The sequence below is a fragment of the Ahaetulla prasina genome, chromosome 6, assembly GCF_028640845.1.
Source record: "Ahaetulla prasina isolate Xishuangbanna chromosome 6, ASM2864084v1, whole genome shotgun sequence".
NCBI lineage: Eukaryota > Metazoa > Chordata > Lepidosauria > Squamata > Colubridae > Ahaetulla > Ahaetulla prasina.
Genome location: NC_080544.1, coordinates 59,300,540 through 59,408,722, shown reverse-complemented (window position 1 = coordinate 59,408,722; position 108,183 = coordinate 59,300,540). Strand labels below are relative to the sequence as shown.

The 108,183-nt window shown below is 39.2% G+C and overlaps 1 protein-coding gene across 2 annotated transcripts; it reads left to right on the top strand.

Annotated features, from left to right (window-relative positions):
* The first annotated feature begins 5,544 nt into the window (after nucleotides 1-5,544).
* On the top strand, nucleotides 5,545-76,700 carry SUFU (SUFU negative regulator of hedgehog signaling). Of its 2 annotated transcripts, none has more exons than XM_058188030.1 (12): nucleotides 5,545-5,945; nucleotides 11,725-11,859; nucleotides 24,398-24,534; nucleotides 33,193-33,335; nucleotides 34,260-34,345; nucleotides 35,549-35,621; nucleotides 37,264-37,417; nucleotides 40,320-40,431; nucleotides 47,103-47,237; nucleotides 48,725-48,863; nucleotides 67,583-67,651; nucleotides 69,368-76,700. In XM_058188030.1, the coding sequence occupies exons 1-12, from the start codon at nucleotides 5,794-5,796 to the stop codon at nucleotides 69,455-69,457; spliced, it is 1,425 nt and encodes a 474-aa protein (XP_058044013.1). In that variant the 5' UTR covers nucleotides 5,545-5,793; the 3' UTR covers nucleotides 69,458-76,700. The 2 variants fall into 2 exon arrangements, with proteins under 2 accessions (XP_058044013.1, XP_058044012.1); XM_058188029.1 differs by having other exon boundaries at nucleotides 5,546-5,945; nucleotides 37,261-37,417.
* Nucleotides 76,701-108,183: the final 31,483 nt, after the last annotated feature.

Genomic DNA, 108,183 nt, shown 5'->3' with positions numbered 1-108,183 from the left:
AACTATTATCCCTTTATTGGGATTCCTGTTGCTTTCCCCCTTTTATTATGCAAGTAAAGGAGCCATTGAGGGGCAGAGGTCTTATCCAGAGGTGGGTTTCAGCAGGTTCTGACCAGTTCTGGAGAACCGGTAGTGGAAATTTTGAGTAGTTCAGAGAACCGGTAGTAAAAATTCTGATTGGCCCCGCCCGCATCTATTCTCTGCCTCCTAAATCCCAGCTGATCAGGATGAAATGGGGATTTTACAGTATCCTTCCCCTGCCACTCCCACCAAGCCACACCCACCAAGCCATGCCCACCAAGCCATGCCCACAGAACCGGTAGTAAAAAAAATTGAAACCCACCACTGGTCTTATCAGGACAGAAATTCAGAGGATGTACCTACTAATATCTTTTGGATATACTGCATTCTATTTTTTTTTCAGTCCACAGAATGAATTATACTTCCATTGTATGGAAACGCTTATATGGTCCAGTGCAGTAATGTGAACAAATGTAACATCTAAAGCCCCACTTAGTTGCCACATTTATTCATAACACTAACTGAAATGCATACCCTTGAACTCAGTAGTGGGTTCCACTTACCTTCTCTACCAGTTCAGAATCAGGAGCATGTGCATGCGCAGAACCTTCTTCGCATGCACAGAGCGTCCGTGATGACGTCCAGGAGGGTGGGCGGAGCCTCCTGCCGCTGCCACTACAGGTTCACCCCAAGCGGGGTGAACCGGTAGAAACCCACCACTGCTTGAACTGTTTATCAATGTACAGACTAGATTTTTTTATTTGTATCCCACCTTTATTATTTTTACGAATAACTCAAGATGGTGAACATATCCAACATACCTTCCTTCTCCTTTCCCCCCCACAACAACAAACCTGTAAAGTGAGTTGGGCTGAGAGAGAATGACTGGCCCAAGATCACCCAGCTAGTTTTCATGATATAGGTGGAATTAGAACTTATGGTCTCCCACTTTTTAGCTTGGTGCCTTAACCACTAAACCAAACTGGCTTACTTGATTTGGTACACACAATAAGATGTTGTTTGCTGAAATTTGAATTGGTGAATAATTTAGTCAGGAAACCTTGCTGAGGTTGGATATCATAACTCAGCCCCCAATTTCAGGAGGTCTTAGTTATAACTTACCAAGGAAGGCAGAGCTAAAACCCTTGTTAGGTAGGTATGAAAGTACTAGAGGATTTTGCCTTCCATATGGCTTGTACTTCCATACCCACTATATTTTCATACAAGCATTGGGCTCTAGAATGTTGGGTGGTTATGTCTATGAAATTCAGAGCAAAATCTTAGAATACTTTATTTATTATTTATTTATTTATTTAATCAAATTTATATACCGCCCTATCTCCCGAAGGACTCAGGGCGGTGTACAGGCATTTAAAAACACATAAATACAATATAAAAAACAATTAAAAAACTTATTCTAAAAAGCCCGTTAATTTAGAATTAAAAATATAGAATAAAACCCAATTTAAAACCGATAATTTAAAATCTAGCTCAGTCCTGCACAGTTAAATAAATATGTTTTAAGCCCGCGGCGGAAGGTCCGGAGGTCCAGCTGGCGAAGTCCGGGGTAGTTCATTCCAGAGGGTGGGGCCCCCACAGAAGGCCCTTCCTGGGTGTCGCCAGGCGACATTGCCGCTGGCGGCACCCTGAGAGACCCTCTCTGTGAGGCGCGGGTCAGTGAGAGATATTCGGTAGCAGTAGGCGGTCCCGTAAGTAACCCGGCCCAATGCCATGGAGCGCTTTAAAGGTGGTCACCAGAACCTTGAAGCGCACCCGGAAAGCCACAGGTAGCCAGTGCAGCCTGCGCAGGATGGGTGTTATACGGGAGCCACAGGGCTCCATCTATCACCAGCGCAGCCGCATTCTGGACTAACTGCAGCCTCGGATGCCCTTCAAGGGAGCCCCATGTGAGAGCATTGCAGTAATCCAGGCGAGGCGTCACGAGTGCGTGGTGACCGTGCATAGGGCATCCCGGTCCAGAAAGGCGCAACTGGCGTACCAGGCGAACCTGGTAGAACGCTCTCCTGGAGCGGCCGTCAAATGATCTTCTAGAGACAGCCGTTCATCCAGGAGGCGCCTAAGTTGCGGACCCTTTCCATCGGGGCCAATGACTCGCCACCGATGGTCAGCCGCGGTTAGCTGACTGTACCGGGATGCCGGCATCCACAGCCACTCTGTCTTGGAGGATTGAGCTTGAGCCTATTTCTCCCCATCCAGACCCGTCGGCCTCCAGGCACGGGACAGCACTTGATAACCGTTGGGGTGGTCCGGTGTAGAAAAGTACAGCTGGGTGTCATCCGCATACAGCTGGTACTTCACACGAAACCACTGATGATCTCACCCAGCGGCTTCATGTAGATGTTAAACAGAAGGGGCGAGAGGAACGACCCCTGCGGCACCCCACAAGTCAGGCGCCTCCGGGGCGTCCTCTGCCCCGTCAACACCGACTGCGACGGTCGGAGAGATAGGAGGAGAACCACCGATAAACGGTGCCTCCCACTCCCAATCCCTCCAACCGGCGCAGCAGGATACCATGGTCGATGGTATCGAAGGCCGCTGAGAGGTCTAATAGGACCAGGGTAGAGGAGCAACCCCTATCCCTGGCCCTCCAGAGATCATCCACCAACGCGACCAAAGCCGTCTCCGTACTGTAACCGGGCCGAAAACCGGACTGGAACGGGTCTAGATAGACAGTTTCATCCAGGTGCAAGGGAAATTGATATGCCACCATACTCTCTACAACCTTCGCCGCGAAGCGAAGGTTGGAGACCGGACGATAATTACCTAAAACAGCCGGGTCCAGGGATTGTATGGATTGTAAATGGAATCTGAGAAAGTACATGTTGTTATATCTTATGTATTGCTCATCGCTTGTTTTATCTGATTTTCTACTCCCCTCTCTTTTAATTAGCACAATAGGAACTATACAGTTAGCCAGTATGGACTAGTGGTTAAAGCACAAAGCTAGAAAACAGAAAACTGAATTCTACTCCCACCTATACATGAAAGCCAGCTAGGTGACCATGAATCAGTCACACTTCTCAGCCCAACTCACTTCACAGGGTTGTGGTGGCAAAAATAGGAGGAGGAAGGAGTGCTAGATACGTTTGCTGCCTTAAGTTATTTGTAAAAATAATAACCAGAACAACTAGACACAAGAACAATTTTTCCCCGAACGCCATCACTCTGTTAAACAAATAATTCCCTCAACACTGTCAAACTATTTACTAAGTCTACACTACTATTAATCTTCTCATCGTTCCCATCACCCATCTCCTTCCACTTATAACTGTATGACTGTATGACTGTAACTTTGTTGCTTGTATCCTTATGGTTTATATCAGGGGTCTCCAAACTTAGTAACTTTAAGGTTTGTGGACTTCAACTCCCAGAGTTAAAATCCACAAGCCTTAAAGTTACTAAGGTTGGAGACCCCTGATTTATATTGATATTGTTTCCTGATTGCTTATTTGTACCCTATGACTATCATTAAGTGTTGTACCTTATGATTCTTGATGAACGTATCTTTTCTTTTATGTACACTGAGAGCATATGCACCAAGACAAATTCCTTGTGTGTCCAATCACACTTGGCCAATAATAAAATCTATTCTATTCTATTCTATTCTATTCTATTCTATTCTATTCTATTCTATTCTATTCTATTCTATTCTATTCTATTCTATTAAGATGTGATACAAATAAAATTAAAAAAGAGAACTCCCCAAGTATTTGTATTAATACCAGTGCTCTTTAACTTGTTCACAAATGACTTAGCAGATCAGGTGACAAATAGTGAGATAGATTGTGAAAAGTTTATACTTAGATATGCTAAAAAGTTTTAACATTTTTCATACAGTTTATTTGTTTAAAAGATTATGTGTATTTTTATGAAGAAAAATATTTTCAAAAAACTCAACATTAATATAGTATTAAGCTTATGTGACTTCAAATCTTTACCCCATATCTTCAAAATTCTCTGAGTAGAGAGAAGAACATAAGATGAACCATCCTTTTAAAAATCTCACATATATACAACATCTATTAAATAGTACAGACAGAAAATTGCACAATACATGTTGATTGGTAACACTAGGACTGTCCAACTGCAAGCAATTTTTAAGATAAACCCAGCCTTAGGTACTGGTAGTATTCAGATGTATTTCCCAACTAATTACCTTCTAGGTATGTTAGGATTGTAATCCTCATAATTCCGTATCAGGACAATAGTGGGAATTAAAGTCCAATATTGTATGTATCACATCAATCCATTAATACTTCAGTAAATAAACCATACTCGTTAGATTTTTACCACATTTTAAACCAGAGTCTAATGGTTACCTAGGCACGATGATTTTATTTTCTGTAGCACACTAAGCCACAAACAGGCATAAATATTTCTTTCTATAAAGATTACACATATAATTCACATTTATTATATTATGTATGAATCACACCACTTGCATAGATGAAGATGATTGACAGGGAAAAAAGGCCTAATCCCAATGCTATCCATCTTGTTTCTGTTTTTTGCATAGTTTTACATTTTTAATGTGCACAGATTAAAAATTTTAATTGCTCTTCTATTCATCCTTTTACCCTCTATAAGTTTGCCCTATTGGGGAGATGTACATACTCGAATAATAACTTTATCACTTTGAATGTATGCTAATCAGCATACATTAAAATGAAATTTCATTGCATACAGTTCTCAAAGGGTCACCACCTCCAATATACCCTTTCTGTACTGTACTGTTTCTATACTGCAATTGACGACGATTCGCTAGGAGAAAAAACTCTTCATTTGCCTTAGGCTGGATTCATACCCTACTATCTTTTTAAACTAGGATTTGATAAAGGAAGCAGAGTTCTCCCGGATACACACATGGCAAGCTATGTCCCAAAGGTGCTTTTTTTCTAAAGGCTCTCCCCCCCCCGCCCCGAAATATATAAGTTTATATACTATATAATCTTTTTGTATGATGTTGTGACTAAATAAATAAATAAATAAATAAATAAATAAATAAATATAAAGTCCAGTTGCCTCTAGAAAAAAAGCACCTTTGGGGCAACCATGACCTGGATGACAGAGAATGCCCATAGACACGGGGCAAGCTAGCAATTCAATGACGGCTTGCCGCGCGACATCGTTCCCTCTGCCCACTCTGGGCAAGAAAGCGTCAGCAGGACCGGGATAGCTCAGGCAATAGAGAAGCCTGTTATTAGAACACAAAGCCTGCAATTATTGCAGGTTCGAGCCCGGCCCAACGTTGACTCAGCCTTCCACCCTTTATAAGGTAGGTAAAATGAGGACCCAGATTGTTGGGGGGGGCAATAAGTTGACTTTGTAAAAAATATACAAATAGAATGAGACTATTGCCTTATACATTGTAAGCCGCCCTGAGTCTTCGGAGAAGGGCGGGGTATAAATGTAAACAAAAAAAAAAAAAGCAATTGCAAGCTAAGCGACGCCAGAGGTCAGAAACGCGCCGGCGGAGAAGGGGGTGGGACACCGGGTGGAGGCGAAGGTGGGATTATGTCAGCCTCTTCTTTCACTACAGCGTGATTGGCGAAGACTGTGGCCTATCAGGACTGGAGTCGGGGTGAGTGGGGGGACGCTTTTCTCCTGCTGCTGCTCCTGCTACTGCTGGGCCCTGCCGGGGTCGCGAAAGGAGTTTGGAGCGACCTTTGATTTTCCTGCGGGGGTCGGGATCGTCCCCCGCGCCCCCTCTCCGAGCTAAGTTTCTTCCCTCCGTCCTTTACGGGTTTCCTCATGGAGACCGTCGCCTCCGTTGCTCCTGGCCCCGGAGCGGGACCGTTTCCCTCGCTTTTCCCCCCGGGGCTACACGGGATCTACGGCGAGTGCCGGCGACTGTACCCGGAGCAGCCCAACCCCCTGCAGGTCACGGCGATTCTCAAATACTGGTGAGTGAGACGGGGAGGAGAAGGAGCGGGTTCCGATCCGAAGGCTTGTTTCGTGGGGTGGCTTCGGGGAGCGATCGCGGCATTTTGGGAAAGAGGCCGCGGGGGCTCCTGAACGAGTTTGGGCCTGGGCGAGGGGACCGGTGGGCGACAAAGGGCGAGGGCTCTGGCTCCTTGAGCGCGGTTCCGCCGAGTTTGGAAAGGTGATAAATGTGTGTGTGTGTGTGCGCGTGTGTTGTGAAGGAGGATCTGTCGGAAAATTGGGAGTGGCTACGAGTGGTAGAAGGGACTTAAATTTTGGGACGACTTGTGGTACTTGGGTCGGAGAGGGTTGTTTTGGGGGAGAGAGGAGGAAAAGTTGTTGGAGCGGAGGATACCTTATTAGAGCATCATGCCCAAAACGTTGTGCCAGCGGTTTGGGAGTTGTAGTCCAAAAAGCTGAAATGACAGGGGATTCTGGCCTGTACTCAAATCTAAATCCTGGGTGGTTGAAACCCAGATTTTAAAAATGACTCCGAATTTGAAACAGTGATTTTACCACTTTATAAATTGTAATTATTTATGGGTTGATGTCCTGATGCATGTCTGTGTGTGGATAGGATAGGATAGAAAGTTTATTACTGTCATAGACCAGCAAAAGACAACAATCTATTTACAATAATATTTAAAGATAATAACAATAACAATAGTAAATAATAACATCCATAACAATAACATACATTGTATTGTACAGTTGTTTGATGGATAAGTGGGTAAGTATGTGTATAAATATCAATTCTCTAAAAATCGTTGGCGATATCTATGAAAAATTGGTCCAAGAAAACAATTAGTCCTGTAACTGAATTTTTCCTTTTAGTCATTGCAGCAGCACAGAATTTTGCTACTGCAAGGGTAGTATCTGGGTTTGTGTCCAGGAGGAGATAGACTACATAAAAATTGTCTGCCCTCCCTGGTAATCTCTCTAGCAAGGGGAAAATATACGGTGATCTAAAAGCACTGTATAACTCACAGTGATTTTACCGGTTTATAAATTGTAATTATTTATGGGTTGATGTCCTGATTCATGTCTGTGTGAAGAATAGGGGACTGTTCAGAGAAACAGTTTGAGCTTATTAAGGGTTTAAATTTTTTTGCTGAATCTTGCATGCAAGATAGATTGAAAGAGGAATTGTTCTTAAATTTTCCGGTACTTTGAATAAATATCAGAAACCATTGGAAGCCCGAAGACCTTTATTTTTAGTAAGGGGAATATTGATAAGATTCTGCAATTTTCGTAAATGAATGGATGCCTTTTGAGACTGTCCTTTATATTCATTATATCTTTATAAGAGTTGGCTTTTGCAATTATTGCTAGCAGTAAGTGAATGGATGGATCATTTTCCTTGTCTTTAACTATCTTCCACACTACTTCCATTTCTTTTCCTATCTTATCATATGCAGAGAGAAGCACACATATTTTTTCCTTTGGCTTAAATCATGTCTGAGTCTTAGTGTGTCCATCTAATGTTACATTTTAGCTCCAAAATGTATAGCTTTAAGAAAAAAACAAATATGTCATGTGATCCCAATCTTTGTGTTATTTTGCTGTCTTTCACCATTGAGTACACTTTCCCAAATGGATAATTTCTGATTTTGTGAAACTATGTTTTCAGGTTGGATTATTTGTTTTGCTGATGTAGTTAGGCAGCAGTTGTGTCTATACATGAAGCATCTCCTCCTTTCATTAGCAGTGGTTTCATTCTCAGTCATACCATTTTACCTTTTAAAATATATAATCAAAATGTTACTGCCTCTCCCAATAAAGTGCTCGAAGTGGCAGACTGCCTACCATTGCAAAACTATAGGAATGCTGTCTGGCTTGTCAATTCCCAATATAACCACAACTGCCATGGAAGAAATGGATGGAGAAAGAGAATTGAACTATTGTAATCATATTTTTGGATTGAAATAGTGCTATCAATAAATAGTGGGGAAAAGACTGAGGTTGAGAAAATTAGATGAGTTTGCTTGAACTTGTAAATGTTTTGAATTCAAATATTGTTGCTATTTAATACCAAGGTCATGAAGGGTTTAAAGGGACCTAGTCCAACCCCCTGCTTAGGCAGGAAATCCTACACCACTTCAAACAAATGATTATCCAATATCTTCTTAAAAACTTCCAGTGTTGGAGCATTTGCTGGTTATTTCCATAATAATATTCCAATAATATTATTTCTGCACAGATAGCTCTTCACTTATGACTGGTTGCTTAGTGATTGTTCAAAATCATGGTGGACCCTGAAAAAGGGACTTAAGACCCGGATTCAAAGTTCTGATGTCCCTTTCCCCCTGTAGGGGAAATTTTGAATTTTGGGTGTTCTACAACCAGCCCACATTTACAGCCATGGTTTGTTGCAATGTATGTTGTTTTCTCCAGAAACGTATTTCCCTCAGTTGCTGATTTAAAAAAATGCCCCATTGAGAACAATATGCCCACAATGTTTTCTTTATGACCACCACATTTGCTTAATGACTGTCACAAAAAAGGTTACAAAATTGGGCACAGTCACATGATGAACCAGCCTAAAAACTGTCAGAATTTAAGACCAAAATTGTGGGTTCAATTACCGTCATAAATTGAAGACAGTCTGTACCTGATCATATCGGAGAAAGGACCTGGTAATCTGCTTTACTTGTCTCGATCACTGAAGAAGTTTTAAGATTTTTATATTACTTAGTAGTATCAACTTAATCCTCTGTGTGTTGATTTACAGAGCCAAAGTGCTGTGATTGACCCAGATGGAGCTGCCTGTTGCTCCTTTCTCTGATTAGTCTTCCCAGTGATTGACAACTCTGTGAATTAGATACTTATTTAATTTGAATCTGGAATCAACCACAGTCTGTAATTTTAGACTTTGTTTCACTCAAAGGATGCCTCTGGGAAAGTATTGAGTAGATAGGTTTATTATATTTGAAAAACTGTTAGTTTGCAAATAGGCATCGACAAGATCTTAAGGACAGCATGTCTGGTTGGGTTGTATCAACTTTTTCAATTTTCCAAACAATAGGGGTGCTCAAAAGTTGTGACATACCTTGGGGATTGTAAAGATATTTTGGTTACTTTAATATAATTTAGATGTGCTTGGTAAATAACTGCATACATATCATAACTTTTTAACATTTTGTTTGTTTCATTTAGTAACTAGGATGAGCTAATTGAACACTGCATAATTGCAGCACTTTATTATTATTTTTTATAAATTTATGGGAACCAAAACCAGAATTAGGTAATTTTGATCATTTTCTTTATTTCCTATTTCCTCCAAGGGCTTTGGTTTGAAATTAGTTTACATTATATAAAAGATTCTATAAAACATTTTAAGCAAATGTTTAGTTTCTTGTAGTGTACTCTTAATTACTAGCAACAGAAAATGAAAGTTTCATTTATGCAAAATTCTTTATGCAAAATTTCATATCGTACACAACCAATCAACATATTGTACCAGTCAGTCAACAATAAAAAAATAACCAATCTATAAATGAAAAACGCTTTGAACCTGCATCATTTCACTTAAAAATATTTACCTTGTCCATGTCAGTTCAAATTAAAAGCCTGTTTAAAAAGCAATGTTTTCAGGGCTTACCAGAATGCTAAGATTAACAGCATACGGTTAAGATCTTATTTGTCCACTCTGAAAAATATTCTTAGAATACAAGTATGCATGACTTCATTTCATTCTGGAAGATTTCATTGCCTGAGATAATAAATATGAGCAATAGTAAGGTTTGTTGGTTCTGCAGTTTACAGTAGGCATTGATCTCTGGATATAGCTGTTCTGAGAAGGAAAGGAAGAGAGGAAAGGAAAGGAAAGGAAAGGAAAGGAAAGGAAAGGAAAGGAAAGGAAAGGAAAGGAAAGGAAAGGAAAGGAAGAAACCAAATTGGAATAAAGAAAATATGACTTAAACTTACATTTCTTTGAAAATAAGAATACTCATATTGATTATAAAATTGAATGCAGTGGTATGATTAGTTTGTGCAAATTGGCACAAAGTGATGTATTTTGATTCCTACAAATGATATGGAAACTAAATAATGCAAGCAACTTTTTTATGGTAAGAGTTGGGAAATATCTGTTTCTCAGGCATAAGCCTATTTAAAACCACTCTGTTCTTCTCTTGAGAATGATATTTTGCTTTCCTTTGACTTAATGTAAAATTACCTAAATTAGCTTCTCTGTTGGTAGTGGTATCTGTAGCTTGGGAAGAGCGCTTTTCTAAACCTGCAGAAATAGTAAGACTGATATCTGGTGGTCCAACTGTTGAAAACTTTATTTAGATATGACTGAAAAATGTTTCACTTCTACAAAAGTTTCACTTCACTGCTAGCTTCAGCTGGGAGAAGCTAGCATTCAGAAGCTAAGCACACTGGAGTCTGATTATGAATTACTTTTGACTTTATAAAAAAAAAGAAAAAGAAAATTGCAGGACCATATCTATGAAATCTAGCCTGTCCCAAGAGAGACATTCTCTTTTATTTTTTTTAAAAACACTGCCTTCCAATTGTGATTTTTAAGATGTCTAAATGGAGATTTTATTCAATCTTAGCCTCTGATCTTACCTTTTCTATCTGAAAAAATGCTAGGGCTTTCTGTAAAGTGTTTGTTTCAACTTTGCTCTTAGGTTTTTTCCCATTCAAAAATGGAAACTAAGACTCTGAGCTTCTCCTGTGATTATCTCATTGTTTATTGTATTTCTCTTCTGACATCATCTTGTTAAAAACTAGGCTATGTTAACTCTAGTATGGAAATTGTTCTTGCAGTTTTTTTGTATAAAATATCCATCTTTTGGGACTTCATGCCATACATCTATGAAATGAACTGAGATCCACATTATTTCTAATTTTGAAAAAGAAAAGTTATTTACCAGTTTGGGGTAACAAATGGATGTATCACTAATTTTGATAAAGGTGGTGATTACTATTATATATTTCACAAAAACAAAATATGCTACTTGAGTTTTTTTCTTATTGGTTTACAATGATTAAAATGTTGGCTCTTTATCTTATTGGTTTGCAATGATTAAAACTAGTTGCTTGGCTAGTTTTATTAATATGATCTTAATAAATCACAAGTTTCCCTTAATAGCAGAAAGATAAGAATGGCATGTATTTCTGAATCTAAAAAGGTCTTACTGAATTTAATCATTAACTAGGTCCACACTTACATTGTGTTCTAAATTGTGCTCTAATTTGATTAGTTTTTCTTAGGCTTAGCATGGTGCATGCAACCAAGTAATTCTGATTTATCAGCAAACTATAAATAAATCATGGCTGATATAATATGTGAATCTAGCCAGTGCCTGAATCAACTTTAGATAAATATTCCAAAAGTCACATTATATTTTTGAATAAATGGTATAGTATTATGGGGAAAAATTAGACATATTTTTATTAACAATTTTAATGAAAAATTATGATTCTCTCCGATGAAAATATTCATTTTAATTATGTTCATTTGTTGTTTGCAATACACAAACATCTTTGCAGTCCTGTAATTTGTTCAATATTGAAACAGAAAAAAAATATGAAAGCCGAGCGATATAGAACTTTTAAGATCTATGACAACAGCTATGTAGTTATGATGACATCAGGCAAAGTTCTGACTTAGTTTCAAAAAGAAGCATTAGCTGTTTTCAGAAGGAAGTGGTGTAATAATGTGGAGTAGAGGTAAATCCATTTACTTAAAACTATTTCCCGAAACTGGAATAAAGCAATCTAATTTCTCTTTTTCTCTTTTTAAAATAGGTTAGGTGGACCGGATCCTCTGGACTATGTCAGTATGTACAGGAATTTGGGAAGTCCAAATCAAAATGTTCCTGAGCACTGGCATTATGTAAGCTTTGGACTAAGTGACTTGTATGGTGATAACAGAGTGCATGAGTAAGTCTAATTTCTGTGTATTATGATTTGTTGTTTTCTGAAGTCGTTGGAAATGCAGTAGAAGAAACATATATGCAAATAAATAGTATTTATTTTACATTCAGTTAAGAAATGGTTAGTTTTAAATTTCCGGAATCTCAGAAGATCATCAGTTTTCATATTTTTTCCTGTTTCTACTTGAAAAAAATGGGAAGTTTTGAACAAGAACAGCAAAGTTTTGTGAGTGTATGAGTGAGAAAGAAAATTATTGTGGCATTTGGCAATTTCATAGATAAAAGTATTTACTATAAAGAGGATAACTGCTGGTACAGCTTAATTTTTCATCAATTGTAGTATTGCTGAACCACTGAGACCAGTGGGAAGATTGAAAGTTGGAGGTATCAAGTTAAAATAGTTTCTTTATAGCACAATTGGGAAATTGGCCTTATTGGCTCACAGAATGACAACTGTTGTAACGGCCACCGCTAAATTATAATATGGATTATTTTAGTAACACTAAATTTCTAGGTAACATCAACTAAATTCGTGCCTGCCTTGGTGAAGTATGATAGTTTAGCTTTGAGAAAAGTTGACTGAGGGAAATCATGATACCGCTCTTCAAATAGCTAAAAGGGTGTCATTTAGAAGACCAGTATCTGTAGTGTCTCATTCTAGAGTGGAGGAAACAGAGTACTGGATTAAAATGACAACAAGGAAAATTCCAATTACATGTTAGAAAAGTCTTCCTGACAGAAAGAGCAGTTCCAAGGTGGCTCCAAAGAGCTAGAGCAGTGATGGCGAAAAGGGAGTGCGTGCGCGTCAACCTGCAAGAGGAGCTGCCCAGGGTGCATGTGCGCCCCCGAAAATGAACTTCCGGTTTCAGCTACTGAACTTCCAGTTTAGCCAACTGCTCCTCCAGGTTTCTGGCACACATGTGCACGCAACGATCAGTTGCTCGGCGCGCATGCTCATGTAGGAAAACAGAAGACCAACTCTTCTAGTTTCCGACACTGCCACATGCAAAAAGTCCAGCTGATTGTTGCGTGTGCATGTATGCCAGAATCCCAGAAGAGGAATGGGCAGTGCTGCGCATGCCATGCCACATGGGTCTGCGTGTCACTTCAGGCACGTGTGCCACAGGTTCACCATCATGGAGCTAGAGGGTGGTGAGTTCTCTTTCACTAGGTACATTCAAGAAGAGCCTAGATGGCCATTTGACTGAATGCTTTATTCTGTAACAGAGCTTTCCAATATAGCACAGCAGAAGACCATAGATCTCCTGATTCTTCATACCTTATCTTGTTTTGGCTGAAAACTGTCAAACATAGAGATAGCTTAGCTAGCTTAGCATCTTTATTCCAGATAAGGATGAAGCCCTACCCAGCATATGATTGCCCCCTGGTGTGTTGGCCAAAATTGGCTGAGTGCTATTTTTCAGTAATACATGGGCATGACTTTTCTGGGATGGTATTTTTATTGGAATGGATTCCTACCTTCCCTATTGTAGAGGAGTTTATGAAATGAAATGTGTTCCTGTTTCCATCTCAAAAATTGCATCCAAGAAATTCTGTTGATCCCTTTTGGACTGGCCCCAGTTTAGTAGAAGAAAATCTGAAATGTTTTGACTTCCATATTTTGGCAGAAATGAATTCTTTAACAGTTTCAGATGTTTTAACCATGGCAAAAAATGAAATTCATAACAAGCTTTTTGGGGCTGCACGAATCTGAGTAATGCAGAACAATATTCTTTCAGTTTGTATCTGAAAAAAACAACTAGTATGTATCAAAGATATGTGAATAAAGCATCCATAACATGCATGTCTTAGTCTGTATAGGAATCACCCCAAAGTAACTGTTTTATATGTAAAACGATTTGGGCATAAACTGATTTAAACAGCCTTCCTGTTACTATATCTTTCCAGTGGTTTTTGGAGACAAATTTCTTTGTCCAGGCTTTCCCTGCATGAATGTTAGATTAATGATTTCCAATTTATTTATTTTTCTTTTCATCACACTTTAAGGCATATATTTTATTTTGTATGCATTGTCTTAATAATTGTACTATAAAATGCTTTGAATTGAGATGCAATTGTACAGGAAGCAGTATTTTTAAAAATAATAAATAGAATACTCCTCAAAAATCCATAAAAACAGAAGGTTGGGAAGCACTAGTATAGGGTGCAAACACAGGTTTTAAAAATAGTTCTGTGCAATATAATTCAAACGGTTTGTTCTATTTTGTATCATTTTTAAAGTATGAACGATTGCTGTAATTTATTACTGTTATGAAATACTTTAGAAGGAAATTTTAATGTGAAATTAGGATTCATCATGAAGTTTAATTGTAATTGTTCATTGTATGTTTTCTTGTTTATTAAGTTAGAGTTAGAATTAGAATTAAAAGGAATGGGCTGGAAGGAACCTTGGAGATCTTCTAGTCCAGCCCCCTGCTCAAGCAGGACAACGTATATTATTTCAGATAAGTGACTGTCTAGACTCTTGTTAAAAACATTCAGTGATGGAGCACCTATGATTTTTGGAGGCAAGCTGTTCCACTGGTTAATTGTCCTCACTATTAGGAAGTTTCTCCTGGCTTCCAGTTTGCTTCTCTCTTTGGTTAGTTTCCAGCCATTGTTTCTTGTCCTGTCCTCTTGTGCTTTGGAGAATAATTTGACCCCCTCTTTTTTGTGGCAGCCACTCAAGTACTGGAATACTGCTATCATATTAATCCTGCAGCCATTCTTCATATGTTTTAGTCTCCAGGCCTTTGATAATTTTGTTACACTTCTCTGAACTTTTTCCAAAGTCTCAACATCTTTTTTTTAGTATGGTAGCCAAAATTGCTTGCAATATTCCAGGTGTGGTCCTACTAGAGTTTTATAAAGCAGTAGTAATACTTCATCTAAGTGTTAGATTAGAAAAAGTATTTATAGCAAGACAGCCTTTACTTATCATTTCTAACTGTTTAAATATAATTGCTGCATTTATGTATTTTATATTCTGTCACTATTACTGCCTGTTCATGGATAACATTTATTTATTTATTTATTTATTTAATCGTATTTATATACCGCCCTATCTCCCGAAGGACTCAGGGCGGTTCACAGGCACTTAAAAAACTCAAAACACATAAATACAATATAAAACAATTAAAAAACTTATTCTATAAGCCCGTTAATTAAAATGTAAGAATAAAAGCCAATTAAAACCCATAAATTTAAAATCTAGCTCAGTCCTGCACAATTAAATAAGTATGTTTTAAGCCCGCGGCGGAAGGTTCGAAGGTCCGGAAGCTGACGAAGTCCGGGGGGTAGTTCGTTCCAGAGGGTGGGAGCCCCCACAGAGAAGGCCCTTCCCCTGGGCGTCGCCAGACGACACTGCCTCGCTGACGGCACCCTGAGGAGTCCCTCTCTGTGAGAGCACATGGGTCGGTGAGAGGTATTCGGTAGCAGTAGGCGGTCCCGTAAATAACCCGGCCCAATGCCATGGAGCGCTTTAAAGGTGGTCACCAAAACCTTGAAGCGCACCCGAAGGCCACAGGTAGCCAGTGCAGTCTGCGCAGGATGGGTGTTATCACGGGAGCCACGAGGGCTCCATCTATCACCAGCGCAGCCGCATTCTGGACTAACTGTAGCCTCCGGATGCCCTTCAAGGGAGCCCCATGTAGAGAGCGTTGCAGTAATCCAGGCGAGACGTCACGAGTGCGTGAGTGACCGTGCATAGGGCATCCCGGTCCAGAAAGGGGCGCAACTGACGTACCAGGCGAACCTGGTAGAACGCTCTCCCGGAGACGGCCGTCAAATGATCTTCTAACGACAGCCGTTCATCCAGGAGGACGCCCAAGTTGCGAACCCTCTCCATCGGGGCCAATGACTCGCCACCGATGGTCAGCTGCGGATTTAGCTGACTGTACCGGGATGCCGGCATCCACAGCCACTCTGTCTTGGAGGATTGAGCTTGAGCCTGTTTCTCCCCATCCAGACCCGTGACGGCCTCCAGACACCGGGACAGCACTTCGATAGCTTCGTTGGGGTGGTCCGGTGTGGCACAGCTGGGTGTCATCCGCATACAGCTGGTACTTCACACCGAAACCACTGATGATCTCACCCAGCGGCTTCATGTAGATGTTAAACAGTAGGGGCGAGAGGATCGACCCCTGCGGCACCCCACAAGTGAGGCGCCTCGGGGCCGACCTCTGCCCCCCTGTCAACACCGACTGCGACCGGTCGGAGAGATAGGAGGAGAACCACCGATAAACGGTGCCTCCCACTCCCAATCCCTCCAACCCGCGCAGCAGGATACCATGGTCGATGGTATCGAAAGCCGCTGAGAGATCTAATAGGACCAGGGCAGAGGAACAACCCCTATCCCTGGCCCTCCAGAGATCATCCACCAACGCGACCAAAGCCGTCTCCGTGCTGTAACCGGGCCGGAAACCGGACTGGAACGGGTCTAGATAGACAGTTTCATCCAGGTGCAAGGGAAACTGATATGCCACCATACTCTCTACAACCTTCGCGCGGCGGGTTGGAGACCGGACGATAATTACCTAAAACAGCCGGGTCCAGGAAGGCTTCTTAAGGAGGGCCTCACCACCGCCTCTTTCAAGGCGGCCGGAAGACGCCCTCCACCAAAGAAGCAGTCGAATCGCCTGAGCCAGCCTCGTGTCACCTCCTGAGTGGCCAGCACCAGCCAGGAGGGGCACGGGTCCAGTAAACACGTGGTGGCATTCAGCCTACCCAACAACCTGTCCATGTCCTCGGGAGCCACAGGGTCAAACTCATCCCAAACAATATCGCCAAGACCACCCTCGAGCATCTCACCCGCATCACCGCAATCTTGGTCCAGACCATCCCGAAGCTGAACGATTTTATCGTATAGATAACCGTTAAACTCCTCAGCACGTCCCTGCAACGGGTCATCCCGCTCCCCCTGGTGTAGGAGGGAGCGAGTCACCCGAAACAGGGCGGCTGGGCGGTTATCTGCCGATGCAATGAGGGAGGAGGCGTAGTTACGCCTCGCTTCCCTCAATGCCACTAGGTAAGTCCTAGTATAGGACTTCACTAGTGTCCGGTCAGCTTCCGAACGGCTAGACCTCCAGGAACTCTCTAGGCGTCTTCTCCCTCTCAGCTCCACGGAGAACCAAGGAGCCGGTTGGGACCTGCGCCGGGTCAGAGGCCGCAAAGGCACGACACGGTCTAAGGCCCCCGCCGCGGCCCGTTCCCAGGCCGCAACAAGTTCCTCAGCCGAGCCGTGAGCCAGACCCTCAGGAAATGGCCCAAGCTCCGTCCGGAACCCATCCGGGTCCATCAGGCGCCTGGGGCCGACCTCTGCCCCTGTCAACACCGACTGCGACGGTCGGAGAGATAGGAGGAGAACCACCGATAAACGGTGCCTCCCACTCCCAATCCCCCCAACCGGCGCAGCAGGATACCATGGTCGATGGTATCGAAAGCCGCTGAGAGGTCTAGTAGGACCAGGGCAGAGGAACAACCCCTATCCCTGGCGCTCCAGGGATCATCCACCAACGCGACCAAAGCCGTCTCCGTGCTGTAACCGGGCGGAAACCGGACTGGAGCAGGTCTAGATAGACAGTTTCATCCAGGTGCAAGGAAACTGATATGCCACCATACTCTCTACAACCTTCGCGCGGCGGGTTGGAGACCGACGATAATTACCTAAAACAGCGGGTCAGGAAGGCTTCTTAAGGAGGGGCCTCACCACCGCCTCTTTCAAGGCGGCCGGGAAGACGCCCTCCACCAAAGAAGCAGTCGTAATCGCCTGGAGCCAGCCTCGTGTCACCTCCTGAGTGGCCAGCACCAGCCAGGAGGGACACGGGTCCAGTAAACACGTGGTGGCATTCAGCCTACCCAACAACCTGTCCATGTCCTCGGGAGCCACAGGGTCAAACTCATCCCAAACAATATCGCCAAGACCACCCTCGAGCATCTCACCCGCATCACCGCAATCTTGGTCCAGACCATCCCGAAGCTGAACGATTTTATCGTATAGATAACCGTTAAACTCCTCAGCACGTCCCTGCAACGGGTCATCCCGCTCCCCCTGGTGTAGGAGGGAGCGAGTCACCCGAAACAGGGCGGCTGGGCGGTTATCTGCCGATGCAATGAGGGAGGAGGCGTAGTTACGCCTCGCTTCCCTCAATGCCACTAGGTAAGTCCTAGTATAGGACTTCACTAGTGTCCGGTCAGCTTCGAGCGGCTGACCTCCAGGAACTCTCTAGGTGTCTTCTCCGCGCTTCATCCTCTCAGCTCCTCGGAGAACCAAGGAGCCGGTTGGGACCTGCGCCGGGTCAGAGGCCGCAAAGGCACGACACGGTCTAAGGCCCCCGCCGCGGCCCGTTCCCAGGCCGCAACAAGTTCCTCAGCCGAGCCGTGAGCCAGACCCTCAGGAAATGGCCCAAGCTCCGTCCGGAACCCATCCGGGTCCATCAGGCGCCTGGGGCGGAACCAGCGTGTCGGCTCCGTCTCCCTGCGGTGGTGAATGGCGGTCAGAAAGTCCAGGCGAAGAAGAGAGTGATCTGACCATGACAAAGGTTCAGTGACTATTTCCTTTAAGTCCAGATCTCTCAACCACTGACCAGAGAGAAAAATCAGGTCCAGAGTGCCACCCCCAATGTGAGTAGGGCCATCAACTACTTGGGTCAGGTCCAAGGCCGTCATGGAAGCCGTGAACTCCCGAGCTGCCGTCGATGACGAGCCGGAAGATGGCAAGTTAAAGTCCCCCATGACTAAAAGTCTGGGGGTCTCAACTGCCACCCCAGCCAGCACCTCCAGGAGCTCGGGCAGGGCAGCTGTCACGCAGCAAGGAGCCAGGTACGTGATCAGCAAACCCATCTGACACCTATGACCCCATCTCACAAAGAGGGATTCGCACCCGGCAATCTGAGGTACAGTGGTCTCCCTCGGCTCTAGACTCTCTCTAATCACAACCGCCACCCCCCCACCCCTACCCTGGGCCCTCGGCTGATGGAATGCACGGAAACCCGGCGGGCACATCTCAACAAGGGGCACGCCCCCTTCAGTGCCCAACCAGGTCTCCGTAATGCCCATAAGGTCCGCGGAACCCCCCGCGGAGCATACTAACATGTAGATGATACTGCATAAAATAACTTTTGGCATGATTCAGTTTATTAAGTCATAATTTATGTTAACAGTGATTTGTGGCATGGACACAGTGATTTGCTTCATGGGTAATATTAAGCCGTAAATCATTGTTGCAATGCAGTGGCACATTACACTAAGTGTGATGTATCTCCCAGACATCAATAGCCATAAAGCAGTTATCATATTTTTCAGAGTAAAAGACACACTGGAGTACAAGACGCACCTTAGTTTTTGGGAAGGAAAATAGGGAGGAAAAAATTCTGCCTACCAGATATCTGGTTAGAGTCCTTAGCCTGGTCAGCTTCAGCACATTAGTTCACTGGTTTTGAGCACGCGCATTGGGGCTGAAATACAGCTTCTAAAGCACAGCTGATCATTGGCACAGCAATGAGAACAGGCAAAGCGGGGAATATGCGTCACGTTTTCAGCCTCCAAACTTGTCACGTTTTCGGGCAGCAATTGGTGGCAATGTGCTTTGGCGATTCCTGCAGCCTAGAAGGGCTCTCAAACGGAGCATTTGGAGGCTGAAAATGTGACGTGTGGTGCCCAAAATGGCTAAGTCATTGTTGGGGCAATCTCTTAAGCAAGGAAGAGGACACATGGAGGCCAAAGGGTGGGGGCCGATAGCTGGGTGGGGTTACATTCAGAGTATAAGACACACCCAAATTTTCTGCCTCTTTTAGGGGAGGGAGAAAGTGCGTCTTATACTTCAAAAAATATGGTAATTTAAGGTGTTACAGATTTGGCTCTGCTTTTGTTGCAAGTGATGCATCCCAGACAGAACTATCTTGCTAGAATTATAGCAATAGCACTTAGATTTATATACCGCTTCATAGTGCTTTTACAGCCCTTTCTAAGCGGTTTACAGAGTCAGCATATTGGCCCCAACAATATGGGTCCTCATTTTATCCACCTTGGAAGATGGAAGGCTGAGTCAACCTTGAGCCGGTGAGATTTGAACTGCCGAACTGCACTAGCAGTCAGCTGAAGTAGCCTGCTGTGCTACTGTCGTGTCCCACTCCTCCGCTGACGGCTGGGTCAGGGAAATCCGAATCAGGTGTGCCTCTGCAGCTCTGCCAAAGTCCTAGCAAAGTCCTCAGGGCAGGCAGGAGACCAGAAAGTGACTTCAGCAAGATATGTTTAGACTTTGCCTGACTCAGAGAATGCCAGAAAGCAGATCCTTTATATAGGCCATGGGGTGTGGCTCCATGACTCAGCACTTATCCAGGCCTCCCCTGCCTTCCTTCTGTTGCCTCCGCCTATCAAGTCTTCTGACGCGAGGGTCACTCCAATCGGCAGCTGTTGGTAATTGACCTTCCTCAGGCTCACATGCTGTGGAGGAGGGGGAGGGGTCTAGTTGCTCCGTTTGCCTGGGCATGGAGCCAGAGCTGGGGGCTGGAGATACTTGCTCTTCTTCAGCCTGTCTGGGCATGGAGCCAGGGCTGGGGCCGGGAGGCATGCTAGGACATTCTTCAGCGTTCGGAAGCAGATAAGCAGACCCCGGCTGTGGTGGTGAGATCGGACGAGACACAACAGCTACACTCTAACCACTGTGCCACCTACATGTAACTGTGTGCATGTGATTGTTATTAATGTTGTATAGATAGCTCTCAATTTATAATCACAATTGGGACTGGAACTTCAATAGCAAAATGATTCAGTTGTTAAGTGAGTTACTGTAAATTTTACCACCTTTTTGCTGTGTAACTTTTGAACGGTCACTAAACAAACTGTTGTAAGTCGAGGAATACCTGTAACATATCTGTGTTATGTTTTAAAGCTGATGATTATTAACCTTGTTACGTGAAAGAATTCCTAAGTGATGTGTTCAAAAGTATTTGAGAAAAAAGAACATTATGACTAATTTGTCATAATATCAATTTGTCAATTTGGTTTCTGCTTTAAATTTTTTAATATTCAGTCAGTGTATTCATATACATATATATTCTATCTACCTATCTATAATTATATAATTAGTCTTGTTAAAAATAAAATATTTGGTTGACTGTATCAGAAGCAGGCTTGAAGCTTTTAAATATAGAGTGTAATATAATTATCATTTTAGCTGGCAGTGCCTATTTTACCCTTTGTTTTGCAATTCAGAATATATTATCCACAACTTTTTATTTCATTTTCTCTACATGGAGTTGCTGCAGTTCTGTTTCAAGGAGAAGGAAAGTGAAATGTAAATGTTTTCAATTCATACCCATTTGTTTTGGGGTAGTTTTGTATATCTTAAACCCTTGGCCACATATCTTACAAAACCTGAATCTTTTATGCACCCCACCAAGGCATTTCAGCACATTTCCTGTTCTTTGTTGGTGGTAGACCGCCCTGGAAGCCATGACCACCTTCGTTTTTTGTTTTGCTTAAGTCCGATGGAGTATGCTTGGCTTTAAAAGTCAATTGTTTGAGGTAGCTAATTTGAAAAACAGCCCACCTACAAAGAGGCTGACATGAACTACTTAAACTCGTACACAATTCCTGGATCTAAAATACACCGATATTATTAAAACACTTTTTTGTTGTTTATTCTAAAAGCATGGAGAGATACTTGCTTTATATTTTATAGCACAGTAGTTGAACTTAAAAGGACTGTTTTTAATAAGAGGAATGTAACTAAATTTAGCTCAGGGCAAAGCCAGTTTGCAGCATATCTGCATCTGCTGCTTTAAAGAATAATCTCCTTTCTAGCATAAAACAATTTTCCAATATAACGCACTGAGAGAGGAAAGAGCTAATTATTAAAATTATTAAAAACAGTAAAAATAGACAGATTCTCATTTATCTTTTTTCAGTATTACACATTGGCCCTCTGTTTCCTCCTGATTTTCTTCCTCTGAATTCTATCCTCTTTGCATCTTTTGCTATCCCAACATACTGTGAATACAGCAGTGCTGGGGGACTGATAATTAGGAATTCCACTTCTGCTTTTATCAAGTCCTTAACTGTTTCTGGGAGGTTTGACAGCTATATGTGACTTCTTTTTTTTTTTAATTTGAATTTATATCCCGCCCTTCTCCGAAGACTCAGGGCGGTTTACATTGTGTAAGGCAATAGTCTCATACTATTTGTATATTTATATACAAAGTCAACTTATTCTGCTTGCTAATACTGAACTCATCATCCCCCGTCCCCCCAACGTAGCCACTTTGGCATTGTTAAAGACAATTGTGCTCTCGTTCTACAGCGGTCCCTGAGTTAAGAACATGTTTTGTTCCCCAAGCCTGTCTTTAACCTAGATTTGTATTTAAGTCAGAGCAGACTTCTGTACCTATACTTCTGCATACTGCAATTCAATCTCTAGCAATCCTTTCCTAAGGCAGTGCAATTCTTGAGAAAAAGAATGTTCTCTACTCCTATTCTCAATATTCCATTTGGCTATAGTGGCAGATTCCATGAATTTGTCGAATTTTCAGAAATGTATGACTTGGGAAACTTGAATTTAAACTAGAGGGACAAGGGTGGCATTTGAAGTCAGTGTACACTATAAAGATTAACAAGTGTTGCTTAGAAATTGACAAACTACTTCTAAAACTAAAATCCTACGGCATCTCCGGACCCCTCCATAATTGGATAATTGCGTTTCTGTCAAACAGGCAACAGTTGGTCAAAATAGGGAGCTCCCTATCAAATCCTACACCTGTTAATAGTGGTGTTCCCCAAGGCAGTGTTCTAGGACCAACACTCTTCAGACTATACATAAATGACCTTTGTAATCATATTATAAGTAACTGCGTTCTCTTCGCTGATGATGTTAAACTATTTAACAATACCAACAATGGTATTGACTTTGTGTCGGAATGGTAAAAAAATTAACAACTCCACCAACAAATGCTCTGTCTTACACATTGACAAAAAGAATCAGAACACAAAATACAAGCTAAGTGGACATGACCTTGTAGATGACCCTCACTCTGTCAAGGACCTTGGAGTACTCATATCAAATGATCTAAGTGCCAAAGCCCACTGTAACAGCATAGCCAAAAAGGCATTAAGAGTTGTAAACCTAATCTTGCTATCTTCTTCCCCGGTAATATTACAGTACTAACCAGAGCATACAAAACATTTGCTAGACCAATTCTCGAATACAGTTCATCTGTCTGGAACCCACACTGCATATCAGACATTAATACAATTGAGCGCATCCAGAAATATTTCACAAGAAGAGTCCTCCACTCCCCTGCTCTCAACAAAATACCTTATGCCACCAGATTTGAAATTCTGGGTTTAGAAAATTTAGAACTACGCCGCCTTCGATATGACCTGAGCATAGCTCATAAAATCATCTGCTACAATGTCCTACCTGTCAATGACTACTTCAGCTTCAACCACAACAATACACGAGCACACAATAGATACAAACTTAACCACTCCAAACTCGACTGCAGAAAATACGACTTCAGTAACAGAGGTGTTAATGGCTGGAATGCACTATCAGACTCTGTGGTCTCATCCCAAAACCCCCAAAACTTTAATCTAAGACTGTCTACTGTTGACCTCACCCCATTCCTAAGAGGTCAGTAAGGGGCGTGCATCAGAGCACCAGCATGCGTACTGTCCCTGTCCTAATGTTCCCTTTAATTGTATTCATTTTATGTATTCAATTCATGCTTATACTTATATATATTATCTAATATGTACTTGACTAAATAAATAAATAAATTCATAAGAGCTCTCTCTTCTCTTGTAGAAGATCCAGAATGACTACAGATCCATAGCCTTTCCTTCCTTCTAAATCCATAGAATCAGAGAATCTGTTTGCTAATTTGATCTTCATCTGAAATAAATAGAAACAGCTACATGCATCCTTTACAAATCAAAACACTAATTTCATGACTTTTAAAATCTTGATATAAAATGAACTTGGTATCTTTGTAGAACAGAGAAAAGTCATTTTGCTGAAGATATTTACTAGTCATTGCAATTTTGTCTACTGCGGTAACTATACATAGTTTGGGAAACTATCTAAGACTGTTCTATGGGATGAATAGCCATTTTCTAGCAGCATGGAAACTAATGAATTATCAGTTATTAGTAGATAAAAAGTAAATGTTCTGCATAAATTCCTCTAAACTCGTACACTTTTATAATCTGCAGTTTTCTTGATGGGATGCCATTGAAACTTGGAAGCCATTCTAAACTGACAGATACTGTTTAGTTAAACTTTGTTCTATTTTTGCTGTCATTATAATTTAGTTTTGCATTGTTCTAACTTTCATTAGTCACTAGTAGTTTTTAATTTATTTATGTGTATTGCACATATTTTAACTGTTATCAATATTTTTGTTGATTTTTGGTAAACTACTGTGAATTTGTATTGATACAGAGGAATGCTACCGGTAGTAAAATAAGTAGAATATATGAACAGTGGAATTCTAAGCTTATATTCCTGAACCTTTCTTATGAAACCTTTTATGGTTAATTTTCTTCAGGTTTACTGGACCAGATGGGCCAAGTGGTTTTGGATTTGAGCTGACATTTCGACTTAAGCGTGAAACTGGGGAATCTGCACCACCCACCTGGCCAGCAGAGTTAATGCAAGGCTTAGCCAGATATGTCTTCCAATCAGGTATAATTTAAATGTTTACTTTAGCAGTAATGGTTGGTGTGTTTGTTTGGTGTTTTTTTTTGTTGTTGCAATAATTAGCTCTAATTCTAGCTCCTTTTTCATAGATATTTCATTAATTTGAATTTTGCATAGCTTAAAAGACGAAACTCATATTTTTATTTGATAAAGCAAATTGGAGACTATAATTTGCGCTAGTAAGGACTCTGGAAACTGTTCATGATCTAGGAATAAGGACTTTGAATACCAGTATTCAGTTGAATAGTGGTATCCAGATTATTATACAGACCAGTTTAAATCCTGGACTTTTTTGTCTTGTCTTTTGAGTTAGTAGTTTTGTAGCTCTTGTTTTTCAACTTAGAATGTCTCTGTTGTCTATTTTTTATTTACAAATTGGTTTTCTCTGGTTTGACAGTTTGAGATTGCCATTTCACCAACTTCAATCCCAACAGCCAATAAATAAGTCAGTTCCCATCCCTCTTCTTAATTATTGATTGGAAATTATTTTTATCTGAAGTCATCTTTCTTTTACTGAAGCCTCGTTTGCTAAGCAATCTCTTTCAATATTATTTGACAGTCAAAAGTTTAAATCTTTCTCTAGCTTTTTTCTGATACTTTCTTTTATATTAAATGCTAATTTCTAGAATATTTAGCACTTTTTTCTTGCAATACATTTTGCTTGCAAGTTTCCAATGTAAAAATGTATTTCAATTGCTGGATCCTTGGTGCTATCTAAGCTTGGTTGTTTTCTTGGAGAAGTTTTTATATCAAATTAAGTAACATCATCAGTGTTAGTAGGGAGTGGAGTTTGGTGTCATTTTATGTCAGTGGTCTTGGTGGGAATAGTCTTTGTGATTTTACTTTGAATTAGAGAAAAGGGAAGCAAGCTCAAAGTGAGAACATTAGTAATTGAAATCACTTTTCCATTAACAAATTTTCTAAATGGAAGTAATATTTAATGGTCCAAACCATTTCATTATGTTTACTCGTATTTCTAAAACAGGGATCCCCAACCTTTTGATCCTCAGGGACCACCAAGTCCATAATTCTAAATCCCGGGGACCACAAATACGAATCCAGCACGCCGCTTGCTGAAGCGCATGGATTCCCAGTGACGGGATGGGGTCCTTCAGGCACTCTCCCTCCTCTCTTTCTTTCTCCCCCCTCCCCTCTCTCTCCCACTCTTTCTCTCTCATTCTCTCATTCTCTCTCCTCCCCTCTCTCTTTCTTTCTCTCCCACTCATTCTGTCATCTCTCTTTCTCTCTCCCCCCTTTCTCTCTCTCTTTCTTTCTTTCTCTCTTCCTCCTTCTCTCTCTCCCCTCCTCTCTTTCTCTCTCCCCCTCTCTTTCTCTCTCTCTCCCCACTCTTTCTCTCTCTTTCTTTCTCCCCCCTCTTTCTCTCTCTCTCATCTCTCTTCCCCCTTTCTTTCTCTCTCTCCCACTCTTTCTCATTCTCTCTCTCTCTTTCATTCTTTCTCTCATTCTCATTCTCTCTCTCTCTCATTCTCTTTCTCTCTGTCATCTCATGAGCCAGCCAGTGTCTTGGGGCTGAGAGGAAGTCAAACGTCTCCCCAAGAGACCGAGGTGCAGGAGCACCAACTAGGACCAGAAGAAACAGCCGTGAGATCCAGCTCCCGCTCTGGAATATGGAGCAAATCTCCATTCCCCCACTTCCCTTGCCAGGCAAGGAGTGACTGGGAAGGAAGGGCAAAGGGCAGGGACAGCCACTGATGGGTTCAGCCCAGGGGTGAAATCACAAAATTGTTTTTGTGAGTGCGTGTGTGTGTGAGGGAGGGAGCGATCTGAAGCCAAGCCATCCAAACTTCTGGCAGAGGTGGGGGTGGCTTCTGAGCAGCCCTGAATCAGCCAGCTCCATCTGACCTAATCTCTGAGTCTCGCTGTTCTCCTTGCCCCCCCACCCCACTCAAGCAGTGGCTTCCCTGCTCAGCTCCAACAAGCTATGCATCCATGGTGCCTGCACCAGCATCCAGAGAAAAGCAGAGAAGAAATGCCGCTGCTTCAGTGGGGTGACGGTGGGGGAGGTGAGGAGAACGGCGAGACTCAGGGAATAGATCAGGTAGAGCTGGCTAATTCAGGGCTGCTCAGAAGCTGGCCCCACCTCTGCCAGAAGTTTGGTTGGCTCAGCTTCAGATCGCTCTCTCCCTCACACACACACACACACGCACAAAAACAGAGGTTGGAGAGCTCTCTTGCTCGCTCGCTCTCCAAGCGCCCCATGCACAGCCCATTTGAGGAAAGGGCACGCATGGCTGGGCACACTTGGCTGCAGGAAGAGGCACGGAGCAATGGGGTTGTTTTGTTAGTGCTTCAGGAGGGCAGGTGGACATATTCATTATAGTTGTCAGCTGCAGACATCCGCCTGCCATCCCGAAGCACCACCGCGGTGAACAACCCCATTGCTCCATGCCTCTTCCTGCAGCCAAATGTGCCCAGCTATGCGTGTCCTTTCCTCAAATGGGCTGTGCATGGGGCGCTTGGAGAGTGAGCGAGCAAGAGAGATCTCCAACCTCTGTTTGTGTGTGTGTGTGGAAGGAGGGAGGGAGCGATCTGAAGCCTAACCACCCAAACTTCTGGCAGCGGCGGAGGCAGCTTCTGGGCAGCCCTGAGTCAGCCAGTTCCACCTGACCTATTCCCTGAGTCTCGCTCTTCTCCTCGCCCACCCCCACCCCACTCAAGCAGCAGTATTTCTTTTCTGCTTCTCTCCGGATGCTTGTGTGGGCACCATGGATGCAACTTCAGCCGATAGGAAGCTACAGCAGGGGGAAGAAACAGCCCGGATTCCCGCCACCTGTTGCTTCAGCCTGCCTGCACTGCCACTTGCCCAAATTTCCCTCAACAGCAGAGATTTACAGCCCCACCATGAGCTGCCTGGCCAGCCCCATCTTCCAGAGCTCTAGTCACAGGACTGGCCATTGCTTATCCGGGAGCAGTTCCTTCACCTGGGTGAAGCAGACCACCAACATTTTCTCACGGACCACCAGTGGTCCGCGGACCACCAGTTGGTGACCACTGTTCTAAAATATTCTTACCATATCACCTTTGCTTTGTTTTTACTAGAAATAAAAAAATATAAATAAACATTTTTATTTTGTATTTTTCCTTTATATCCCATTTGGGTATCTATTACTTTGTATATAGATACCCAAATGACTCTATAGTCAGCTAATAGGAAATTTCTATCTTTTAGTGAACTTTCATACTGGCATTCATATAAAAAACCCTGGATATTTTGTAGTATTAAATTGGCTTTTGCTTCAAAAGCTTTATTTGTTTTTACATTGAGTCTCAATGGCAGTAGCCTTCTGTGATTCAGTGCTCTCAAGCCTCAGCAGTATTTTGTTCCTGTGTACCAACTAGATGTTGAGTAATATTTCATGGGATAATGACTGCTTTGACCTCTGAACAAGAGGTTCATATTTCAGATTTACCTTTCAGTTGTTATTGAATTAATCTTTTTAATTTTGCATTCAAGTGAATTGTAATCTTGATCATTTAAGTGTTGGGAGTGCAGTTCTTCAGAAGCACATTCAAATTACTTCAATTATTACTTGAATCTGTTGGAAGTAGATTTTAATACAAGAATATTTAAACTACTATTGTAAAAATATTGTATAGTTGAATAACTGTGAATAACAAAAGTATTGCAAACAAAATAAAGTAATTTAATTGATCGTTGGATATGTGAAAATATTTATAATTTCATTTTAAAATTGTTCTAGAACAGGGGTGTCAAACAGGTGGCCCACGGGCTGAATGTGTTGTGCACAGGCCACACCTACCCCAGCTCCATGAATGAGAAAAACACCTGAAACTTCACATGACAGCAATGTGACATGGCGAATGTGACATCCGTGTTCTAGATGGGGACAAACAGGCTCCAACTCAACCCATCCAAGACGGAGTGGCTGTGGATGCCGGCGTCCCGGCACAGTCAGCTTACTCCATCGCTGACTGGGGGGCGAATCGTTAGCCCCTAGGGAATCGGTACGCAATTTAGGCATTCTCCTGGATGCACGGCTGTCTTTAGAAGACCACTTGACAGCTGTCGCCAGGGGAGCTTTTCATCAGGTTCGCCTGATTCGCCAATTGCGCCCTTTCCTGGACCGGGACACGTTATGCACGGTCACTCATGCCCTCGTCACTTCCCGTCTGGATTATTGCAATGCTCTCTACATGGGGCTCCCCTTGAGGAGCACCCGGAGGCTCCAACTGGTGCAGAATGCGGCCGCGCGGTGGATTGAGGGAGCTCCTCGTAGCTCCCATGTAACACCTCTCCTGCGCAGGCTGCATTGGTTGCCGGTGGTCTTCCGGGTGCGCTTCAAGGTGTTGGTTATCACCTTTAAAGCGCTCCATGGCATTGGACCGGGATATTTACGGGACCGCCTTCTGCCGACAGTTACCTCCCATTGTCCGATACGTCCAGTGCGCGCCCACAGGGAGGGTCTTCTTAGGGAGCCATCGGCTAGTCAATGTCGGCTGGCGGCCCCCAGGGGTCTTTATGGAATGAGCTGCCGGTGGGACTCCGTCTCCTCCCTGATCTCCGGACCTTTAAGCGCGCTCAAGACTTTCTTTTTTCACCAAGCGAGGCTGGCCTGATTGATTTTAGTATGGGGGTTTTAGTGGGTTTTAATAGGGTTTTTACCAAGGTTTTAGTTTCGATAAATTTTAGCTAATATTTTAAGTTACAGCGATTGAATCAGTTTTTTAAATTTGATAGTGTATTTTAAATTTGTTGGGATTTTTGTCGTTTTATTGGCCCTGAGTCTTCGGAGAAGGACGGTATAAAAATACGAATAAATAAAAATACAAATAAATAAATAGAACGTCATATGTTTGGTTCTGTTACTTATAGTAAACATTTTCTTATGCAGTAAAAAGATAGGTAACATTCTTATATGTAAGTGGTTTTTGTAAGCATTTATTGGAAGTCATAAGGACACAAGGAAAACTTCTAAAATAAAAACTTATGTCACCACAGAATATTGTGACTAATTCAGAATCCAGTTTTTCAGTTTGCAGATTATTTCTGGCACCACTATAATTAAATCACACCTCACCTCAGCTATGATGTGCAAATCCAGTGACAGCTGAGAATCAAGTTGTGCTCTAAGATTATAAACCTTCACCAGCTTCATCAAAAACAGGCTTACTTTCTAATTTCAGTTGTCACTATCAGTTCCAGTTTTATTTTTGTAACAGCTCCTCCCTATTGTCTGATTTTAATTTTTTCCTCATCTATCAGTTTCCAATATTTTAACAAATTGGGATCTACAATTCCCTTGTTCTATTCTGGCTTTAAAATTTGCATATCAAATTTTATTAATAATAAATATTTATAAAGACTGATTGTGGGGGTTCTGTCTCATAATATTTAGTGATGCTCATTGAATTTCAATAAACCTAAATTTATTTAGGTATCTCAGAAATTAAAAATGCTGGTGGTCGAAATCAAGGTGTTAATAGATGTCATAATTGTTATGTGGGTGGCAACAGAAAAATGATATGTACCTTTTATCTTTTATGAAAATGATTTTTACCTTTTACCTTTTAACAGAGCTAATGATATTCTTAGTTTTTATCCACTAATTGATTTAAAGTAAAAATCATAGTATCCATCCATATTTTTCATATAAGAGGTTATAGTTTTTAAAATTATTGTTACCTGTATCTTCTTATTCGCTTTCCATTCGTTTAGGACATTAAAATTTTGATACAATTTGGGTTGAATGATAATATTGGAAGATGATACAATTCCACTGAAAATTAAAGGAATTAGTCATTATTTCAGTGATAAAAATGTCTGTTTAGTGTTTTTTCCCAAAAACTTCAAATTGCATAGCAATAATTTGTCATGATAATGATTTAATATTGTGGGAAACCTCTGTAGAAAGGCAGGTCTTGCATTTTATTATACGATAGCAAGATCTGCTTTCTAAAGCTTTGATATTGGATTTGGTCACTTTGAGGCTTTGAAATTGAATCCATATAATTTTTCAAATACCCTATTTTTGAGACTATAAGACCCTCCAAACTATAAGATGCACATTAGCTTTAAAGGAGGAAAACAAGAAAAAAAAATCTGCCTCTGCTTCCCAGCATCCATCCGGCTATTCATCTGGCTAGCGTTCTTGCAGCCAACAGCAAACAGCCTGGTCAGCTTCAGCATGTTATTGCAGCACCAGCACGTGGCTCATCAGGGCTCTGCTCAGTTGTACCCACCACCAGTCAACTAAGCGGAGCTGCCGCCACCGCCGGGCAACACTGAAGGCTTCGCTGCCAAGCAGCTGATTGCCTGTTGGATTGGCTTCCCAGAATACCGCTGATCAGCTGTTCTAGACGGCGGGGATCGCTGTGGCCCATTCGCCACCGTGGCCCCTTCACCACCTTGGCCCGTTTGCTGCTGATCACATCAATCGGTGGCAAACAGGCAGTGGCAATAGGCGGCAGCAATAGGTGGCAGTCCCCACCGCCTAGAACAGCTGATCGACGCTGCGCACCCCACCACCACCCCGCTACAATATTCACTCTATAAGATGCACAGACATTTCCACCCACTTTTGGGGGGGTGCATCTTATAGCCCAAAAAATACAGTAGTTGGTTAGTTTAATTGTAATTTAATTGAGCAGTTAGTATTAATGTTACATCTGTAGAAGAAAGACATTTCTTAAATAGTCTTCATCCAAACAGACACAAATAGCTGGACTTCCAGCAGAGATTTGTATTAGCATTTGAAAACCAGGTGGAAATGGTTGGGATTTCCTGAAGGGAAATCTAGGCAGTAAAATACAGAATCAAGAGAATATTGTGACAAAAACACAAGCCTCGGGAATAAGTCGCTTTGTAACTCCTTTCATTGTGGAAAATAGTGACTGAGGTTTACATAATTAAAGCATTTAGTTAATCAGAATCCTGGCTGGTGTTTTGTATGACTTGGAAAACATTGAAATTTGGAATCCTAAGGACTCTTAAGATGACTTTGAATATTGTTGAGCAGCTGCATGCCCCTTTTATTTATAGGTCTTTATATGCTTTTGAAATCTGAATGTATCAATTGATTTTTCATACATGTCTGTTGAAATGTGAAATATTTCTTGCTTAGGTTACACTTTCCTGCACCTAATCCTCTGGCCAAATTGCTATAGCTTCATGGTGGTCAAAAAAACCAGGTTTCCCTCGAAGGCTGTGATGGTTTCCAATGAAAATAATGTTCTTTCCTGATCTTCCTGCAAGATATTTCTAAAGTGGATTTGGAGACTAAAAGTTATGCTACTTCCAGCCACCATAGCCTAGCTCTAATAAATGCCTTAACCCTCATAGTTGTTGATCAGTAGAATTTTGTTTTCCTTTAGCCATGGGATTAATGGGACATGTTTCAACTAAGCAAGATTTTCCATGATCAGATTCTCTATGGATCCAAAGATTCCCTGTGGATTAATTAGAATAATAGAGAGAGGTTGTTGGAAATGCATATGGTATTAAAAGTTATTTGCACTCATTCTTTTGTGCAAAGAGATAAAACTTAACAGAAAATAATGGCATATTAAAATCTGAGCTTTTGATACCGCCATTAAAACAGCACTGTAAGCTAGCAGCCAACTATGAATGATTATAATATACGGATTTTAACTTTACTGCTATATGTTAAGCATTTTAATTCTGATTAGTTTCTAGAAACAAAGTAGATGTAAATTTTTGACAAAATATTTGGGTCCCTACATTGGGATGTTTTTACCAGGGTCTGAACAATTTATTTATCAAGGTTGCATTGATTGATTGTTTGATTTGTTTGTTTATTATTTGCTGCCTTATTATTTTTATAAATAACTCAAGGCAGCAAACGTACCTAACACGTCTTCCTTCTTCTCCTATTTTTGCACAACAACCTTGTGAGGTGAGTTGGTCTGACGGAGAGTGACTGGCTCAAGGTCACCCATGGCTTTCATGGCTAAGGCCAAGTTTGAAATCCTGGTGTCCCAGTTTCTAGCCTGGTGCCTTACTGTTTTTGTTATAACTTTGTAAGCCACATTGACTCTTTTTAATGAAAAGTGACACATAAAGTTGCAAAATAAATGTAATTTTTCACTACATTTTCCTGTTTACTGGAACTCAGATTTCCTGGCATGGGTTGGCAGGACCAACATTTTATGTAGAAAACTTCATGGAATCCAATCCAGATGAATGAGCAGGATGATCAGAGATAAACTGTCGTTCTGCACCAGCTTGCTAAGTAGAATGAATTTTAAAGAGAATAGTCACTTCATAGAAAACTTGTTAAAAAAATATTTTTTTTAAACTTTTTTTGCCTTCTAATCAGTGGTGCCCAGATGGGTGTGTGACTTATGGCCATTTTTCACACGGCAGTTGCAGCAGTCCCATGGTCACACGATCAAAATTCAGATGCTTGGCAACTAGTTCATATTTATGACAGTTGCAGTTCCCTGCAGTCACGTGATCCCCTTTTGCAACCTTCTGACAAGCAAAATCAATGCGGAAGGCAGATTCATTTAACAACCATGTTAAATAATAAATAAATGGGTAGTGTTTCTGTTGTAATCTTTTTATGGTGATGTGATGCTTGCTTTGGCCATTTATTGATTATTCCAGGTTTTTAAGAAGTTTGCCTTCATTTTCCTCAACAGAAAATACATTCTGTAGTGGTGACCATGTATCATGGCATAGTCCATTGGACAACAGTGAGTCTAGAATCCAACATATGCTCCTGACTGAAGATCCTCAAATGCAGCCAGTTCAGACACCATTTGGAATTGTAACATTTCTCCAGGTACGTGTTCTCTAGCAGTCAGTATTCTTATAACTGCCTATAAGAAATAATATTTTATTTTTCCATGTAAACAATTATCTGTCATTTCCTATTTTTAGATATTAAAAAGACATTATGTACCATTTCCCATAAAAACCATATAAGTAATTTTGGTCAAGGCTAAAGAACTAAGTACTTCCCATGCTAATTGTGGTAGTCTTTTAGGTCACTTTAGTTCATTTTCATCAGACTTCAATTTCTTTCTTTTGTACATCTAATATACGGTCCATACAATGACAATTGGGCCTAGAATCTTGCTTGTTGAGCAAAGCAGTTGTTAAGCGAGATACCATGTGACCACTTTACTCAACAACTGCAACCCCCAGCTCTCCCATTGTGGTTATTAAGCAGAAACCCAGGGAACCCCTGATATAGTAGGGCAGAGAGACGGCCCAGGCCTTCTCCCCATCCTATCAGAGAAAATGACCATAGAAACACTGAATTTCCCTTGGCATGCTGGAGAGATGGATTTCAAATCTGATTAAACTGTTAGCAGATGCCAGCATTCTGAGTCTTCCAGGGGTGGGGAGAATGTTTTTCTTTCCCTCCCCTCTGGAGCCCCTCTGAGCTTTCCGATGGGAGGGAAAGGCTCAAAACACTCAAGTTTCACTAACATTTTCCCTTCCTCTCCAGAGCCATCTCTGAGCCATCTGTTAGGGTGGGGGAGGCTAGTGAACGCCAGTGGCTCTGAAAGGCTACAATTGATCTTAGCCAAAAGGCATTCACTAGAGTTTTGCCCAGATTTTAGGTCCCTTCCTCCAGTGTACAGGACTTTTTTTCCCCTTTTCTCTGTCGTTTAAATTTGTGCTGCATCATGTTAGTTTTTCCAATATATTTTCTTGTTATGTATAAAAAAAATCTTATTATTTTATTTTATTGTTCTAGATTGTTGGAGTATGTACAGAAGAGCTTCATGCAGCACAGCAGTGGAATGGGCAGGGTATATTAGAATTGCTTCGGACTGTTCCTGTGTAAGTAGAGCATTTCCACCTGATTTGGAAGTCATATCAACACTTAAAAGATAATGTCTGATTAAGATCAATTCAGCCACTTCCAAATGCCACACTTGAAATAATCACTTTTTAAAACCTGTATACTTAAATAGTTGAGGTTTTCCCCCTCCCCACTCTAATTGCACAGTACAACTTGAAATTGCAATTTATTTGGTTAGTTATGGCATCGCCATAATAATAAACCAACTAAAACCCACCAAAGCATCCTAAGTAAACCAAAAGACCCAGCAGGCCCAGAAGTAAAAGCAGGAGTCATCTATAATATACAGTGTAAGGACTATAACAGCCACTATGTACGACAAACAGGCAGAAGACTAGCAGAGCGCATCCATGAATACCAATTAGCTGTCAGAAGATAGGATGAAAACTCCTTTATTTCGCAACACATGGACAGACTTAATCATAGTTTTAGCTGGAAAACAGACCATCCTAGACCAAGCCAAATCCAAAAATGCTAGAAAATTCCTGAAAGCATGTCATTCAAACAAATCAGCCACCAACAGGCACATAGAGAGAAATAATAACTATATACCATTCAAAAGAGACAATCAAAAAGCCAAAAAGGAAAAAAAAGACCAAAATACCTCCTCACCAACACCCAGATGAGCAGAGATTAACACCAAGATTAACACTAGACCAACAATCAAGAAATAAATACGTCAGTCAGGAAATTACCAGGTCAGACAAACAAGCTAACAGTAAGCAACAGCCTAATCAAGGAATCGCCAAGATCATTCTCACCAAGACCACAAGACGGAACAAACCTCTAATACATAAAATGAAATAAATCCACACTCCCTTCTTGCACTGATCAGCTTACTTAGTTCAGTAATTAAATGTCTGCAAGAAAACAACCAAGCTCAGAGAATACCAGGGACCCCAAACTTCAACCCTGAGCTACAAAGTACTGTCTTCTATTAGTTACTTTATGTAACATGCAGAAAATAAATATCTTCAGTGTGAAGATATTTTAGGTATCATATTATTTTAGGATTGTGATACCTAAAGAATTATATACATTCGTACAAATTTGATAGCCTGCAAAAAGAATCCGAGAAGGCATTTTGTGGTCTGAGATACAGTCAGTAAAGATGCACAAGATACCCTAAAATTCTGGGAATAGTTGCAGTTAACTATTGCTCTTTTTTTGTACATCTATAGAGCAGGAGGTCCATGGTTAATCACAGATATGCGACGTGGGGAAACAATATTCGAAATAGATCCACATCTGCAAGTATGCATTTTAATTATTTAGTTTATTGATATTTCACGAGTGGACACAGTTGCATTCGTAACCCAAAACAATTCTCTCCTTGTATTTGAATGTTCTCAGAAAAAATAGTCAATTATTTTTGTTACTTTGCTATCAGTTTTTGACTTGTGAGTCTTCATGCTCCCAATCCTTGGAACCATGGTCAATAAAGGCTCAGTTCAGATTAGTTTCACTGTTGCTACTGAACTGGGTCACAGACATAATTTCCTTCCTTCCTTCCTTCCTTCCTTCCTTCCTTCCTTCCTTCCTTCCTTCCTTCCTTCCTTCCTTCCTTCCTTCCTTCCTTCCTTCCTTCGTCTCCCTCTCTCACTTCCCAAACAGTTGTAAAACTGCACAACTCCAAAATGATGCTGGATGGCATGCAATAAAAACAATTACAACAAAAAAAAAAGGCCCATTCATGTGCCCATTCGTGATACCTTGTGTGCTTGGGGAAAATTGAGGGGTTGAGATATGAATGGAAAGACATCTGTTCATTGCCTTGTTTTGTAGAAACCAATATGATTTATGATAACTAGAATGATTTCAAAAGCCTTGAAAAACTATATGTAACCCTTCACTCCTGGGTTGGAAATAGACTAGCATGCTGAAGCTGATCTTTGCAACCATTGACAGTAAGGAATATTAGATGTGAAACTGTCATCTCAGAGTGAAATCTTCCTTCAGTATTACCAAACATTATAACCATAGTTGACGGATATGTAGTTTCTAACAGTTTCTTCAATGATATTCTCAAACAGACCAGGTTGTGTTTTTGTTTTCATGTGAAAAGGAAAATTTAATCACTTTTTTTCTTCTGTTTTCATGTTTTTTTCTTCTGTTTTAAACTGCTGCAGTTTACCCTTTCTTATTTTAAAAGCCAAGATTTAGTTTAACAGCAACATCTGGTGGTGAATGTTAGAACTGAAGATAAATCATTTTCTTCATCTGTTGAACTGGTAGTGAGATGCAGGAATATCTCTTTCTGATATTGATTTTGGAAGTGAAGCATGCTGGGAGAATTAATAGTTGGAATTCATTAAACCTTATTTTTGATTCAACATTACCCTTTCATGAAATGTAGTTTTGAATATATGCTCTGTCTCAGGATACCAAATGGTAACTGGCAACTTAGACATTCTGCCATCGCTTGGTGATAGAGCACGGGCTTCATCATGCATAATTACAGAAGTTTAATGCCTCAAGATAGGGCTGGGAAAAAAGTCCCATGAAGCAGTGTGACATTACTCTGGGTGGAGCTACAGTATGTTCTGAGTTTTAAGTCCATTGTATTCATTGACATTGATTTGCAGCTGACTTTTGTGTCTTTAGAGCAGTGAAAAATGAGTACTGAAGCTCTTAATTTTTGAGACACTTAGCATTAATAAAATATACGTAATAGATATGGGGTAGGTTCTATTTAACTTTACTACTGGTTCGCAATGGGATCACATGTACAGATCGTCTATGATGACATCTGGGTGGGTTGGCAGAGCCTCCCCCCGGTTTTACTACCGGTTTGCAAGAACCGGACCAAACCAGGGGCAACCTACCACTGTAATAGATTCTGTAATGAGAGAACTATGTCCGCAAATGTGTGCTTGTTTGGGATCCTTTTAAGCAGGACCGAGTTGATAAAGGGATTGAAACAGATGGCTCAAATCTAAGCGGTGTCAGTGCAAAATGTGCCTGGGATGACCTTAGCCGGCCACCAGAGGACGATGAAGACAGCAGAAGTATCTGCATTGGTACACATCCTAGACGATTGTCTGGAAAAGGTAAGTTAAACTTTGATCCCACCAATCTTAAGATTTATTTGGTCTAATAATTAAGGCACCAGATAAAAAGCAAGGGTCTGTGAGTTCAAGTCCCACCTCGCCCATGAAAGCCAGCTGGGTGACTTTGGGTAGTCAGTCTCTCTTGGCCCAACTCCCCACACAGGATTGTGAGGATATCTATCTATCTATCTATCTATCTATCTATCTATCTATCTATCTATCTATCTATCTATCTATCTATCTTTATATTTATAATATAAACACTTTAGACTCCAACCTGAAACAGGCATACAGAGCGATCCCCCTCCCCCACCATATCTCCATATCCAGATCCAACCATATCTCACTCCTGTTATGGCTGAAGTATGTCCTTCTCAGGAAAAGAACTTAGCCATCCATGAAAATGGTTAAAAGCTGGCCAGAGGGCACTCTCAGTCAGCTGTAGGACTGTTTTGAAACCACTGAGTGGAGTGTATTTGAACATCAAGACCTATATGAATATACTGAAGCCGTACTCTCTTACATCAAAGTCTGCACTGACAACGAAATAGCAGACAGGTGCATCAGAGTCTATGGGAATTGTAAACCCTGGATGATTGCCAAGGTACAGATGCTTCTGAGATCCCGGGATTCTGCCTTTAAGGCAGGGGACAGTGAGAGATATAGAGAGGCCAGGGCAAACCTCAGAAGAGGCATTAAGATGGCGAAACAACAATATAAACACAAGGTGGAGAACCATCTAGCAGACAACAACCCGAAGCAAGTGTGATAGGGACTGCAGCACCTAACTAATCATAAGGACAACACAAGGAACACGGTCAACGCTGATGCCTCGTTGGTAGATGAGTTGAACACCTTTTCCCGCTACGAGATGAAAAGGCCAGATCTTGTAGGCTCACCAGCCTTCAGATTCCCAGCCACTCACTCTCTACGAACACCAAGTGAGAGCTATATTGAAGGCTGTGAATCCTTGCAAAGCTGCAGGTTCAGAAGGGTACTGGGGATAGTGGTAAAGAATTCTGCCAATCACTTAGCAGGGGTCCCAACTAGGATCTTCAATATCTCCCTGCAAACAACCTGTGATCCATTATGCTTGAAAGCAGCCACTATTGTCCCAGTCCCGAAGAAAACAGCAATTAACTGCCTAAATGTAGTGATGAAATGGTTCGAAAGATTTGTTCTCCAACACCTTAGGACATGCCTCTCACCAGACTTCGACAAATATCAGTTTGCCTACAGGGGGAATAGGCCAACAGACGACACCATAGCTCAGTAATGGCTAACCTTTTTGCCATCACGTGCCAGGAGGGGCCCTGGGGGTGCCACACTCATAATTCTATGCGCCCCACCCCCATGCATGCATGCGCAACCCCCTCCCACGCCCCCCCTCCCCTCCTGGCACATGATGGCTTGGTTGGCCCATTTTTCTCTCTCATCTGGCTCCACAGCCTTTCTAGGGGACAGGAAAAAACAGGCCTTCCCCACCACCACCCCCGAGGCCCTCCAGAGGCAGGAAACAACCTGTTTCCCTACTTCCCTAGTGGGCCCAGAAGGCCCAAAAATCAGCACCTTAGAAGAGTGAGGAAAATTCTCAGGGACGACTCTCACCCTGGTCATCACTTCTTTAACCTCCTACTATTGGAAAGGAGATACAGCCAGCCGTACAAACAGGCTGAAGAAGAGTTTTTATCCGTGGGCTGTCAGACTCCTGAATGAGAAATAACTTCATAACTATGTAGTATGATGGACTGCAGGGCCGGCGCAATGTGTAACATGTTCACACTGGTGCAATAGGACTGGGTGTTTTGTTAATATGATTTATTGGGTTAGGGATTTTCTATCTTCACTGTGAGTTGTATTGTGTTGGAGGAAGCACCGAGGGAGCTCAATCAATCTCATTGCATGTATGTTGTGCACTGACAATAAAGATTTGAATTGAATTGAGTATGTTCTTGGCCCTATTACATAGTAATATGGCTACTGTACCAAGAAAAGTAGCAAATTTTTGATGTCAATTTCTAAAAATATTTACTTCCCAATCTAAGTGAAAATAGAAGGCAGGCACTTTCCAAATATATTCAGACCATGTGCATAAAAGGTTTTTTTAAAAAATATTTAAATAAATTGTATTATAGCTAGGCAGCTGTTTCCAGCTCAAGAATATATTAAATTCCAAGTTAGGTCTTCAAGAAACTTTGTCAGTACCGTGAAAATGAGTCTTTCCCCAGATGGAAAGTTGTGCAAATGTGTTCACAGACAAGTCTCCACCCTACACACACACACACACACACACACACACAAACACACACATACAACATATACAATCTCATGAGCAAATACATCAGTTCCATACCCCATTTGAAACACACTATCTCCCAATCTACTCTGAAGAACGTCTATGATCTCTTCCTTTGACTCTTACTGAGTACTTATGCAGAGGTTCCTTATATACCCTTTCCTTAGCAACCAAAATGGGGCTTTTTGCTGACAGACAGTTGCTTCCCTCCAGGTGAAGGAGACAAACTCTGTTTCCTGGCCAATTGCATTTTAAACCCTTTTGCTGAGAGCAGGGGCAAGCATCTGGGAGGAGGTGTAGCAACTAGTTTTCTTTAGCAATTTATGAGACAAGCCAGGGATCACAAAGCTGCCTTGTCAACTCTGGATTTTTCTATTGCCATGACTTCAGTCTGCCTATGCAGATAGAATGTCATACAACATGAGAAAGCCTGTAAGTACTAGCAGATAGCAAATGAAGTAAGATCATGTTCAGGATAGTGATCTACAGTTTTTGATATACAGATGAAAAAGAAAGTATAAGCTCTTTGTTTTAGTATTACAATCTACTGTTTGAAAGATCACCTCATCTACATTTAACTCTATTTTTAAATTTCTGAATTTTCAGATACAGAACAAATTCGAGAAACTCTACGAAGGGGACTAGAGATTAACAGCAAGCCAATTTTGCCACCAATTAATACTCAGAGGCAGAATGGATTGAACAGTGACAGAGCACCGTAAGTTTAGTCTTAAAGATGAATCTTGAAGTCAGAAAGATGAGTTTTTCTCATTTTTCTTAAGATAATAATGGGAGGAAAGGCTATTTTTGTATATAATATAATGTTTATAATATAATATTTTTATTATAGTTATATTATAATGTTAATATAATGTTGGTACTATACTTCAAATATATTTTATTTAACTATGTATTTGCAATATTTTATACTGCTTTTAATTTAAAAACTTAAATTTAGAAACTACCAAAGTGGTATTTGATATACAGTATATAAAAAATATGAAACAAAATAGTAAAAATGGCTTAAATAATCAAAGGAAAGCAAATAACAAATTGTTTATAATTAGGGCAATTGAAAAGAGTCAGTGGAAAACTTTGCTAAATAAAAAATATTTTAGTTTCTGAAAAATACTCAGGTTTGAGAGTGCTAATCTTTGCTTGAGATTTATTCCACTGGTAAACATCATTAAATTAAAGTAGCATAAAGCAGAAATGACCTTAGAAGTCAATCTCTGCTCAGTGCAGAACCTTAGAATATGGTTTTAATGTATGTATGTAATATATGTATAGACAGACAGATATTTTATGTTGTAAGATGGGCAGCCAATACATTTTATAAAGAAATAAAGAAATAAAATGTCTCTAACCAATGATCCAGCCTCTTTTTCAAGTTCACCAATGACTCATGATTTCATGTAGCAGCCTGCTCTTCTGGCTGGCAACTTGTAAATTGAGGACGTTCCTCCTTGCATTTAGCCTGAACCTGCTTACTTATAGCTTTTAGTTAGTATACTGATTCTGATCTGACTTCTGGGACAGTGTCTACTATCTTTTCTGTGTTATAATATTTCAAATATTTGAAGCATATCTTTATAAGAGAAAATGCTTGTCTTTTATACCATAGTTATGTGAATATTGGCAAGGCATGGGACAGTCATTAGAACATCAATATGAGAGTCAAACCCTGCCTAAGAGCTCAGAAACTTAAAGGTCAGAAGTTAAGAAAGAGAAATTGAATGAAAGGCTAAGCTATCTCACATCCTAAAATAAATGTGTTGACCAAATTACTGTATAGTGTGAATTGAGAATGTTCAAGTTATTAAACATCAGACTAGCAAAATTTTAAAAAATGGAACTATATACCAGATAGCAGCATATTTATTTATATCAGTAGCTGAGGTAGATCATATATGTAATTAATTTACACATTATTAGCAATATGGGATACATAAGAAGTAACTGCATTTGGGTCATGTTACTTGGTCTTTTGTGTACATTAGGTATAAATGTTTCTGTATATTTGTGTGTGTAAAGAAAAAAATCAGAATTTAAGTTTTATTTTTATTTCTCAGTTTCAAATGTTCCTTCGCCCTCTATAGAATATGAATAATAGCATATTATTGTTCACAAGTAAACAAAGGATGGTTGTTTTCAAGTAATCTCTGAAATACGCACTCTTAACAAATAAGAGGCTTTTGTCTATATCATGAGTTGGCTGTTTGACTTATTAGCATTACATTAGATTCCGCACATTACTTTTTGTAATATTGATTATGAGTGTTCTGTCCCCCTCCCCACTTCACAGAGAAGACGCAGAGACGCGTGTCCCACAGTCCTTTATATTTGCAACAGACCTGATTTTCAGTAGTGAATGAAAGCCTTGGCAGCTACAGTGCAAAGGCCTGCCAAGTTCCGAGTTCTTTATCTCTTACGGAGACAGAAGCCCACATGTCCAAGATTCGTTGCCAAGAGCTCACAGAAAAAAGTCTTTGCACAGACCAGGCCTTTAACTCCCAAACCGATCTGCAGTTCGCACTTGGTAGCTTTTTGTCTGTCACAAGGGCCAAATGGTAACTCCACCCGCTTTTATCCTCTGTGGGGTGTGTCTCAGTGACTCAGCAATCTCTGAGCCTGCCACACCTCTTCCTTTGCTGCGCGCGCTTATCTTTTCGTCGCTGCCTCGGGTCAATCCAAGATTGATCTTCAGCAGCTGGAGCCTGAGGCATTGCTAGGGAGGAGGAGGATCCGGGAGAGGAAGGCCTTGTCAGCTCCTCCTCCTGGCCTGCAACTGGAACTTAGGGCGGTGCCAGAGAGGAGGGTCCTGGAGAGGGAGGCCTTGTCGGCTCCTCCCCCTCACTCTCAGAGTCATCCTCCTCCATGAAGACAGGCTCAGGGGCCAGAGTCACAACAATGAGTGTCCAAAGATTGCAGCCAAATTTTACAAAAAAAGAGGAAGCACTGGCACCTTTAGAAGAACTTCCAGATTGATAGAACTAAAAAATATCTAGACAATATTTTCCCCTCTCTCCCCCTTCCCTGCCATATTAGCCCTGTAGGGACTACGTGCTCTCAGAAGTTACATAAAGTAGAGTGAACCAGTGGTGTGTAGAATATGATGGCTGGGCTAATAGGCAAAGATTGTTCTCCTTGGAAGAAAAGCTGGCTGGAACCTTATATAGTAAAAAGCTATTTTAGAATGGAAGATACACTGTAATATAATTTTAGCATTTTATATCTCTTCTGTAATTTCATATCTCTAACTTTAGTTATTGGTCCTCTGTTATAAAAGTAAACAAATTGTATTATTTGTTGTCCAAATTGCCTAGTTAAAGTGTATACAACAAAGGAAGTATTTAAATGCAAGTGCAGCATTGCAAATATTTCACTTTTTCAGCATTACCCAATCAGCATTGAACTTTGGTATCAGAGTTTTTTAAAGGAAAATATTAATTGTTAAAATATAGCACAGTAAGTCATACAGACTCTTGCATTAAGTAACTTTAATTTACTTTTTAGAACTTTTAATTTAAGTAACAGGTAGACAGTGGAACATTGTATTTCTGCACAAGTTCAGTTTTCAGTCTCTGAATCAAATACCCCAGACAATAGATCTCATAAAAATAGTCAGCATTTAAGGATAACTACCCTAGTTTGTTATTTTAATGACAAGCTTTAATCTGTTAATCAATGCTTGTCATGGCAAATCTTAGTTTCTCCTTTACTTGGAATATAAGCAATTTTTGAAACTTTGGTCTCTCAGATTCTTAGAATCTCAGAAAAAATGTAGGAAAGTTAAACTATGTAGCAAGCAATTATTTTTTCCCCTGGAGAATTAATATTGACTGCCTTCAAATGACATGGTTTATATCATCTGTCTCTAATATTGCAGGAGGATCAGAGATTATTGCAAATCTGTTTATCTGACTATGACTTCTGTTGCTTTCTCAGCAACAGTAGAGATCTGGTTTTCCAGCAGATTATTAGCTTTGCTTCTGCTACCCAAATCTAGATCTGAAGTTTAATACAGCAGCAGCTAACAGCAGTACGGCTAACAGTGTTGTTGTTCATCTTAATTCACAAGATGTAGAAACCAATTCAGGCTATTAATAAAAACAGAAAATGAAGGAAGAAATAGTTGAAAGTCAGCAAAAGTCACCTTGGTAACTGCTGCATTGCGCTCATTTAAAATGAAGAGACTTCAAACATTGACTACAAAAGAATTTAATCATCTAAAGAATTAATCTGACAACTGCCCACACTTACACCTCCCACAATCCTTCAATCACTCAGAATGAGCTTTAATCTCAGATTCCCTTCCAGTTCCATAAAATGTTAGATATGCAGTCTCATGCTGGGGCATTTCCGGCATATTGCTCTCATTTAAATGCACCCTCTCTTTCCTAATACAGAAGTCATGGCTCTTGTCAGGTTTTATTCATTTCTTTCTGGATATAAGCTGAGAATCCATGAATTATTTGTGTTGGTTGAGTGGAGAATTTGATGTGGCAGTTTTTAAAATATATTGGTTAATGACAACCTGAATTATTTTAATGTTAAATAGATCTGATTAAGAGTACTTTATATGTGTAAGAGTAAATGAAGGTAAGAGATGATGACCATAAAAAGGAAAATAACACAAATAAGTAGAAATAAAACTGAAAACACCAGATATAAAACCAGGTATTAAACTCCTGCTTTCCAAGTTACATTTGCAGAGGAAAAAAACCTGCAGTAATAACTTTTTTGGCTCCCCCTGATTTTCCCTAAAGTGTTAGAAATTCCATCACCCCCTCATCTAGGTTGTCTTCTTCCCCAGGACCAAGCATGGCATTCATTCAAGCTGAAAGAATGAATACTTGATTCTTTATTCAGCTTAGTGTAGGTTATTGAAAATCTTATATGTGGGTGGCCCTGCCAATACCCTTTATTCTTAAGAGCTGGCAAGGCAAAGAGAAGGCCTTCATTTCAGATACAAAGAAAATGGAAAAACCCCTATAAACAGAAATCTCCTGATGTCAGCTGCTGCATCTAACAGGTTTTAATGAAAGATGGATTTTAGGGAAGCTTGTCCCAGGACCATTATCTAGTCAAGAGGTAAAATTCAATAGAACATGGTCAAGTGAAGAAATTAGGCAGAATAATATTCAGAGTAAAGTGCAAGCAAAACACTGAATTGGAAACAAAGGTCTAATAATAGATTCATTTATTTTTAAAGCTAGAATTACTTTGTTTGCTAATACAAACATCCCCACTTCAGCCAATAGTTTGTTCGGCAGAAATTCAGAATATTGGGATATAAGTATAGCAATATATCTTGATAAAATATGTGACAAAGCATAATGATTTAATACTGGCTCCTGAAATTACAAATTTTTATACCCTACTTGGTGTACTCTCAGTGCTAAAGATATTCTGTAGATACCAAGCTTTTGTTCATAACCTTATTTCTAGGCAATATTTGTTCTGAATGTGGAATTTGTTGGTCTGGCAGAGACCAGTTCTGAGCAAGATAATTTACCATGATCAAAAAACCATAACCACTTAACCATATTTAGATGATTCGGGGACTGGAGGCTAAAACATACAGTATAAAGAACGGTTTCTGGAATTGGGTATGTCTAGTTTGATGAAAAGAAGGATTAGGGGTGACATGATAGCAGTGTTCCAATATCTCAGGGGCTGCCACAAAGAAGAGGGAATCAAGCTATTCTCCAAAGCACCTGAGGGTAGAACAAGAAGCAATGGGTGGAAACTAATCAAGGAGAGAAGCAACCTAGAAATAAGGAGAAATTTCCTGACAGTTAGAACAATTAATCAGTGGAACAACTTGCCTCCAGAAGTTGTAAATGCTCCAACACTGGAAGTTTAAAAGAAGAGATTGGATAACCATTTGTCTGAAATGGTATAGGGTTTCCTGCCTAAGCAGGGGGTTGGACTAGAAGACCTCCAAGGTCCCTTCCAATTCTGTCTATTCTATTCTATTCTATTCTATTCTATTCTATTCTATTCTATTCTATTCTATTCTATTCTATTCTATTCTATTCTATTCTATATAGGATAACGTTAACCCTTAAGAAAATTGAAGTCCAGGCTCCTTTTTATTAATAATAAATAGAAATCCCAACTAAATGTGACTTAAATGAATTGTTACTTCCATTGGTTAGAATGGATTAGACAGTTTTTTTAAAATTTGCTTAGCACAAGTTTCAGAGATACCAAAAGTGCAACTTTACTGTGAAGTATTAAGTATACAAAGGAAAGCTATGTAAAGAAAGCAAAGTTAGACAGCATACTAAAAAGCAGAGACATCACCCTGCCAACAAAAGTGCGTATAGTCATGGCTATGGTTTCCCAGTTGCAACGTATGGTTGTGAAAGTTGGACCATAAGGAAAGCTGAGCGTCGAAGAATTGAGGCCTTTGAAGTATGGTGCTGGAGACGACTCCTGCGAGTTCCTTGGACTGCAAGGTGATCAAACCAGTCAGTCCTAGAGGAGATCAACCCTGACTGCTCTTTAGAAGGCCAGATCCTGAAGATGAAACTCAAATACTTTGTCCACTTAATGAGAAAGAAGGACTCACTGGAGAAGAGCCTAATGCTGGGAAAGATTGAGGGCAAAAGAAGAATGGGACAGCAGAGAACGAGGTGGCTGGATGGAGTCACTGAAGCAGTCAGCGTGAGCTTAAATGGTCTCCGGGGATGATAGAGGACAGAAAGGCCTGAAGGAAAGTTGTCCATGGGGTCGCGATGGGTCACACACGACTTCGCAACTAACAACAACAACAACAACATTAAGTATACCCCAGACCCAGCTCTTAATATTCTCTTGCTGCTTTCCCCAGCCAGGTAGTACAAGGATCCAATCCACCCATGGCAGAACTGAAGTCACAGATAATAATCAATAATAAAATTATTATATAAAAAAAAATAAAACAAGTTGGGAAAATCTCAGCAAAGGGGATTCTACAACAGGGATTTAGAGATGTGTACCATGTCTACAATCTTACTCACAATCAGGTCATGGATGAAACTAGATTTGTTACACACAGATCTGATGTGGAGGTCACATATATCATATATTTTGTAAAATACATTAAGTTTTAAAACCTAAATATTGCTCCAGTAATTCTCTGCTTAAGGATTTACAATGCCAATTTGGTATAGTGGTTAAGGCTCTGGACTGGAAAGCAGGAGACTGAATTCTAGGGCTCCTTTAGACATGAAAGGTGAGTGATTTTGGCAGAGTCACTCTCTCTCTATTTAAGGTACCTCATAGGATGGTGATGGTGGTGAAAATAGGGGGCAGGAATATTAGGTGTATTCTCCACCTTGGGTTGACCAAAAATATATTTAAAAGGTGGGATAAAATCTTATACCTTCTTTGATTTAGGAGTCGTAAGGACAGTTTAGAAAGTGACAGCTCAGCAGCAATCATTCCTCATGAGTTGATTCGCACAAGACAGCTTGAGAGTGTGCACCTAAAATTCAACCAGGAATCAGGAGCATTAATTCCACTTTGTTTAAGGTGAGTAGAATGTTATTTTTTGTATGAGGGGCTGTAAGGACCATTCTGTTGTCTCTACATTACTGAGGTCTCTTCAGTCAGATTTAGAAAGATAAACTGAATATTACAAAGTATTTAATCATGTAATATTATATGCCTATTGGGGTTCAGGAGTGCTATTCAGAGGGCACTACATGAAATCAGCCCTGTGCCCTTGTTGAAAATGTGAAAGTGCTGCATCTCAAAGATTTGGTATGATCCTTCAAGAGACTTATTGCTTTACTACATTAGTAATTCCAGTGCAGATGTCTTCCCTGAAAGCATACATATTCAAACAACAGGGGAAGACCTTGAAATGGCTGTATAAAGTCTTTGAAAGGACAAGATGCTTTGTTTTGTGCAACCCACACCCTCCTTCCTGTGGCCTCCCTATACTTAGATGCAGTCCCCCCTTCCTCCAACTTGTGTGTGGCCTGCGTGGGGCCTCCTAGTGTGTATTTTGGGGTTAAGAGAGCAAGCGGGACTGTCTGGATTGTTATTGGTAACTGATGGTAATTGCATCATACTTTATACCATATTGCTTAGCGACAGTAATCTGGTCCTAATTGCCATCGTAACCTGAGCACTATCTGCATTTTAAGGCTTTGGTTAACTCTTATATGTCAAGTCTCAAGTGTCTGAACTGATTGTTATAATACCACAATGCAATCTTGTATTTTGCTGCATAATTAGATTATTGTATATTTTTACTTGAATTTTAAAATAGAGAATTTTCCTGGTAACCTTAGGAAATCTTCCAGCACATCAGTGGTGGGATTCAAAAAAATTTAATACCGGTTCTGTGGGCGTGGCTTGGTGGGCATGGCATGGCTTGGTGGCCGTTAGGATACTGTAAAATCTCCATTCCCATGCCACTGCAAAATCCCCATTTCCTCCTGATCAGCTGAGACTCGGGAGGCAGAGAATAGATGGGGGCGGGGCCAGTCAGAGGTGGTATTTAACGGTTCTCCGAACTACTCAAAATTTCCTCTACCGGTTCTCCAGAACTGATCAAAACCTGCTGAATAACACCTCTGCAGCACACATATTTTACCTTAATTAGCTATTCAAATATATTTGTTTTGATTTATGAAAAAGCATATATTACATTTAGATGGAATATGTCTGGAAGAGAGGAATGTAGGTGAGATACAGAGTTTCTTTCATTTAACTGCATCTCTTTCATCAGTCATTGTACTGTTAAAGTGGTTTTTTATATGATACAAGTCGTTGAGTTTGTAGTTTGTGTATATTGGAACTTAGATGAATTTTCTTTTTTTACCCAATCCACTAGAGCCTTAATTACTATAATCAAATTATAATTGTTTCTTTCTCTTGTCTCTATTTTATTTTTTTTATCTTGAACTTTAAAATTATGGGCCTAAAATTGAGGAGTACATGATGTGACAGAGTGCCACATGGGGAAGACTGTATTGATTTGAAAGTCATTTTTTTGTTTATTGTTTCAGAGGCAGATTATTACATGGTCGGCACTTTACATACAAAAGTATTACAGGAGATACAGCAATCACTTTTGTATCTACAGGAGTTGAAGGGGCCTTTGCTACAGAGGAGCATCCATATGCAGCACATGGACCCTGGTTACAGGTATTTTATTTTTATATTTTGTATTTCTGAATAAGAACCGATTCATCCCATTTTGTTTCAGTTGCTTTAAATCTTTAATAATCATTTTTTGGTTTTGCTGTATTATTTTTAGGCCAAGAATGCTTTTTTTTAAGTATTTAGAACGTAGAATTATAAGCCAAAAAGAAATGGCAGTTTTTAATACTCTTCTCTATGTAAACAGCAATTTTCTCTTCCCAAATCCCAGAACATTTTACAAACTCTGCATCATCTAATTCTTTTTCCCACCACTGCAATGCAGTTGCCTTTATAATCACTGTTGTTTTCAAACAGTATGCAGCAATTGAAAAGGCAAGACTACAATATTTGAACCTATTAAAAACTCAAAAAGAAAGTCAAAACAAGCAGCCTTGCAAACCATCTTTAGGATACCATGAAGAGGCCTATTTTTAAGGAAATGGAGAATTCTTCCTTCTTCCCTTAGAAGAAACAATGGCAGAATTTTTAAACAGCTTTCTAGAAAACTAGTTATGGTTCCACAAAACACACTGCTTCTATTACTTTCTTATCTTTTGTTTTATATTTGATTGATCTTATTCTGTGCACTGAATAAGCTGCTTCATCTTTTGTAAATTCCTTCTGTTGTGACTTTTTGCATTTTCCAGGGTAACTAATCAAGACAGGAAATAGAACTAAAACACAGGATAAAGTAGCAGACTCAGCAAACAGTCTTGTGAGGAATTATTTGACGTAATTGAATCATGGTGTATGTGGCTCACAAGGCCCATATATTCCTAAACTTTTTCTTTTCCAGATAAACTTCCAAAAGTTGAGAGTTTAAATATATAATCCCTATCTAATTAAAAAAAATTAAGAAACCTTATTGTGCAGCTATTTCTGATTTAACATGAATTAGCACAAGGAATTGCTGCTTAAAATGTACAAATACCTGTAGCGCTAGGGACTATATTTCATAATAGTTAAAGGATAGTCTGAAATTGTTGGCTTTGGGTGCTTTTTTCTTGAAAGATTACCTTAATAGGTTTTATACACCTCTTGACAATGCTGGTCTTTAATTTAGTTAGAACTGAAGAAAACTGCATTCCATTATCTTTATTATGATAAGCTATACTAAATGGGGGAAGAACTCAACACATGTCTCAGTCAAGAGTCTTAGAATCCATACTTATCCCACTCATTCTTCATGATTCAAACCAGCCTAAATTAGGTTGGAGCAAAATTCAGTAATTCATTGTCCCCTGTGTTCTTCCTAAATCACCAAGCTGCTTGGTAATTTCTACTTAATCTTGTAAAAACACTTTCCACCAAATATTTTTGGCATGAGAGAGAGAGAGAGAGCTTGACATAGGAATAACAAGCTACGCATTACAAAGTAGTTCAATGCAATATAAAAATATTATGAAATATAAAAAGCTGTCTTACAGGAAGTCAGACAATTCATTTGTTTAGCTCAGCATGATCTCTTCTGACTTGGTAGTAGTAACTTGGGTTTCAAGCAGAGGTTTGTCTCATTAATTGCTACTTGAGATTGAATTAGGGACTTTTGCATTCAATACATGTCCTGCATCAATGAGCCATTAATAACTAACTTACATTCATTAATTTTAATAAATAAAAGTCGGGTAGAGAGCAAGTATTTAATTATTCAGATTTATACTAGATTTTACCATGATTGTTCTCAAGGTATTTTTTAAACAAATCACGCTCCCTTCTGATATTCATCCTCCTTCAGTGGTGGGTTTCAAAATGTTTTAATATCGGTTCTGTGGGTGTGGCTTGGTGGACGTGGCATGGCTTGGTTGGCGTGGCAGGGGAAGGATACTGTAAAATCTCCATTCCCACCCCACTCCAGGGGAAGGTTACTGCAAAAATCTCTATTTCTTCCAGATCAGCTGGGACTTGGGAGGGAGAAAATAGATGGGGGCAGGGCCAGTCAGAATTTTTACTACCGGTTCTCTGAGCTATTCAAAAATTCTGCTACCAGTTCTCCAGAACTGTTCAGAGCCTGCTGAAACCCACTTCTGTCCTCTTTAAAGAAGTTGAGTTTGGTGATATCCATTGATTAATTGGTTCTTATATAAGAAGGCAATCATTTAAATAATTTTCACATCTCAAAAAGATGCCATTATGTAGGAGTTTCAGCTTTATCATTGTGGAGTCTTTGTTCTTCTCAAGAACTTAGAGATACCATGATATGGTACCACTAATAATTTGTACTTTAATCATGTCTTCTTCAACCTGTTGAACTATAACTTTTTGAATTTCTAGTCAAGATGTTATTAGTTATACTCACTGAAGTCTCCACGAGGTCTAGTCTAATCAAAAGCTGTTTAATCTATCAACAAAAAACGTGTATAGTTTGTGCTGTTCTGAGCAGATATAGGCAGAAGGATGAAGAAATTAGAATTTGAAAAGTATAGACTCCTGTACTGTAACATACTTAAATATAATGTAAGACAAGATAATTTTATTATTGCCAACTATCTTTGTGTTATGATTTGTCTTTGCATTTTTGAAACCTAATTACTCTAATGGAAGATTAACTGCTGAGTCTCTGGACTGAAGACTCTTGTATGAATAGTCATATAAACTGAGATAATAAATGATAAACTAGGTTGTGACTAAAATAAAGTAGGAGTGCAGTATGATACATTATAACAGAACTATGATAATATTTTGCAGTAGAGTGAATGGTAAGTGATACAACAGTACAATATTTAGTAACCCTACAGATTGGGATATTAATATTAATAGATAACATAAATTGTAATCAAGATCCTTGCTTTGAAATTCTCTTAAGAATAGGGCAAATTGACAGATTTTTCCAATCCTATAAAATTAACAATAAAGCATTAAATAACTCATGCTAGGTTATGAAATGTATCAAATAGAATTGTGGAAGATAGAATGTCGAACTTTACTACAGTAAAGATATGGCAAGATATCAAAGCTGTAATGAATTTAAGTTTATTATAGTCAAAGGAGCCAAGAACAAATGGAATAACAAAGAAAACACCATACATTTTGACATATGAAAAAGAAGTTGTTCAGCAAATAGTTTCTTCCTACATCTAATTATGGCAGGAAAAAAAATTGGCTACAGCCAGAGTCACATTATTATCTAAAAGAAAATTTACATATACATGGTATAAATTGCTCATTGCAAAATCAATAAAAGGGAAATAATGGTGTCTTTCAGATCAGTATACAGTCCATAAACCAAACATATATGCTCCATAGACTCTACTTCTGAGTAATTTTGCATTCTGAGTTTGTGCAAGTATATTCTGGAGTATTCCTAATAGGACCTAAGATAGAAAGGCATTTAATTGTACTTTTGCAAAAGTGATCTGATTAGTATTATGGCTTAGATTGGTTAAGTATGAGGCAATAGACAAATTATTTCTGATAGATGCCTAAATGAAGTGGAGAACAGGGCGAGTTAGCTTTACTAATCAAGTCCTTTGAGCTTATATCCCAGAGTCTTCACCTAAGTTAAAAAAAAAAAAGCTGAAATATGCCCCATTAAAAAATAAGTTATCTGGAGAGAAGCCTATTTGACTAATTTTCTGACATGAAGTTTTAAGTCACTTTAAACCAGAGTTAGTTTGGTATAGTAGTTAAGCTACCAGGATAGAAACTGGGAGAATATAAATTCTAGTCTCACTTTAGGGATGAAATCATCTTGATGACCTTGGGCCAGACACTTTCTCTAAGCCCTAGGAAGAAGGCAACAGCAAACCACTTCGGTAACCTTGACAAGAAAACTGTAGGGACTTGCCCAGGCAGTGTCAGGAAACAATACTGACACAGAGACACACTCCCTCCCCACACATAAAGCAAACATGGAATGAATGGGTCATCAAGTTAAGAAAGTGATCCTGAAGTGGAATAAAGAGTTTTCATAACTAACCATATTCTTGGCTACCAATAGGCTTTGTTTTGTTTCTAAACAAACAGTCATTTGGTACACAGCTGAGCAGTGGTAAGTGGGCTGTTGTAAAGTAGGCCTGAATTTTACAAAGCCCTTGAGAAATTCTATTTATCAACAGTTTAAAAAATCCCATAAAGGAGCATTGACAATTCTAATTACAATTATAATTTAGTACGTGTTGTTCGAAGGAAAAAAGCACAGAAGTGCAAATAAGGTGGCTTCTGTCTTCAGAAGACAGAACAGCAGTTGGTTCACCAGGCCAGAGAATATTAGCCAAGTAAGAAGCTGATTCAAGTATGTATGTATGTTCCAGCATAACTCTGGAACGCCTCAAGCAATTTCAACCAAACTTGGTACACAGATGACTTACCCTTTGGAAACAAATACTGGAGGGGTAAGACATCCCTGGGTGTGTGTGTGTCTGTGTGTTCCAGTCTAACTTTGGAACGCCTGGGCTGTTAAGGAGAGCAAGTGCGGCATTCTAGAGAGGCAATTGTTTGTGATGTCAGTTCCTTCGCAGCTTCCTCTGGAAAGCCGGGCCATTAAGGAGAGCAACTGTGGCATCCTAGAGTGGCAATTGTTTGTGATGTAAGTTCCTTCGCAGCTTCCTCTGGAAAACCAGCCGTGATGTTCCCCCTCCAGTGGACTAGTGGGGGAAGTGACTGATAGATTTGGGGCAAAGTGCCAGGATCGTAGACAGGGTGGGAAAGAGGAGCGGGGAAGGGAGAGGGCAGGGTTGAAGGGCATGGGAGTAGGGGGAAGAAAGGCCCCTCCCAATGGCTCCCTGTCAGACAAATGCTTTGATGTCTATAAATACCTGGGCAAAGATACAGCCTGTTGTGCTTTAAAATGGCCTCTGCTGGACTGCCTTAAAATGACTTCTACCAGCATAACTCTGAAATGCTTCTAGCAATTTCAACCAAACTTGGTACACAGATGACTTACTTCCTGGAAAGAAATACTGTGGGGGTAAGACACCCCTAACACCTCTTGGGGTTGTGTGTTCTGTTAAGATACAGTCTGTTATGCCTTAAAATGGCTTCTACTGGCACGCCATTACCATTACTGCATGGTAATGGCGCGCCCTCCCGGCCCTGCCACAGCCAGCCAGGGGTCGCGAGAGGAAAAGGAGCGGGAGGAGGAGGGCCGCCACATCTTAACGGGCTCCAGGAGGAGGAGGGGACCCCATCTCCCCCATTGTGAAGCACGCTAAAGTTCACTGCTTTGCAAGGCGCTGCGAGAGTGCCTCAAGGCCTGCCTGATGTCTCATATCAGAATCAGAGGGGAGGGGAGATGGGGGAGAGAGAAACACACAGAGAGATACAGAGAGAGTGTGGAGATGGGACAGACAGACAGAGAGATACAGAATGTGGGGAGAGAGAGGGGAAGATAGGGGGTGAGAGACACACAGAGAGAGATATACAGGGAAGCTAGAGAGAGAGAGAGAGAGAGAGAGAGGGGTACAAAGAGAGGGCAGAGAGAGACAGAGATACAGAGGGGGACGGCAGGGTGGGGAGAGAGACACACAGAGATACAGAGTCGGGGGAGAGAGAGAAGAGAGAGACACACAGAGAAGGGGGAGCTGGTGATAAATAAATACCCTGGCAACGCCGGGTTATCAGGTGGTAATCAATTAAAAAGCATAAACCATGCAGAGTCCTTCATTGGGAAACAAATAAAATGCACCATTATCAAATGATAGCACTTGTGTATGTATGTATATATATTAGAATACTAATTAATTGCAAATTGATATAGGCCAGCAATGTGACATGACTGCAAAAAAAGCCTGTATCTTCTAATTCTGAATTAGAGGTAAATAGTATTTCCACTTTGAGTACTGTGTCCATTCTGCATATCACAGTTTAAGAAAATTTCAGAGAAATTGGAAGAAGTTCAGAAAAGGGCAGCAAAAATAATTAGAGGATTAGAAATACAGGCTTTAAGAGATGAGTATAGTTAGTCTTGAGAAAAGATAGTTGAGAAATTCACATAGAAAGTCAAGATCTGTACCCTTTCATTCAAAATGTAGGATCCAGAATAATAGATTTGGCTTATAGAAAGACAAATTTTGATATATTTTTTTAAAAAACCCTTCCTAATAGTAAAAATTTGGTTAGTGATGTCAGTTATCCAAAGGGCGGTAAGGTTCTGTTTATTCAATTATGTTCAAGCAGACACTAGAAAACCATCTGTTTGATGGTTCTCTTTAATTTGGACTTCTGCAGTGAGCAAGGTTGGACTTTGATGGTCTAAATGTCACCTTCCAGCCCTGTAAATTTATGATTCTGCTGGTAATACTAGTCCATAATGATTTGCAGAATGAGATGCGTTGGGATTTTGTGTCACCTTCTCAAATCTCTGTTAAGTAATTTTAGCCATTTACGGAAATGGAAAAATGGTAACAAACACATTCCATCCTTGCCATTACTAGTCCCTTTATATACTCCTTTACTCTTTGCTTAAACAGGTTTAGAAATGATTTAACATATTGTGCACTAGGCCTGTTCCAGTAAGGAGATCTGGAGGTAAACATTTCACAGTTAATGGCTTTCCCAGAATTTGTGACTTTATATACATCATTTCCTGCATGATGTCAAGCAAAGCATCCTATTTTCTTCTAGGTGCCATAAGAAGCTTTTAAAAAAGAAGGTGGATTGATTCTAGAATGTCTTTCGAATTTTAATAGCTCTAAATAACCTATATTTTTAATTTAAAAAGAAACAGCAGTTTTACATTTTTATTTTTTTTGTTCACTAAGTAAGAATCTTGGCTTTTTTTGCCTAACTAACTTAATGATTAAAATTAGTTGTGCAAAGAAGAATAATCGCTACTTCACACAGTAGGTTCTTATGGTTCACGGAAAGTAGGATCACTTGTAAGGAAGGGAAAGTTGCAGTTAAGAAAAAGTAGGTTTACATTCTTCACCAGTTGATAGCTCAGGTTCTTATAGCCCATTGCATGAAATAAACATCTTCAGCCCTCCTCCCTGTATGTTCTAAGACAATGCAGTTTTCTGCAATATCTAGATTGAAATTTATTGCATAGAAAGCAACAGAAGCTGTGGCACTTTTGAAAACCAGCAGTTTTAGCATTGATATTTATGTATTAAAGTCTGCTTTTTGGGATATATGTATATATGAATGAAACCTGTTGTCAGTAAATATATATATATATATATATATATATATATAAGTTCTGTAAAACTTTTAAGATTCATAAAAAGAACATCCTTATACAGTTATATGTGCTTGAGAAGAAACTAGCTATTAAGATAATTCAATTACATATTTATCTCTATATACAAATACACAATAATTGTTACACATTTCAACAGATTTTCCTCTGACTTAATACTGCCCAGAGTTCACTATTCACTATCCTTTGTCTCTTATTCATTATTTTCCCAATACGACAAACAGGAATTACAGGTAGACCTCACTTATTGATTGTTCATAATAGTCATGTAGCAACTGTTCAAACTTGTGACAATGCTGAAAAAATAACTTTGTGCCCAAGGTGCTAATGTATGACCTTCACAGGGACTGTGAGTTTGTCCCACCTTAGCCATAAAAGCCAGCTGGGTGACTTTAGGCCAGTCACTCACTCTCAGCCCAACCCACTTCAGAGGGTTATTGTTACGGGCAAAATAGGAGGAGGAAGGTGTGTTGGATATGTTCACCACCTTGACTTATTTGTAAAAAATAATAAAGGTGGGATATAAATATAAAAGGGGACATGGTGTCTCAGGGACTAGGACGCTGAGCTTGTTGATCAAAAGGTCGGCAGTTCAGCGGTTCGAATCCCTAGTGCTGCCGTGTAATGGGGTGAGCTCCCGTTACTTGTCCCAGCTTCTGCCAACCTAGCAGTTTCGAAAGCACGTAAAAAATGCAAGTAGAAAAAATAGGGACCACCTTTGGTGGGAAGGTAACAGCGTTCCGTGCGCCTTTACCATTGAGTCATGCCAGCCACATGACCACGGAGATGTCTTCGGACAGCACTGGCTTTGAAACAGAGATGAGCACCGCCCCCTAGAGTCAGGAACAACTAAGATGTATGTGCGAGGGGAACCTTTACCTTTATAAATATAAAATATGTCTCTCTCTTTCAGTCATGTTCACCATTGTCAGTTAGTACCTGATGTCCTGTGCCTGACACTTGTTTCTTCCCCCTCTCCTAGAGTGGAGAGTTTACTTAAACAAGCAATCTCTTTCTAAACTGCTTTTCTCAAGTTAACTATTAACATGTTAATTAGCTAGCTGCAGTTGCTGCCTGCTACTGACAAGATTTTAATCACTTTCATTTTTGTTGGCCTAATCAGACTGGGTTTGAAGACAAAAGCATATTAGGCAAACATAGGCATTAGTGTATTCTTTTCAATGTGTATTCCCCATTGTGTGCCTGCTTACTCTCTTTTAATCCCTTCCTCTCAAATGAATGTAAATGCAAACATTAATTCCCTTGTTGATTATCCCAGCACCAGGGTAAGCATTCCAAAGGGTGAATGAATTGGGGGATGGGGTGAGCAAGGAAAGCTGAAGTAAATTCATAAGCACAATTGTAGTCAAACGATTTTCTACTTAGTGACCACATCATTTAATGACTGAGTTGCCAACCCCAATTGTATTTGCTAAACAAGGACTAACTGTAAGGGTTCACTTGACTGCTGCATTTACTGTATTGCAAAATAGAATTTGTATGTCAACTTTTAACTCATGTAGCATATATTAGACTCTCCTTTTAAAATTAGTTTTAAAATTCTTTTATTCTTTTTATTCAACCAACATTCTTTCATTCAGATTGTAATGGCAAGTTGAAATGTCCTCCATTGTTTTCTGATTTATCATTTCCAATTTTATATTTGAATTATCTTTTTCATAAGCACAAAAATATATATCATATATAGAAAACAAACAAATTGCAGGTAGTTTATATCATATCACATATCAGGAAATGTGTAGGGTAATTATTTTGTAACATTGTAGTTGTGTTACATTATGTCCTATAATAGTGTTGCCAATTCTACCTTTGTATTCACTGAAGTATTTAGGTTGGTTTTAGAGTTTGGGCCTTGTGTTTGATTTTGAAGGCCTTCCTAAACAAAAGAAGCAAAGTAATATTTTAATGTATTTGTTGTTGAAATAAACACAAGGCAAAATAATACTTGTCAAAGGTTTTTGAATAAAAATATGTGATGAAAAAAAATAATCATTTTGCCTATTTAGTCAGGAAACTATGATCAATTAAATCTTGGGATTTACTGTATCTTCAGGTGGAAAAGCACTATAAAGATTAGTAAAAAATAATGCAGTTTTCCAGGTTTCTTATATATTCTTTATGATTTTTGTTGTTGTTGTTAGTTGCGAAGTCGTGTCCGACCCATTGCGACCCCATGGACAACATTCCTCCAGGCCTTCCTGTCCTCTACCATCCTCTGGAGTCCATTTAAACTCATGCCTACTGCTTCAGTGACTCCATCCAGCCACCTAATTCTCTGTCGTCCCCTTCTTCTTTTGCCCTCAATCTTTCCCAGCATTAAGCTCTTCTCCAGTGAGTCCTTCTTTCTCATTAGGTGGCCAAAGTATTTCAGTTTCATCTTCAGGATCTGGCCTTCTAAAGAGCAGTCAGGGTTGATCTCCTCTAGAACTGACTTGTTTGTTCGCCTTGCAGTCCAAGGGACTCGCAGGAGTCTTCTCCAGCACCAGAGTTCAAAGGCCTCAATTCTTTGGCGCTCAGCCTTTCTTATGATCCAACCTTCACAGCCATACATTGCAACTGGGAAAACCATAGCTTTGACTATACGCACTTTGGTTGGCAGGGTGATGTCTCTGCTTTTTAGTACTCTGTCTAGATTTGCCATAGCTTTCCTCCCCAGGAGCAAGCGTCTTTTAATTTCTTGGCTGCAGTCCCCATCTGCGGTGATCTTGGAGCCCAGGAAAATAAAATCTGTCGCTACCTCCATTTCTTCACCATCTATCTGCCAGGAATTGAAAGGGACAGATGCCATGATTTTAGTTTTCTTAATGTTGAGTTTCAAGCCAACTTTTGCACTCTCCACCCACATCAAGAGACTCTTTAGTTCCTCTTCGCTTTCTGCCATTAGAGTGGTATCATCTGCATATCTGAGGTTGTTGATATTTCTTCCGGCAATCTTAATTCCAATTTTTGATTCATCTAGCCCCGCCTTTCTCATGATGTGTTCTGCATATAAGTTAAATAGGCAGGGTGATAGTATACAGCCTTGCCGGACTCCTTTCCCAATTTTGAACCAATCAGTGGTTCCGTGTCCAGTTCTCACTGTGGCTTCTTGACCCGCATACAGGTTTCTCAAGAGACAAATAAGATGGTCTGGTACTCCCATCTCTTTAAGAACTTGCCACAATTTGTTGTGATCCACACAATCAAAGGCTTTAGCATAGTCAATGAAGCAGAAGTAGATGTTTTTCTGGAACTCCCTAGCTTTCTCCATGATCCAGCGTATGTTGGCAATTTGATCTCTAGTTCCTCTGCCTCTACAAAATCCTGCCTGTACTTCTGGTAGTTCTCGATCCACATATTGCTGGAGCCTAGCTTGTAGGATTTTAAGCATAACCTTACTAGCATGTGAAATGAGTGCAATGGTGCGATAGTTTGAACATTCTTTGGCATTGCCTTTCTTTGGAATTGGAATGTAAACTGACCTTTTCCAATCCTGTGGCCATTGTTGAGTTTTCCAAATTTGCTGGCAAATTGCGTGTAGCACTTTTACTGCGTCGTCTTTTAAGATTTTGAATAGCTCAGCTGGAATACTGTCTCCTCCACTAGCTTTGTTGTTGCTCAGATTTCCTAAGGCCCATTTGATTTCACATTCTACGATGTCTGGCTCAAAGGTATTTTAACTGGGAGCTGATAGTGACAAGTGATATGATCAGAAATAGATTATGCTGTACGGATAGGGAAAGCCCCAACTTTCTGCAAAATCAGTTCTAGCAATACTTTTTTTATTAAAAGCTTAGGGATTGTTCCATTTATTTCTCAGGGTGACTTTTGACAGCTATGCTATTGTTTTCTGAATATAAGAAGTCTTGGACCTATATCCACTTGTTCAGGAACTGTTCAGTGTGATGATGGTGCTGAGTCAATGGTGGTTATGAGCAGTTCTTGGTGTTCCTGGCTGTACCATCATCCCATGGTCATGTGATTGCAGCCTGGGCGCTTGGCAACCTGTTTATACTTATGACCAGTTGCTAAACACCTGCATCACTTGATTGCCATTTACAACTTTCCCTGCCAGCTTCCCCAGAAAGTCAGGGAGGAAACTGTCAGGGATGGTCACAAGTCTCCCCATTGGTGCACCTTCACCCAGCCCCTCTGCTCTTGCTCCAACCAATCATGTACCCCTGCGCATTTTCCCCAAACCACACTGCACCCCATGCAATCTCCCCGACCCATGTGGCATCTCTTGCCCTCTTGTAAAATGAGGGCTAATCTGTACATTAATGGAGTTTTCTGTTTTTTTATTATTTTTACACCGCATAGTTAATCATTTTATTGAAAAGGTTTTTTTTAAAAAGAAAATCTGTTCACAAGGTATCAAGGGGCCAATGTTCAATTTTCTGTACATTGGCCAAGAAGCACCTTAAATCACTGGCTATTTGTCCCAGTCAGCTGTTGGAAGACCCTATTTCTGGTTGCAGTACCCTTTGGAAGGACAGCAGATAATCTTTCCTCTCTCAAGTTGAATTTCTGTAAGAATTTAAAAAGAAACACCTAATCTTTTAGCTGAAAGCTATATATGAATTCAGTATGAAGAAGTGTTTTTCTCTGCTTTTTTAAAATCAGATTATACTAGTACAGTACTCTGGTATGGCTAACATATTGAATGTTTGTAAAATCAATCACTTCTGCCTGCAAAGAACAAAGAGTTTTTCCAGAGATGCAGAACTCTTACGTTATTAGTATCCAACTCTGTAGTATGAGCCATGAATTCTCTGCCTCACCCAAACATGCTCCGAGTGGATTCTTGCTCTCATGCTCTATGAGTTATCATTTTCTGCCCAGAAGACATTAGTAGACACTCCACAAAGGCCATGTAATCTTCAGCAGCTGTACATGACATATTTTGCTGCAGTGATTCTGCAGGGTAACAATTTGAACTCAGTCATCTGCTTTTATAAAACATTTTGGATGCTTGATTCCCATGAAGTGCTTCATTCATTAGGCAGACTTGGTTAACTTGCTGATGTGATTTCCTGAATCTACCAACCCAAAATTGAGTCATATCTCTGTGATTCATAGCAATCCAGATTAAAGAATCCTGTTGCTTATCTGCAACTGTTGCTTCTGGAGTACTGATCTCACTCTCTTCCAATTCGAGGTTGTTATATTAAAATATGTATTTTATTTTCCATTCTCTCCTTTTTTTCCCTCTGCCCCATTTAGCCAATATGACTGCAGTTGGATATAATCTAGGCAAAGGGTATGAGGTCCACCAAAAGTTTCTTATTCCTGGAATATCCTGGATCAAGCACTGCAAGATGCATAAGCCATATATGTATGGATTTGTGTATAGGATCTGCATGTATTTAGAGGCAATCAATGAAAGTATTTCAGTTATAAGTAAGTTATAGTTCTTCTGCATTGTAAAGCAAATTATCTGAAAATATAAGTATGTCTTCTTCATACATTAAAAGGCTTTTGATAGCTTGATTCCTGATGTTTTGCAGTTATAGTGAATTAGTTCAGAAAATTTGCCCCATTATCTCAGCAAGACCAAAATTGAATTTTAAAAGGAATAATGAATTCTATAAAATTAAAACAACTATAAAAAGGCAAGTCTTGACAGCCTTTCCATTCCAAAATTTGGATCAAGCAATATGAAAAATATAATTTTTTTAGAGTATTTCGGTTTCAGGGAGGTCTGTAAACTTATAAACATAAGCAGAGATTGATGCTTCCATAATGTATATTCTGTTGTATAACATCTGTAAGATGCTGCTGGAAAAGAGCATCTGGGAATTCAAAGTATTTTACTCCCGATAGGCTAACAACTCTCCACTTATATTGCCACCCTGGGTGAAATAAGCTTTTTATCCACCTTCATCCAATGCATCATTTGTGACCCTTTCTGCACAAAGGGGATATGGCTGAGCTTCTGCAGTTTGTTCCTCATAGAATTGCCTCTAAATACACCTTGGCAACTGTAGGTGATCCAAAATCTAGCTCCCATGCATACCGATAGGGACTTATCTGTTTGATCATTTTACCATATTACAAGATCTGCACTGGCTACCTGTGAGATTCCAAGTTCAAATCAAATACTGACTATGGGATTGCCTGCTCCAACTTGACTCAACCAGACCAAGGTAGTCCTCACAGGAAAGGCTGCTAATTGGCTCCCATTTTTTGACGAAGAAGTATGCTGAAGCCAGAAAACTGTACTCTTCTAGAGGGCTTTTACAACTGAATGTTCATAATCTTTTACTTTATAAAGTCTAATTATCTAATAGTTTTGTTTATCTGGTTTTCTTAGTAAATCAGATTAATAAGTTACATTACATTATTATGCATTGATTTTAGGTTTAATATAGGATGTTATATAACTTTGTATCTCCTTTATTATTGTGAGCCATTGGATTAGATTGCACATGAATAATAATTGTTGTTTTATAATGGGCACATATTATTCAGTCAACATTGTAGACAAAGGCTCAGAACATTTTTGATAGAACCATCACTGAAAACAGCAAAGTGACTTTAGCAGTTGGGAAATAAACTCTCAGATTTTCTTATGGATTAGCAATTAAGAACAAGAAAAAGCAAGCAGAAATAATCTTCACAATGGAAAGAGATAAATAGTTGTGTGAGTGCAAAATATACCAAGTGTATTGGATATGTTAGGAAAGTGTACAAGCAATGCTCACAGGGCTGCATTTCAACCTCATTGTTGAGTTGAGAAAAATACAGAAGTGGACAATTAAAATGGCTTTCCTGATAAAGAAAGCAGAATATATTAGGGCTATTACGTTTAGGGAAAAAAGAAAAAGATACAGAGCAAAATAGAGAAGTGAATTTTTTTGACAGCAGATTGAGAAAAGATAAAGTATAATACAAAGCAGATCTATTTTGTAGAATTACGTGGCTTTGATAAATTTATGGAAGATAGAGTTGTCAATCAATATTAGCCATGATAGTTAAATGGAACCTCTTGGTATAGTGGTAATATTTCTCCAGATCCCAGTTGCAAGGGGACAAATAGCAATTCATGCCCTGCTTCAGGCATTCCTGAAGCCCATTTTTAATCTACAATTGGTCATGCTTTAACCAGACTTTCAGAATCCTTGATTTACAGGTTCTTCTCTTGCTCATTTGACTGGCAACATAAATCCTGGTATTTCTTTGTCCTTTTCCTCCTTGGTGGGAAAAATTTGAAGGGAATTTATGTGGTCATTTGGCTCTGGCAAACACAGAAACATCTCTGAAGCAGCTGTCAAACCCTGTAAGCCTCCAAACGTGTGGTGTCTTAATGCTGGTTTAAGTCCGGAACTCGGACCTTTGGGGAGGAGCCTTATAACACACGAGGCTTCTCCATATGATTAAGCCAAATATACAGTTTTGAATCTTTTTTCCCTCAACCTAGAAAGAATGGGAAAAGAGGGATACTATACATTGCTCCGTGTTGTGTTTCCATATTCAAGCACATTGTTTGAATAGAGCTGTATATAAAAAAACTGTTCTAGAGATACCTAGCCCAGGTAACTGAGACATTGAGAATCCACTTCTCAAGGAAAGCACCCCATGGGAACACATTTTATGGGACTTTTTTCACCTTTGCAAAAACTAGGGTGTGTTGCAAGATCTTCATATAAAGGCAGAACTATGTTCCTGCATGGGGAATCAGTTGAATAATCATGGTAGGAGCTATTTGCACAATTTACCTGAGTTATGTTTTTACATTTCAAAAGTTTCATCGCAAATGCTATTTGATCTTCTGTCATAATTACAAGCTAGTTTTGAAAATGCATGAAACAGTATCATCGGGGTTTTTTTCATAATTACTTCGAAGATTTTTTTTATGCATTTGAAAAATAAATTGGCTTTCTTTCCATGGTATTCTGTAGCTAAAAGGTCTTAAATATTCTCACCACATGCTGATGAGTTTGAAAAAGAAAACCTGGAAAATGTGAAATAGCAGCTTGTGATATGATTTGCTATAAATGTCACCTTTAATATGCTGATCAAATGTATGTAATGTCTATTTGTAATGTGATGTCACCACTGCAAGAGCAATGCAGAAACTAAAGAGTTTTGAGACAAGTATAGTTAGCAATTGCTTTGTATACATTTCAATAAAAACCATGGTAGCTGGAGATTTCTAGGATTTGAAGTCTACACATCTTAAAGTTGCCATGATTGAGGAACACTTCTAGTGTAATAATATGAGCAAGAAACATGAGGTCTGGTATTGCTGTACCTCTGCATCTATGTGCATTTGTTTAATCTGCCTTTTAAAAGACGGGTAAAGATGCATCCAGACTTCCAGTAACTGAAGATTAATTCCTGAAATTTTGAAAATGGTTTAATGAAAAAAATCCTATGGACAAATTCAAATTAAGCATTCTCTTGCCTTCTCTCTCTCTCTCTCTCTCTCTCTCTCTCTCCCTCCCTCCCTCTCTCTCTCTCTCTCTCCCTCCCTCTCTCTCTCTCCCCCCTCCTTTCCCTTTCCCTCTTCCTCTTCTTACTACCTGTTCAATTATTTGGCTAGGGTTCATGTATTAAAAAATGGGTACATCCATTGCCTGCCTTGTCACATAACATGATTTATTTATTATTTATTTATTTATTTATTCATATTTCTATACCGCCCTATCTCCCTAAGGACTCAGGGCGGTGTACAGCCATATAAAAATACACAAATATACAAAATAAAACATTCATCTAAAAAACTTATTATAAAGGCCAAATATTTAAAATAAGATATAAATAATAAAACCCAATTTAAAACCAAAGCTAAAATTTAGTCATTTAAAAATTTAAAACCCTAGTCCAGTCCTGCGCAAATGAATAGATGTGTCTTAAGCTCGCGGCGGAAGGTCCGAAGGTCAGGAAGTTGACGAAGTCCTGGGGGAAGCTCGTTCCAGAGGGTGGGAGCCCCCACAGAAAAGGCCCTTCCCCTGGGCGTTGCCAGTCGGCACTGCCTGGCCGACGGCACCCTGAGGAGTCCCTCTCTGTGAGAGTGCACGGGTCGGTGGGAGGCATTCGGTGGCAGCAGACGGTCCCGTAAGTAACCCGGCCCTATGCCATGGAGCGCTTTGAAGATCATTACCAAAACCTTGAAGCGCACCCGGAAAACCACAGGCAGCCAGTGCAGTCTGCGCAGGAGAGGTGTTACATGGGAGCCACGAGGGGCTCCCTCTATCACCCGCGCAGCTGCATTCTGAACTACCTGGAGTCTCCGGGTGCTCCTCAAGGGGAGCCCCATGTAGAGAGCATTGCAGTAGTCCAGCCGAGATGTCACGAAAGCATGAGTGACCGTGCATAAGGCATCCCGGTCTAGAAAGGGGCACAACTGGCGAACCAGGCGAACCTGGTAAAAGGCTCTCCTGGAGACAGCCGTCAAATGGTCTTCAAAAGACAGCCGTCCATCCAGGAGAACGCCCAAATTGCACACCCTCTCCATTGGGGCCAATGACTCGCCCCCAACAGTCAGCCGCGGCTGCAGCTGACTGTACCAGGATGCCGGCATCCACAGCCACTCCGTCTTGGAGGGATTGAGCTTGAGCCTGTTTCTCCCCATCCAGACCTGTACGGCCTCCAGACACCGGGACAACACCTCGATAGCTTCGTTGGGGTGGTCCGGTGTGGAAAAGTACAGCTGAGTGTCGTCAGCGTACAGCTGGTACCTCACACCGAAACCACTGATGATCTCACCCAGCGGCTTCATATAGATGTTGAACAAGAGGGGCGAGAGAATCGACACCCCACAAGTGAGGCGTCTCGGGGCCAACCTCTGCCCCCCCGTCAACACCGTCTGCGACTGATCGGAGAGATAGGAGGAGAACCACCGATAAACGGTGCCTCCCACTCCCAATCCCTCCAACCGGTGCAGCAGGATACCATGGTCGATGGTATCAAAAGCCGCTGAGAGGTCTAATAGGACCAAGGCAGAGGAATAACCCCTATCCCTGGCCCTCCAGAGATCATCCACCAACGCGACCAAAGCCGTCTCAGTGCTGTAACCGGGCCGGAAGCCGGACTGGAAGGGGTCTAGATAGACGGTTTCCTCCAGGTACCGGGGCAGCTGACATGCCACCACACTCTCTACAACCTTCGCCTTGTTTCTTTACAATTCTTAGATCCTTACCCTTTCATCAGTGATCATCAGTGGTTTTGGGGTGAGATACCAACTATACGCTGATGATACGCAGCTGTACTTTTCCACCCCAGGCCACCCCAACGAAGCTATCGAAGTACTCTCCCGATGTCTGGAAGCCGTACGGGTCTGGATGGGGAGGAACAGGCTCAAGCTCAATCCCTCCAAGACGGAGTGGCTGTGGATGCCGGCACCCTGGTACAGTCAGCTGCAGCCGCGGCTGACTGTTGGGGGCGAGTCATTGGCCCCGATGGAAAGGGTGCGCAACTTGGGCATTCTCCTGGATGGGCGGTTGTCGTTTGAAGATCACCTGACGACCGTCTCCAGGAGAGCTTTTTATCAGGTTCGCCTGATTCTCCAGTTGCGCCCCTTCCTGGACCGGGATGCCCTATGCACAGTCACTCATGCTCTCGTTACTTCTCGCTTGGATTACTGCAATGCTCTCTACATGGGGCTCCCCTTGAAGAGCACTCGGAGGCTCCAGTTAGTCCAGAATGCAGCTGCGCGGGTGATAGAGGGAGCCCCTCGTGGCTCCCATGTAACACCCATCCTGCGCAGACTGCACTGGCTACCGGTTGTCTTCCAGGTGCGCTTCAAGGTATTGGTTACCACCTTTAAAGCGCTCCATGGCTTAGGACCGGGATATTTACGGGACCGCCTTCTGCCATCTTGTATCTCCCAGCGACCGGTGCGTTCTCACAGAGAGGGACTCCTTGGGGTGCCGTCAGCCAAGCAATGTCGGCTGGCGGCCCCCAGGGGAAGAGCCTTCTCTGTGGGGGCTCCCACCCTGTGGAACGAGCTTCCCCCTGGACTTCGACAAATACCTGACCTTCGGACCTTTCGCCGCGAACTTAAGACTTATTTGTTTCGTCTTGCTGGGCTGGCTTGAATTTTAATTTTAATTTTTAGCTGATTTTATGGGGTTTTAATTTTATATTAACTTTTAGTGTTACTTGTATTTTAATATTAGGCCAAATTTAATAAGTTTTTTAATGTTTGTTTTTAATATTGTATGTATTGCTGTATTTTTATTCTGGCTATAAACCGCCCTGAGTCTTTCGGGAGAAGGGCGGTATACAAATTAAATTATTATTATTATTATTATTATTATTATTATTATTATTATTATTATTATTATTATTATTATTATTATTATTATTATTATTATTATTATTATTATTATTATTCTGAATTGATCTTTTATTTGGCACAGGAAATATTGATATGATATAGATGGATTCCATAATAATTGCAGGTAATACAGGAGGAAGCAAAGAATCACCGGAGGAAGTGAACTGACTTCCCAAGCCTTTGTGAATTATAGGATGAGCAACATGGAACAGTGCTCTGAGCACTAAAACGGGTCTGCTGCTAGGCAATTAAGTGTAACTTGGTGCATAAAAAAATACAAATTATTGCCTCTCACTTTTGCAGATCTTACTTACAGAAGAGTTTGTGGAAAGAATGCTGGAAGACCTAGACGATCTGAGTTCTCCAGAAGAAGTAAGTTTACTTAATCTTAATATTAAAGAAACATTCTTTTCACAGGTAGTCTTCGGTTTACAGCAGTTCATTTACTGGCTGAAGTTACAACAGCACTGAAAAAAGTGACTTATGACCATTTTTCATACGACTATTGCAGCATCCCTATGATCACATGATCAAAATTCAGATGCTTGGCAGTCGACTCATATTTATGACAGTTGCAGTGTCCTGAGATCATGCGATCAACCTGTTGCCATCCTCTTACAAGCAGAGTCAATGGGGAAGCCAGATTCACTTAACAACCATGTTACTAATTTAACAGCTGCAGTGATTCACTGAACAACTGTGGCAAGAAAGGTCATAAAAATGTGGAAAAACTCACTTGACAACAGAAATGTTGGGTTCAATTGTGGTTGATATTTTTTGGATATTTTTGCTTATATATGTAACTTAATGTAACTTATTGTATAGATCAACATCAACATTTGGAATTCTTTGCTGAATGAACTTGAAGAATTAAGCTGTTCCTTCAGTAGGGACCTTATGCTAAATTGACATTTCTCCATGTACTTTTTTTTTGCCTCCTTTCCCTAAGACATTTTTCCCTTTTTATGGTAATTTGTAAATCTTTAAATATATTACTTCGATGCCGATTTCATTGCAATAATATTTATATACTACGATTAAAAATTACGAACATTCTGTTACTTAGAAAACTTAAGTGCTGAAATTGAGATATCATGTTTTCCCTAAAAGATCCAGTACTTTGCTCAGAAGAAAGTGCTTCAACCCTTTTTGTAGTTTTTGTTGTACATGCTTTTAGATTAATTGACCTTTAATTTAACAGATCTTCCCCATGGAACCATTTTAACTATTTATGAACTATCAATCATCATACAACTCCCCTCTCAAGCTTTTTTTAATAAAAAGAGTGAATAAAAACAGTATCGACATTATAGCTGTCCATAGATTTACTATAATAGGATTGGAGAGGGAGAGTATTTTTCTATGATCTCCTTGCACAAATATTTTCTTTGCTATCTCACTTTTTACCTTCTCACTGTTTAGTTCCTGAGGGTTCCTTATCTTCCAAAACTGCATAATGTCTGTTAAAATTGCAGGATCATGAAATCTTGTTGTAAATTCTTTATTGGCCAAGTGTGATTGGATACACAAGGAATTTGTCTCCAGTGCATAAGCTGTCAGTGTACATACAAACAACAATGATAAGTCATAGATAATATATAAAATCTGGTTTAAAAATCCTTATCTGCTTGTTAATCTTTTCATTTGCGCCTGTATTATATAACAATATAAAATGTATTGAAAATTTGAAAAAAGTACATTTTCTCACATGAAATATTGTTTATGCAGTTTTGGTTTCTCCATATTCACTTCTGTTACTATCAGTAGCTTCTGCTTCTTCTATTCTTAATTTTGTTATTTTCATGATCTTCTAAAAACTGAAACTTTTTTTTGTATTGAAAGAAGCCTCTTTTTCATATTGATATATTTCTTCATTTATTGCCTATTTCCATATGTAGACACCAGTTTTTTCAATTAACTATTTTATGCATCGCTTCAGAAGATATCACTTTTTTATATAATTTACCGAGAAATTATAAAATACTATCTTCAAATTTTGTTTTTCTTCCCAGGCCTTCAAATTGTACTTTTATTCACCCTGGATTCTAGCAATTTCTATAAGTACTAACTGATTTCTTTGTTTTTTAGTTCAAGCTTCCAAAGGAATATAGTTGGCCTGAAAAGAAACTAAAAGTCTCCATCTTATCTGATGCTGTATTTGACAACCTACTCCATTAAAGACAGCTGACGCCCACAAGTAGCAGCTTACTGTTTATTGCCCAAGGACTAATGGGAGCATTGAGTAGAGTAAAAGTTGGTCCTCACAATGTTGCTGCATAAGTACAGCAGAAGAGAGGTTACTCAACAACAGTTCAGCCAGAAATGTTCTTGTCTGGTTTTCTCCTTTTTCATCATGGCTGAACTCTCAGTATCTGCATATGAATGAGTACAAGGGTTAGACAGAGGAAGAAGTATTCTATTATGAGTAGCAGCTTAATACATCTTCCACTATTTTAACTGGCTCTAGAACTGCCTGCTGCCACCTTAGTTCAGGTTTTATATTCCTCATCTGCATTTATTGTACACATTTTTCACCTGTAAGCACATAAGCACATGTTCTCCATAATGCCAAATTTCTTTTGTTAACCAATAATTCTCCTTGGCAGAATTATTCCTTTAATGCAAGTTGCAATTCCAAAAAGAAAGTAGGATTCTTCACATGTATTGAGAGTAAATAGAGTAAAAATTACTCTATTATCTTGGCTCCAAGCATTTCTTGTGGTTCAGCTGCAGTGAAGTTGGGCAGGTGGGTTTGGTTTCTTAGCTTAGATTAGTTGAGTGTAGCTGAATTTTAGGACCCAAATTTTGAGCCCTATAATAAAATAAGCCTTTCATTTGCTTTTCTGTAAAGAATGGATAATTCGTTAGTAAGATAACATCCAAAAACAGTTTAATGATAATAATATCAGCAACAATTTCCAAATTGAGCCTGTGAATATTAACAGATTTAGAAAGAAACCTAGCTGTAATTCAGTTGGACTTATTTCTAAATAAATGTATGTTAAATTATAAGTTTTTATATATTACTTTGAGAATGTTTGGAGACAATAAGCCCTCCCAATCCTTTTCAGACACTTTAATTGATAAGATAACCCTAAATTATTGGATTATAAAGCATATTAAATAATCGCTCATTTCTTTTACTGATGACCAAGCAAGAAATATGAGTGATTAATTTTATATGCTTTTCTCATTGTACTCACTGAGCTATAAAATGAGTTAATGGCTTGTCTTATTTGTATTAGCACTGTTAGCACTTCTGTTTTTATGAAAATTCCTGATGCTGCACTCTTTCTGAAAATTTCCACCAACTCTCTTTGTTTCAGGTCCTAGAGGTGCCCAAGAGCCTGTTTTCTTATATCAGCTTTGGAACAAAGCATATAAAACGTTTAAGTTTTGTTAAAACCATTTCTCACTTTTTATTAATGTAATAGAATTGAATTCTAATGTAAAAGCCTCGAATTTGCTCTGATGAGTATTGATTGAATCAGGCCTCTCCAGAAATTGTAATTCATATAGAAGTCTAAACTGTTTTTGAACTATGTGAAAATATGTGCTTTTTACAACAGAGGTCCCCCAACCCTTGGGCTCGACCCACCACCGGGCCATGGCCTATTCTGAATTGGGTTATGCGAGTGGCTGGCCCGAGCGTGTGCATGTATGCACAACAACTTGCGTGAATAGCGAGCTGGCAGGCACTCACCCACATGTATACCAGCCTACTGCTCATGCAAGTCAAGCTGCGTGCCGGCCCGCTACTTGTGCAAAGCCTGTGTGCGCACACGGGTTGCCCCACGTTGGACCATCAAGCAGCAAAGGTTGGGGACTGCTATTTTATAATCTACAAATTTTCAATGGTCTTCATCTGCAACTCAAAGGCTAGGTTAGAATCACATTGGACAAAAAAGGGAAAACTTTTTTATGCGATGACATTTTGGGAAAAGAGAGAGAAATATACACTAAACATGAGCTGGTCTTTATGCATTGTGAAATACTGTATTGTCAGTAAACTTTTTGGATACTGTGATGTATTAACCTGATATTAGAGATCATAAAGCAAGAAGGCTTTGGAATCTGTAATATAAGTGAGAGTCTTTTGGAAAGCCTAGTTCAAACTTTGTTTTGAGTAGATATTTAAATAAAATTAACAGTGTTAAATTAATAATAGAAGATTGCAAAGATGTCCAGAGCTAACCATAAGATTCTCTGGAGGAAATGCACATGGGTGGTGCTCACATATACTGTGCAACCAAGATCATTAACCATTATTTGTTGAACAAGCCAGAGTCAATTTTCTGGGTCAGCAGAGTGATTGTGACTTTGATCAGTTTCTTATTTTCCCTCTATTTCTTCTATCAATCAGGTGATATTTCATAATATTCTTAACAAAAGTTAAAAAACAAGTTAAAGGTTGTGTTTGTTTGTTTGTTTGTTTATTCATTTGTTTGTTTGTAGGAAGATTTGCTCTATAATTTGCTCTCTAATTAAGCAAGTTGTAGCCCCAGGGCCAAGTGTGGTGCCCAGATCTTCTTTTGATAGCCCTCAGATCTTCATCCAGCTGTACTGCAAATGTTGGCAGTACAAATGATGAAAATTGCTAGCATGGTTTCCCACCATTTTATGACTAAATATTCATTAAAACTAGTATATGGTCTGTAATACATAATGCATTTTTTTAAAAAAAACAACAAATCCCCTGCAAAATCCAGAAAATTCTACTTCTGCTCATTTATCTGAGAGCCTCATCCACTCCTTAGCACCCCAGAAAATATGTATAACTTCCATCCTCAAAAAAGGTAGTCCTGAGGATTTTGTGATGATTGTTATATTGGCTGTGTAAGATTGATGGAATTGGCTTTGTTTACTTTTTTTTTTTGTTGGCGGTTTTGTTAGATGTACACTATATTGGGTTTTTTAAAAAGAATTTGTAGAGTTTAGAGAGCAGTTGTGTTTTGTGTAGGTTTGGTTTTGCCTGTGTCTGTTATCTGAGCATGGTTAGGTTTATTTCTGTGAAATGGGTATTTTGTTGAAGTGTGTATGCTTTGCTTTGGCATTGGGAAGCAATTTCCTATCCTTTCAGGGAGGAGTTAGGCATGGGGGAAAATAGCCTGAGTAGCAGAAATGCTGTGTAGTTTTTCCCACAGCTGTACTTTTATTTAGTTTCTGAAGAAACTGAAGTGGGAAGCCTATTCCTTAATTTTTTTTGCTTCAAACTGTAATTGGATCTAACATCATTGAAATGCTTTTATATGGAAAGAAAAGTGATCCCTGCTGGTAAAAACAGATATGCTAGAGAAATGACTAAGCTAGAGAGAGCCTTTCCTACAAGATCTAATTTATTACATATAAATATTGTGTGTTTGTGTGTGTGTATGCACCTTTTAATTTTAAAAAGAGCAGCTGACCTGGAGAAATGTTCCAACTAATTCAGTATCTTGCTTTTTCACAGATGCCTTTGAGAATCTCAAAGGTCAAGATATAGCAATAGCATCCTTTTCACTTCTCAGGACCTAATACTGAGAGAAATAGTTAAGATGATAAATCATTGTTTTGATCTTAGTCATTCTGTCGTGGGCTCTCGGGAATGTTTTCCTCCAACTAAATTAGTTTATGTATATAGTTTATTTGGAAATATATTCATAACTGTAATGGGGAAGTGTTAGTCACAACTGTCTCATTGATTTCTCTCTCTCTAGTTAACCCTCAGTTTGTTCTCTTTAAAATTGAATGAAAGGAGGCAGAGTCAGTATACTGTGAAATGCTAAACTGGAATTTAAAAACAGTTGTTAATTTCTCATGAAGGATCTACAAGTTAGAGCTAAATAGTGTCTCTCATAGGATTTTCTGCAAGATCCTAGTATTTTCAGTGTTATGTCCTGCATGAGTATTCATTTTGGAGGGCAGAACTGACCCATATTTTTAAATGACTTGTCTCGTTGGATTTCCAGAGAGAGTGCATTCAGTTTTTTTTATCTACTTGAATGCAACCACAAGTTACTGGCTTGGCAAATCAAAGGTATGGTGCTTTTATGTATTTTTGTTTAATCAATAACAATTTATGATTGTTCTAGTTAGTTCCCTAAGGGACAACATAATAGAACAGGGTTTGGTCTCTCCTCCAACTCTTCATGAGCAGATACTCACACTGGCTAGTTATGCTGGCTTTTTATTTTTTCTCAACATAAGGTAAGAAGAGTTTGCTTTGCACTCTTGTTCTTTGCTTGCTAGTTCCTGAAGTGTTTTACTGGAAATAGAAGCTTTGGCTGCTCTTCAGTTGGTTTGCACCTGCTACTTAATCCCTTCAGCACCTGGAGCAGTAAACAGCCTTCCTGGCTTGCCGCAACAATTATTAACTTTTAGTGCAGCTGTTGCACTAGTCATATGCCAGGATAATGCTAACAGAGCCACCAGACCATTCCAGAGTGTTTAACTATCAACTATGAAAAAAATTCTATGTAAGTTAGTTATCATACAAGCTATGAGTAGAATAGAGATTTGAAACTATTGCACATGTTGCAAGTTCTGGCCTATTGCCTGTTTTGCTCCAAAGCTGAATCCCACAAAAGCACTAAAGATTTTTGTAATGCAAAAAAGTAAAAGGTTCAAAATATAAACAGTTGGATTGTATTTAAAAATAAACCATTTAAATATACAATCCTATCACAAATAACATTTTAAACATTTAAAATCGAGGATAAGCTACTTGAAATATGGTGGAAGAGCAAAAAGGAAGAAAGTCATTGTTCGTTGCAGAATCAGGTATAAAAAAAGCTGGGCTCACCCTGAAGAAGACAAAAGAAATAAATATTTGGATGGCTATTACATTAAATCCTACATCTGTAGCCTTCACAATATCTCTTTAGATTTTATATAAATGTGTACATCTTGATTTCATGTTTCCCTTTTGTCAGATGGTGGTTGAGCAAAAGTGAGATACAAACCTTTGAAGTCTCTGTGGGATATTTTGCATTTCAGTCTGATGATCAGTGCAGAATTAGAAGTGAAAGCAACTTCTATGGCAAATTTAAAAAGGATTGCACTGTCATTCCATTGCATTCTCTTCTCCAGTAGTAGGGACACCATCACAACATGCTTTATATGAACCCCTTTTGCATATATAAGGGAAGTAAGGGATCAGAGAACTACCGTATATACTCGAATATAAGCCGATCCGAGTATAAGCCGAGGTCCCCAATTTTACCCCAAAAAACTGGGGTAAACTGGGGACTCGAGTATAAGCCGAGGGAGGGAAATGAGGCAGCTACCGGTCAGGGAAAGCCTCCCTCCCTCAGCCGAGAAGGCTGGCGGCTCCCCCGCCCCCCCCTCTCACTGCACCGGCAGGGCTTCCCCCCGCTAATGCAAAAGCCCGCCAAGTTTGCACCATCCGGTATAATGTGAAAAAAAGAAGAAAAAAAAAACACTCGAGTATAAGCCGTATATACTCGAGTATAAGCCGAGGGGACGTTTTTCAGCACAAAAAACATGCTGGAAAAACTCGGCTTATACTCGAGTATATACGGTATTCTATTTACATAAGCATTTTAATGGTTTGAGACAAAAATGTTTAATACTGTTTCCCATGAGTACTATCCTTGCAGTTTTTAGGAAAAGAAACAATGCCTTCCATCTTTGGTAGCCCTGTGGCATTTCATTTCCCACTTAATCTGTATGTCCTTTTCTGCTAGACAACTTGAATGTCAAAATTAGTACTGTCTGATATAAATTTATAAGGATCCCAGACTGACCCATTCCTTAATTAACTTGTCAATATTATCTATTATTTTTCATATATATTTCTTTTCCTTTTTCAAATTGCTTACATACAATCATAGTAAGAGCTTTTAATCTTTCTATTGTTTTTCCCAAAACAGGTTTCTTATTTTTAGCCAATCAGTTTCCTATATTACAAATATTTTGAAAGAAACTCTCCTCACTTAGAGAGTTACGATATACTGGTAATAAGTTCCAGACAAGATGAGGGATTCATATGTTTAAACTCTTTCTTCAACCATATTTTCTTTTCAGAAATTGTTTTAAGGCTTTGTTGCCAACCAATTGTTGTGGCATCCTCCCTAGTTCTTATTTTCCATTTCAGGGCAAAATTACAGATTTCTTCTGTTAGACTCTTATGATATAAATATTCAGTGAACAGAAGAAAGTGATTCTATGATCTGGGTTCAGAGTATATACTATAATATGGGTGCTGTGTAGCGATGGGTTGCTACCGGTTCGCCCCAGATTGGGCTCCGCCCACCTGTCCGGATGCTTCTGCGCATGCACAGAAGCATCACACACACACACACACAAGCAAACCGGTAGTGACGGGTTTTGAAACCCGCCCCTGGCACTGTGGTTAATACAAATGGCTGTTGTGGGTGCTGGTTGATAAGAAGATGCAGGAGCACTCAAGTTTCTTGCTGGACCTTTTAATTCCAGGTTAAGCTGAACTAGCTTTCTTACCAGTTTTACTTTTAAGGCTGAAACCCCCCCCATTTATCTTAGTGAAAGAAAAACCTATTTAAATAATTTTAAAATGTATGAAAAGGTTCAAAAATTTAACAATACTTTATGAACAATGCTGCCCATGACGTAGCTTTCTGGAGCTGTATTTAAAAGTAGCAAAAACCCATGGTGTGTGTCTGTGTGTGTGTTTGTGAACGTGTATGTAAATACATGCACAGTTTAATCTAGCTTAAGGACATAAAATTGGTATTCAGTAGTAGCAGTTCTGAATTCAACTGCAACTGAAAACAGCACAGGAGAGCTAAAAGTTTGAATTGAGGTAGTATCACACTTCGAATGAAAAGAAGTATCTTTCCTTTTTGAATGGTTTTATCTCAATAGGAACTAGAGTTCTCTTCAGCAGAGGGCTTGCTAATTTTTTTTTTCTTTTTGAAGGGAGAAGAACTCTTGTGGGGTGTTAGTTTTATATTTCATATGGCTGTACTGTAGTTCTAGGAAGCTTTAAACAAATTGAAATATACTTTTGGAGAAATTAATTCTTAGACTTGTTCAGATGCTAATTCTGACTGCTGAGGCTGTTTTGAAAAACTTCAGCTGAGATGAACATTTTTGTAGTTCATCTGTGTGTGAGTGTGTGCATGTGTGAGGGGGAGGACATGTGTGTGCGCGTGCATTTCTCTACAAATATATTAGAGTTACTGCAGAAATTGACTGAAAACAGTTTACTTCTCCTGCAGTAATATTTCAATATTTTAGTATACCCTTTTTCTACCAAAAAAAAAAGCAATGAAAACCTAAACTAGCAGTTTTAAAAATATTTTATATTAGTTTGTAATGTATATTCTTACATTATCACAGTGCTGGTATGAACTACTTTTTTGTAATATTTTTGTGAATCACAAAGCTTTTGTTTCCCTTCTGTGTATTCAAAGTACATTAAACCTGTTTGCATATTGTGTTCAGTGTGTATTTATTGATTACAGAGCAGATAAATTAGATTTTATTTTTCACTCATACTTAATTTTCTTTTTCCAAATGTTATCTGCAGGTTGTAATCAGATAATAGGCAATATATAATATGGGGGCCAACCACCAGCATCTCCTTATCCACAATCTCTGTTGCAATTTATCTGTTGTTGTTCTGCACGGTACAGTCTACTTCAGGAGAAACATTTGAATATGGATGTCTGCTAATTTTTATAATATGATGTGGAAATCATTAACACAGGTGCAGGAACCTTACTGCATCTATAGCAGCTATCTTCAGCCTACTAGATGTGTTTGAACTAAAACTCGTATAAAATTCTGGAAGTAACAGTTCTTTTCTAATTTTATTTTTATATCATCTTTCCTTGGCTATTGAAGAAAGATAGAGTTAAAATGGTCACATGATCTGATGTATCATATTGCAGTACCTGGAAAGCACTTTACTATGTTGTCAAAAATGGAAGGGGACTTTTTTTTAGAAAGCTGTAACTGAAATGGGCAGACTCAGAGAGACTATAAGTGCTCACTAATTTTTGGTCACCTCTTATTTCTGTTCTAAAGAAAGCATAACTCCCACTTAATTACTATCTTGAACAAATATAATTTGATAGTTGGATTGCTTAAGTGCCATTAATTTGATTTGGATGCTCTGCTCTCAGTCTGGATATTCAAGTTTTGCAACAGTGAAAACTAGTGAGAGAAAATACATACATCACTTGGGATTTGGGGGTGGGGGAATCAATTTTGTTTCATAGTTTCACCACTCCATTGGATTGTGCATATGACTTAGGATCCATATGATATTGAGCCACACTTTGGAGTACTGACTCAGCTTCATTGATTTCTTGATTTACTGTGCTTTGCGGCACAGGCCCTGTGGTTTGTTGCAAAAAGTCACTTTATTATCTTGTTCTTCTCAATTGAGAAATTACCGAGTCTCCTATAGAGCTACATCTCATTTGGAATTCTTGCTGTAATGGATTGGTACACCCAATGAGGCATATCTTCTAGACCACCGGAGTGCATATACTAGGGGTGTCCGAATTTGGTCCCTTGGAGAATGGTGGACTTCAACTCCCAGAATTCCCATCCAGCATGAGCTATAAATATGAGCAAGTTGCTGGCTGGGGAATTCTGGGAGCTGATGTTTACCACTCTTCAAGAGGCCAAGTTTGGACATCCTTGGCTATCAATATATATCCAATTTCTAGAAATTAATGTTTTTCCACAAAACTTTTAAAGAGAATAAAAAATGTGTGACGAATTTTGATTCTGTAGTGCTGTGCATTTCAGGGATAAAATGAATTTGTGTAGAGACCTGGGGAATCATTCTTTCTGCAATAACTTTGAGAGCTTTCGTTGCATTACTACCATATCAACAGATGACAAGAACAGTATGAAATACTCCATGTAAGCCATCTTGTTTACACATACATATGTATGTTCCTGTTACTGATTAAGAAAGTTCTGAGAAACTAAAAATACTCATACTTTAAATCAATGATTTTCAACCTTTAAAAAAAATCTTTTTGCTGATGGCTGCCTAAACTCAAGCATTATCTATGGTACATTTGTTCTATTTTCCACTAGTATTGTTACCGCAAGAATACGCTACAGTGATGAGTTGGATTACTAAATAACATGGTATGTATAAGGACTAAAGTTAAGCTTAGGCAAAGTATTTATTTTCAGATGATACCTTGTTTGCAATTAAAACTTCAATAAAAGATATCGCAAATAAATCATTTTCAGCCTTCAATTACTTGAATACCCTATTTATTACTGGTATATTTCCAATTTTAAATTATATTGAAACAATTGAACAAAAAAGCTTTCTAGTGTTTAACTTTTCTTTTGTTACTTAGTGGGGTATTTTGGCTTGATGAGATTTTCACAGCTGTTTCACAAGCACTCTAATTTCTCTCCAATAATGTTTACATCCCATTTTTCCAGTTTTTGCTCGCGAGTGCAGAAAATCCCAATTCACTCTGGTAATATGTTAAAAATGTTTCTTACCAGACTTCCTTTTCCTGCAATCGAAGTGTGTATTCATTCTTTGCCTACATCCAAAATTCAAGAAACCTCTTCCATGAGGTTTAATTTCAAATTGCAACTCTTCTGTCATACACGAATTCCTCCCATTTTTGCTGCTGCTGAATTTCCAAAACATGCTCATTTCCTCTGTTTCCTCTTTGGCTCTACCCTTCTCTTCCTTTTCTCTGTTTCAAGGTTGCAGTTCTTACAAACAGTTCCGCCATGCTGACACTGGAGAGAAGGTTCAAATAGGAGAGGAGAAAAGCGGCACAGATGCCTACTGTGTTCTTAGTAGCCTGCTCTTCCACAATCCCCTAGACTATTTATGTGGCATCCAAGATGCCACAGCAGTCTGGGCTTACCCATCTCGGCTTTAAATGAAAATTAGTCAACAGGCTCATATTTTCTGTGGATTTGCGTGTCAACGCATTCATACAATACTGAATGAATTTTAATTCTGCATGATCACAATAATGTTGTAATATCTGTTGGATCAGACCTCCTGCATTTTGGGTATCAGGTTGTGAGCTTAATTGTTGAATCCTGAGTATGGAAGAAATGGTCAGGTAGAAAACCTGAAATTTTGAACAAGGAGAAGTGAATGTTCCAGATGCCTATAATTTTTTTTGCTTATAGAGACCATAGAACATGCTTCTGTACTTAACATTGATCTGAACCTTCCTCCAAAATCCTGGGACTAGTTTTAGGCAAATACATTGGATCAGATTATTATGCCTCCTCTTGGAGAAATGCCTCTATAGCGGTTTCTTTCACATTCGTTTTTTCTAGGTTTTTTTAAACTCTAAATACTTGCATTGTTTCATTTTTATAACTCTTAAAAATAAACCAAATAAATGTTGAACCATTTCAGTGTTTGCCCACATTTTATGATCTAGCTGTATTTCACTGCAGAATTGAGGTACTATTCTATTGGAGAATAGTGGAGTACACAAAGGGATTTACATCTGATAAAACATTAGGCCTTGCCTGACAAGCACAAGTTATTTGGAACATTTGGACTGGGGCTTAAAGGGAGGTGCAAGATAACAACAAGAATGGGGCAATGATTTGTTCAGTCATTTAAAAAAAAAGTTCTCTTCTGGGTACCCTGAGGCAGTTGCATCTGGCCTGTGCACCCAGTTAATATTTCAACCGCTTTGAGGTTGAGCAGAATGTTAAATATCCACTGAGGCAGGAGAAGGCCTGAGGCAGTTTCTAGGGGCTGGCAACACAGAGGCAACTATAGGCTTGCTTTTGCAAAACAGCAAAGTCTTGCGACTTAAGGCATCAATCCAACAAACTGATAGCAATCCAAGTAGTTAATAGTGAGGCAGAGATTCTTTCTTATCATTTTTAATTTTTTATACCATATCTTGTCAGTTTTGTACACAAAGATAAAATTTCATTTGGACAAAAAGACATGTCCCAGACATGTCCATCTAGTTTTCATTGCAGCAATATGAACAGGTTTTTAAAAAATTTTTTACTCCTTTCTGGATATTTTTTCAGCTAGAATCCCATTCCCCCGGTATTTCCTAAAATCTTAACTCAAGTCTTAAAAGACAGCTGTACTTTATTTTTACAGTTAAATACTGCAGTTTTAAAATTCAGATAGCTTTTGCAATGATTAAAACAAATTTTCATTTGTTTTATTCTTTACCATAATATATGAAGTCATGCATCAAGCAAAATACCTGTTCTGTGGACAATGGAATAAAGGCTGGTGGGTGCCATTTAGTTGTGTCAGTTTCAACTTATATGACAGCAAACTGGAATTCTTTGGGGTGAGAGGTGGAGGGGTGCCATGCTTTTAGCCAGATTTTGTACATTCTGCTTGAGCTAAGTGAAGATATTGTGTTAAACAATAACATAATCTGATTGATTTTGAATTAGCATCTAAATGTAAACATGACTATAATAGTTTATTAACTACAGTTTGTGACTTAATCATTAATTCTTAAACATGAGCACAGCTTTGGTTCAGACAAACTACAATTTATAAATCCAATCAAAGAGAGAAAGGTTTTTGATCCCTCATGTCTTTGATCCATTTACCCAGCTGTTTAACGTCCTCCAACTTTGGCCAACATTATTCACCAAGTTATGGAGGCTACCCACTCTGGAAAGTCTGTCAGTTTGTTAAGTGCTGCATCTGCATGACTGTGCCTTTTATAGGGTAGATAATATTTCAGGATTTGAAGCATTCCTGTCATCTGCCCCAATAATTTTCTTTCTTTAGGAATGAAAAAATCAGGAGTAACACCAGTAATTTATGAGGGTGGGCTGTATACTATCATTTTGGTGTCTGGGAGGCACTTTTTAGGGTCAGTACATCTGAATTTGCAAAATCATTCATTTGATTCTTGGTGATTGTCTTATCAACTGCCTACAGAAATTATGTTTGTGAGAGCTTAGCCAGATTACTTGGTAATACTTCCTGGAAATTGTAGTAAGCATCTGTCTGGCCCGGATGCAGTCTTTGGTTTCCTGCTTAAACTATCTAAAACCCATAAGGACCTTTTGCATACAGATTCTCCTGTTTAACAAAATTGTTATTGTTATTCCCCTGCTCCTTCAGTTGCACCGTGACCTTGGCAAGCAACTGATTAGTCCTGGATTGGTGTTACAAAATAGGTTTTTTTTTGTTATATCAGACTGCATGTTGTAACTATGAACTGAAACTATGATTAGAATATATCTCACGGGATGCTTTGAGATGCTAGCCTCATTTGCGAGTCAAGAAAGAACTCCAGAATATATTGATTTTGGACTAGTTTAAATATATGTTGATAGCATTTTCAGTATCAAATTGTGATTTCTGTTTTCGGATACATTTCATTTTCGTCTTGTCCTCCCACCCCTCAATCCCTCTCTCTTGATTCACCCTGGATTTTATGATGAAAATTTGGGAGGGGGGTTGTAATCATCAGTGAACTTTTCATAATTAACCTAGAGGTTAGATATAAAGTCACTTCAGGTTTCAAAAGCAGGCTTTGAGGGAGGAAACAGATGAGAGAATATGTTGCTTTCTCCAGTAGTGTGTGACTACAAATTACCTGAAGTCATCAGTTCTGTAGACAACTGTCTGCAATCTGTCTTCTCCTCTACTACTAATGACAAGCTGTGTTTGGCTTACATTTACCAAGAGCAATGGAGGATTATTTATTTATTTAACAAATTATATAGGCACCAAACTCACCCACAGTAATTCCATAAAGTTATTTTTTTATCCTTTTGATAAATAATAGAATGGAAGATGAAATATCTGAGCCAGTCTGAGAGGGTTTTTTTTTCTCCTTCCCAAACTGATCTACTCATCCTTGATTCAGCAACAAAAAGACAGAAACATTACCAGCATGAAATTTGCTGCCTCCGCTGCTGATCCCTATCCTGTCTCTATTGACTCTGTTCCCAGTCTTAGTCGCCTGACTTCCCTCCAGGGAAATGAATGACAAAGCTTAATAACTTTACACACATTAAGGCTGTCCTCAGACAGTGTCAGGAAAAAGGGAAAATGCTATTTCAGCACCAGTTAAAGTTGAGGAAAACTTAAATCTGATTCACTGATGGGCTGGGGGCAAGATGACATGGGGTCTTGGCAGCAAAAGATGGTTTCAAGGTATGGTTGTACTGTAGTCAGGTGCAAATGGAGAATATTCTTGAGAACAAGGATGCAGTGATGTTAGTTACAGATATATACAATAGAGAGAAATGGAGGCCTTTACATAGGTATCCAACAAGTGAGTAGACATGTGCTTACAAATTCAGGTTTGTAAGATGCTAATGTTCAAAAAAAGTTACCTCTCCCATTTCTGACATTCCCAAACCAGCAGATTGATGGGCTTTGAAGCAAATCTACTTGGAATTGCTTAGAATCATCTCCTCTGGCTAACAAACTCAGTAGTACACGAAACAAAGACTTATTCAAAGGATTTTAAGCATACTCTTTAGTTGATATTATTCTGAGTAGAATAAGAACAAAGAAGATCTGAAGGAAGATAATAACTTCCACAGGAGAAAATATGGAGGTAGTTCCCCACTTTCCTTTGTCTGAATGTTCTTTGATTTGTGTAATCCAATGAGAAGAGAGGAAATCCAATTGGGCAAGCTTTAGATCAGCCTTCCCCAATCTCCCACCCACCAAATCAGCTTCCCTTAAAATCTATAATCCACATGTACAGTTGAAATGCAATGCATCTTGAGGGTGTCAGAAAAAAATGATCTAGGTGAACAGATCCAGCTTCTCTGCAGTTCTCTGGATCCATGTTAGACTGATGTAACTTTCTAACTTATATGAGTCCTACATTGTTTGAAATCCATACATTAAGGAGCAATTTTTAGAAGAACAAGAGGAATCTCTAAAACATTTCAGATTTTATGTTCCTCAGAAAAGTATGCTAAGTCAGTACACGCTGACTTGAAATTCAACTACTCTTAATAAATTATTTTCAATTTATCCAATCAGTTTAGTTCTTTAGCCAAGATTTGTAGAGGGAAATGTTCTGGTTTGAATATGGAAAAATAAAGTCACCGCTTACTTTGGCTTTGAAGTTTGCTGATAGTCTTGAGTAAGTCATACTTTTCTTGGCCTAAGCCTACCTATTAGGTTTGCTGTGAAGCACTGCAGAGCACACTAGGTTTCAGTATTGAGAAAGAAGCCAGTAAAGGATGAAGTTTCATTTCCTTCAGAAGGTATGAACATTCAACATAAGGTTGAACATTGTACATACTTTGCTAATTAAAGGTTGCTAGTTTATTTCTGATTTTTAAAAGAATTTGAGAAGCAAGGCTGAGAAACATGAAGGCATGAAGGCATGCAGAAAAGAAAGCCCTGGCTTAGGTGAAGTAAATTCCTGATTATATGCACTCCTTTGCTTAACCCAGGGGTGTCCAAACTTGGCAACTTAAAGACTTGTGGACTTCAACTCCCAGAATTCCTTAGCCAGCAAAGCTTTGAATACCTCTGGGTTAACCAATGCCTCCTTCCATACATTTGCTATATTAGCTTTCTTCAAGCTGGAGCCTTCCAAACAATTAAGATTTTATCTTTTACAGTTCTCAATCATTCATCCTAATTGTGAACTGAGGAAGCTAAAGTCCAACACATCTAACAGGATAGTTGAATGCTACATCATCTCCCATGATGTGGATCTTGAACATTTTCACAGTATGCTGCTAAAATCTGGCAATAAAATCCTCAACTTGGCCAGTATGAGATTTATGTCCCCTAAAAGTAATGTGGGTATGCGCTTTCTCTGATTACTTAATGTACCTATTTCAAAGCTAAAGAATCCCCCCAAATCTTCCAAGAAGTAAGAAACAAAATGGCTGCACCTCCAAGAACAAGGACTACGGGTTGACTGGTGGGCCTATCTTCAGTTACAAAATCAATACAAACAAGATATAAAAGAATATGGAATATATCTTAAACTACAGCAATTAGATAAAATTTTACTAGGGCCAGACAAAAAAAATATTACCCAAATTTATAAATACTTGCTAGAAGTAGAATTGGAAGAAGAAGCAGTGAAAGGATGTATGATCACATGGGGTCAAAATATTGGACATAATATAAATTTATCAGATTGGGATAATCTGATTATCCCAATCTGAAATTATAAATTAACCAAATCAGTAGCATACAAAGAAAACGCATATAAAATGTTCTACAGGTGGCACCTGCCCCCTTCGAGACTAGCGAAAATGTATCCCAAAATGTCTCCCATATGCTGGAAATGTAAAAATAAAGAGGGAACATATTACCATATGTGGTGGTCTTGCCCCGAAGCACGTAAATATTGGTTAAATATTTAAAAAGTGGCTACAAGAAATCACGAATGAACAATTGGATCTAGAACCCAAACTTTTTTTATTGGGGATCTTTAAAAAAAAAATGTGAAGAGTATAAAATATTTAATACTACATATATTAACTGCTGCTAGGATGGCCTTCGCTCAATGTTGGAAACAGCCATGTGTGCCTACAGAGAGACTTATTATACAAAAGATTATGAATTGTGCAGAAATGGACAAACTAACTCTGAGTCTGAAGGATAAAGAGACATCAGTATTTTATGGTATATGGGAACGGTGGTATGGATGGATGGAAAGGAGATAGGAATATTTAGTTACTAAGTATAATCAATAGATAAAATAAGAACACAAATATGTATAATTTAATGTTTGTCATTATTGCACGGATTATTGTTTGATGAAAAACACCCCAAATAGCTGTTAAATGATATAAGCTTTTCTTTTTCCTTTTTTAAATGCTTTTAATGTAAAAAAGTTCAATAAAGTATATATATATATATATATATATATATATATATATATATATATATATATATATATATATATATATATATATTAAAAAAAGAAACAAAATGGCTGCATAAACAGCACATGTGTAATGCAGGGGTCCCCAAACTTGGCAGCTTTAAGACTTGTGGACTCCGACTCCCAGAATTCTCCAACCAGCTATGCTATGCTGGCTGGAGAATTCTGGGAGTTGAAGTCCACAAGTCTTAAAGCTGCCAACTTTGAAAACCTCTGGTGTAATGTATTAAAGAGAACACTGAGATGTAGTGTTATATAAATGTACTTATTTTATACATTTTAACTTATTTTTTCTTCTTTCAAATCAAAGCAAGGGGACCATAATTAACAAGCCCTCAATGTTTGATATTGTATAGCTCAATAGTGCTCTCTAGACCTTGTAGTAGTTGAGCACATGCTGAGATTCCTAAATAAATGGCATTCAGATTTTATCTCTCCCTCCCCCCAACAACTTCCCAAAAGCCTCTTTCATGTTATGCTATTTATCTAGTAGTTTATCTGGTGAAAACTGAAATGCTTCATTATCTTTCCACCAAAGGTCTTTCTATAGAAATTATCTTGTCATCAGATACTTTCTTATTGATTGGCTACAGCCAAGGCATCAAAAATGACAGGCAGGTGGGCGGGTTGGCAGGCGGGTGGATGGGTAGGCAAGCAGGTGAACACATGAAGCCTGTGTGACTGCTTTCTCCACTGAGTTCTGCATGTGTAATAAAACCAAGAAATAATTCCAGAACATGTGTAACCAAGATAGGTAACTTGGTTGTTATGATTGCATCTGGAATTCCACTGGTATGATTGTTGCTTTAGAAACTTTTATGATTGGTTTCAGCCCTTTGAGGTAGGCCAGGTCAAAGAAACATACACTGCAGAAATTTTAAAAATGCTAATTTATTTTAAAGGTATATAACAAACTCTTGACAGCTGCCAAGGTTTCTTTCTGTGTCATCTTATATTAAATAAAATCAAGGCAGAGTTATTTTGACTTTTTTTCTCTTGCTTGCTCGAATTTCTGCAGTCTGTCATCTTTTCACAAATCCAATCTTAATAATTCTTTGATACCTTCCTCAAGGTCATACTTAAATTCTTTTACAAGAGGGACATAAAATATACTGCAGTTTTTCAGAATCTATATTGCTAAATTAATGGAACTTATATATTTGTGGTTGAGTGTCTAACTTTAGTGTTCCAGAAGAAATTGTAAAGGGGAAGCTAAGATCTAGAAGACCTTGCAGAAATAAAAAGTGTCCTCAGGGCATTGGTGAAACAACTGGTTTTTGTCTTTGCTGACCCCTGGGTTTGGGACAGTGGTGGGATTCAGCCAGTTCGCACCTATTCGGGAGAACTGGTTGTTAACTTTCTAAGCAGTTTGGAGAACCAGTTTTTGGAAGAAATCTTATTTTTTTTCTCCACTTTACTTCTTTCCCTAAGAAAGGCAGGAAGGAAACATTCTGGTGTTGTTTCTAGCCCTGCTTACAGAAACTGCCTCTCTGGTTAACCCTTATTACATTGTAACAACTAAGGCAAAGCGCCCATTGACGTGAATGACATTGATTTAGCCACGCCCACCCAGTCACAAGACCATTGAGCCACACCTACCCAGCTGGTCATTAGGGCAGAGAACTGGTTGTTAAATTATTTGAATCCCACCACTGGTTTGGGACACCATTAATATGTCAGTAAAGCCTGAGATTTTTAATGGACAGTAATCTTACACTGCTTGATCCTTCCTAGAAAGGAATCCCCATGACTTGTACAGAACGATTTTAGTATAACTCTTCGTTTCATTTTTGTTCTAGAAAAGGTTACAGCCTTTCTACACTTACCTGTGATCTTCCAAAGTCATGGTCTAAGGTGGAATAAGGTGGCCAAGAGAATGAACATGTTGGATGTTAGCAAGAAAAAGAGATTTTTTTTCCAGCACTTAAATTAATCTTTTTTGATTAACATTCTGGGCATCTGAAAGGATTTTAGTTATGTGACACCCTCAAAGGAAATAGGTTCTCATACAGGATAGACATGTAAGTTATATAGTCCCAGGTCTAAATCCATTGTTGAATATATATGAGTCACATCCTTCTCCAACCACTGAGAAAGCTCTATGGAGATTGGAAATGCAGGCTCTTGCATTTAAGAAAAATACTGAATATGACTCTGGTTTACTCTGGATCTGAAAGGCTTCTCTCTTTTATGATAAAACTTGTTTTCCATGAATTGTGGTTCTGAGAGATGTTGCCTAAAATCTCTAAAGGCTTTTTCATGTGCTATGAAGAATGCCACTGTCTTTCTCATAGGTGACCATGATCTCCCACTGACCAACTAGCTAAGTGGAACATATAGAAATTTTTGAACTGGACAGAGAGCAGGCAGTCTTGCCCTTATTCTCCCCAACATTTTCACATTTAGCCGGATGTTTCAAGGGGCATTCAGACTGGCCTGATTAAGACTTCCCCCTCTGTGCAGTGCAGTACCCTAATAAAAAAGATCCCAATTCATGTAGAAAGCTATAGTCACATTCAAGCTGCAATAACCTCCGTTTCCTAGCGGGCCTTCAACTAGACATTTGGAGGGGAATGTTAACATGCATGCCTCATTCTCCAGTTGAGTCCTCAGTGCATTAAACTCAATATTTGAAAAAGGCTTTAAGGATCTATGACCTTCCAGGTTTCACTCTCCACTTCATCAAACAGAATTATGTATTCATAGAGCAGAATATAACACATAGAGCAAAATGTAACCTTTCCCAGAATATAACCTTCCCCAAAATCTGTTGTCCAGATGCATTGAAAAATAATCTCAGAATTCCCAGGAAGCGTAGCCTTGGGCAGTTTACATTGGAAAGCACCAAGCTTAAGGAAACGGATAATGAAAGGGGGTGTTTGTAGGATACCTCTAACCAAACTGATCAGTCCCACATGAATGATCAAACTGAGGGCTATGCTGGTTATATTTGGGCCAGTCACATTGATTATCATCCAGCCGTAATCATTGTAGTGGTCTTTTCTTAATCTTTTTTTTTAAATCCCCATTGAGTCCTTGAGGAAGGACTGGAAGAAAATCTCACCTCTGTGCTTTTGTGCTGCTTTATTCCATCTCCCACCCACCCCTCCATCCCTGGGATGATCCAAAAAGAAAGACCAGATAAGATGCTGCTGGAACAGCCTCATTTTTGCAGCTGTTCTAGCCTATTGGCTCTGCACCAGAGGCTGGATGAGAGGACTAATCACAAATTAACCCCCTTTTCCAGATTAAGATGAGTCATGGATGGCTGGATTTATACAGCAAGTAATCTTGGCCTCTCTCCTAACATAGCAATGGCTTCTCTGGGTTCAGACAATATAATGGGGCTACCAGTGAAACGGCTTAGATTTTTGTATTAACACAGTCTAAGTAAGCAGGGTTGTCTGCTGGGTGGGCCAGAGAGAGCAGCTGCCTTCCTGAATTAATTGGACTGGTTGCAGGAAAATACAGAGGCAGCAAGGAAGTACTTACTTGCTTGCATGTATGCTGCTTTAAATTTTCATTTTCCGAGTCTCTGAAAAACAGCTACACTGAAGCCTGGCTAGGGCCAACTGGCTCCTGCAGTGCTATGTTAACATCTCCCGCCCTGAGTTTCTCAGATCTCACTCAAAGTGGGAGAGAAAAGGCTGCTGCTCAGAGAGACACAGTACTGAAATGAAGGCTAACAAACTCTCTAAGCAAACTTAAGGAAGTGGTAGTGATTGTGGATGGAGACTGCCCGGATATACTTCTAAATGCTTGTCAATCAGAATAGAGCTGGAAGGGACCTTTGAGCTATTCTAGTCCAACCCCCTGCTCAAGCAGGAAACCTTATACCTATACCATTTCAGACAAATGACTGTCCAGTTTCTTCTTAAAACCTCCAGTGATGAAGCATCCACAACTTCTGACGGCAAGCAGTTCCACCAGTTAATTGTTCTCACTGTTGGGAAGTTTCTCCTTAATTCCAGGTTGCTTCTCTCCCTGACTAGTTTCCATTTCATTGTTTCTTGTCCTGCCCCATGGTGCTTTGGAAAATAAGTTGAGCTCCTCCTCTTTATGGCAACCTCTCAAATACTGGAATACTGCTACCAGGTTCTCTCTAGTCTTTCTTTTCTCTAGACTAGTCAAACCCAAATCCTGCAACCGTTCTTCATCTTAGTTGCTCTTCTTTGCACCTTTTCCAAAGTCTCAACATCTTTTTTGTAATGTGGTCACCAAAATTGGATGCAATATTCCAGATGTGGCCTTACTAAGGCTTTATAAAGCAATACTAATACTTCATGTGATTTTGATTCTTTGCATCTGTTTATACAACCAAGGATTATATTAGCTTTTTTTGCTGCTGCCACAGACTGCTGACTCATATTCAAGTGATCATCCACTAGAACTCCAAGGCCCCTCTCACAGTTACTGTATTTGAACCTGCAGCTTTGGAATCTGCCTTATTGTGGGTGAGGAGCTTGGCCCACTCAGCTGAGTTGAGTATTGTTTCTAGTGCTAGGTAGTAGATTTTTCGCTAGCTGTGATTAAAACTAGAAAAACCACCTACCTACAGCAGTGTAATGTCTGTGCTACAGCACTGAATTAATAGGATCTAGCTGGACAACCAGCTATGTCCACTCCTCTTCCTGGACACTTTAATTCCTTCCACCTCCTACCACTTTCCAGCCAGTTTTCTATCCCTACCCAGCCAGGATTCCACAATGCTGACTGTGGGCTTGTTTGTGAGGTACAAATTTTAACTGGGGGCTTGATCTCATACTTCTAGCTATTGTCATGTGTTTTTAAAGCTCTGGAATCTGGAGGTTGGTTTTCTTCTTTCCTTTTAACATTTTAAATAGGACATTTTGATATACTTTTCTCAGAAACATACACATTACAGGGAAGTACTTCTTTGCTCAGGGCAAAATTAAATTTTGGAAGTACCTGCCACGTGATGGAAATGACCATTTGTTTACGTAGCTTTATGCTTAATAGTTAAGTAGCTTTAATGCCCAGTTTTTCCTCTAATTACCCAATTCAGAATGATATGATGATTTGAATTCAAGCTGCTGGGATGGGAGAGACTAATGCCTCTTAACCTTGCTGCTGGGCCTTCAGGAGCCATCTGATTAATTTCTCTGTTATATAAAAGTCAGGATCAGAAATAGATAGTGTGATCCAACAGGACTTTTCTTTTCTTTTCTGCTTTTCTGAGGCATTCTATTGAAGTTTGACTGTTCTCACAAAAGCTCTGTCTTAGAAATGTTGATTTAGTCTTAAATTTTGATTCAATATTGATGCTGGTCAATATTTTGTTGTATCTCATGTTAATCCTGGTCAGAGTAGGCCCTATTGAAAGTTTGAGAGGAATTCTAACCAGATTCACTAAAAAGCATGCCACATTGAATGAACTTAGGAGTTCATTAACTTGGGAGTTAGTCCCAAATTAACGTTGGGCTGCATATATGCTTATCATTTTTGTCATAAGTAACTTTGAGGTATAAGATTAGTGTCAAGGTTCCAGAAAAACCTCTTCTGCATAAAAAAACCTCAGAAGCCATTGTCTTTCAGAGTTCTTTACTAGCATAAGGAAACTGGCACACGATGAGTGAAATTCCAAAACTGAACTTCCGGATTCTTTCCCCAGTTATACAAACCCCAAGAATCCCACCCCCCTAACCCCTTTGCTGGTCACATGGTCCCACGTTCTCCCAGTTCATTCGAATATCTTTCCGCCACTCCTCCTGCAGATGTGAACACCATCCGACCTTGACCGCTTGAAGAATGTTACTATACCCCTCAACCCCCCTTCTTCCCCTCAGGGGAAAAATGTGGCAGCGTCTGGAACCCTAAGGCCTAGTATGGTTTCCAGGCCTGACAATTAGTTACTTTGGCATCAAGGAGTCTTGTCAGAAATAATGGGAGGGTTTATTACTGTGAATATTCTTGTCTTTTGTCTCCCTTTATTAGGAACTAGTCTCCTAAGTGTCAGTTCTGCCAAGACCTTTAATACTATATTAAACCAGCTTATATATTGTGGAAGTCCAGAAATAAAACTTGCTGCTCACATGGCAGACATGCTTAGCCAATGGCCCAGTATAAACTATTAAAATATTTGAAACTAATAGTATACCATGCAATCAAGGAATTACTTACAATGTGTAGTTCTAAACAAATTCATATTTTCTGTGAGACGAGGATAAATAATGAACTGCTTCAAAAAGAGGTAGAAAAGGGGAATTTCGAAAAGTTATTTTATTTTAACAGAGTTTTCTTATATGTGGGGAAGCTGAAAACAAAAATAAAACTGAGGACGTTGTGTTAGAGCTGCTTCTTGCCCCTGTGTAGACGAAAAAGTGTAAGATGTAACATTCATCACATTACATACACATGTCGTAAGGAAACAGGCCCCGATGTAACTTGAAAATATAGAAAATAAAAAAGTTTGTTTCTTGGTGAGGAAATTAATTTTGATTTAGGACATGGTATAAGAAAGAAGCACCTGTCTGGTCAGCACACTGGGGTGATTTTGTAATTAGGTGTATGGAATAGAATAGAATAGAATAGAATTTTTTATTGGCCAAGTGTGATTGGACACACAAGGAATTTGTCTTGGTGCATACGCTCTCGGTGTACATAAAAGAAAAGATACATGGAAGGAAAAAGACACAATAAAAAGAAAAATCTTATTTTTTTACTCCTTTCTTCCAACTTGCTGCTGAGAATTCAGGAGGGTCTCCCTCCGTTTCTTGAGGAATTTAGCTAATTAAAAAAAGTCAACCCCTTATACCATAAAAAGGCATGAGAATCACTTTTTCTATTTTTTTCCAGCTAGTCTCGTTTGAATAAAATGGTTTTAAACATAATGACCTGGATTCTTATCCCAAGTCAATTATGATGCTTTCTGTTGATGTGTTTGCCAAATTGACTGATCTTGGCAGTCAATGGCCTTGGTGAAATGCCCTTGTTGGTTGATGGCACATGATCACAGATATTTCAGTCTAATGGGAACTGTTTGCCTCGGTAAAGTTGCAGTCTTCACAAAGATGGCTGGAAGGCTGTTACTTCTTGCTGTTTTTAATTTTTAAAATAAGTTTTTAAAATTAGAAATGGTTGTATCAGAATCTTATAATCAAGAATAACATTGGGTAGGGCTACCAGATCTGTGTTAAAAATACCCAGATGATCATTAAATGGCAGCAGACAGAATCTTTCCTGCCATTCAGTAGTTATCTGGATCATTGCAGTCCAAATTTTGTAGATCTAGAGTGGGTTTGTTTTCCTATGTGCAAACAGAGCTATAGTAAAAGAGAAGTAAAAAATAGGAAATACTACTGTATTTTGAAATTCTAAGTACAGCTTTAATAGCTACAGGGGAGGTTTAGTATGCCGTTAAAACAATTCTACAATTGAACTTCTAGATATACGTTTGTGGATTTTATTTATTTTTATGCTTCATTTTGGTTTTTACCACAACTTTGCCTTAACATATAAATAGTAAGCAATGCTGGATTGACCAGCGACCCAATTGAAGTTCTTCTGAAAGTATTATCTTTGCGTATTAAATGTGTGAACATTCTGCCCCTTATCTCTCTCTCAACTTCTAAGACTAAGATTTCAGCAAAATTGATAGATCTAAAATTACAATGAATATTGTTTATAACAAAACTTCTGTGCTTAGCAGGCTTTTGAGTTGGAGAGGAAAGTAAGTTTGAATCTCAGAACACACACTTCAACAGAATCTAAGAAGCAACTATAGCTGTTATGCAACACTGTTCCTTTGTCTTTTAAGGACCCAGCATAAGACCAATTTACTTGATTCTTATAAAAGTTGTTAAGAAAAGAGGTTTGGTAGTATCATTGAGAGAATGCAAAGCAATCAGCCTCAAGAATGCCCAAGCCAGAGGTTACATGGAATTGCCATCTTGAAATTGTGAGTGAGCTCCTGCAGTTTTAAGAGTTGCAAAGAAGGAAAAATCTTCCTTGTTCTTGCAGTGATGCCAGAAGTTGCCAATGACAGCATTACGTAATCTTGGTTACATTATTCTTGGAGCTAGCAATACTGTACTCAGATAAAGCTTCAAGGATATGAATTATTTCTTGTTCAGTGTAACTGTTTTCCTATGATATACTGAATCAAACCAGCCAATTAAATTTTAGTTTTTGGGATTGTACAATCATCAGCCCATGGTAGTTTATGATTCAATGAATCATGAACCCAGTAATGTTAGGTTAATTAAGAATGGCTAAGCTAAACAGATAAGCTGTATGAACATAAGACAGTTTTGCTAACTTGAACTAGTGTTTCTCAGGTTGGTACCTTCCAGATGTGGTACCTAATGCTAATGTCTTATTGCTTTCTCAGCGCATGTGCTCCAGAAACCCAGAAGACAAGTAGGTAAGGCCGCGTGTGCCAGGCGACATGGCTTTGTATGCCACTTTGGGCATGCGTGCCATAGGTTCACAATCATGGCTTTAAACTGTTGTTATTAGAATTTTTGAAAGTGTGTAAAGAGTTTTAAATAATGTTTGCATTTTGAAAGCATGCACACGAGAAAAGGGACTTTTGCTTAGGTTGGCAAAAATGAGTATGCCTTTACCTGCAGAGGAAGTGAAGCTGCACCTTGCTGGTTTCCCCCCAGCTGGCACGCACAGCATACTATATATATATTCCTATCTCCTACTGGCTAGGGATAATAAAAGGTAGAAAAGATCTGAAAGATACCAGATTGGAGAAGACTTCATAGCTGTTAATTTGTGCCACCGAGGAATGGATGGCCTGGTTTCCTAAAATGTTTCTTTTTGTCAGTTCAGATCTAAGAAAATAGATATAAAGTACAATTACTTAGAGATATTTTTCCTATTCATGAGCAATTAATACCTGAAGAGACACACATAGATACATCATATGCAAGATGGTTTTAAGCCTAACATTTTTATCTGTAAGGTTTTTAGAGTTTGCAACAAAATGACAAAGAAATCTGAAGCAATAAGTATTTTTGATATTGAGGTCAGTACTTTTTTTGTTAAATGAATTAAGTTGATTTTTAATCTAGTGTTCTTCAATGGTGCCTCATCAAACTGGAGTGAGAAATAGACAATGTGCCATTTTTATTAATTGAATAAAGAGGTGAAAGGAATGAATGCATCATATGTTCTGATACAGAGTGATCTGGCTAATATTCTAGAAGGCAGAAAAAATACTGCTATTTTGATTGTTTATTAAAGACATACAATGTCGACTGGTGGCCCCCAGGGGGAGGGCCTTCTCTGTGGGGGCTCCTGCCCTCTGGAATGAGTTGCCTCCGGGGCTTCGACAACTCCCCGACCTCCGGACTTTCCGCCACAAGCTGAAGACCCTTTTATTCCATCGAGCAGGCTAGCTTAAAAAATGTAGTTTTAATGGGGTTTTAGTTTTATTTTATTGTTAGTTTTTAGTATTTCGGCCATAAATTATATAAATTTTTAAACTGTATTATATTGTGCTTTTAAATAGGCTGTGAACCGCCCTGAGTCCTTCAGGAGAAGGGCGGTATACAAATTCGATAAATAAATAAATAAATAAATAAATAAATAAATAAATAAATAAATAAATAAATAAATAAATAAGTGTGCTGGAATTAAGAGAATGGTATCTAATAAAAAAAGTGAAAATAACTGTTTAAGAAAAAGAAATTAAATGCATAGGCATAGATAATAAGCATAAAGACAGAAAATGGGATACTTGCTTTGGCAATTATAAATGTGTGAAAAGGATCAGCAGTGTGATATGTCTAGAAAACAGGTAAATTATCTTAGTCTGCATCAAATACAAATATTGCATTAAATCACTTTCTTTTGGTTTATTGAGATCTCAACCTTGAATACTATGTTCAGTTCTCAGTACAATAGTTTAAGAAGATTCAGACAAATTAGAGAAACATAAAGAATGGTTATAAGGCTAATCAGGGAATAGAAATTTAGTTCCAAGACTTTAAAAAGAGTCTTGGGAAATGGCTATTGTCCCAGAGTGAAACGCATGATAATAGTTTCAGTTGATTGTGTAACCAGTTAACCAAAGAGGTGGTGGGTTCCTCTTTCTGGGTGTGTTCAAGCAAAGAGTGGACAGACAACAGAAGGATATGTTTTAGTTTGGGTAGTTTGGGTACTTGTATTGAGAGGAAATTGGACTTGCTGACTTAAATGGGTCTTTCCATCTCAAAGATTTCATAAATTTTGACTTGCCTGTATTTACTTTGAGCAAATTAACAATTGGCAAACATTAGAAATGCTTTTGTTATCACACACACACACACACACACACACACACACACACACACACTTTGGCAAAGGTGTTGTTAATGAATATCTATATATCTATATATTCATTCATTAACACCACCTTTATATATGTGTGTGTGTGTGTGTGTGTGTTAACAAAAGCACACACACACACACATATAAAGGTGTTGTTAATGAATGACTATATGTGTGTGTGTGTGTTCATTAATAACACCTGTGCCAAAATCTGCTTGCAAGGAAAGTCAACTGATAAAAACCTAATATCAATAATACATTTTATTTTAAATGAGAATTTATACAATATCCATGAAGCAATTAACAAATTGTTGACAAATAAATACGTTAGCAATTTGTATATTTGAAGAGGATAGTCTGGATTGTTGCTGCCTGGAACGGGCTGAAAATGGGACGCGTGGAGGCCAAAAACAGGGCACTCGTTGAAAACGGGGCGCATAGAGGCAGTGATAGGCCGCAGCAATCCCCGCAGCCTGGAACAGCTGATTGTCTCTATTCCGGGACGCAGATCCAACTGCCCATCAGCTGCTTATGGTAGATCAGGCTGTGCTGAAGCTGACCAGGCTGTTTGCTGTTTGCTGCAAGGCGGCAAATTGCTGGGAGGTAGAGGCTGAAGGGTGGGGGGGCAGAGGGTGGGTGGGGCTTCACCCACATTCACTCTATAAGATGCACAGACATTTCCACCTACTTTTTGGGGGGGAGTGCGGCTTATAGTCTGAAAAATACGGTAGTTCTGGCAAAGATTTCAGTGCTTCCTTTTGTTTTGTAGATTCTGTGGGCTTCCATTCTTCGGCCTTGTGAATGACAAGGAAGTTGCCATAGACTGTTCTGCCACAGGGCCTCCCTCCCAACTGTGGAATGCACTGTTGCAGAAGTCTGGGGAAATGTGCTTTGTTGCAGTTATAGAGACAAGGTCAGGGTGGAGATGAGAGAGCTTGAGTTCTATGTTAGCTTGAGGCTTGAAAGACTCCTCTAGAAACATTTTGAACAGCAGCATTTTTGGCATATTAAAGCTGCGAACTTGTATCTGTCCTTGTAGATAACCTGTAGATTTATGTAAGGTAGCGCTCTCTGAAATGATGCCTATTCTACATGCAAGACCAACTGGGCAAGCATAGCTCAAAGTATTATTACCTTGAGCTTTCATGGCAGGTGGACAAGTTTATTTATTTATTTAGTTTTGTTACATTTATATTATATATACATTTATTTCCTCTAAGAACTCAAAACAGCATATATATTTACTTCTTCTTCCCATGTTTTTCTCACACTAACAATTCTTTGAGTAAGTGGCTTGAGAGACAGTCACTAGCCTAATATCACCCAGTGAACTTCCATAAGTTTTCCATAAGAAAAACTACCATGCTGGCTTTGTTAGGCATTGAGAGGCATTTTTTAAAAAGATACATAGATGTTTTAGAAAATGTTAGAAGTGGCTTGTTAAGTGATTGTAACAGACAAGAAATAAAAAGAAGGAACAGATGTTAATTCTCTTACAAGTCTGAGCATCTCAAATAGATGAGAATCTGCAGATTCAATGCACATGGACATTAGTTTTTCTTTTGCCAAAGATGACATCTGATGAGGTCAATAAATTCTTTTGCAAAAAAAAAAAATATCTTTCTGGTTTTGAACTAAGTTGGACACTGTTTTGCACCTAAAATCATCATCAGGGTGTTAAACTGAATGTTTCAACTGGTGACTACTAATATAGGTTGCCTGTGATTTTGAGATTCTCCACCTGACCAGAAGCCAAAAGGCTGCAACCTTGAAGATTTTTCATATATAGATAGAAAAGTCTCTTGTCAAAAATTCTAAAAAATAAACAGTATACTGTTAAATATAAGTATAAAAATATTTAGTTTTTTTCTATGAAACGGAACCATTTCATTGTGGAGACAGAACTGGGAAAGTGTTCCATTAACCAGAACACCAAGCGCCTTTGTTATTGTGCAGATCTGTAATATTCAAAATCTATAAAGAATTGACTTGACCTCCACTCTAGGTCCATTTCAAATTGGTTTCAGAGCAGCCTAGAAGACTTGAGATGGCATGGGTTAGCCTGTTCTGTAGATGAAGACTGAGTTCTCCTAGATCTCTCAGTGACTTTTGAGAAGAACATCATATCCTGGCCTGCCAGGTGAATTTTGCAACTGATGACATGTCCTTTGCAGTTTTGCATTCTTCCAGTTGGTGTTACGTAGGAATTATTGCTCCACTTTGCTCCACAAAGTGCAAATTAGTATATAGAATTGTTCAAGGCTCCATTTTGTCCCTAATGTTTGTTAATACATACCCAAAATTCTAGAAAAGATCATCAGGAAATTTGGAGCCATATGTTATGCTGATGATACTCAAACTCATGTCTCCACTTCATCAAATAATTGTATGGCATCTTTTTTTTTTTTTATTCAAAAAGTTTTACAAATTTTTTTCCCCCTTTCCCCCCCTCCCCCCCCTTCCCTTCACAACCCCCCTCCCCCCCCCCCGACTTTCCGGAACGAGCACAAGGTATAGTTAAAAATAAAACAAACATATGCTAAAAAATTTTCGTCCCAACTTAATTATACCCCTACAATCATCAATTCCTAACTTCCCCAAAAGCAATCAAAATAATACATCATAATCATTCAAAACAGTCTGATAACTCTTAGTCTGATATCTACGTTGAATATAGTCAATCCATTTTTCCATTCCTTTAAGTATCTTTCTTGCGTATTGTCTTTCAAAAAGGCTGATATCTTCGCCATCTCAGCCAAATTGGCAACTTTCAATATCCATTCTTCTATTGTTGGTACTTCTTTTTTCTTCCAATATTGTCCTATTAGTAATCTTGCTGCAGTTATTAGATTTAAAATCAATTTAGTCTCAATTACTGTACAATCCGTAATAATTCCCAACAAGAAAAATTGCAGGAACTTTATCTTCTTTTTCAAAACATTTTGTAAAATCCACCAAATTTTTATCCAAAAGGCCTTTATGTCCTTACAAGTCCACCAAATGTGAAAATATGTAGCGTCATCACAATTACATCTCCAACATTTTGCTTGCATTTCTGGATACATACACGATAATTTTTAGGATCTAGATGCCATCTATAAAACATTTTATAAAAATTTTCCTCAGATTCTGTGCCTCATGAATTTAACATTTCTAACCCAAATTTTTCCCACGTTTCCAATAATATTGGCTCCTGAAAATTTTGTGCCCACTTTATCATACAGTCCTTTACCAAGTCCCTTTCAGAATCTATTTCAAGTAACACATTATACAATCTCTTTATATGCTCCTGAGACTGATTTCTAATTTGCTTTACCAAATTTCCCTCGTTCTGCTCTATACCAATTTTCTGATCTCCCTTCCATCTAGCACGTAGTTGCTCATATTGAAACCAAGTATAATTTTTCCCTTCCTCTCTTAATACTTGCAGAGATTTTAACTGCAAATTACCTCTTTCAGTATACAAAAGATCTTTATATGTAATCATTTCCTGATTCTGTTCTATGTTTATATTTTCTATTGTATGTCTAGGACTTGCCCATATAGGAACCTTATAATTTAGTTTATAAGAGTATTTTTCCAAACACATGAAGGGCATTTCTTAGCACATGATTTTTAAAGGCCTTATCCACTTTTTGTCATAAATTAAATATGCATGCCATCCATATAGCAAATCATAACCTTCTATATTCAAAATTCTGTCCTCTGTTAAATTAAACCAATCACTTATTGCAGAGAGCAGCTGCTTCATAATATAATTTAAAATTAGGCATTTTTAAACCTCCCCTTTCCCGAGAATCTTGAATTATTTTCATTTTAACCCTAGCTTTTTTACCTTCCCATATAAATTTGTTAATTCCCTTCTGCCATTCCTCAAGATTCTTATCTTTCTTAATTATTGGTATCATCTGAAAGAGGAATAAAAATCTAGGTAAAACATTCATTTTAATAGCAGCAATTCTCCCCAGCAAAGATAATTGCAATTTTTTCCAAACAATCAACTCCTTCTGAACTTTTTGCCATAAAACCTCATAGTTATTCTTATACAATTTCACATTTGACGACGTAATATAAATTTTATGGCATCTTTGAATGTTTGTCTTATGAACAATAATAGGTTGGATGAGGGAAAATATTTTAAACCAAATCCGGATAAAATAGAAGCAGTTATTGTGAAAGATAATATTTTTAAGTTTATAATAAACCAGCCTGTTCTTGATAGAGTCATATTTTTCCCCAAAAGAGCAGGTATGCACTTGGGAGAGATGCTGGATCAGGCCTTTCCCTGGTTCCCTATGTAGAGCTCGTGACCAAAGAGCTTTTATCAGCCTTGAATGTCATGTTATGTCAGCTATGCCCATTCTTAGATAATAATGACTAAAAGGTAGGGATGCATCCACTGGTAACATCCAGAATGTGCTCTACATAGGATTGCACTAATTGCTCCTTACGTTAAAGCTGTAAATGACACACCACAGAGATACATTAAATCATGTCTTGCTAGAAGTGAGTCTATCCATCTAGTCCAGTCATCAAGTGAGTGAAAAAAGTTCACAAGAGGTGAACATGAGGTTCGCAAGATATAGATGAGACAGCAGGCTTTCTCTTTAATGAGAGAGATCTTTTTTCCATCCCTCATGCAAAACACTAGGACTAAGAAATATTCAGTGAAGGTGATTAGAAAGAGAGTTAAAACGGGAAAAAGAAAATACAGTACTGTATTATTCAGTGCATAATTAACTTGTGGAATTTGTTGCCATAAGACATGATGATATTTGCAAAGTAGATGGCTTTATAGAGTGTGTACGTATGTGTTTAGAGTGGTTAGTTTTGGACCCTCAATATTACCTCCAGGTTGGAGACCCTTCACATGCAAATGGCAAGGGATCATCAGTGACAGAGAAGATGATATTAAAATGCTAAGTTTGAATTTTATACTGTTCCTTATAATATTTCTGAAGAGGTTTGTATACATGCATATTGATAGAAAATCTTTAGTCTATATTCCAGTCAATATCAAGTCCAAAATTGCAACCTGTATAAGATTCACTCAAGGGCATGGGTGACAAATTCACAGTGAATAAAGGGCATGGTAAGCTAGGGTGTAATAACTTTTGGGATCTTGTTAAATGTCATCCTAGGTTTAGTACTCTGTATGCTGAACAACAAGACTCTTGACAGGAATAGCGTTACACTGACCTGAAGTTCAGCCTACGTAACATGGAACTATACTTGCAGACATATTTCATCCTCATTACAAAAAAACTTTTGTATGTCGTATAATGAGTCTAGTTAGATACCTTATAGAACATAGAATTAGAAATAACATACACAAAATAAGATTATCCCAAAGGTAACAAAAAATGCAAGTCATGAAGGGCTTTATAATATTCACCAGCACCCTAAATTGGATTTGGAAGTCTACTGGCAAGTAATTCACATCCCACAAAAGGATTCTTCTTCTGAGCCTCTTCAGCAATAATGGTATTATCTCCTCCCTTAAATATGTATTGGCCAGAATCTGGGTTCATGCCATCATGCCCTCTTTGGCCACCCATATTATCAAAAGGAACAGATTTCTAATTTGTAATGACAAAATTCATGTCACCGAAAATACTGTTAAGTATCACAAGCTCAAAGTAATTCCAAATGGCCTTGCAAAATGTTACCTCCTTTGTCTTGCACAACTTTTTGTGTAACATCCAGTTCAAGATTATTATGAGTAATTTTATTCTCCAAATCCCTGGCCCAGGGACTCATAGACCAGGTTTTTTTTGTTCTCCCAGAATCCAGAAAGAAATGTCTCACTCTAAACAATGCTATGATCTGCACTCTATAGATGCAATATATGCAGGGACACATTGATGTTTTATCCTTTTTACCAGCAGAATAAACAATGACTTGTACCCATGTCCAGTCTTTGTCACTTCTCATTTTCCACTAACTCATTTTGCATTAGCATTGCTACAGATGTCTCATTTTGCATCTCAGTTCCCAGAGCAGCTTAGTAAACCAAGGAACCCTTCTGGCTATATGCTCAAGAAAAGCACTCAGGAATAATCTTATCAAGTGTCTTGGTGACTTTTGTATTTCAGACATCAATCAGATATCCACAGAATCCTCATTAACTCACTGGGAAAGTTCCCAAGAATCTTTTGGAATCCAAGAGAATCTATAAGTTGCCCAGGAAAAACCAGTTTAATGCGTTCATTCCCGCCTACAAAGTTTGGTGGCTAATACCAGTTCAATGCAACTTAATAATGATCTGTCCATGACACAATGTATTGTTGTGAACATCCTCCCTCTTCAGATTACATATTAATTGTTCTAAGGTAAAGCTCTTCCTGTTGCCAAAGCATAGAGTATCCAAGCCACCCTCCTTCTCTACCCTGGAGTCAGGGCTGGTGTACCACCCACAATCTGACTGACAAATTTCATTTTGTCCATTTAGAATTACATATTCACACCACGGCTGTTTGTTCCTCCAGTGCTATACATGGAGCAGGCCTTACGATGAACAGGGCTGACTTTCAGCAGAAATAGTCAGACCTAAACTTCCAGTGATCCAGCACCAAGAGCCTTGGGTTGAGGCTGGGAAGCAGGAACTGGGGTGAGAACCAGATTTTCTCTCTTTCTTCCCTATAATGGCCTGCCCTCTGCCTTCTCACGTAGCTCTGCTAGTTGTAACCACAATCTTCTCAGCCTCAATGACATTCAGTACATCTACTTGGCCCCTCCTTTTTTAAGGTTATCACTCCTACTTCTGAATCTAAAATGGCTGCCATGAATTCTTTCATCTTTTAAAGATCCCAACAATGAACATTGCAAAAACAGCTGCCCAAGCCAATCTACTATATGGGGGGAAGGGGAGAGAAGGGAAGCACCTCTTTTATACTGTTCATTCAGTGATCAAGTCTTTCTGAGTTGCAAATAGAAGCAAATTGGGTGCCTGTTCTCAGTACTTTATTTGGCGCGTATGTGTGCTGTTGTGCCTCTGGGGTGTTTTGCTCAACCCTCTAACACCCCATCCTGAAGAGATGTTGCAACCTAAGCAATCTTGTTTGATAGGGGTTGCAAACTTTGGGATATCAAATTCGAAGGAAGAAAAACAGATAACAGCTTTAGAATCACCAAGGAAGATTGGTTTATTTATTTTTTTCATTCTGTAGTGGGTACAATAGCATTCATTTTGTGAATGAGCACGTTTTTATTAAAAGTCATAAAGGTGAGCTCTTACCAGGGATGAAAAAAATAGCTGTCACATTTATATTTTACTGCTTTCATCTTCAGTAACAGTGTTAATACTTGCAATGCATCCCATCTCTGATTTTGGAAACAGATGAACTGGATTTTGAAAAATGACCAATAGTCAAAATGTGACACTGCTAACATTTGGTCCAAAGCCTATTAGTAGGTATGGTCCAAATCACTTACTTCCTATTGTTCTGTAGTATTAGTATCTGTCATTCAACTAATATCCCTTGACTGTATGTCACTTGAATAACCAATATCTTCATTAAATTAACATCTCACTTTCAAGAAATAATTAAAATCATGAATCAGTGGCACAGTATATTTGTAAGCTGTATTGGCCAAAACCAAAGATACAGCTGTAAATTGTTTTGAGTGGTGTATGTATGTACCATTTATAAGTTCATACATATCTATGTAAGTTTGTTGAGGGTCTTTTCCACTTGTGTTTGACCACAGAACCTCTTCTTTTCTGCTGGGTCTTCCTGTTATTGTATGAATCTCAGCTGTAGCCTACACCTAAATTATATTGAGCTGTTTCACTTTTAGCAGAGCACAATTATAGCAATTATAGCAATTTCATTGTAGACAAAATCTAATGTGTTTCACCAATCATTCTCTCAGTGGTACTCTAGATGGCCCTAACAAGTAATCAATTAAATATGAGCTAGCAGTGTGCAGCAGCAGCCAAAAAAGCCAATGCAATCCTAAATTGCATTAACAGAGAGCTTGACTCAAGATCAGGTGAGATATTAATCCCACTCTATTAAGCCTTAATAAGACCACAACTATAATACTGCATCCAGTTTTGGTCACCACACTATAAAAAAAATGTTGAGACTCTAAAAAGAGTTCAGAAAAGAGCAACAAAGTTGATGAAGGGCCTGGAGGCTAAAACATATGAAGAATGGTTGCAAGAACTAGGCATGTCTAGTGAACAGAAGGACTGGGGTGACATGATAGCAGTCCAATATTTGAGGGGCTGTCACAGAAAGGAGGGGGAGAATCTATTTTCCAAAGCACTCAAAGGTCAGACAAGGAACAATGGATGGAAACTGGTCAAGGAGAGATTAAAACTAGAAAATAAGGAGAAATTTTCAAACAGTGAGAACAATAAACCAATGGAACAGCTTGCCTTCAGAAATTGTGCGTGCTTCATCACTGGAGGCTTTCAAAAAGGGACTGGACAGCCACTTGTCAGAAATGGTATAGGGTGTCCTGTTTGAGCAGAGGGTTGGACTAGATCAGGGGTCTCCAACCTTGGCAACTTTAAGATTTGTGGACTTCAACTCCCAGAATCCCTCAGCCAGCAAAGCTGAATTCTGGGAGCTGAAGTCCACAAGTCTTAAAGTTGCCAAGGTTGGAGACCTCTGGACTAGATGACCTACAAGGTCCCTTCCAAGGTCCTATTATTCTGTATTCTGTAGATCACCTGGGATTTACTGGCTACTTTAGATTAGCAGGAGCATATCTAAATTGTCTAGTTTCTGGGTACTTTCTTGTAGGACCATTTTTCTTTGCTTTTTTCATTTTTCAAAGCAGGCTTTCCATTACCTGCTATATCTGGTGCATAAAGATACCCCCATCTCTTTTTTATTCTCCCAGCCCGGGATCAGCTGCCAGGGCTGGAAAAAGCAGAGGCGATGAGAGGTGGCTCTTTCAAGGCCCCAATAGATGGATACATATACATCGATAGGTTGTTAATCCCCAGAGAGGATTGGAAGAGGTGGCAGATTATCTCAGGAAGTGAATGCTGATAGATGCAGTGCAGGGATTGGAAGATAGTTTTCACACTCAACGTTGGTGAGGTTGAGAAGAGAGGAGAGACGACAACCTTCCCTTCCTGGAAAACAAGGAGACCCTGCTATGGTCATAAGCCAGAACACAGACATTTAGGACTGATAATGGGGACAGCAAAATTTAATTGGCATACTTTTCTTCTGGCTCACAGATGGGAGAAGAGCCCTTGGAGTATGTTGATTGCATTTTATTGTGTCACTTCCAGGCATTTGAATTGTTCCCCAAATAATCCATAAAACATCTTTAACATTGGGAGCTCTGCCTTTCCCACTGGAAGATTTTTACAGGCTCGTTAATATTGCTGTCCTCTATATGTTTATTCAGAATAAGTCACAGCAAATTCCATTGGGTGTATCTTAAACAACTGGCTACGTAGGATGGTGCTGGGGTCCTTCTGCAAACTGCCTCACTCCTTTAATCTTGAAATGGGAAGGTGAGAAAGATGGACCTATTGAAGCACTATTTCACATAAAATGAAGCCTGACCAGGGAGACACCCATAGACAAAAAGTAACATAACAGAGATGCTCATATTAACTAGTTTACTTTTCTTGCCAGGTTATGTCACAACTGACACCATATTGCAGGGAATTTTTGTTTGCCTGTTGGCACATGTTCCTTCCCCCCCTTGGGCCTGGTTCCCACACTCATGGATTGAATACTGCAAAGCTGCTTTCCCCTGAGGGTTCTTGTAAGGCTCACTCCTGACCATTTTAATTTATCTTTGGCACCCAATGTCAGCCTGGAAACCCAGAAATAGTTTTGGTCCCTTGCCATTTTCTATTTCAGTTTTTTCAAGGGATTGATAAACAGTAAAGGCAAACCATAATGCTACTTAAGCACACGCCATTATCTTTACCCAACCTGCGTGGATCAAAGAATTGCCAGCCAACGCCTATCCACTTTTCTATCTTCCCAGTTTCAAAAGCAGAAAGGGAATTTCTTTTACTCTCAACTGCCCTCAAAATTTTGAGCATTTGTAAATGAGAACTAGGTTGGGGTCGTGGTTAAGGCATCAGGCTAGAAACCAGAAAACTCTGAGTTTTAATCCCACCTGAAGCAGAAAGCCAGCTGGATGACTGGGGCCAGTCACTCTAGCTCAGCCCTAGGAAGAAAGCAATGACAAACCACTTCTGAAATCTTACCAAGAAAAGAATAGGGGCTTGTCTAGGCAGTCACTTGTTCTCTGCATCTGCAAGTGTCATCAGCCTTCAGGTTGGCAAAAAGGCACTGACAGATGCCTGGTATCACGGCCATTTCATGTTCCTGTACAAGAACCAGGTAAATCTTTCACAGAGACATGGTTTGTGATTTTCTCTAGCCAGCTGATGGCTTGGGTTTGGGGATTTTGTCCATTTTCCCAAAGCTGTACATATTATAAATTTATAGAGTCACTGTGGCGCAGTGGTTAGAGTGCAGTACTGCAGGCTACTTCTGTTGCCTGCCGGCTGCCTGCAATTTGGTAGTTTAAATCTCACCAGACTCAAGGTTGACTCAGCCTTCCATCCTTCCAAGGCGGGTAAAATGAGGACCCAAATTGTTGGAGGCAATATGCTGATTCTGTAAACTGCTTAGAGAGGGCTGTAAAGCACTGTAAAGCAGTATATAAGTGCTATTGCTATAGGGCCTTCAGCTAAGTAAGAAATTCTGTTGGTACTATTTTTTAAAAATAACCATATGAATAAAATAACATATACACTTAAAATGTGTGTGTGTGTGTGTGTGTGTGTGTGTGTGTTGCTTAGTGCTATTTGTTACATGGTCATTTTTTAAAAAAAAGTTAACATTCATAGTGAGGTAGTTCTTTCACCAACTCTAATCACAATGATAAAGAACCCTGGAACTCTTCAGCTGCCAAGATTTTACAATTATAATGACCTAGGAACTGCCATGCCACAGAGAACTTAAATATATAAGGAGGAATATAGCCTTAACTAAATAATGAACTCCCCAGTACTGTACTGAGTAATGTGTGTGTGTATATTACAATGGGGAGCAATTGTAGATAAGGAACTGGGAGCTACAGGCACAATGATGCTTCGGCAATATTAGAAGTTCTGCTAATTTCTCCTAAAGAAAATTAAATCCAAGTAAAATGACTTCTGCAGTACTACTAGGTCTGGTTTGCAAAATTCCACATGATTTTGGATGCATCCAGTGATTAAGGCTATCAGAATATTATGTAACATTATGTTACATTATGTACATTATGTAATCTATATACATTTTCTTATATCCCAGTTATCATCACGTGGTTATCCTGATGTTTTCAGATTTGGTAGCCCTGATATCTCAATGCAATCTTTTTTCTTTTTGCTGATGCTGTGTCTTTCTATTTTTTCATATTAGGTACATTTATATCAAAAGGAATTAAGTTATTAACTGTAATCAATTTCACTAAGGAAAACAAGTATAGCTTCACATACACCTGGCTTTAATTGTAAAATCATATTGAGAGAGATGAAAAATGTGTTACTGGTTATCATGATATTATCTTCAACTCTACACTGAATTCCTGAAGCTACCTCGGAGTCAGATGGCATCAAAAATGAAATTTCTCATAATCCCACGCTCTCTGCATTTTGAACATTGCTCTCTTGCCCTCTAAACTATGCTTTAAAATAATAACGTAAGAACCTCTACAGTGAGCATGCACAATCTATAAAGATGACTTCGAACTTTAAATTTAGAAAGCAAGTTGCTTTTTCTTTCCTTTTCCACCCAAGTTTTATTTTTAGAAGTAGAAATGTATTTCTAATGCAAATTGCACTACAGAGGCACTCCCAAAATGGAGACATTGCCTGGAGAAATTTCTTTTTCTGGAGGGGAAAAATGTCTCTCAGTGTGTGTATTCTTTAACACATACACTTTTCCAGAAAAAAGTACACTTGTACACACACACACACACACACACACACCCCTATGCAAACAGCTCTTGGATTTCATGCTGGGAGTTTTGCGCCCGCTGTTTCGTGAGAGTCCTGCCTGGTCCTGTCAGGGACTAAACAAATGTACATCCTCGCTTAGCCAAAGGGGAGTGGAACCAAGAGGGAAAGGAGAGACTTTGCCAAACTGGCTTGACCAGAATGTGACACAAGAGCAGGAAATGAGTCATTCCCAAGAGAGCAGCTGCTTTCAGCTATTTGCATAAAGAAAAGCACCACCAGACAAGGGGGAAATGACACCAGGCTTCCGGACTCCAGCGAGCTCTGCATCTTGGCGGCTACTTGCTCATTTTCAGATGTTTGTCTGCTCTGCCTTATCCTAAAGAACCCCACTGATCCCTTTAAACCCTTCCTCGGAGATGCAACATGAAATCCCTGCTTTAAATAAACCTCACACACAAACAGCCCATCACGCCATCGCAAACCAGCCAGCGTCTCTGTGATATTAGGACAGGTCGGGGCAAGGCCACTGTGGGGGCCTCTGAGTTTTTCCCCAGGAGGAGACCTGCTAAGCTGGCTGCACAAGGACAAAGCTCTGGCAGAAGGATGATACAGACATCCGTCATCCTCTCAATCCATTTCTGACAGGGAAGGGATTAATTCTCCCCTCACACTGAGTGAAACCAATTAGGTCAGCAGGGTCCACAACAGAACTGGGTGGGAGGCCCTTTTGGTGAGTTAGGATTTAGAGAGTGAATGATACGGCTTCCTCTAGTCTCTTTGATAAACCATTAAGAATAGACCCTGTCCTTCAGATGGATGACATTTGCTCTAAAAAAAAAAACAAAATTCACCAGCAGGTCTAG

Bases quoted from the DNA above. Each gene is read 5' to 3' on its own strand.
- SUFU (XM_058188029.1), top strand. From the start codon at position 5,794: ATGGAGACCGTCGCCTCCGTTGCTCCTGGCCCCGGAGCGGGACCGTTT. The intron at 33,336-34,259 runs GTACGTGTTCTC...TTATTGTTCTAG, and splicing joins GAATTGTAACATTTCTCCAG to ATTGTTGGAGTATGTACAGA. The intron at 48,864-67,582 runs GTATTTTATTTT...TCACTTTTGCAG, and splicing joins CACATGGACCCTGGTTACAG to ATCTTACTTACAGAAGAGTT.